The 141,447-nt window shown below is 42.4% G+C and overlaps 2 protein-coding genes, 1 long non-coding RNA gene and 1 pseudogene across 5 annotated transcripts in view; 3 read left to right on the top strand and 1 right to left on the bottom strand.

Annotated features, from left to right (window-relative positions):
- Positions 1 to 19,707, top strand: part of LOC117537060 (fibronectin type III domain-containing protein 4-like) — a 27,701-nt gene extending 7,994 nt beyond the window's left edge. The window contains exons 2-4 of the mRNA XM_034202238.1: positions 12,054 to 12,155; positions 18,564 to 18,666; positions 19,556 to 19,707. Coding sequence (XP_034058129.1) covers positions 12,054 to 12,155; positions 18,564 to 18,666; positions 19,556 to 19,707 — 357 coding nt within the window. The remainder of the gene's footprint in view (positions 1 to 12,053; positions 12,156 to 18,563; positions 18,667 to 19,555) is intronic.
- Positions 19,708 to 42,992: 23,285 nt separating this feature from the next.
- On the top strand, positions 42,993 to 57,941 carry LOC117537045. 3 transcript variants are annotated; one of them, XR_004567661.1, is made up of 7 exons: positions 42,993 to 43,058; positions 43,320 to 43,416; positions 54,417 to 54,497; positions 55,218 to 55,367; positions 56,240 to 56,389; positions 56,523 to 56,618; positions 56,911 to 57,941. It is a non-coding gene; the product is annotated as an uncharacterized LOC117537045 (long non-coding RNA). The 3 variants fall into 3 exon arrangements; XR_004567662.1 differs by lacking the exon at positions 56,240 to 56,389 and having other exon boundaries at positions 55,223 to 55,367; XR_004567660.1 differs by lacking the exon at positions 56,240 to 56,389.
- A 5,144-nt stretch (positions 57,942 to 63,085) lies between these two features.
- Positions 63,086 to 64,169, top strand: LOC117537043 (annotated as a pseudogene).
- A 10,962-nt stretch (positions 64,170 to 75,131) lies between these two features.
- Positions 75,132 to 140,787, bottom strand: heatr1 (HEAT repeat containing 1). Its single transcript, XM_034202176.1, is given in 46 exon segments — positions 75,132 to 75,305; positions 75,508 to 75,616; positions 77,834 to 77,992; positions 78,314 to 78,465; positions 79,060 to 79,222; positions 79,304 to 79,408; positions 83,813 to 83,947; positions 84,116 to 84,292; positions 91,572 to 91,722; positions 92,118 to 92,449; positions 92,623 to 92,763; positions 93,260 to 93,383; positions 93,483 to 93,535; positions 101,734 to 101,918; positions 102,186 to 102,315; positions 103,156 to 103,227; positions 103,229 to 103,378; positions 103,715 to 103,843; positions 104,342 to 104,463; positions 104,588 to 104,706; positions 104,832 to 104,984; positions 105,471 to 105,574; positions 105,698 to 105,826; positions 106,784 to 107,026; positions 113,188 to 113,316; positions 113,415 to 113,587; positions 115,185 to 115,377; positions 115,624 to 115,772; positions 116,365 to 116,497; positions 124,917 to 125,132; positions 125,857 to 125,978; positions 126,072 to 126,271; positions 126,548 to 126,636; positions 126,714 to 126,812; positions 127,259 to 127,363; positions 130,028 to 130,145; positions 133,024 to 133,125; positions 133,230 to 133,314; positions 136,017 to 136,150; positions 136,230 to 136,438; positions 136,711 to 136,851; positions 137,258 to 137,359; positions 137,602 to 137,740; positions 138,512 to 138,728; positions 139,364 to 139,494; positions 140,672 to 140,787. Coding segments are annotated over 45 exon segments (6,405 nt in total). The 5' UTR covers positions 139,488 to 139,494; positions 140,672 to 140,787; the 3' UTR covers positions 75,132 to 75,216.
- Positions 140,788 to 141,447: the final 660 nt, after the last annotated feature.

Below are 141,447 nucleotides of genomic sequence, written 5' to 3'. Positions count from 1 at the left end.
AGGGTTTTGGTCGGAAGTGTTAGCGGCGCGTTAAAAAAACCAGTTGAAACTGGTGAAAAGTGGAAAACAACTGTAGGGTTTTGGTCGGAAGTGTCCAGCGGAGAGCGTTTGAAAACCGGGTTGAAACTGGTGAAAAGTGGTAAAACTGTAGGGTTTTGGTCGGAAGTGTTAGTGGAGCGTTAAAAAAACAGTTGAAACTGGTGAAAGGTGGAAAAAAACTGTAGGGTTTTGGTCGGAAGTGTTAGTGGAGCGTTAAAAAACCAGTTGAAACTGGTGAAAAGTGGAAAAAAACTGTAGGGTTTTGGTCGGAAGGTTAGCGGAGCGTTAAAAGACCAGTTGAAACTGGTGGAAAAGTGGTATAACAAACTGTAGGGTTTTGGTCGGAAAGTGTTAGCGGAGTGTTAAAAAACCAGTTGAAACTGGTGAAAAGTGGTAAAAACTGTAGGGTTTTGGTCGGAAGTGTCAGCGGAGCGTTGAAAAACCAGTTGAAACTGGTGAAAAGTGGAAAAAACGTAGGGTTTTGGTCGGAAGTGTTAGCGGAGCGTTAAAAAACCAGTTGAAACTGGTGAAAAGTGGAAAAAAACTGTAGGGTTTTGGTCGGAAGTGTTAGGGGAGCGGTGAAAAGTGGAAAAAACTGTAGGGTTTTGGTCGGAAGTGTTAGTGGAGCGTTAAAAAACCAGTTGAAACTGGTGAAAAGTGGAAAAAAATGTAGGGTTTTGGTCGGAAGTGTTAGTGGAGCGTTAAAAAACCAGTTGAAACTGGTTAAAAGTGGTAAAAACTGTAGGGTTTTGGTCGGAAGTGTTAGCGGAGCGTTAAAAAAAACAGTTGAACTGGTGAAACATGGTAAAAACTGTAGGGTTTTGGTCGGAAGTGTTAGGGGAGCGTTAAAAAACCAGTTGAAACTGGTGAAAAGTGGTAAAAACTGTAGGGTTTTGGTCGGAGGTGTTAGGGGAGCGTTAAAAAACCAGTTGAAACTGGTGAAAAGTGGTAAAAACTGTAGGGTTTTGGTCGGGAAGTGTCAGCGGAGCGTTAAAAAACCAGTTGAAACTGGTGACACTGACAAAAGTGGTTAATAAAACTGTAGGGTTTTGGTCGGAAAGTGGTCAGCGGGAGCGTTTAAAAAACCAGTTGAAACTGGTGAAAAGTGGTAAAAACTGTAGGGTTTTGGTCGGAAGTGTCAGCGGAGCGTTAAAAAACCAGTTGAAACTGGTGAAAAGTGGAAAAAACTGTAGGGTTTTAGTCGGAAGTGTTAGGGGAGCGGTGAAAAGTGGAAAAAACGGTATGGTTTTGGTCGGAAGTGTTAGTGGAGCGTTAAAAAACCAGTTGAAACTGGTGAAAAGTGGTAAAAAACTGTAGGGTTTTGGTCGGAAGTGTTAGTGGAGCGTTAAAAAACCAAGTTCAAACTGTTGAAAAGTGGTAAAACTGTAGGGTTTTGGTCGGAAAGTGTTAGGGGAGCGTTGAAAAACCAGTTGAAACTGGTGAAAAGTGGAAAAAACTGTAGGGTTTTGGTCGGAAGTGTCAGCGGAGCGTTAAAAAACCGGTTGAAACTGGTGAAAAGTGGTCAAAACTGTAGGGTTTTGGTCGGAAGTGTTAGAGGAGCGTTAAAAAAACAGTTGAAACTGGTGAAAAGTGGAAAAAACTGTAGGGTTTTGGTCGGAAGTGTTAGCGGAGCGTTAAAAAAACCAGTTGAAACTGGTGAAAAGTGGAAAAAACTGTAGGGTTTTGGTCGGAAGTGTTAGCGGAGCGTTAAAAGACCAGTTGAAACTGGTGAAAGTGGTAAAAACTGTAGGGTTTTGGTCGGAAGTGTTAGCGGAGTGTTAAAAAACCAGTTGAAACTGGTGAAAAGTGGTAAAAACTGTAGGGTTTTGGTCGGAAGTGTCAGCGGAGCGTTGAAAAACCAGTTGAAACTGGTGAAAAGTGGAAAAAAACCGTAGGGTTTTGGTCGGAAGTGTTAGCGGAGCGTTAAAAAAACCAGTTGAAACTGGTTGAAAAGTGGAAAAAACTGTAGGGTTTGTCGGAAGTGTTAGGGAGCGGTGAAAAGTGGAAAAAACTGTAGGGTTTTGGTCGGAAGTGTTAGTGGAGCGTTAAAAAACCAGTTGAAACTGGTGAAAAGTGGAAAAAAATGTAGGGTTTTGGTCGGAAGTGTTAGTGGAGCGTTAAAAAACCAGTTGAAACTGGTGAAAAGTGGTAAAAACTGTAGGGTTTTGGTCGGAAGTGTTAGGGGAGCGTTGAAAAACCAGTTGAAACTGGTGAAAAGTGGAAAAAACTGTAGGGTTTTGGTCGGAAGTGTTAGCGGAGCGTTAAAGGTCTCCTATTGTGCAAAATGCACTTTTTATGTATTTTATATGTGTCCCCGGTGTGTAAGGAGACTCACAAAGTGTCAGAAAATACAACCCTCTCTCTTTTACCCCTTACCCACATCTCTAAAAACGGGGGTACAACGGAGCTGATCCAGATTTGCTGCGGTCATGACGGCATTATTAAAATGTGGGCTAGCAACGTTCCGCCCACGGCCCACGTCCCCAGAAACGTTGTTGTATCAGAAACAATGCGCAACGTATTTTAGAAGTAATATGGTCTGTGTTTACATTAGCAAGCATCGCTAACACTCAGAGCTAACGATCTACTCGAGAGAGTATGTGTAAAAAAGCCGGATATAAAAAAGTACTCACCTTTTGGTAAAACCGTGACAGAAAAAGCATTTGAGCCCCATACTGTTTCAGAAATAATCCTTGATGTGTTTTGGAACATAATACGGTGTTTAATCACAGCAGCTTTCAGCTGAGTTTCTACTTCTCTCTGCTGTAACCCTTCTCTTTGAAGCTCTGCTGCATGCACGCTCTAAAGGGGCGTGGCCACAGCAGCTCGGGTTACATTTGAAGCTACATACCCAGAATCAGCACTTTAGTAACAGGGCTGAAATAGTATGAGGCACACTACAATCTGTTTGGTATTTTGAGCAAAACACTTCAGAGACATGTTTTGTATAGATATCAGTGGCGTTTTCTCCCGGAGGCCAAGGGAAGCCAGGCTTCCCCTGTTTTTTGGATTGTAGTTATAATTTAAATAAATAAATAAAAACACTTTGTTTTGTTTCGATAATTCTCCTTTGCTGTGTGTTGCTGCCGGCCCGTCTCTCCCCCATTCTCATTGAGTATTTTACAAAGAGTGAAACAAACAGCGCCCCTCTAGATGTTATGGTGAAACAGTAGATTGCACTCACTGTTGCGAGAGGAGGCCAGCCGAATCTGGCTTCCCTTGGTGAAAAAAAATGGAGGGATTGACCAATCAGATGAGGTTCACGTGATGCCCCTGCCAACCTGTGATTGGTCAGGGCCATGCCAAGGGAAGCCAGAGGCGGCTGGCTTCCCTTGCCTCACAATCCAATCAAATCGCATCAACTTAGTGTTGCAGTGACGCATCCTAAAATCCGGAAGTAAGCTGCGCTCGGTTTCCCTCGACAAAAAAGCAATGGGATTTCTCCATGGGATTTAGGAAAATAGCTCGAAATAAGGTCAGTGGAAAACGAACCTGTTTGATAAATGCAAGTTTTGTTCAGTCGGATAATATCCACATGTCTACCCTACTTTTATAATTTTCTAATCATAAATCTAATCGATAGAAGATAGATAGCACCACTGCACCACTCTCACCGCTGTTAGAAAGTAGCAAGCAACGGAAGCAAGTGCAATTATGGAGGGTGGAGATTTGGAGTATTTCATCAAAAATAATTGTACTAAACTTCCGCTACGGCAGCAGCAACAACAAATACAATCTGATGACAGGCCAATGCCCAAACTGTGTACAGCGAGGAAAAAAGGAGCGAATCGGACGTAAAACGTTAAAGGTCTCCTGATTTAGTTTGTGAATGAATGCTTATTAGAGTTTGGGCTGGAGAGTGCGTGCGGACCTGTCGGTTAGATAACAGGCGTGTGTAAGTCCTGCATCTGTATTATTATCCAATCTTTATTCCAGACTCAAGGTCCATATCACACAAAAAGACAAAACACACATCAATAAATAAGATAAAAGCTAAACACAAAACAGATAAAAACATAAAATCAGTCCAATCACAGCGAGCCACACATGCTCACTGTCTGTATAGGCTATTGCGCCAATGTCTCCAAATCATGGAAGAGAACCGGGTAGAACTCTTCACAGGGTTAATTAAAATCGAAATAACATAATTGTCCGAGTCTACTAGGCGACACATGAATTTGTACATTAATTTTCTTAAAAGGGCTTGACAGGTAGGTACCCCCAAGTTAACAAACAGCTGGCTGGCACTGTGCCATCTTGGTACCCTCAGCAGCAACCGTAAAGCATCATTGTATGCAACTTTTAGTTTTTGCATGCTTCTAGCCTTGTAGTTACTCCACAGGTGAGCCGTGTACAATGGTGTACAGAAAGCATTAAAAAGTTATACCTTGACAACTACAGAGCACTTGTGAAATGTACGCATTAATATGTTTGCCTGGGCATACAGTTTGCAGCGTTGTCTATGGATGTCTTTGTCATCTGTGAGATCATCAGAAATATAATGACCAAGGTACTTGATCTCACTGCACACAAGAAGAATGTTGCTACTGAGAATAAAATGAGGAAATACAGCCTTTTTATCCTCTTTACTTCATACAATCATGATGTTACTCTTCTTGGCGTTATACTTAATATTAAAATCAATGCCATACTGGGAACAAGTCCTCAGAAGCTGTTGTAAGCCAGCACTGCACGGGGAAAAGATGATTAAATCATCTGCGTACATAAGGTGGTTGACAACAGTAGCACCGATGACACAGCCAGTTTTACACAAGTTCAGTTTCCTTGACAGATCATCCATGTACAGATTAAACAACAAAGGAGATAAAATCCCACCTTGCTTGACCCCATTACCAACATAAAAATGTTCAGACACAGTATTGCCCCACTTCACCTGCATAGTCTGATGTGCATACCAAAAGGCTAAGATCCTTATTATGTACTTGGGTACCCCTCTCTGGCACATTTTGTCAAATAATTTGTAATGATTCAGTCTATCAAATGCCTTGGAAGCATCAATAAAACACAGAAACATGGTGGAATTATGGCTTCTATATTGTGCTATAATGTCTTTTAAAGCAAAAATACACATATCTGTGCCGTGTTTTCTTTTAAAACCGAACTGGTTGTCAGCTAATATACCTTTCCAGCCTATCCAACAGACTTTTCTCCAACACTTTGGAGAGAATGCTAGCTAAAGCAATGGGTCTGTAATTATCAATGCCATTAATCTTCCCAGCTTTATCCTTGATGACTGGCACAAGTAGCACAGATAACATGGAATCTGGTAAGACACCATGATTAAGGAAACCAGTAAGACACAGAGCAAGAAGAGGAGCAAGCTTAAGACTGGCATGTTTTAAGTGTTCAGCTGAGATGAGATCCAGGCCACAAGCTTTGTTATTTTCTAGATTCATTATAGTGTTGTAGACTTCCTCTGATCTAACTAACATTTTCAGTGGAGTCAACCTTTTCAATCACAAATGCATCACTCTTAACACAGTTGAACAACTCATAATAGTGTTGTCGCCACAGTTCTGCGATGCTGCCTGACCCACACACTCCTTCAATGGAAGACGGTAAGGGAGTCTTACAGCTGTTTATGACTTTGACCTCTTTCCAGAAATCAGACCAACTATTGTTGCGCAGCTTTCTGGCAAGTGAGTCAGCCCTCATTGTGTCCTCTTTTTTTTTTATGAAGCGGACAGCATACTTATATTTGGCATTAGTGGACTGTTTATGTTCAAACAAAGACCCCTGTCTCGGCCTTCCTGATTCGGCCCAGAATTTAAAAGCATCTCTAGCAGCAGAGTGTAGCTCAGCCACATGTTCATTCCATCCAGGTTTTATACTATGCTCCTTTTTCTTACTGTTGTAAAAACCCTTACTTGAGGCATTTAACACATCAATAATAAGATCATATGTAGAACATAGATCACTACCATGCTGCGCATTTTTACAGTTGGTGTCACTGCACAGCATTGCTTCTCTAGGAATTACAACCAAGTCTAATGATTTGTCAGTGAGTGAGGTATAGTGATCAATATATGATATGTGATAGATATGGCCCTATAATATATTGTTCAAATATAGCATTATAGGTGAGCTTTAAGTAAAAAGTACCCATAACTACCAACTGTTTTATAGAGTAACTGACTTCACTTTATATTAATAGAACATTAAATATCTTCTATTTCAATTTGTAATAATGTCATAATGTGTGTGTATGTTTGTCTATTTGTGTCTGAGTGTGTCTGTTTGTGTGTGCAGAATGACAGCTAGTGATGGCATGATTGCCTTCGAAAACCCCACATTATAGCTGAAAACATCAGTGTAACAATAGTTTCCTGAACCACACATTAATAAGGAGGCTCTGTTTTTGATAACACTTTATATTTAAGACAGTTTGATTATTATTGATGATATAGATTATGGTCTTTTGGTGGTGAATTAGATTACATTTTTAGTTCAGAGTTGCTAACCAAAAGAATATATTTATATTAACTAACGTTCACTGATGCTTAAGTTAACAAATGCATGTGGTGCACTAACGTTAACATGCTAGAATAATTTGTAGTGCAAGGTGCACCCATGCTAACTTTACAAGCAAACAGGAAATATAGAATAAACTTGTGATTCCAAATATATGATAACAATAAAATGTGTGTGTGCCTTTTCCAAATCGTGGGCGAATTCTTGAAAGCCAACACTTTGTGAGTTTTGGGTCGACATAATTTGCAGCGCATTCGCCAGAAATCGTTTTTGATGGCGATAATTTCGAACATTTCCCTCATATGGCCATGGGTGAGGGAGATGAATATCTCCACTGCTCTCAGTATTGTCACTTACTTCCAGGGCTGCCCCTCCCTACACGTAGATCACGCAGACTGCGTGGGGCCTCATCTTGCGGACGGGGCCTCATCTTATGCGCAAGTGCGGCGCAATTCATCTAATGCGCAAATGTGACGCATTAGATGTTTGTTTGTTGCAACAACTAAATAATAATTACTGATCAGCTACTGTATATCTGTGTTTTATTTATTCCTCTCTGTTTCATTCGTTCCTGTTCTGTGAGTGCTGGATCGCCACAACAGGATGTTTCACTTCTATTGAGTCAATGTTCACTCTTTTCACCAGGCGCAGTTCTTCACATGCCTCGTTTCCTAATATGGGAATGGATGAGTGCCTGGAAACATAAAATGTCAGACTTGCCTGTGTTTTGGGAGTGGAGCATTTGAGTGTTACAACCCCTTCTGGCTTCAATCTCATCCCTCCATATGCCACCAGCACTGTCTTTATAGGCTGCAGTTTGAGGTGAGTTCTTCTTTCACATCTGGCTTTTCGGGTCATCGATGTGAATACTTTCAGTGGCAGGACGTTGTCCTCTGCTCCTGTGTCCAACTTAAACTTCACACACATGCAGTCAACATTTACATTAGAATGCCACGACTTGTCAATTTTAGACTTTAGCTGATCAATGTTCACTGTCCCAATCAGTGGTTGCGTTAGACTTTTTCGTTGTCCGTCATTTTGACGGACAGAATCGTAAAATTTCCGTCATAATCCATTACTACCCGTCATTTTATTTTTCATGTTTTAATGATGAGATGAGACATATTTAATATGTATGTTTGGGTACTGAGCAGCAAATGCTCATTCATTCTTTTTTTTTAATGATTCATACAGAATTTTTAAGGGCATGGAGAAAAAAAAAGATGAACAGAGACACCGACCGTGTGGTCATTTTTCATGTCAACACGAACATGAATGATTTATTTGTTCCTGCACTGACAGACAGCAGAGGGGGGCAGAGGCTGCTAAAAACACCGCGACCATTGTGCCTACACAGGCAAATATGAACAATGCCATCGTTTAAAATGAGACAATTACAATCAAAATTTGAACAAAACATTTACAAGAACAACTCAATTGATCTGCTGTAGCCTAGCCTGAACGCTGATTTCTGCATCGTCGTGCACCCTCGGACGAATCCGTTACTCATCTTAGCTTTTCTACAGATGTCGCAGAACATTTTGCCATCTTCCCTCCTCAGCCACTTAAACTCTTGCTCCCACTGAACCCGAACGCACTTATTGTAAGTCGCTTTGGATAAAAGCGTCAGCTAAATGCAATGTAATGTAATGTAACCCGGTACTCCCGCTTGAACTCCTTGCCACTTGCTTGCCCCTCTGCTGCTGGCTGAACGTTGTCAGTTTTAGTCTTACTGGCTCGTCCTTCATCCTCCACCGCATCAATCCCTCTTTTTTCACCTCGTTTATCCACACCATCACAATTACTGGGCTTATTAAAAAAGCTTCGGACGATCAGCTGCCGTGACATTTTGTGATTGCTAAAGCCGGTTAAAAAATGAGGTAATCAACGAGGTCAAAAACAAGACTAGACAATAGCTACTTACACACACTACACACACTCGCCACCAACTGGACAGGGGTGTGAATGACTAAATAATAGTTACAGACTACAGTAGAGTACAGTAGATCGCCCTCAGTCGACCTGGCCACTAAGGATGTGGGCCGCTGGTGGACATTTTGGCGCTGTTCCGAGTTGTGTTCTAATCTGTCAAAATGACGGACTGCTTTCAGATTTTTCCGTCATTGTTAGAAAAAATCTGTCATTGACGGAAAATATTCGGTTAACGCGACCTCTGGTCCCAATATATAGGGTGTCTATTTCCGGAGAAACATCATGTACTGTCTTGTGATGTTGGGCTTTAGCTGACCTACACATTTTTGCATAGTGATTCTGTTTTCCACAATTATGGCAGGATACTCCGTATGCTGGACACTGTCTTGGCTGGTGTGATTTACTACATTGTTTGCATGTTTCATGTCTTTGTCCCATGTCTTGTGTACGTTGTATAGGCGGTGTGCGTGTCTTTTGTCCTTGTTGACTATTCTTGTGCACTGCAAGTACAGACATCTCCTGGGCTGCTGCATTCATAGCTAGCATTTCAACTTTGGCCATCTCAGCAGCTCTGCAGGTCTATGGCCCTTTCTAATGTGAGATTAGGTTCTCTTAAAAGTCTCTCTTTCAGTCTCTGGTCATTCATACTAAACACAATCTGTCTCTGATCATTTTCTGTGGTATAAAATTCACAATCCTTGCTCTTTTGCTTGAGCTCCGTCACATATTTCTCAATCGTGGACATAGGACATAGGATGTGCCCAAAACTGATGTCTCTCAAACACTGTGTTCTTCTTAGGCAGACAATAGGCTCTGAATGCTGCTAGAATATCATTAACAGTCTGTTCATCTTATTCTTCACCTTCATCTTCACCGTGTGCGATGTCTAGCGTGTTGTAAACTTCAAGAGCCTCCTCTCCTAGTGCATTTAGCAGTATGGCCACTTTAATCTTCCTGTCCTTAACGTCTGCACCACTCGCGGTCATGTATATTTGGAAGCATTGTTCCCATTGTCGCCAGTTTTCAGAGTACCAGTGGGGATGTTAATTCGAATCGATCCATCTCTCTCTTTTTTCTTTCTTCCAAAAAATTGCACTCCCGCTCTCTGGGGACCGCACCTGTTAGCTAGGCTTTAGGCTAACAAAACTTTCATCTGTTTACCTCCGGCAAAATGACGAACTGGACCGACTTCTGACACCATGTAATAGTCCTTTATGCTATATAGTTCATAGTCATGGAGAGTAATAAGGTATCCGTAGACCTTTGTATGAGGCATCTTTATTTACTTAACAGATCTTCCGCCATGATACATACAGTGGGGCAAAAAAGTATTTAGTCAGCCACCAATTGTGCAAGTTCTCCCACTTAAAAAGATGAGAGAGGCCTGTAATTGTCATCCTAGGTATACCTTAACTATGAGAGACAAAATGAGGAAAAAAAATCCAGAAAATCACATTGTCTGATTTTTAAAGAAATTATTTGCTAATTATGGTGGAAAATAAGTATTTGATCTCAATACTTTGTTATATACCCTTTGTTGGCAATGACAGAGGTCAAACGTTTTCTGTAAGTCTTCACAAGGTTTTCACACACTGTTGCTGGTATTTTGGCCCATTCCTCCATGCAGATCTCCTCTAGACTCGCAGTGCTTCTCAAAGTGTGGTCCGCGGACCACTGGTGGTCCGTGAGCGCCCCCTAGTGGTCCGTGAGTATATTGGTAACATTTCACATTTGAAATAAATAAATACATTTGAGTTTTCCGCACTCTGCCGGGAATATCTCCACAATGGAGCGAGCTTAAGTTTCACTTTTGATTGCATGATATAGCCCCGCGCAACACCTTCATCACACATGTTGCCACTTGTTTGTACCATTTTCAGGAAATTTGTAATCGGTTCTAGAAAAACGATGTGATTTTGGATATTTGTGGAGTTAGGTGGTCCGCGAGTGTTTTTTTATTGGTTAAGTGGTCCTTGGTATGAAAAAGTTTGAGAAACACTGCTCTAGAGCAGTGATGTTTTGGGGCTGTCGCTGGGCAACACGGACTTTCAACTCCCTCCAAAGATTTTCTATGGGGTTGAGATCTGGAGACTGGCTAGGCCACTCCAGGACCTTGAAATTCTTCTTACGAAGCCACTCCTTCGTTGCCCGGACGGTGTGTTTGGGATCATTGTCATGCTGAAAGACCCAGCCACGTTTCATCTTCAATGCCCTTGCTGATGGAAGGAGGTTGTCACTCAAACTCTCACGATACATGGCCCCATTCATTCATTCCTTTACACGGATCAGTCGTCCTGGTCCCTTTGCAGAAAAACAGCCCCAAAGCATGATGTTTCCACCCCCATGTTTCACAGTAGGTATGGTGTTCTTTGGATGCAATTCAGCATTATTTCTCCTCCAAACACGTCTAGTTGAGTTTTTACCAAAAAAGTTCTATTTTGGTTTCATCTGACCATATGACATTCTCCCAATCCTCTTCTGGATCATCTAAATGCTCTCTAGCAAACTTCAGACGGGCCTGGACATGTACTGGCTTAAGCAGGGGGACACGTCTGGCACTGCAGGATTTGAGTCCCTGGCGGCGTAGTGTGTTACTGATGGTAGCCTTTGTTACTTTGGTCCCAGCTCTCTGCAGGTCATTGACTAGGTCCCCCCGTGTGGTTCTGGGATTTTTGCTCTCCGTTCTTGTGATCATTTTGACCCCACGGGGTGAGATCTTGCGTGGAGCCCCAGATCGAGGGAGATTATCAGTGGTCTTGTATGTCTTCCATTTTCTAATAATTGCTCCCACAGTTGATTTTTTCACACCAAGCTGCTTACCTATTGCAGATTCAGTCTTCCCAGCCTGGTGCAGGTCTACAATTTTGTTTCTGGTGTCCTTTGACAGCTCTTTGGTCTTGGCCATAGTGGAGTTTGGAGTGTGACTGTTTGAGGTTGTGGACAGGTGTCTTTTATACTGATAACGAGTTCAAACAGGTGCCATTAATACAGTTAACGAGTGGAAGACAGAGGAGGCTCTTAAAGAAGAAGTTACAGGTCTGTGGGAGCCAGAAATCTTGTTTGTTTGTAGGTGACCAAATACTTATTTTACCGAGGAATTTACCAATTAATTCATTAAAAATCCTACAATGTGATTTCCTGGATTCTTTCCCCCCATTCTGTCTCTCATAGCTGAAGTGTACCTAGGATGAAAATTACAGGCCTCTCATCTTTTTAAGTGGGAGAACTTGCACAATTGGTGGCTGACTAAATACTTTTTTGCCCCACTGTACATGCGTTCAAGATGCGGGCTTGCATACACACCGTATCACTCCGCAGCCTCACCACATCAGTAACGTCCTGATAGTATATGTGCGCGGCACTATATACTACAAGCAGAATATCTCTCTTTCTTCTGTTTCTACAAAAATGAATATTGCTGGTGTTACCTTGCCTGCAAACCTTATTTCCCACAGTGAGACATTAAGGGCTGAAGGGAAGTTACGGCAGAGGATTTTATTTGCATTTATAAAGCCTGTCATGTAATTGTGAAACAATAATGAAACAGTGGTGCAGTGGTTTTTTATTACCTGTCCTTGTGTTTGCACCAGAGGCAGGACGGCCTCATGCAGCGCTCCATCCGAGAGGTGAACACCTCCAGCCGCTGGTGTGTGCTATGGGACCTGGACGAGGACACACACTACAGCGTGCAAGTGAGGGGCACACACACACACACACTCTAATTAAATTCAAAGATGTTATTGTCATATGCACATACTGTAGCTACAGTGTAGAAATGGCAATGAAATTCTTGACCTGAGATGCTCCAACAATGCAACATGTATAATAAAATACAAAAATAAAAAATAGTCCAAAAAGTCTATATACATGTAAATAGAATATGATATGTACAAGAACAGAATATGAAATTAAATAATGTATATTAAGACAAAATTAAATATGGCATCACACACATGCCTGCAGTGCCTGTAGTTGTGATAGATTTGTTATTATTCTTTAAAAAGCAGATATTAGGTCAAATGAGCATAAATACCAGATTTGTTGTTAATAGTTCACCATATAGCAAGTCATAAATGCTAAATTCATGGTCAATAAATCATAAATATTGGCATTAATAAAGAAACATAGGCCTTTTAGTACTTCACTTTTATACTTATTAACTCCCTCTCGCTGTTTAATTAACATAACTCAAATCAAACTCTTTATACAGCTCAGAGATTCCTAAATTAAAGCCAGTGCAAACCGCAGCTCCTTTCTAATTGAGAAGTATCTACTGAGACTCCATTATCATGACTCTATTAAACTTTTTATAATCCATTAGAGCTTAATAGACTTACGCCGATTGTCCTTCAGCTGAAGACTCGGTTAAATGTGCTCGTCAGCATGCAGCCGTCCTGCAGAAGTGTCAATGAACAATCCCTGATGGCTCGCAAGCACCTATGATCTTCCCTCAGAGGACGGTAAAATGTTCCCAATGGAGTTTGGTGGAGCTTCATCATCAGTAGGGAATCAAAAGGACAGTTCAAACTTGCATTTCCTTCATTTTTTTGGATACTTAATCCGTATACAATTACTTATTTTGTGTTTTACTTCTGCTTTGAACCCCCATGTGCCTTGAAATGTTCCTCAAATGTCTTTCAACATAAAACGTGTTGTCTTTAACCTTTGGGTTTATTGTTTGAAAGGCACAGTAACACCCCTTTCTGTGTAAATTCTGTGTATTAATATTTAATACAATCAAACTCCACCGCAGTTGCCAGATACATCTTAATGTTCAAATTTGAATGAGACACACGCCAAAAACCTTGTTTATTCCTTGCTTCATCTTAGGATTCTCATTTAGCCTTATTTGTTGAAAATGAGTCCCCAAATGAGTGATTAGCTAACATCTATATTCACTCTTTTATCTTCTCTATATAGCCTCTACACTCACAGTGCTGCTAGTCCTCCAACAATCACTCAGGATCCCACCCACAAAAAAATCAAAGCACCATTTGCTGCTCGCAAAATATACCCTCACAAGCCAGTTTCTGCTCAGCGTTACTGTTAAGTCCGGGATGAGGAACAGCGACACACACCAGTTGGAATTGGTAATAATTATAAGGAGTTTATTAAAGGTCTCATGTCATGCTTTTCCGGTTATTACCTGTCCCCATGTAAATGTTCTGCAGAGTCACAAACCCTCAAAGTACACCCTGTTGCGAGTAAAACTCTAACACAGAAAATACCTGTCTATGCTGCACCAAAACGCCTCGTTGGACATTTCTCTTTTTCCATAGTTTTCTTCCTGGGTACAGTGACGTGCCAAATGGACCAATCCGTGGAGCCGTTACGTTAAGTAACTTCCTCACACCAGAGATGGAGTACTCGAGTGCCGATTTTCGGGACTCGTGACTCGACTCGCGCACTGATTGACGCGACTCGGACTTGGACTCGTGAATTCTCGCGCACGCTGACTTGGACTCGGACTCGTGAATTTTCCCCCCCACGATGACTCGGACTCGACTCAAGCAAGTTTTCTCTGGAGTCTGATGTCCTCTATCCTGGCGTGTGCACCTGCGAGGCGAGTTCACGTACTGGGACCCGCTATTCCAGTCTAGAGATGTCTAGAGACTGTTAGAAATTAAAATCAATGTTTGATAGCATAAAGTAGCTTAAACATACTGTCAGTTTAAAAGCTATTTTATTCTGGAAAAAAACAGAAGTTCTCAATTCCAAGCTTTTATTCTGAAAATCCTTCATCTCCGGTTAGCATTTAGCATGTGGCTAGTCTAATATATCATTTCCTATAGATGTGAATTTAGCAGCGAAATGACATGGAGTGATGCACACCGAAACCTACTGATTTAACACTACAACTATTGAACCAAGAGATTATTATTGCTGAATATTAAATGAAGGTACAGTTTATTTGAATACGTTATTGTTTGCGTGGGTAGCATGTGACAACATCCGGAACTACCGGAAACCCAAATGCTGTGAAGTATTTCCTGTATTTTTTAGAGTGTTGATTTCAGCGTTTGAAATGTATTTAGATGAAAAGTCATGAAAGAGATTAGGAGGAGAAGAGGCGTGTCTAGTTATACAATGAATGTCAATTGTCGAAATCCTCCGTTTAACGCAATATCGGACACAGAAGAACGAGGGGGAAGTCTCCTATGTCACCACAGCCCCGAGAGAGGAGGAGCAAACAGCCAGCAAGCAGGAAGGACGAATGCTTGTGAGCTCTCTTCTGCACGGCCACGACAGGGAGAGGAAGCTGCAGCCTTTCTCTCCTGACTGAACAATGTTTGTAACATTACCGCGCCATATTTTTTATTAAAGTAACCATTTGAACCTTCTAAGAGACTCCATTTAGTCTCCTTTTAAAGTTTCTCTCCTGGACGCGAGAATAACGAACACAGCATAACAAGACACACCCCGCATCGTGCTGTATGCTTTCACACATTCTGCTTCCACATTGGAAAAGAGCAGCGCAAAATGCTCGTTACGTGGAAAAAAGATTGAAGAGAAGTCTCCGTAACACATTACTCTAAGGATCGAGTTCAGACATATAGGCTGTCTTGAACACTATCATCAGAGTCGATCAATAAATAAAGAATGATGGTCAGACTCTCTAACTGATGGTATCTGTTTATTGCACACCCTTGCTTGTATACAATCATTACCAACATAAGAGCTTGTGCCGTTATCAGCCAGGTGCTAAAAACCGAATGCAACTATTTAGTATATGTTCATTTATTCGTCATCTATCCATCAGTATACATGTGTGTTTACACTGCTACGTTGTCCATTGACTTCCGGTAAAAGTTCCTTCAAAATAAGAGTCCCGATCTTATTACTATCAACACTAGGACACTCCTTGGGTGACTTGGACTCGACTACGACTCTCCCTAGGTGACTCGGACTTGGACTCGAATAGTGGTGACTCGAGAGTGACTTGAACTCGTGAATTGGTGACTTGACTACAACACTGCCTCACACACACTCAATCTTTCTCAGCTGCAGCTCCGCCGATTTCTCCTCCCTTAGACGGCAGGACGCGGCGAGGCTGTGAGTCGGTGTGTGAGCACACACACAAACTCCCAGCCAGGCTGCGGGTATGTGTGTGTTTGGGCTGGTTTTGCTGTGTCTCGCTGTCTCGCAGACGGCCACTGGGCTCATAGGGAGGGGGGGCAGGAGCTCCAACGAGCCGTTTAGGTCAGAGAGTGAATACACATACTATACAGAGATGCTGTATGAGAAACCAATGAGATTTTGGAAAATTGCACAATATAAATCTGTTTTAGTATACCTCAACAATGGAATTATGATCAGTAGAAATGGGACCTTTAAATAATGATGTAACAAAATGGAAGGCAAGCAGCCTGGAGCAAACAAAAAGGCCAAAAGGCGCAGGTTTAAATGAGCAACCAACAAAAGGAGGACTCTAATAAGGGAGCCTAATTAAATACAAAGAAATAGACACTAACAAACATAGCAACCCTCACTATCAAAGTGGTACAAACTAACAAAAGGAGGCTGTAAGAAAAACACAGCTATACTAAAAGGACAACAGTCAACTTAAAGGGGACCTATCATGCAAAATGCAATTTTGTACATCTTTTACATGAATATGTGTCCCCGGTGTGTCAGGGAACTCACCAAGTGTCAGAAAACACAACCCTCTCTCTTTTCCCTCATACCCAAATCTCTAAAAACGGGTCTGCAACGGATCTGATTATTATTTGAATTGTTATGACGTCAGAAAAGGGGTGCTCCGCCTATATGGGCAACTCTCCACCTATCAGGGGAATGAGAGACCGCTCGAAAGCGCTGGAGACGCTGTAGTACATATGCCAGGCCTGTAAGTGGCTCTGTAGTCTGCCACAAAAGCAGAATCAGCCCTTGCAAAAACAGGGCTGGAAAAGAGCAAATAGAGCGAAATGAGGCATGGCTAAAATGCATGATCTGTTAGGTATTTTGAAAAAAAAACTTCACAGACATGTTTTATATACACTGAACAAAAATATAAATGCAACACTTTTGTTTTTGCTCCCATTTTTCATGAGATGAACTCAAAGATTTGGCTCGACCAAAAATCGTTTATAAATGTGCTATATAAATAAAACTTGATTTGAAAGATCTAAAACATTTTCTATATACACAAAATAACCATTTCTCTCAAATATTGTTCACAAATCTGAAAAAATCTGTGATAGTGAGCACTTCTCCTTTGCCGAGATAATCCATCCCACCTCACAGGTGTGGCATATCAAGATGCTGATTAGACAGCATGATTATTGCACAGGTGTGCCTTAGGCTGCCCACAATAAAAGGCCACTCTGAAACGTGCAGTTTTGCTTTATTGGGGGGGGTCTGGGGGGGTCCGAAAACCAGTCAGTATCTGGTGTGACCACCATTTGCCTCACGCAGTGCAACACATCTCCTTTGGATAGAGTTGATCAGGTTGTTGATTGTGGCCTGTGGAATGTTGGTCCACTCCTCTTCAATGGCTGTGCGAAGTTGTTGGATATTGGCAGGAACTGGAACACGCTGTCGTATACGCCGATCCAGAGCATCCCAAACATGCTCAATGGGTGACATGTCCGGTGAGTATGCTGGCCATGCAAGAACTGGGATGTTTTCAGCCTCCAGGAATTGTGTACAGATCCTTGCAACATGGGGAAGTGCATTATCATGCTGCAACATGAGGTGATGGTCGTGGATGAATGGCACAACAATGGGCCTCAGGATCTCGTCACGGTATCTCTGTGCATTCACAATGGGGGGCGGTGGTGGCGAAGTCGATAGGGGCTTGGCTTGGCAACTGGAAGGTCACCAGTACAAGTCCCGGCAAGACCAAGTGCTACCGAGGTGTCCCTGAGCAAGGCACCGTTCCCCACACTGCTCCCCGGGCGCCGTTCAAAATGGCAGCACACTGCTCCTAACACAGGATGGGTCAAATGCAGAGAAACAATTTCCCCACGGGGGATTAATAAAAGTCCATCTCCATGCCATCAATAAAATGCACCTGTGTTCGTCGTCCATAACATACGCCTGCCCATAACCCCACCACCACCATGGGCCACTCGATTCACAACATTGACATCAGAAAACCGCTCACCCACACGACGCCATCTGCCCTGAACAGTGAAAACCGGGATTCATCCGTGAAGAGAAGACCTCTCCAACGTGCCAGACGCCATCGAATGTGAGCATTTGCCCACTCAAGTCGGTTACGACGACGAACCGGAGTCAGGTCGAGACCCCGATGAGGACGACGAGCATGCAGATGAGCTTCCCTGAGACGGTTTCTGACAGTTTGTGCAGAAATTCTTTGGTTATGCAAACCGATTGTTGCAGCAGCTGTCCGAGTGGCTGGTCTCAGACGATCTTGGAGGTGAACATGCTGGATGTGGAGGTCCTGGGCTGGTGTGGTTACATGTGGCCTTGTGAGGCCGGTTGGATGTACTGCCAAATTCTGTGAAACGCCTTTGGAGCCTTTTGAATTGAATTGAATGCGAATTGAATTGGAGACGGCTTATGGTAGAGAAATTAACATTCAATTCACGGGCAACAGCTCTGGTGGACATTCCTGCTGTCAGCATGCCAATTTCACGCTGCCTCAAAACTTGCGACATCTGTGGCATTGTGCTGTGTGATAAAACTGAACATTTTAGAGTGGCCTTTTATTGTGGCCAGCCTAAGGCACACCTGTGCAATAATCATGATGTCTAATCAGCATCTTGATATGCCACACCTGTGAGGTGGGATGGATTATCTCGGCAAAGGAGAAATGCTCACTATCACAGATTTTTGCAGATTTGTGAACAATATTTGAGAGAAATGGTTATTTTGTGTAGAAAGAAAATGTTTTAGATCTTTGAGTTCATCTCATGAAAAATGGGAGCAAAAACAAAAGTGTTGCATTTATATTTTTGTTCAGTGTAGGTATGGCCCTACAATATATGTTTCAACTATAGCATGATAGATCCACTTTAAATCTAAACTAATCTTGAAATATTGAAAATTATTGGAAATAACTGCACTTCTGTGAACAAATGAGGAGTACTGTAAAGATGCTTAAAAGAAACTCTATATTTTTTGGGGGTCTCTAGGTGCAGTCTGTTGGGCCGCATGCTGACAGCCAGCCCAGCCGAGCCGTCCACTTCAGGACTCTGGAGAGGAGCGACCACTATCCAGCCGGAGTCCTCGACCAGCGTAAATAAATAAACACACACACATATTGTTACAACCCGGCTCTTGGGCTGTAACAAAAAGTTGGGAGTCGAGACGAGAGGCATGGAAATATAACAGCTTTTATCCAAAGCGACTTACATACATTCGTACTGTGGACAACAGGAGCAATTTGAGGTGAAGTGTCTTGCCAAGGAACACAACGACATGCTGACTGCAGTGGGACGCGAACTTGCTATCCCCTGATTCAAAGTCCAGCACACTACCCATAGCACTGGAACCTGCAATCACAAGTAGAGCGAGCGCCAACGGAACGCCTAGTGGTGTGGAGGGGTCGTCACAATATGTAAATATGTAGAGAAACAAAAGCAAGCCGGTTTTGTCTTAGAAAAATAAAACCACCCAATTGTTCACTTTATATGTGTATTTATATGAAGAAATAGTGGCAAAAATAGATATAAAATAATCAACGGTTAAAGTTAAACATCCAAAAACAACACCTTCATCAATCAAATACTTCCCCTCTCTTAATTACACAAAAAATAATAATATGACAACAATCCCCTTGACCTGGACAAGAAATAACAAATTTTCACAGCAAAAGTTTGATGCTTTTTGAGGATCTTGCTGAGAATTGAATGAGAAGATTGATACCAGTAAATGCTTTACATTTAAAGATACCGTCAGTTGGCTTAGCTAAGATAAATATACAGACTGAAAACGGTTTTGTCTTGTAACTCTCACTTTTTAATTTTCCTTGTTTTATTTACATCAGCATAATTTCCTTCATATTAACTGCCATTTGTATTTATATTGTTTGTTTTTTAGCTGTTATAGTCCATCTCTGAAGCTCCCCTCCTCTTTTTGTCCTTGTTGATAAAGCATGTGAATGTGAACCTGTGTGTGTCCTCAGATGAACCTGCGATGGAGGGGCTGGGTATGACAACTCACCTTCAGACCGGAGAGCTGCTCATCGTCACCACTGTGCTGCTGCTGTGGGCAGGTCAGCTTTATCTCACTGTTTACCAGTGCTGGAGGAAGTACACATATCCTCTACTGCAGTAAAAGTATTTTCAACCTGTGAAAATACTCGTTGACAATTGAAACCTTGTAAGAATAATCAAGAACATTTTCTTACAGAATGGCCCCAAGGACTATTATATAATTTAAGGTAAGTATAATGAAGATACTTATTGCGCCCGGGTGAATATAGTAAAAAAAGAAGCTATATAAATCCAGGTGCCTATAGTGAACAATGCTATTTGTAACCAGGTAACTATAGAGTGGTGCAGGGATGACGTATTTACCTGGAAGTAAGCGGCGCATGGGTTCCTTAGACAAAAAAGCAATGGGATTTCTCCATAGGATTTTGGAAAATAGCTCGAAATAAGGTCCTTGGAAAACTAACCTGTTTGATAAATACAAGTTTTGTTCAGCCGGATAATATCTACATGTCTACCCTACTTTTATAATTTTCTAATCATAAAACTAATCGCCAACTTAAGATCGATATTCAAAAATACAGATTCAAAATGGTACAAGTTGAAGCGTTTGTTTGAACAGTTTGCAGGAGGCAGGTACTTGCTTTCAAGTAGAACAGGGCAAACAAGTGTGTATGTGTTCGGCATCACTGCTGATGTATTTAATGTCGTAGAACAAAACGTGATCCGTCTCTTAAATTTGTGTCAACCACAGACCTTATTTTGAGCTATTTTCCAAAATCCTATGGAGAAATCCCATTGACTCTGAGACGAGGGAACCAGTAGTGGTAAAATGCTAACTCACTTCCGGGTTTTAGGACTCGTCACTGCACCACTCTGGTGAACAATGCTATTTGTAACTGGGCAACTATAGTGAACAATGCTATTTGTAACCGGGTAACTATAGTGAACAATGCTATTTGTAACCGGGTAACTATAGTGAACAATGCTATTTGTAACCGGGTAACTATAGTGAACAATGCTATTTGTAACCGGGTAACTATAGTGAACAATGCTATTTGTAACCGGGTAACTATAGTGAACAATGCTATTTGTTTGTAACCAGGTAACTATAGTGAACAATGCTATTTGTAACCAGGTAACTATAGAGTGGTGCAGGGATGACGTATTTACCTGGAAGTAAGCTGCGCATGGGTTCCTTAGACAAAAAAGCAATGAGATTTCTCCATAGGATTTTGGAAAATAGCTCGAAATAAGGTCCTTGGAAAACTAACCTGTTTGATAAATACAAGTTTTGTTCAGCCGGATAATATCCACATGTCTACCCTACTTTTATAATTTTCTAATCATAAAACTAATCGCCAGCAGCTAAATGCTAACGTTATGCTATAAACGAACTACAGCAGGGTCGCACGACTTCAACGTAACGCCAAGTTAAGATCGATATTCAAAAATACAGATTCAAAATGGTACAAGTTGAAGCGTTTGTTTGAACAGTTTGCAGGAGGCAGGTACTTGCTTTCAAGTAGAACAGGGCAAACAAATTTAGCAGGAGTGTGTATGTGTTCGGCATCACTGCTGATGTATTTAATGTCGTAGAACAAAACGTGATCCGTCTCTTAAATTTGTGTCAACCACAGACCCTATTTTGAGCTATTTTCCAAAATCCTATGGAGAAATCCCATTGACTCTGAGACGAGGGAACCAGTAGTGGTAAAATGCTAACTCACTTCTGGGTTTTAGGACTCGTCACTGCACCACTCTGGTGAACAATGCTATTTGTAACTGGGCAACTATAGTGAACAATGCTATTTGTAACTGCACCACTCTGGTGAACAATGCTATTTGTAACTGGGCAACTATAGTGAACAATGCTATTTGTAACTGGATAACTATAGTGAACAATGCTATTTGTAACCGGGTAACTATAGTGAACAATGCTATTTGTAACCGGGTAACTATAGTGAACAATGCTATTTGTAACCAGGTAACTATAGTGAACAATGCTATTTGTAACCGCTGTGGAGCACCAAATTCCTGGGTGTGACCATCACAGATGACCTCACCTGACAACACCACCGCACTAGCAAAGAAGGCCCAGCAGCGCCTGTACTTCATCCGGAAGCTCAAGCGAGCCGGAGCACCACCCTCCATCATGCTGTCTTTCTACCGAGGCGCCGCTGAGAGCACCCTCAGCAGCTGCATCACGCTGTGGTTTGGAAGCTGCTCCCTCTCAAACCGCAAGAGCCTGCAGCGGATTGTGAACTCTGCCCAGAGGATCATCGATGCCTCACGATCACTACAGGACATTTATAACAACCGCCTCACCCGCAAAGCACTCAGCATTGTGGGCAGTGTTGGGCAAGTTACTTCCAAAATGTAATACATTACATATGACATATTTTTTAAGTAATAAGTTACATTACAATATTACTGTCTCTGAAATGTAATGAGTTACACTACTTTTATATTAATTTTGAGTTACTTTCACCAAAATAACCGCAAAATAATGACGAGGTATTTTAAATGCAAAAGTGTAGTTTAGGCCCTTAAGGCTACTAACGTTTATTACAAGGCTTAGTTGAATACTCGATTCTGATTGGTCAATTCCAGGATCAAGAAAAGAGAAAGTAAAAGAGGGTAAAAGACGGAGAGCTGGACGTCAGATAAATGAACAGAAGAAGACAGACAAGAAGTAAACACTAACAGGAACACAGTATGGGCTCTGCAGTGTTTAAGGACTTGTTAGTGGATCAGAAACTGTGAACAAAGTTGGACAGTGCTGCCGTAAAGTTGTTGTTGTCGCAGTTCCAGCCGTTGGTGCGCCGTGGAACGGAGTCGATTCCTTAGTTTGTTTAGTATCTGGCCATGTAATAAGCGGGATAATGTGCAGCGACTGATTACGTAAACACCAGGCTTACTAATCTACCGGCACAATTTTTCTCTGGTGTCGGAATGTCACGTGATGTTAGTGAATTCTTAAAAAACAAAACACCATTTCATTTCAAGTTAAAATTAGTTGTAACGGGTAGTATATTACCAAAATGTCATTAGTAATACGTTACATTACTTCGTTACAGCAAAAAGTAATACATTACTGTAACTACGTTACAACTACTTGCCATGAGGGCAAGATATGGATCACTGTGCAAGATATCCTCACTGCCCACTCCGCTTCTCCATTGCTCTGAGGGAAGTCGGGACTGGATGTCACATGACTGAAGTTCTAGTCCTGGGCAAACTTCCTGAACGGCTCGGATGCAAACTGTGGTCCATTGTCTGAGCGCACTATCTCTGGCACCCCATGTCGTGCAAAGTTAGACTTGAAGTGTGTGATAACTGCCTCTGATGTTGTGGAAGTTAATTTTGCCACTTCAAAAAATCTTGAAAAATAGTCAACAATGACCAAATAATGTTTGTTGTCTAATTGAAACAGATCTGCTCCCACTGTAGACCGGTGGGAACTCTGTAGGCAACAATGTCTCTCTGAGGTTTGTTCTCTCCCGGCTACATGTGTCACAGTTCTCTATCACTTTTGTTAACTCCTTGCTGAGTCCTGGCCACCACACAGACTGTTTGGCTCTTTCTCTGCATTTGGTTATGCCCATGTGACCTTCATGCAGCTTGGTGAGCATGTCAGCTCTGAGCGAGGGATCACTATCCTGCTACCATAAAGTAGGAGACCATTTTGAACTGTGAGCTCACCTGAGAGTGGCAGATAGGGTTGAAACACTCTCTCAATAGAAAACGTGTCATCCCTCTACACAGTACCTTTTTAACTGTTGGAGTATGGTGTCGTTGTCTTGGTGTGTCTGTATTTCCCTGAGTCTCTTTTCTGTAGCTGGCAGGCTTGATATGACTGAGTCCACGTACAGATTGATTTCATTTTCATGTAGCCCCTCATTGATGTTGCTGACAGGAGCCCTGGATAGTACATCTGCAGTTGCGATGTCTTTGCCTGCCACATGTGATATGGTGTAGGAGAATCACATCAGTCGCATGGGAGTTCATCCAAGCTCTTTGAGCCTAGCAGAGGAACCAAAGGCTTGTGATCAGTCTCAATGTGGAAACCTTTCCCGATGAGGAACTCTGCAAACCTCTCGCAGGCCCAAGTTGATGCCAGAGCCTCCTTTTCAATCTGGGCATATCTCTGTTCAGTGCTGCTGAGAGATCTTGAAGCATATGCTACAGGTCGCCATTCGATGCCTGTTTGTCGCTGCAGAAGCACGGCACCCATCCCCGTATGAAGATGAATCCGCAGAGACAAGAGTTTCAGCATTTGGGTCATACAGTGCTAGTCCCGGGGGTGTCGTCAGATCCTTTTGATGCTGTCAAAGGCCTGTTGCTGTTGTAGCCCCCAAGCCCACATGTTTGTTTTCTTTAACAAGTCTCTGAGAGGATGAGGTTTTTCAGCCAGGTGAGGTAGGAATTTCCCAATGTGATTTGTCATCCCCAGAAAGCATCTCACCTCACTGACATTACTGGGCTCTGTCATGGCTTTCACAGCGTTAATCTTGTCTGGGTCTGCGCTGACTCCAGATGCCTCTATAACTTGCCCCAGAAACTTTATTCTGCTTTTTGAGAACTCACACTTGTCGTTAAGTGTCACTCCTGCTTCCTGCCGTCGTGATAGCGTCCTCTTCAGCCTCTCATCGTGCTCTTTTTGTGTGGCTGAGATGAGCATGTCGTCCATCTGACACACAACACCTTCCAGGCCCTCCAGGATACGTGACATTCGTTTTTGGAAGTTATAAAAGTTGTTAGCAGAGATGATTCCTTGGACAGTGGAATCTGCCAAAATCCTGCATTTGCATCAAGCTTTGAAAACACTTCTGTCCTGTGCTCAACTGAGGGGAGGGGATGTTTCTCTCTCAACACTGATTTGTTCAGCTCAGTGAGGTCAGTGCATATTCTCACTCTGCCCGTGCACTTGGGCACCACGACCTGGTGGTACCCAAAGGTGGAGAAGCCCACAGAATGGTGTGCACCCATGTGCACACCATTCTGTGGGCTTCTCCACCTTTGAGACAACACCCTGCTGCTCCATGCAGTCTAACTCCTCTTTAACCTTAGGAAAGAGTGGGAGAGAAATGCGCCTAGGGGTTGCAAGGGAAAACGGCTGTGCCCCCGGCTCCAGAACAATGTTGTATTCTCCCTCCATTTTTCCTAAACCAGAGAAAAGCTTTGGGTACATTTGTTGTACTGTTTCCTTGGATTCTAGGGAGACATTATCTAGTCTAGCAACCAAGTGTAGTGCTGGAGCAGCCGACCCGCTTAACAGTGGCATGGCCAGCCCTTCAACCACATATACATCTTCATTTATGCTTTTATCATTTTTACTCAGTGGCTTCAAACTTTCCTTTTACCTTTAAAAGCTCCTTTCCTGGCCCCTTCAGAACCCTTGTTGGGCTCATCAGCCTGTTGAACTGGCTCTGAGTGTACAGTGTATGAGGAACTGCAGTGACATCTGCTCCAGTGTCGATTTTAAACACTGCATTGTAGCTGTCCACATTGATGTCTGCCATCCAAGGATTGCTCCTTATATCATCTGATATTGAGCCCAGGAATGCAACATCATCATCTGTTTCCCCAGTCACTGTTGCAACGTTACACTCTTGCCTTTTTTTTATTCCTGCACACACTCTGGCGTAATGGCCTTGTTTTCTGCAGAGGTTGCACATTGCATCCTTTGCTGGACACTGCTGCAAAAGGTGCCCTCTTGCATCTCCACATCTTCTGCATTGTGTTTGTTTATCCTGTGGTGCTCTTTTCTCTTTGTGTGTTTTAACCATGGATGTATAATAAGAACTGGATACAGCGTGGGAGGCGGGGCCTCATTCATTCCTATGAGAGTTGCTCATTGGCGCATGGATGACAAAATGGCCCAACTTTTGAGAGAGTGAAACGTCACAGATTACCCAGCATGCCTGAGAAGTACCCGTATGTGCACTCATAGAGCATGCGCAACTTTAACCACGCCCCCCAAAAGGCTCGTTCACATCAAGCACGTCAATTTGCGTACACGTAACAGCACCGCGCGTTCTGGATAGTTATGATGGATTTGATAATAACGAATAACGAGGCGGCCGCGGCAGCTAGCAGCTAGCGGCTAGCTAGTGTAATGTCTGAGCCATTAGTAATTATGCTAATGTACACATCAATTGTTATGTACTTTTATATTACGCTGATGTAACAGGATCTAGTGATGGTTTTGTTCAGTATTGCCAGCTTCACTGTTGAGCTTTATGTTGTGCCCAGCATTCTCCTGTGCTCTGAAATCAAAATGTGGATAAGCATAAAACAACACTAAAATAAACACTACAATACAACTTGTTATTTGACACACACAAAGTGGTTGATTTGTGTGTATAAATATACAACACAGCCTATATATATATATATACAGTGGGGCAAAAAAGTAGTTAGTCAGCCAACCCTAACCCTAGTCAGTGCAAGTTCTCCCACTTAAAAAGACGAGAGAGGCCTGTAATTTTCATCCTAGGTACACCTCAACTATGAGAGACAAAATGAGAAAAATAAAATCCAGAAAATCACCATGTATCTCACGATACATGGCCCCATTCATTCTTTCCTTTACCCAGTGCTTCTCAAAGTGTGGTCCGCGGACCACTGGTGGTCCGTGAGCGCCCCCTAGTGGTCCGTGAGTATATTGGTAAAATTTCACATTTGAAATTAATTAATTAATTAATTAAAGTTTTTCGCACTCTCGCGGTAATATCTCCGCAATGGAGCGAGCTTAAGTTTCACTTTTAATTGCATAATATAGCCCAGATAAACACCTTCATCACACATGTTGCCACTTGTTTGTACCATTTTCAGGCTATTTGTAAAAAACGATGTGTTTTTAGACATTTGTGGAGTTAGGTGGTCCGCGAGTGTTTTTTTATTGGTTAAGTGGTCCTTGGTATGAAAAAGTTTGAGAAACACTGCTTTACACGGATCAGTCGTCCTGGTCCCTTTGCAGAAAAACAGCCCCAAAGCATGATGTTTCCACCCCCATGTTTCACAGTAGGTATGGTGTTCTTTGGATGCAACTCAGCATTCTTTCTCCTCCAAACACGTCTAGTTGAGTTTTTACCAAAAAGTTCTATTTTGGTTTCATCTGACCATAGCCGCGGGAAGTAGGGGTGCTGCAGCACCCCCTGTTGGCGAGTGGTGTACATTTGAAAAACTGAGTGACCACCTAAATAAAAATGATTAAACTACATAAAATAGTTATGATTTTACTTAAAATCAAATTAGCTGTATACAGTAGCATATAATAGTCATAGTATATATTTGTATATATCAAGTGGCTTGAATTTATTTTCCAAATAAGTAAAATCCGAGTCATCTAGGTCGTAGGTCTTGGGAGAGTGACGTAATTGACGCGACACACACACTGCAGAGTGAAAACTTTCTAGAATGGCGCAAAAAAGGATTTTGGATTGTTTTCTCCAACAAACAACCCAATAAAAAGAGTGGACCACCAGCTACTCCTCAGCCCACCACCTCTACAACTAGAGTAATATGACACAGAAGAGACTGACACATCTGATTTTGATGCATGTCCATAGTAACATTTTGGACAATGTGGATGTATCTGCTCTAATGAGGGTCTTCATTAGTGCCACCCCAGGCTACATTTGGAGTTTTGTGAAGCCCCAACACAAGGTAAGACGATTTTTTTCCTTTAATGCTGCTGCCGCTGTGCAGTGTTTTGCCTTGTCAATCAGTTAAAATTGAATTCAGTTTTATTAATATTGTAAATAATATTTTCTGACTATTTGTAATGTTATGTAGGTTTGTAAGACCCATAGTTAGCATGTGGGCATGTGCAGCTGTTGCTAAGTGATGTAGGTCTAATGGTTTATTAAGCCTAGTTAAGGCAAGACACCCCAGGTGAATAGGGCAATTTCTCCAGTTAATTACCTACAATAAGGCAATTGTTTCTTATATTACAAGTTTTCTGAATATGCAAATTACCCATTATCTCATTACATTTGCGCATATTTTAACACTTTTCAGGAACCAAAATCTGAACTTTGGATAAAGCCAGGTTCAAAATTCTCGTTTCATTTTGTAGTCATATTAGCATCTAAGGCTTTCACAGAAGGGATTTTGGATATCTCTCTTTATCAGAAAATATTGTCAACAGCCTTAAAATATCAATTTTCGCCATGTTTCTAGGTATAAAATATGATATAATTCAGGCTATGAATGATATATGAACAAACCCTTCTGTAAAAGCCTTCATAATATTGATAGGAATATAACTGGAAGGTTTGGTGTATGTAAGTGCAACTGAAGTGGAAATTTCGGACTCAGAGTAGGAGAAAAAACTCATTTTGAGAAAACGAACTTTAAAGATTGCAGTGAGGCGCTAGCTAAACCCTCTGTTCTTTGGATGATAGCTTGCGCATCGACGTACTCCGTGAAGGTATTTCATGTTCGGGGTCATTTGTGTTTTGTATAACCTTGCTTCGTGCAAGTGACAATTGTTGTTGTCTTCTCTGTGAACGTTTTTTTCGCCGTTCTTTTGCCATTTTGAGATTTACATTTCTAGCGGAAAGCTAACCAGGAAGTGTTTTAGCACACCACGTGATGCATCTGAACGAATCACGTTGTCAGAAATTGACACCAGCCAATGAGATTTCGTTTCTTGGTTTAAGACCCTTTTGTGCTTTCACGATTGGTTGCTGATACAAAGGAAATGACCATATTTGGATCCGATGAGATCATTGTGCAGGAGAGACGGAGCTTTTCCAACGATGAAATTGTGCAAACAGCGATCGCGGTACTTTATGTTACGTTAGAAATGCTAACTTTTGGTGAATTTAGGAGAAATATACAGATGCAAATAGACAAACTATAGTAAAATGAACACTTAAATGTGTATTTTGTACGTTTTCCTTCCAAAAGCCTGAAAGAAAACATGTTATGGAATCAAAATAGCACAACATCTCAAAATGGACCAGTGCATGAAAAACGATGTTTTTGCCTGCCGTGTCTGGCCTTTAACAAACAATTTATGCGGCTCGTATCGCTGACAGCCGGGCCCGGCCCGGCACCGCCTTTTATTTATTTTTTTAAAGGGCTCCATCCCTACTTTTGGCAGCACCCCCTGAACAAAATGACTTCCCGCGGCTATGCTAACAGAGGCGGGGGTGTTTGTGAAAACAACGGGACAAAGCTGGGCTGCAGTCGAATAGTCCATTTAGCGTAGGAACCTTCCTAACGGAGTGAAATAACCAGGAAGTTCCTCAGTGGCAGCCATGATAAGTGCCGTTCGAATTCTCTAGAATGATAGGAAAGGAGGTTTCAAACTTCCTTTATAACCTCCTTTAGCTTAGGAACCACTGGACCTCCGTAACCGAAAGGAGAGGAGAAAATGCTGCCCCACAATGCCTTGCAGCCGCAGCATTTGCGTCACACAACAGTCGGCCGTTCACGGAAACAAACGATTATGACGGAGAAATTATATCATGAAAGTTACGGTGCTTATTAAGCATTTTAAAACGTATGTGGTAAGTTGCCAAAGTGATTTGTTTTGAACGTTCATCAGTATTATAATCAAAAAGAGAAATATAAACGTTAGTTTTTACTGAAATGATCAAATAAAGTCAACATTTCACAGTCTTTACTGAGCTGTGTGGAGTTTGTTCAACTTTTAAAAGATGTTTGAAGGGTGATATACACAGTGATAGATGTTAAGGACTAACGTTTATAATAAATACATTTGTATTGATTTTAGAATCTTTTCATAGTTCATACAATCATACGTATTGGGATCATTTGTATTAATGTGGACCGGAGGGAGAGGGTGACGAGCATGAGTTTCACTTTCCTTTTTTATTTCAATTCCAACTTTGGTCATGAAGAATATGTTTCTCTGTTGTCCACGTTCATAAAGCATAAAGCAACAGCATCAGAGCACGGTGCAGAGTCTCTAGATGAGTTTACAGTAGTCCCTCGTTCTTATTGAACATCCATGTTGTAGTCCGCTGTATAGAAAACTGTAGTTTCCATAGTTTCCCCACAGCAGCAGACGCACACAATGACGTCCGCTGGCGCATCATAAACACGTCGGATAGTGAAAGTGCAGTCGGATTCTCTAAAGTACCGCAGTCTCTTCTCCTAAATCCTTTTGAATTCTCCTATCCACTATCCCTTAACCCCGTGACGTTTCACTCAGAGGTCAAGGAATAGGAGCTTAGGAGCTGATTTTTAAACTATCGGACCGCAACCCTGCTGTCAGACATCAGCTGTGCGACGTCATCACAAACGGACGTCGCTTCACGTGACGATCCGGAGGAAAGGACGTCCCATTGCTCTTAAAACTCATTTCCCTGCTTCTCGTGGTTTCATTAGGCGCATTCACACCGCAGTACTTTTCCCACAAATGTTCATGAGAACTTAGTTCATGAGAACTCTTTAGTTCTCATGAACTAAGTACAGATCGTGTTCACACCGGAATAAGTCCCTGGGGGAGGATTAGGCCAATGAAGCCGCTGACGTCACTTCTTCTTCTTCTTCTGCTTTGGGTTTACTGGCAGGCTGCAAACCACTTCACGGCGTATACTGATACTGCCGCCCAAAGTCCCCGGCCGGAAGTCCCCGGAGTTGGGGACTAGCTTCAGTAGAAGCTGCTAGGACTCCCAGCAGCTTCTACTGAAGCCTTCCGAGTAAATCGCCAGAACGCCGACACCTCCTCATCTCCACCGCTCCCATGTTTTATTTTGTGTTGCCATAAGTTAGTCTCTCTGCGTTTCTGCGCTGGGCTAATGCTAATGCTAATAATGCTAATGCGAGGATAATAGAATGTCGGCTTCACAAAACATTTTGGGAGTTTTACGGGGCGTGGTTTGCAATCCGCCCAGCCAATCAGACATAGGAACCTTTTTCTCCCACGAAAGTCCCTGCTCTCTAGCAGGGACGGAAAAGGGGGTGAAAAGGTTCTCATGAACTAATTTTAGTTCCGGCTCTTTTTGGTGTGAACGCAACATTTCGGAACTATATCGGAACTAAAGTGGGAAAAGTACTGCGGTGTGAACGCGCCTCTTGCGTCTCTCCATGCTTCCCTGGTGGGAGGGAGTGTCGCAGGGAAACGACGCAAGTGAGGGACGCAAGGATTCCATTTAATCGACCTGAGATGCAGCCCATGTGTTTCCAGTTTGTTTCGATGTTGCAGTCTTGCCACAAGAGGGCAGTATTTGTCCATTTCCACCACAGGGCAATTTGCATTGAGTGCTTCTCACTTTCCCATACATTACAATAAATTAGACTCTCAGTCAGGTCTATAAATCCTTTGTCAGGATAATCCCATTGGAGTTCCTCATGTCACATGAACAGGAAGTCAGACTCTAATGATGCTGATGGAGGAGGAGGCTCTGTGGAGCTAAACAAAGAAGAAAGAGAAAGGTGAGGGAGAGGGACATAAACACATGATTCATAAGCAGAAAAGGGCCCATACATGATCATAAATCTGAGTGTGTGGGTCATTTTCACATGCAGCGCCACATGGCCTTCATGCACTTTGCTTGTTAAAGATTCATGAGCCAATTGATGACCATGACATTCACTTAAAGTTCTCCCTTAATTGCTTCAGGTTTAAGCAAAAATAAATAGTTGTTATTGTTGGGAGGATGATGAGGCCCTCCTTGTTATCGAGGCTGCCTGACATAACATGAATCATGTTTTATTTTTGTTTTTCACTTATCTCTAAGGCAACGAATGCCCAAACAGCAACCTTTTATTGGATTTGGCCTCTAAATCTAACATCTTTCTTAATTAACATGCGTCCTCACCACACAGTTCAAGCTGTATTCCCATTAGATTTAATTGATTATTAAATGAACCTTGATAGTCATTATAAACTCATTGTGAAGACACTTTATTTTTAATTGACGTAATTCAAATTTAAATTCGAGGATAAATGCCAAAGATACCAAATAAATCAGGCTGAATTTTGGAGAAATGAGGGATAAAACAGTTATAAATCCTCAGCACATGGAGTCACAGGTTTGAGGGTAATCACTTTGAACATAATGTACCTGCATTAAAGAGCTAGGACCAGCTGTAATAAATGCAAAGGTATGTAATGTAAAATGTAAGAAAATTAAGGGTTAATAGTTTTTATTTCTCAAATGCAGCTGAAGTGATTAGAGGAGTAATTTCATTTAGGAGCGAAAGAAAAGTAGGCAGCACTAATAGTTTGATTAAGTACTTTTTTAAACAAAATGTATGAGAAGTGTTTGGTTATTAAAGCAAACTTTGAATGAGTGGGATGTTTGACAAATCACACTAAAATAATGATCTATCTATCATCTCTTCTGAGCCTCTAGAAGTGTGTGTGTTTGTGTGTGTGTGTGTGTGTGTGTGTGTGTGTGTGTGTGTGTGTGTGTGTGTGTGTGTGTGTGTGTGTGTGTGTGTGTGTGTGTGTGTGTGTGTGTGTCTGTAGAGACCCCTGCAGCCCTCTTCTTTCCCTTTAGCTGTGTTGATACCTTTCTGGGAGTCCACCTCTATTAAAACATTATTCACTGGTTGGAAGTGTTGCATGTATTATAAAACAAACACCATTCATCCACTGCTTATTGATTTTTTTAAAAGGTCATCTTAAGAGAACTGAGTGGTTACTTTAACGGCATTATCTGACTTAACTCCAGTTTATCGTCTCTTATTTGCAGAGAAATCTACCTTCTCATACGGCTCATTTTTTACTGATTATACCAACAAAGTGGCGACACTTGTTGCTAGGAGATCTCTGATACAAAGACTCTTCAGGGGTAACTGAATAACCCCTGGCAGCCGGGAATCATCATCCATGATGCAGATATGTGAATTGAAAGAGAAGCAGATGACAAGATGAAGAAGTGAGTCACCCTGCTGCTGTGCACAGCTCCGTTGTGGTAGATCGGCGAGCTGCCGGCCGAGGGGTTGTAGTAGGGCGGGGGGGCTCGCACCAGCGGCCTTTTGGCTTTGTCTCTGCTGCTGCTGGAGTCGTTGTCTTTGATAATATCGTACTGTCTGCAGAAAAGGGCGATGACGGCTGGGGGGGAGGATAAAGAAGACACGGAGGAAAGAAGAAAGTATAAAAAACGTTAATCAAAACAAGATCTGTCAATAATATTTCAATAACATTCTGATCTACACCTTAGCAAACTGCTATTAGGGGCTAACTAACAAAATGTAAGGTCTAAGATAATGTATTTAATTCTCTTGCTTTGTCAGCATACAGTCCCAGCATTTGATGGACTACAAACAGCTTATGTTTATGTTTAGAGGAATTATTACTCTTTCTTTCCAAAATTAATCATTAGGTAATAGTTCAAAATGAGCCTCAAATCAACAACACTACAGAAGCAAAATTCTGCTATTAGATTAATCTTATGACATACCTATCGATTCAAAACATGATCAAATGTATGCCCGGGTGTGAATAGCACTGTCTACTATGGATACCTGGGTGCATGTGTCTCTGCCATGCTATAGGCCTATACAGCCTGGACAGTGCAAATAGCATTGTTCACTATAGTTACCCGTTTATAAATAGCATTGTTCACTATAGTTACCCGTTTATAAATAGCATTGTTCAATATAGTTACCTGGTTACAAATAGCATTGTTCACTATAGTTACCTGGTTACAAATAGCATTGTTCACTATAGTTCAAAGTCAAAGTCAACTTTATTGTCAAGAATTCCACATGTGTTATACATACAGAAAATTCGAAATACCGTTTCTCACAGTCCCACTGTGTGACATACATATAACAAGTTACAAAGAATGGCCTAGATAAAAGAGGTATAAAAACTAAGCAATAAGTAGTAATAAGTACGTATAAGTACAAGGTAATACATATATTTAAAACACACTCAACAGAAACATGAATGTGACATTAGTGCAAGTATTCCTTAGAGCAAAAATAAAAATGATGTTTGAAGTACAGTTGCAGTGCAGTAGTAGTCGATTTGGGGAGGTGGGAGGCAGGGTGGAGAGGTCAGTGGAGAGAAGGTGTAGTATCAGGCATAATAGGGTAGGAACCATAGACTGTATATATAAAGGTAGGAACCTTTATGATGTAACGCATCGGTGATTAATAAACGAGAGAAAGTCAACCTACACGTTGGTCCAATCCTTTCCTCTATATAAGTTATAGTGAACACTTATAACAATAGAACATGGTGTCAGAAGTGAAAACGAGACATTAACAAGTCAATGTTAGTGTCCAGCGGACCAAAAAGTACGTCAAGTTTAGTGCCGTCTATTATTATTTTTTCCATGGAACGCCGAGAAAGAGGCTAAAGCTAGCTAGCGCGCCGCGATGAACCAGTTTTAAGTCTCACCACCGGAAAAGTTCACTTTCAAGGCAGATGACTGGCCTAAGTGGATAAAACGCTTTGAAAGATTCCGCATTGCGTCTGGATTAGAGACACAACCGAACGAGAATCAAGTGAATGCCCTCATCTACACTATGGGAAAGCAGGCAGAGGACATACTGACTTCTCTGCACTTAAGCCCCGAGGAAGCGAGTGAGTACGTGACAGTTACTGGAAGACTGGATGGACACTTTTGGCGCGTTTCCACTGCAGGCCTCGCTCGGCCTCGCTCGGTTTGGTTAGGCCCGGCTCACTTTAATGCTGCGCTTCCATTACAGTTTAGGAACTGGGGTAGTATCTATAGTAACGCAGTGTAGGCGGAGCCGTGATGTCATCTTCAATGAGAGCCCCAGAAAAACAACACAGCCGTTAGCTCTTAGCACTCAGAGCTCACAGCTCTTCATATCTGTTCAGAAACTAGACAAAAGTTAAACAAGTACAAACCACAGACTGTCTGTGTCATGGCGAATATAGTCGCTGGTTTATTTATGTCTGTATAGGCCGTTGTTGTGAGTGTGGACGGTCGGAGCATATATAACGTTAGCTTAGCCAAGCTCCATTTAGAAAACACGCATTTTAAAAGGGTTTTTCGCCTGCCGTCTGTCTGCAGACTTGTCAAAGCATTAATTCATGGTTTTTACTATCCGGAATCAGTATGTTGTTACTTCGGCATCATTTTTAAACGTGTATTACAATTAAACCACTGTCAAATATGTTCATCTTGTTGTAGTTGTAGCCCCCTTGCCAGCGATTCTCTCTCTAGTTTAGCATACTCAACCCGACTCAGCCTGGTTGTTCCTGGCCCTAGAACCACGATTTTATGGGGTCAGAAAAACTGTGAATTAGGACCCGCTAGCCGGTACTAGGCCAAGTGGAAACGCAACCAAAAACGGGCCCCGCATGGCTCGGCACGCTTAAAGCGAGCTACCCGCTGCAGTGGAAACGCGCCATTTGTGGCCCGAAGAAACATAATTTTCGAGAGGGCAGCGTTTAATCAGAGACAGCAGGAGCTGGGCGAGTCGGATAACAGCTTCCATACAGCGCTGCATTGCCTGGCGGAGCACTGTGGATATGGCGCTCTTCATGATGAAATGGTGAGAGACAGAATTGTGGTCGGTTTGAAAGATAAAAGACTATCAGAACAATTACAAATGGATCCTGAACTGACGCTAGAGAGAGCAATAAATAAAGCTAGACAAAGTGAGCTGGTAAAGAGGCAACAAGAAATGCTCAAAGTTAATTTCAGGACAGACATCGCCAGCACACAGCTCGACAGTGTGCATGCGCAGCAACAGTTTGGCGCACGTCCGAAGCACGTTAAAACCAAGCCCCCAGGAAGTGCGCCGGACTCAGATGAAAATATTCGTGGTGGCCAAACGGCGGTACTACACTTCCGTTTGGTTGCCAGGCCCGGAAACACTTTTTCCCATTGACTTACATGGGGAAAGAGTGGTCAGTAAATCGTTGGATATTTTTTTTAAACTAAATCAACCACCCAGTATGAACACTTGTATAGCCCTTATTAAAAACATTTGTTCCTCAAGTTGTAAAAAAGTGCTAATAACGTTATTCTGAGAGTTATTTCCCTCTGCATTATGAACGCGCATCTAACCCACGTTCAAGTTACGCGTTCAGCACTACATGCGTTTATCTTTACCCATGGATGCACAATAAGAACGGACCCATATCGCCTTACTGCCATCCCACGGAGCTGTAATAATGGATATATTGCACATGTTTGCTGTAATTCATCACATTAAATAAAGTTAATATTACCGACGTAGATTAACGTCCCTGTAGCTTCTTATTGCACTTGCAATATACCATTAAAAGGAGTTGAACGTTGCTGTTTGCTATTACTATAATACCACACAGGGATAAGCCAGAGTTTACAACCTTTGCATGTGGGCACAACACGTTTTGACCCAGATTAATTAGCTATACCATATGATATCGCCCGAGGAAGTCATCATACTTATACATATATAAATAAAGATATATGTGTCAAAGCTCTAATCAAATTAACAGTTGTATTAATTATACTTGTGTATATATACAGTGGGCCAAAAAAGTATTTAGTCAGCCACCAATTGTGCAAGTTCTCCCACTTAAAAAGATGAGAGGCCTGTAATTTTCATCCTAGGTACACTTCAACTATGAGAGACAGAATGGGGGGAAAGAATCCAGGAAATCACATTGTAGGATTTTTAATGAATTAATTGGTAAATTCCTCGGTAAAATAAGTATTTGGTCACCTACAAACAAACAAGATTTCTGGCTCTCACAGACCTGTAACTTCTTCTTTAAGAGCCTCCTCTGTCCTCCACTCGTTAACTGTATTAATGGTACCTGTTTGAACTCGTTATCAGTATAAAAGACACCTGTCCACAACCTATGGCCAAGACCAAAGAGCTGTCAAAGGACAACAGAAACAAAATTGTAGACCTGCACCAGGCTGGGAAGACTGAATCTGCAATAGGTAAGCAGCTTGGTGTGAAGAAATCAACTGTGGGAGCAATTATTAGAAAATGGAAGACAAACAAGACCACTGATAATCTCCCTCGATCTGGGGCTCCACGCAAGATCTCACCCCGTGGGGTCAAAATGATCACAAGAACGGAGAGCAAAAATCCCAGAACCACACGGGGGGACCTAGTCAATGACCTGCAGAGAGCTGGGACCAAAGTAACAAAGGCTACCATCAGTAACGCACTACGCCGCCAGGGACTCAAATCCTGCAGTGCCAGACGTGTCCCCCTGCTTAAGCCAGTACATGTCCAGGCCCGTCTGAAGTTTGCTAGAGAGCATTTAGATGATCCAGAAGAGGATTGGGAGAATGTCATATGGTCAGATGTATAGCCGCGGGAAGTCATTTTGTTCAGGGGGTGCTGCCAAAAGTGGGGATGGAGCCGTTTAAACATTTTTTTTAAAGGCGGTGCCGGGCCGGGCCCGGCTGTCAGCGATACGAGCCGCATAAATTGTTTGTTAAAGGCGAGACACGGCAGGCAAAAACATCGTTTTTCATGCACTGGTCCATTTTGAGATGTTGTGCTATTTTGATTCCATAACATGTTTTCTTTCAGGCTTTTGGAAGGAAAACGTACAAAATACACATTTAAGTGTTCATTTTACTATAGTTTGTCTATTTGCATCTGTATATTTCTCCTAAATTCACCAAAAGTTAGCATTTCTAACGTAACATAAAGTACCGCGATCGCTGTTTGCACAATTTCATCGTTGGAAAAGCTCCGTCTCTCCTGCACAATGATCTCATCGGATCCAAATATGGTCATTTCCTTTGTATCAGCAACCAATCGTGAAAGCACAAAAGGGTCTTAAACCAAGAAACGAAATCTCATTGGCTGGTGTCAATTTCTGACAACGTGATTCGTTCAGATGCATCACGTGGTGTGCTAAAACACTTCCTGGTTAGCTTTCCGCTAGAAATGTAAATCTCAAAATGGCAAAAGAACGGCGAAAAAAACGTTCACAGAGAAGACAACAACAATTGTCACTTGCACGAAGCAAATACAAAACACAAATGACCCCGAACATGAAATACCTTCACGGAGTACGTCCATGCGCAAGCTATCATCCAAAGAACAGAGGGTTTAGCTAGCGCCTCACTGCAATCTTTAAAGTTCGTTTTCTCAAAATGAGTTTTTTCTCCTACTCTGAGTCCGAAATTTCCACTTCAGTTGCACTTACATACACCAAACCTTCCAGTTATATTCCTATCAATATTATGAAGGCTTTTACAGAAGGGGTTGTTCATATATCATTCATAGCCTGAATTATATAAGATTTTATACCTAGAAACATGGCGGAAATTGATATTTTAAGGCTGTTGACAATATTTTCTGATAAAGAGAGATATCCAAAATCCCTTCTGTGAAAGCCTTAGATGCTAATATGACTACAAAATGAAACGAGAATTTTGAACCTGGCTTTATCCAAAGTTCAGATTTTGGTTCCTGAAAAGTGTTAAAATATGCGCAAATGTAATGAGATAATGGGTAATTTGCATATTCAGAAAACTTGTAATATAAGAAACAATTGCCTTATTGTAGGTAATTAACTGGAGAAATTACCCTATTCACCTGGGGTGTCTTGCCTTAACTAGGCTTAATAAACCATTAGACCTACATCACTTAGCAACAGCTGCACATGCCCACATGCTAACTATGGGTCTTACAAACCTACATAACATTACAAATAGTCAGAAAATATTATTTACAATATTAATAAAACTATGAATTCAATTTTAACTGATTGACAAGGCCAAACACTGCACAGCGGCAGCAGCATTAAAGGAAAAAAATCGTCTTACCTTGTGTTGGGGCTTCACAAAACTCCAAATGTAGCCTGGGCTGGCACTAATGAAGACCCTCATTAGAGCAGATACATCCACATTGTCCAAAATGGACTATGGACATGCATCAAAGTCAGATGTGTCAGTCTCTTCTGTGTCATATTACTCTAGTTGTAGAGGTGGTGGGCTGAGGAGTAGCTGGTGGTCCACTCTTTTTATTGGGTTGTTTGTTGGAGAAAACAATCCAAAATCCTTTTTTGCGCCATTCTAGAAAGTTTTCACTCTGCAGTGTGTGTGTCGCGTCAATTACGTCACTCTCCCAAGACCTACGACCTAGATGACTCGGATTTTACTTATTTGGAAAATAAATTCAAGCCACCTGATATATACAAATATATACTATGACTATTATATGCTACTGTATACAGCTAATTTTATTTTAAGTAAAATCATAACTATTTTATGTAGTTTAATCATTTTTATTTAGGTGGTCACTCAGTTTTTCAAATGTACACCACTCGCCAACAGGGGGTGCTGCAGCGATCATGAAAATGTTTCCAATAAATGAATAAAATGATTTTTGACCACTTGGTTGTTCAGATATATCACATATTTGTAACTAAATGATACATGAATTGAAACAAAACATGGTATAAACTGAGGAGTGAGTCCCGTGAGTTTCATGTATTTTCTTCACTCCGCTGGGAAACTGCTCTCATGTCAAGAAGCATGAGATCAGTGCATGCACTGCATCGTCCAATCAGTGAGCGATACACAGTAAGGGGGCGGGGCGAGTATCTGAGGATTTCATCGGAGGATGGTCTGGTGGTTCCTCCATTATCGCTCCTCTATTATCGCTCCTCGGTCCTCCGGCAGAAATAAGAGCCATGGGATGTCACTGGGCCCTTCTCACTTCTCTTATTTTTCATTTCCTCGGTCTCGTTCTCACCGGAAGTCGATTTGTCTGCGCCATCTTGAGTAGCGTCCCAATGGCCTTATTTTTGCCGGAGGAGCGAGGAGCGAGGAGCGAGGAGCGAGGAGCGATAATGGAGGAGCGATAACCGAGGAACCATCAGACCATCCTCCGATGAAATCCTCAGACACTCGCCCAGCCCCTTACTGTGTATCGCTCACTGATTGGACGATGCAGCGCATGCACTGATCTGATGCTTCTTGACATGAGAGCAGAGTGAAGAAAATACATGAACCTCATGGGAGTCACTCCTCAGTTTATATCGTGTTTTGTTTCAATTCATGTATCATTTAGTTACAAATATGTGATATATCTGAACAACAAAGTGGTCAAAAATCATTTTATTCATTTTTTGGAAACATTTTCATGATCGCTTTTTTCGTTTTACATTTTCATTTATTGTCATTTCCATTCAATCAGTCATTAAGTGCTATTTAAAATGTGAATTTGCTACATATCCACACAAACAAACAAAGTGTGCAATCCAATGCATGTTAATCTAACTGGGTTTTGATAGATAACATATCTCTTTTTCTTCTCTCAATTATTTTATTTCTATTGTGCACTCTAATCAATATTAATCAAACTATTGTTCGTTTATACATTTTAAGAATGGCGTTTATCTTTTTTGAGAATTAGTTCTTATTTTATTTTTATTTATTTGGGTCTACAACAGATGATACAAATGTTTGTGTCAGTAAATGTGTACTAACAGAGGCGGGGGTGTTTGTGAAAATAACGGGAACAGAGCTGCTAGGCTTGTTTGAGACGCGTTGCGGCTCGCCTCGAAAGTAGACGAGAGTAGCCGATCGCAGCCGGGGGAGGTCTCAAAAAGCTCGCCTGAAGTCGGACAGCTACGAGTCGGCTTCTTCTTCTTAATCTTCTTCTTCGCCTTCTTCTTTTTCTTCTTCTCTCGGTTATTTGGCGGATTGCAAACAGCTTGAAGGTGCATACCGCCACCTCCGGAGTCGGCTTGACTCGGTTTGCATTTATAAAGAATGCACACATGTGTTTAATCGTTAATGTCAGATATGTACTAAGTAAATACATTTGTTCCTGCTCAAGATTAGATTCAACTTTATTGTTATTGCACATATTACAGGTACTGAGACAACGAAATGCAGTTTAGCTTCTAACCAGGAGTGCAACAAGCAGTAAAGTGAAAAGTAATGTACACAATAGACAGAATAAAATATAGAATGAATTGAATGATGAATAAACAGTGAGGGGTATGAATACACTAGATATCAGCCTGTGAGCAGTATGAACAGTGTGTATGAATATGCTAAGATATATAAAGTATGAAAACGGTAAGCAGTGCAAGTATAGTATAAAATATATGGATATTAATTTCATTATGATAAATATTGTGGAACAATGGTGAAAAATGGGAATGGATGTGGCGACGTAAAACTGACACAAAACAACAACAAACTTTTGCCGAGCCAATTGGAGAGTTTCATCAGCAGCCCGTGGAAAAAACATCCAATGAGCGCTCAGCTCGAGATACCAGCGAGTCGTTTCCCATCAAGCATTTCGCTTCCGCAGCCCGTGGAGAGGAACTGCGCCGCCTCGCCGCGCCTCGCTCTCAAGGCTGCGGGCGTCTTTGTCCCGCGAGATTTCAACGTCTCATGTAGGCGGGCCTCCAGAGCAAGTCGGACAAAATGACTAACCATCATGCAACGCACTAGCAAGACGTTGATCGCAACTGCGCAGGTCTCGCTTGTCTCAAACAAGCCTGCTGTCAGACGATCAGCTGTGCAGCGTCATCACAAACGGACGTCGCTTCACGTGACGCTCCGGAGGAAAGGACGTCCCATTGCTCTTAAAACTAATTTCCCTGCTTCTCGTGGTTTCCTTGCGTCCCTCCATGCTTCCCTGGTGGGAGGGACTAGACGCAGGGAAACGACGCAAGTGAGGGACGCAAGGAATCCATTTAACCGAAGTGAGAAGGACCCACTGTCACTACCCGATCCGTCAACCTGCCCGATCTGTACTGCGTATGTGCGAGATGGTCCGCCATATTGGACAACTCCGGACGGCAACCCAAGTAGGACACTTGACACAGTGGCTTTTGGCAAAGCTAAAAAATAAAACTCGAGAGAGATGAGTTATTATTACAACGTGACTTCACTATTATTTAACAACTCTTTTTATTGGTTTCTTTTATTTGGGGTGAAGTACTCTCAAAAAGAGAGAGAAGGATTTCAAGATGGCGCCTGTGTCGGCATGCAGCTCTCTGCCTTTAGCTATCCTGTTTTTGTTTTATGTTTGTCAGAATGTCCCTGCTCTGCTCGTCTATGATCGCCAAGCTCTCCTCCACCTAAGACCCTCACTGGAGTTTATACTGCTGCCCAAACCTATATGGCAACCATAAATCGACTCCCCCCCCCCCCTCTACTGTCAGATATTCCCACCTACCTGCGCAGGTTGCCCTGCATCCGGCCTCACCGAAAGCGCTTTAGGCGACGGGGAAAGCGTGGTGGCGTGCTTGTCCATCAAAAAGCACACCTGACGGCTTCTTCCGTGACTTATCCACGCATCAGATGTCCTGGCCCTCCCGCTGCACGCCATCCGAGGGTTCGGTGGATTCGCCCTGTCTTTCCGGAGCTGCGGCCTCTGCTGGGCCCGCTGGCAGCTCCTCCTGCCCGACTGACTGCTCCCGGTCCGCGCGGCGTTCAACACGCACATCTTCGTCAGCTGAGACGCACTACAGCTTCGGCCAGCCCGGAGAGAAAACTCTGCATGGTTTTGCTAAATTCTAGGTCAATAGCAAACAAGACGTTCCTGTTAAACGACTTCTTCACCTCTCATGATCTGGATTTAATGTTCCTGACGGAGACCTGGGTCCACACCGGCGAGTATGTACCGTTTTCTGAACTTCTTCCTACCGACTGTACTTTCTTCAGCTCCCCCCGTACCACCGGCCGTGGTGGGGGTATAGCTTCAGTGTTTAGAGCTAATCTCGTTTGCTTCACCCAGTAACTAGCTATGCTATCTTTGAGTTGCAGCTTTTTGAATTGAACCTAGCCTCGCCTATACTCTGCGCAGTCGTGTATCGTCCGCCAAAGTACAATAATGATTTTATAACTGACTTTTCTGACTTTCTGTCCGGGATCATGGTGAAATATGATCGTGTTTTGATCTGCGGAGACTTTAATGTCCATGTGTGCTGCGAGTCTAAACCTCTGGTTAGGGATTTTTTAAACCTCCTCGACTCTTTCGGTCTCATTCAGTCTGTGGCTGGCCCAACAGATAAAGGACACACCTTAGACTTAGTATTATCGTTTGGATTGTCTATCTCTGTGGATGAAATCTGTGCAGGAACGCGTATCTCAGACCATTTACCGGTTCTGTTTAAAACCTCGATCCCTTTTGTAGGAGTCGATTCACGTGCTCCTGCGCGTTGTCTGCGTTCAATAGACCTATCGCGAAACCACGCCCCAAATAGAATTTGTCCAATCATATCACAGCGAAAATCCCTCCTGACAGAAAACTCGGACATCACCAGAAAAGCCGTTTGTGGGGCGCATCAAACCAAAACCAGACGTCTGTGATCGAAACCACTGTGAAGAGTTCAGTTTCTATGTTTATTATCTAGCTAATATCTGATGGTGAAACGCTGTGCGTGGGGTACCTGTAATTTCGGACACCAGGTACCCTGAAAGACTGGATGGAGGAGTATATTTCGTACCTTTTCCGAAACCCAAAAGAAAACTCGACAAATGCAAGCGGTGGATTATGCTGTGTCGTCAACCACATACACAACTGAATGTGAAGACAATTATCAAGGACACTTATGTTTGCTCAAAGGTAAGGTCAATTCATAAAGACATCATATTTGACGGTATGTATTAGAAACGTAGACCAAACTATTAGTTTGCTAACGATTGACTTTGACTGCCAACTAGCTAGCGTATATCCAGCCCAGCTAGCTAACGTTAGCTGCCAACTTGTTAGCCAGCTAACTAGCTACAGTGTTATCAACATCAACGTTTGCTGTCTGACTTTTCGTCCTCGCTAGTTAGCTGGTGTTTTTAGCTAACTTTTGCTAACTGTCTTTTCACCTCAAAGCACTTCAGAGATGGGAAGCCAACTCTGGAATATCAGATCCCATCCGGGCTCTCGTGTGTGCTGCTCCGAAAAGACACAGACCCTCACCCAAGAGAAGGTAACGCTACAGTCAGCCAGGTGCATAACAGTGAAAATGATGACCAACAAGGACAGTTATAGTTATAGATTTAATGTAGTGACCACCACTGCTAACATTCAACATCATATTATCATTTCAATGGTTACACAACAGTCACCACTACACACGACAGGCAACAAGATTAGATATTTTATATAAAGAAATACATGGCTACCTTTTTACCTTTTTAACTGTTAACTTTCATCTGCTGTTGCTTTTATTAGCTCTTGCTTCTATTTTAATGTTATTTTAACTTGAACTCCCCCCGCGGCCATTGTCAAGAGTCATTCACGGTCGGCTTTGTTTGTCCGAGTTTTCAAAGGGGGCGTGGCTTAGCGATAGGTCTATTAACCCCTTGTCTGCCTCACAGTTTTCAGATGCTTTTAATACTTATCCGATTTGTAAATTAGAGGTGAACTGTGCTTTTAGTGCGGGTAAGCTTATCTCTTTGTTTGATTCGACATGCACACTAATAATGGATTCCGTTGCTCCTTTTACGCTTAGACGCAACAAAGTTCTCTCAGAGCCGTGGCTCAATGATTGTACTCGCTCTTTTAGACGTGCTTGTAGGCGTGCAGAGATAAAATGGAAAAAAGATAAACTTCATGTCTCCTTAGAAATTCTTTGTGCTTTGTTGGAGTTAGTGGTTTTAAAACCCACCTCGGCTCCGCGTGTTCGTTTTGTGAATGGGTCAGATTAACAGAGGAAGAATTCACAGCAACCATTGGTAAGGTTATAACAAATATGCTGATTTAATGGCCAAAGACACAATAACACTATTTCACGGAGTAATCCGGATTACCCCGGCCCTGGTTCCTCCCGCTGGGAAAGCTTACTTACTTCGTCTTGGCAGCAGGAGAAAAGAGACACCAGGACTCAACAGGAGATATTGTAAAAAAAACAAGGGAGGAGTCGGGTGAAATTCTCCTCCCACAGAGCCCATCCTGCAGCATTCCAGAAACTTCAGTTGTGTCAAAAGAATATTCCCTTGCTCACAAAGATAACACACAGATTTAATCTCTCATATCTCCAATTTCTGGTTACACAGACTCATGCCCGGCGCCGTGGGAGGGCCAGGGAGGGCCAGGCCCTCCCATTTGACATTCCTGCCCTCCCCCAATAAACACGTTTTTTATTATTTATAAAAATTAAAAAATATATATATTTTATTTTTTTAATTATAAATAAACTGTGAACTTTTATGCTACGATGTATGTGATGTCAGAACAAACAAAAAAAATCGCAGGCTACGTCAAATAAATGCATGTGTCTGTGATTTGTGATTCGTCCCCATTTAGACCAATCACAGCGTCACACTCTGCCGCCTATTCTGGATTTGTTTATTGTGCATTCTGTAGACTCCCATTTCTGTTTGAATTACAAAATGGACATAAAAAATTGGCTCAAAAGGTCTAAGGATTTATTAAAACGAAATAGCGATGAAAGAACTGCAGCCGATGGTGCTGCTGGCGACCCTGCACCTGCCGTTGCAGCAGCACGCCTTAATGTCACAAGCTTGACCTCGGCAAACCCCGGGACTGAGTTAGCGATGATCTTGGGGTTAATAAACTCAAGCAGGTGAAGCTGGATCGTTATCCAGGGAGATTGTTTTCAGGAAAGAAGCGCACTTTTGCCGCTGCATGGTACACAACAGACCGGCTTGAATATTCGTTAAAAGCAGACGCAGCCTTTTGTTTCCCCTGTAGACAGTTTAAAGTGAATACGTCTTCATCTGATGCGGCTTTTACTGTCAAAGGTTTTTACGACTGGAAACACGCATTACAGACTGATAAAGGACTGCTAAGGCATGCCGCATCAAAAGAACACATTTCATGTGAGAGTTTGTGGAGAGAGAGACAGATACGCGAGGAAACAAATAAGGAAATGAGTACTTTGGTGCAGATCAGCTGGCACGGAGCCGTTATTACGTGTCAGCTGTCGTTTATATTATAGCTTTTTTAGCTGTCAACCTTGCTCGTGATTTACCTGTGTTTGTGCTGCCACGCACACAATGTTTCAAAGTGGTTTCTATGTTGCCCTTTATTTGTGTATGTTTGCGATAAGTGTGCGTCTTTACGCAATGCTGTTGGCCTTGCTGTTTGATATATATTGTGCCGCAGGCCCGCAGCACGTGACGGTTTTGTGTGCCCTCCCATGAAAATCATAGGCCCTCCCTTTAGATTTGTTCTGGCGCCGGGTCTGCACAGACTGCTTATTATTAATACAAAGTAATTCAACACACACATCTACTATTCAAGATATGTAGACTTCTCTGACCTGCTGGAGATCCTAAGAAGAATATCCCCTTCCCCCCCCCCCTAGTCTCCTGTCCTGCCTAACTGCACCCCCTTTATGTTGTAGCAATTTTAGTCCTCACATTTATGAAAGAATAAAACAGAGAAATCAATATAAAACACAAGTACAGGTATCGTTTTGAGCAGTAATCCCATCTAGCTGCTGCTAGACACACTTCTTCCCCAAACATCTTTAATGCACACACATCTTTATCATTAACAGAAGTTGATTGTTCTTGTAGCCGAAAGGCTTCTGTGAACTTCCCTTCACCTCGGAGTCTGCTTTACTGGACTGAATACATTTATTGATAATTCAGAAGGACTATTGTCTCTCTTAACCATGTGACTCAATTCTCAAGGCTTTGTATGGGTCTGCCTGCCATGCATCATTAACTACAAGAATGTAACTGCATTAAATCTGAGGAAAATCCCCCCCTGGCTTCCCCTGTTACTTGCCCAGACTATTGATAATTAACAGAGAAACTCAAGGGGCCTCCTTCCATATCTGGAAATTGCAACAAGACTTTCTGCCATTCAAACGTAACACTTCTTATATATCAGGTGATAAAGTCTTCAATTCTCCACAGCTTGCCTTTCCGATTATCAGACTTAAAACTTAAACAAGGCATTTTGAAACATATCCCCTGTCATTCTTTTCTCAACTCAACATTGTATAAATCTATCAGAAACTGAGACCCAAAGTACTTGAAATCTTTGGGAACAGAACACCACTTTCCATGGCAGTGAAGGAACCATGAGAGGTGTAACCTGAGTGCTAGAAAGCAGTCTCCTTGTGGTGAATCATCAGCCCTCCCCCTCGGAGGAATAGCCAACAAGGACAGCTGATAGGGAGGGGGAGATGTGGCTTTCCCTTCACGGGTGGAACTGATCAGAGAGAAGTAGACTCCTCTGCTGCCTCGACAAGTCCCCCAGCCCGCTGACAGCCGCTTCCGAGTAGTCTGCTGTAGGGCTGTCCTCAGGATCCTGCTCCTCCAGTCCACTGATGGCTGCTTCCGAGTAGTCCTCCTCTGCGAGGGCCACGTCCGCCCTGATGTCGTCCCCTGGTCCTAGCAGGTGGTTTCCCCGCCGCACACTGGCTTCCGTGGTACGAGCTGTCCCCCTTTCCTCCTATTGCGGATGGCATGAGAGATCCGCTGGGTCACTCGGTCGGGGCCGGAGAGCCTGGGGTTGAGCCACTTTGTCCTGATGACCTTCAGCCAGACAAACTCCGCTGTGTCAGCCTCCTGCGTCCCCCTTTTGGCGCCAGCAACCTGTGTGGAGAAATCTGATACAAATCCCTCAAGCCTACGCTCAGGGCTCCTGGGCCCTCAGCTATTTGGCCCACCACTGCGTAGGCCGCTTGGAGCCTGTTGGTGGGGTGTCTTAAAACAACAGACGTCTGTGAACAGGTTTTCTAAATTAATTGTAGACCTCCTATCTGCCAGTGCAGCTTCAGAATCTTAATACTTGGACTGTGCTAACTAAATAAGAACCCCAACATCTTTAGGTAAACTAAATAACATATTTCAATAGCTCTGAATTTATGACAAGCATCTGTGTTTATTTTTAAATAAAATCCTTGAGATCCCATTTAAAATCTAAATATAATATGAACTGCTAATGTTTCTGTTAAAGAAACACACTAATGTTATAGATTCAAAAACAACCAAAATCATGATACTGACAAAGTGAATGATTTCCTGGTGATATTGCTTTTACCCTTAGATATTATCACGCTGAAAAAATGAATACAGAATTCCAACAAACTGTCATCAAATGTCTTTCTATTATGAATTTAGATGAAATGTATATCCCCATAATGACCTAAACAATAAAGTCTATGGCTTTTACTTCTTTACCAGGCTAGTTACATGATGTTGTCTAAATTAAATTCTGTCTCATTACATTACTATGTTTTAGCTTTAACTGTAATATGTTCTTTCTACATTTCAAACCTCAGTTACTTTAATACCTGTTGAAACATTACTCACAGGTCAACTTCTTCAGTATTCCATTCTGGAGTTACATCTCTCACATCTCCCTTGGCCACTGATTCTGCATCTGTGTTACCTGTTATAACTCAATCAATATTAGAAACATGTCAACATTCATCAAACAGTATCTTATCCCCAGATATGGAGCAGGTCAATTCTAAAACTGTCAATCAATAGTCAGATTGAACAATCGAGTTGGGGCAGCAGGTTCCTTTCAGTCCCTAAATGAAAAATGTACAGTGTGAAGTTTACACTCCCCCTTTTTACACATGAACTCATGTGTAACCAAAATCCTGTATGGGAAGAAAACCTTCAGGTAATAATGGATTATAAGAAAATACCAAACATTTTTCCCAAATGTACATCCATCATTTCCACAGTAAACACTTCAGTGAAATGAAGTGTTTCTCTCCATCATTCAGTCCTAAAAGAAACAGAATCTTCATGTTTTAGTTTGAGTTTCACATTCTGCAAACTCCTGTGGGAGTGCACAAGTGCGGTTTTCCAATTCTGTGGAATTGTGTTGAGCCCCAGAATAATGTGTTAGTCCAAAAGCATGCTTGATTAGTCATTGTTTTAAATCATGCAGTTGCACTGATCACATGCAGACATACACTCACATTCACACTCACACTGTCAGGTTGTAAAGTCAAGTTTGGTCAGGTACACCCCAGAGTCAGTCATTGACAGTGCCTTCTCAAGTTACACTGTCGGTCAGGGTCAAATGTCAGTTGGTCTCAGTCTTTGTGGCCATGTGTCGTGCTCTGCAGAGACTTTGATATTTCAGCATAGGCCAGTATCCTTTGTCTACAAAAATCTGTCATATATGGAGCGCCATCATTAATTAATTCACGATTACAACTATCATTTTCCAGATATCTCTAACTTTTCATCGGAACAGCTGTTTCCCACATTCCCTGAAAAGTGTTAGCCAAAAATCTATATTAAAATGTCTAATAGATCTATTTCAGAAACTTGTGCATATAATTATTATCTTGAGTCAAACCATTACTAGGACCTGTGTAGCTTTTCATAGGTCATTTATCATTTATCTTCAATTCTGGTCTACCTAAAAACAATGTTAAATTATTTAGCAGTGTGTGGAACCCCGGGTGTCCAAACATGCAACAATTACTCCCTACTTTATCCTATGGTAATAACTATGGCACAATGGTGAAATCAATACTTTATAGATTGGAATACTATATTTGGCTTGGCACCAGCTCTCCCTTTAGCCTTATCCATACAAATAAAGATTTGTCTTATAGAGTGGTTCCTAAAATTACCCTTTTAATGGTGATCAATATTGTAACAAATGAGATCAGTACTTTATTCACAGGTGAATAAAAATCTCTTGAAGAATGATTTGTTAACATGATGAAAAGATTGAAGCACACGGTTCTACTCTGTCATGTCTCCCCCTTTATCCCTCAGTGTGTTTTAGGATGATTCTCATTTTACTTTAATAGTTTCCTCTTTACTGCTATTGTTAATTTACTAATTGATTAATTCATGGTTAATACAACTTTTTCTTCACTTATTTATCAAGTCAATTCAAGTTCTTTAAATGTGCGCTTATAATAAGTGTGTTTATGTGTAAACTCACTCATTCCCGTTGATTCCCTTCCCCTCTCCTCTGGTTCATATCAAGCCGTGACCCCGGCCACCTCACCTTCTGCTCGACCAACTCCTCTGATTCTGACTCCTCCCCCTTTGTCCATCAGCTGTAACTCTTTGAGGCAGCCATCTGCCCAGCTACATCTGCAGCCCCCATCATGCCGCGGTTTTTGTACTGCTTTGCATTTTTTGTACTGCTTTGCGATTCTGCTCTCATGTCCCACACTTTGCTCTTGTGCCAAATCTCGTGGCTCAGCTTGGAACTTCATGCCCTGCCTGAGGGACTGATGAGAGTAGATATCTGCCTGTCAGCAAGCTGTTTGGTTCTGGATGCCACAGGTGGAGATAGTTCTGGATGCAGTTGTTGGTTCAGTTCTGGTTCTCTGTCTGGTCTATTGAGAAGGAGCAGTCTCCTGGTCGGGTTAGGCCTTTGTTTGCTCAGCGGATCGGGGTCTTAGCCGTCTGACGGGCAGAGAGAGAGAGAGTCCAGGTCTCGGGACGCATTACCTATAGAAATTCTAGCACACTGAGGTTAAATAAATCCAACCCTTTCCACTCTGTCTCTTTCTAATCATACTATTTGTCTTAGTAGTTAACTGCCATCTAAACAACACAATTAATGTCTACTAATGATATTACAAAAACTCCCTCTAATAATCGTTTCGTCCATTGTGACATATTTACCCAAACTAAGTTTTTCAACACCTACATGTTTCCAGCATCGCATATTTCACACACTATGAAATAACCTCCCTGTACTTAAAAATCCCACTGCTTGGTTAGAACAATAGTAAACCTGCAGAGCACACTAATCAGATCACAGTAATGTAATTTGACCCAAGTGTAGGCCTATGTCGTTCCTAAAAATGTTAGCAAACTCCAACTACAACATTTATAGACAAATTGATTTAGCAAAATGAAATCTTATGTAATTCAAAATGTGACAAAAGAACAATGATTTGTCTTACACAAGATTGTGGTCTAACAGAATGACTCTTGACCTCATGGGGTCAAATAACTTGGATGCTGATCATCCTGAACATGTGGCCTGAAGAACAAGAGGACCTCTTAATCATTAACACAATGGACTCTCAGAGATGAGATCTAGCCATGAGGTGGCTGACTTTAAAATGAACTGTGACAAATAAACCACATACGTGTGGGTACATTATATTTTACACAATATAACACAAAACAACACTCCATTAAAACAATAACCACTCAAATGAGCCTTGGTGAAAAGCATGAAAAACAAAACAACTTAATCTACTCTCATTGTTCGTGTACATCTTTACTCCAACTATTGATCATAGTTCCTTGTCTCTCTCTCTGTAGAGGTTTCTCAATACTCAAATTTCCCCTCCTCGACTCCCCTCCTCGGTTCCCCTCCTCGAGACTTAGACCCGCCCACAGGAGATGCGAGCGGAGGACCGAGGAGGGGAACCGAGGAGAGAGGAGGGGAAGCAGCAGACGTTTAAAGAAATGAGAACTCCTCTCCTCTGAGCGGTCATATTAAAGCGACGTCCGTTCAATATTACGTGGCAACAGCTGCATCAGCTGTCGAGTGTTTTGTCATAGCGCTGTATTTTATAATCTCTGTTAGATCAGCTGAACATTGTTCCCCCACATATTTACTTTGAATTAATTGAGAGTGCGGTATACCGTATAATGAGACAATAACAGGCACAGATGCGGGGACACACACACAAATATATTTATATAAATATATACAATTTAAAGTATGAGAGCTCAGCACTCTCATAATAACGTAACACAATCAGAGACTGGATATATCCCCCCCCTCTCTTTGGTTGCTGAAATGGGGAATTGAAATTACGGGCCAAAAGTTGTATTTACAAGTATTAACTTGTAATAATAATAAGCCACTTACAATTTTCCGTGAGATCAGGGAGCAGATATAAGATGGAAGTTTCCCTAACATACAAAGCCATGTTAGGGAAACTTCCATCTTATATCTGCTCCCTGATCTCACGGAAAATTGTAAGTGGCTACTGCCTGAGATCGAATGCATTTTATTAAATGTGCCAACTGCTAGGACTGTCTTAGGGAAGACAGCTTTTCGATGCGCAGCTCCTCTGTCTTGGAATAGTATGCAAATTAAATGGAAACTGAACAATCTGGTGCCACTAAATGTTTTTAAAGCTCGGTTGGATGCTACTCAATCGGAAGCTATTGGTACCTGTTTATGTGGATAATTATGTAAATGATGCTGTATGATGTCCTTTTGTTGTTCTATTTATGTTTTTATGTTTCATGTGGAACTACTTGAGCAGGTCTCCCTTGAAAAAGAGATCAATGATCTCAATGGGATTTATCTGTATAAATAAAGATTTGAAATTAAATTAAATTAAAAGTAAGCAGAGGACACCAAACCAACTGAGACCCGTCTGTCCGCCGCATCTACGCACTGTACAACACACACCTACATACTGTACCACACACACACACATACACACTGCCTACAACACACACTTACAGCTCCTAAAGCATAATCAGGCTACAGCCGTTGTGTATTTTATTATGTGACGCACTAAATGGTCTTAGAAAAATATCGACTCTTTGTACTACAGCAAATAAAGAGAGTAATGTAGGCCTGTTATACTGAGTGATATTGTACACTGCTCTGCTTTCTGCACGGAACGCGATGAAAGCAGTTTCTAAAATAATATCCAGAGGATGCATGCAGAGCTGTCATTGGCTGAGATAAGTCCGGCCGTGCGTCACGCCTCCACCGTTCCCGGAAATGCATCCGCGGAGGAGCCGTGGAGGAACTATCAGTGTATCCTCGGTTATAGCTCCTCCAGAGAGCCTCCTCGACGCTCGATGCTCGGTCCTCGGTGTGCATTTAGAGAAATGAGACGTCCTTCAAAATGGCGCGCTGAAATTCATTTCCGGGTCACTACCGGAGGACCGAGGACCGAGGAGTCGAGGAGGGGAAATTTGAGTATTGAGAAGCCTCTTCTGTCTCTCTCTCTCTCCCTGGGCCCTGCAGCTGTCCACAAGCTTCTCTCATCAATCACTTCCATGTGTTATCAAACCGTGTGAGATGGCTTTTAGCCTTGTGCAGCACCTCTGTAATGTTTAAACATTAACAGCTTCCCTCTGACTGACAAAGTTACACAACCTTAAAAACACAATTGTGGTGAATTGTTTGCGCTCTCAGTTTCCTATCTCACTGTTGTATGATCAATACCACTCCTAAATAACATTACAATATATATTTCCTACAGTGAGTTTGTTATCTAATGTTTAACAAATTCTCCTCTTTCTATGTCTAATCTAAGTGGAATAATCCACTATTATATTTAATGTGAATCGAACCTTAACCTCAATGTACTTAATATACTCAGTAAAACCTCTTTTTACTTTCCCTCAACGTTACTGTATGTAATTAAATTCCTCTGAAATATAATTAAGTACAATTCTCAGTTAATGACGAATACCACGAAATTCACAATGCAATGCAATAGTAACAATCAGTTCTCAAAACTTCTCATAAAAACCACAATGTGACATAACTGTATCCCACAAAAACTATGCTAAAAACAACAAATTATAGTTTCTTATTTATTTAAATATCTACCACCTCAAATCACACATTGATCTATTAATTTTCAATGTTATTCACTCCAACTTCAGATCACTCGTTGATCTTTCACTCCTTGTTTTAAATTCAACGCTCAGCAGCCATTTTTCAGGCATTAGAGAAGAGAGCAAGCAGTCTGGCTCCGGGCTGCTGCACAGCAATTAGAGCAATGTGGAGAAAGGGGGGCTTTTCTTTCTTTTTCTTTTTTTCTGGTATCCTTCCATTATGACTTCGCATTTCTTTATCTGACTAAGGCTATTCTATGTTCAATAATATATTGTATTTATTCATAAGCACATAAATATATCCTCCACGCTGTCTGTTCAGCTTTTAAGATGCGATATTTCTTTCAACAGAATGGGCGTTAAACCCAACAGAACAAGACAGTGAGAAATCCGTTAATTTCAATGGCTTTTGAAGTTCGCGTTTCTGCACTGTAAAAACGCAAACTTAAAATTGTTGGCCTGAAAATATTTAGTTTGTAAAGTGAACAAAAAATATTGAATTGAGTTGCTTACTACATTAAAGTAGTTCTCTCGACTATCTTTATTATGTTGCTTGTTTAAAGTGTGTGTCATTTAATAAATTCAGTTGGCAAAACTTAAAAATCCAAGGTTAGAGTTCAAACTAAGTTCTTTGTGTATGCTTCGAGCTATAGATGAGAGTAACACCTACGTCACTTCCGGGCAAAAATTACGGCCCCGCCCACTTTTTGGGGAAAACAACGCTGTCATTTGAATGGCGGTCAATACAAATTCTGAAGTTTTTGCCAATCCGATCAAATTTTTTGGAAAACCGTGGATTTTTGGATCTTCAAAGAGCTTGATTACGATGGCCAGTCAGGCAAACAATTACATTCGATCATTGGAAATCGACAATCCGTCTCGATATATGGTTAAATTAAAATCAGTAGGCGAGCCTGTAATTTCTCCAGCTGTTACTCTCATGAGCGAGGCGGAAAATAATAGTTTTAACATGCCAAAAAGCTGCTGTGTCGTTTATTGCACCTCAAACATAAAAAATAATCAAGAGTTCAGTGTTTCTGAACTTCCTCTAAGAACAAAGGACAGTAGCAGAAGAGCTCTGTGGCTTTAGGCTCGATCGCCATTCAAATGACAGCGTTGTTTCCACCAAAAGTGGGCGGGGCCGTAAAGTGACGTAGATGTTACTCTCATCTATGAACATCGATAGCCTATTGCTATATTTAACCATATATCGAGCCCGATCGTCGATTTCGAATGGCTTAATGCAATTGTTTGCCTGTCTGGCCATTGGAATCGGGCTCTTTGAAGATCCAAAAGTCTCCGGTTTTCTTACATTTCTGATCGGATTGGCAAAAACTTCAGAATTTGTATTGACCGCCGTTCAACTGACAGCGTTGGTTTCCCCCAAAAGTGGGCGGAGCCGTTATTTTTGCCCGGAAGTGACGCATTTGTTACTCTCATCTATGAACGGGGTCTCCAACAGAAATCTGCAGGGGGTTTTCTACAGTATTTCGCCTTCACATGTTCGGCAGTGCTGTTCTCAACGGGACTGATCATCCTCAAGGTGAGCACTTTGTTTGAATGTTGTATTGAAATTATGAATATAGAAAATGACTGATTTAAAGTGTAACATTAATTGATTGCGAATTATTTAGTTGATTGTTAGTGAATTATCAGTTACTGTGGCACTATATTTTAGTTTGTGGTACATTAGCCGAGTTTAACATTAGCTAGCTAACGCTTCTCTTCAACAGGAAAAATCTTTTAGAAACGTTTATGGCCCTAGACTTCTAAGGTATGCTACGATGGACAAGTGTAGCCAGAAACGTGGTCGGCTGTTAGCTTAGCACATACAAGTTGAATATCAGTGGCAGAAAAATATAACTATGAATGGGGGTTTTAGCAATATTCTGGCAACCCGTCTCTCGGCCAGCATTGAGGACATGCGGGTTCCTATTATACATCCATGCATGCGGGTCTGTCAGGTCGAGCCTGGCGTGAGAGGAAACAGAACGTTAAACTGTTTTATGGCCAGAATATATGGTAAAAGACGGACTGCATAATTAAGGGAGGATTACCGTGAGTTAACGATCAACTAGAATGTAATGTGTGTGAGGGAATCAACCGTTTAAGAGCACGATATCAGCAAACATGTTTTCACCGTAGCTCCAACGATATTATTTTAAATATGAAATGTTAAACAACATTTAAGGTTAAACGTTTTACAGCTTCATAGATCGACATGTCTGATAGGTGGTAACAGTCATTTCTCTGTCCCCGTCAGTGCAGCAGACCGACGGAGACGAGACGACGGAGTGTGTTGAAGCGGCCTATATGAACAACTACAATCCCCGGTTCAGGTGGCGACTGGCGCGCTAACGGAGCTCCAGGAGGGAAAACCTTTGCGACGCTGAGGTTCGGCTGATTTGCAAAGGTATGCTAACATGGATGTGTGTTGTCTGCCACATGGTCGGCTTTTAGCTTGAAAAATATACGATGGTGCATATTAGCGTTAGCATAGGACAGTAAGAAAGGTACTACTTATTACTGCAAGAGCAGCTAGTGGTAAGGACCTCGGACAACTTAAATTTAAAACATGCTATTGAGACATGTGCCGTCAGTTTGAGGCGTGATTGAAGGTCATTCCAAGACCAAGGACCACAATAAAAAAGAATCCTTTTCCCAGCCTCAGTCCGCACAGCAGGAACCTGGAACCTATCCAGGCACTGGATCTGAGGTTGTAAGAGTCACAAACTGGAGCAAATCTGGCAAGTTTAGTGTTTTATTCCGTTATAACAAAATAGCAATAAACAACGGTTCCCTTTTTAATGCCATTCTTAAATAAATGCAACAAGCTGTAGTTTTTGTAGACTGTAAATACACCAACTATATCTTTAGTTTATGATTTGTGTTATCAAATGTGTTCTGCGGCTACAGATATTTATTTTTTGTGGAAATGGGGCTGAAATGGGGCTCTTGTGATAGTAAAGGTTGCAGACCCACCATATATATCATTACATTACATGTCACTTGTTTAGACGCTTTTATCCAAAGCGACTTACATACTCAATACTGTGGGCAATCCCCACAGGAGCAATTTGGGGTGAAGTGTCCCAGGGACACAACGACATGCTGGCTGCAGTGGGGTTTGAACCTGTGACCCCCTGATCCCAACACCAAGGCTCTATCCACTGCACCACACGCCTCCCGTGTATATATCATACACAGTTTGTGTATATCTATGTATTGCAGCAAAAAACTGTGAAAGGTAAATTGACCATTTTGGCTTTTTAATTCTAATTACAGATATCATATGAAATGCAAATATTGTGATTTCGTCAGCTCAAGTCATGAGAGTGTACTGAGGCACCAACGACTTCGGCACGGAAGAGGAAATCACTGGCCCTGTGCCTACACCGACTGTGTCTGCACCTTCAGAACCTATGGGGCATTGAGGTCATACCTCACCAGAGAAAACTTGCCGTTTTAAATAAATCACAAATGGATCCTGACTTCTGAGATTCAGAAATGACCCTTTAATCACTCATTTTAACCATAAATCCTAATGCTCTGTTTTTCTGATTTACAGACATCTGACATTGCACAGCAACGAATGAGAATGTGTCTGGAAGGTCTGCCCTTATTTGTCTGTGACAGTGCAGAGAAGCTCTTCCTGAAATGCCTGGTGTGTACAGTATGGTTGTCCATTAATCATAAGTCTACATTTAATGTCATACAAGTGCAGTTATTAAGTTTTCCTATAATCATAGATAAATCTGTTTTGAAGATGAAGGCCGATTCTCAGGATAAATACTAGACCTGCTACATAACTACTAGTGAACTAGTTGTACAACAGAACAGTTAACATTTTCACAGTTATTGTGTCATTGCTGAGCAATCAAACCAGTGTTTTATTTGCAGTTATATAATATCCTTATTTGGTAAATAATAATTGCTTATCTGCTTTCTACATGCAGGACACTGATCCGGAAGAAAAGCAGACTGCTGGTGTCAAGATGGGAGTCCTCACTGTTCTCGTAGATGATGGTGGACCTACCCCGTCTCAAATGGTCAACAGTATTGCTGTTGTCTTGGAAGAGACAATTGTACTCTTGGATCTACCAGACATCCCAACTGCATTTGTCTACCTTTTTGGTCTACTCTATGCCCTGAACATTGAGTTTCCAAAAGAACACAAGTACACTTTTGAGACTGTTCAGCACATCTTCATGGGACTTTCCACCAGTTGCTCACAGCGGATCAGGAGTTTGAAAACAAAGCTCTTAATCTAAGTGAGCATTGGCAAATTCAAAAACGGATTCACAAGATGTCCCCATTTCATTTTCCTGCCTTCACCGCTGTTTGTGACTTGAACATTCAGTTCCCAAAACCAAACTAACCCAACTAACTAACTAAACCAACTAACTAACCCAAATAACCCAAGTTCTTTATCTTTACAGATAAAATGTTAACTAGTGACATGAACATCTAGCTACATTTTCAAAGACATGTTCTCACTCTTAAGGCACAAGCACCCTTTTTCTCTAACATTATTTCACATTTTTCTCAAGCTGGCTTGCATACTCGTTGTTGTAATATTGCAAGGACTAGTTAGTAGTTACTGCCACAATTGTTGTCTTGCAGCTGTTTTTTTTTTGTATAAAGAGCCATATGAGTAGTGGAAGAGTTGGAAATGGTGTGGTCCCTCAGAGTTGTGTTGGGAGAAATCACTGGCTGTTTACATGCCGTTTTACAGATTGTTCATTTTCGTTATTAAACACTAACTTTGGCATATAACTTTGCCATTTGTTATTCCATAGCTGCTATTGTTTTGACAGCAGGCTTATTCAAAGGGTGGTTTGCACATTTTTATGGAACCCTAGCCTTATGGAAGACTTTTAGTGATGGTGTATTTTCAATGTTGTTACACATATTCAGTATCATTGGAAATCTTTGTTTTTTACAGTATTTTTATAACAGAAGTTTGTAATAAAAAATCTGAATTTTGTATATGTTTGATACATTTTCTGAAACAAAAATATTAACTTTGCACAACTTTCACTTAATGGAATTGTTAGTATGTAGTACTCAAAATAAGAAGTTTCTATACATATGAAAGGTACATTTTCTAGACCAAAAATAATAACTTGGCACAACTTTCACTTAATGGAATTCTTTGTATGTGGAACTCAAAGTTAGAAGTTTTTAAACGTATGAAAGATACATTTTCCAAACCAAAGATAATAAGTTAGCACAACCTTTACTTATTTAAAATGTTAAGTATGCAGAACTCAAAACTTGAAGTTGTACAAAATTTGAATGAGTTGTCTCGACAAAATATAATTAGTTGACTCAATTGAAAAGAGAAACTTAGAAATGTTAGTTGGCCTCAAAACTTAAAAATCTTGTGCAGCCTGTTGCCTTGAAATTTTGAGTTGTCCTAACTTTTTTTTTTTTACAGTGTGCGCTTGGATCTTTACATATAATACAACTGCAGCGACCTATGACACTGGAAAGCATTATTCTGATTGGTCACGGATGGAGACTCGATACAACCATTTGACCCCCCCAGGATGTACAGCCTGTGAGAACGCAATATCTCGACTAAGCTAAAGACGTGATGCCCTTTCAGTCGCCAGAGACTCAACACCTGACGCTGAAAATACTTCGCTGCTTCACTTGTAGCGAACGAGTTTAGCCGTATGATTCTGAGAAATCTACGAAGCTTTTAACCGTTGCTTTATTTATTTATAACTTACCTACCTATGCTAAACTATGCATTGCATTCTTTACCGTAAATGACACTTGGAAAAATCTTTGACAACTCTAAAATTTAGCTTGAGCCAATTACAGACTTTCGATAGAAACAGGCGTCCGTTTTACCTTTCAGTTGTAGGATCCTTAGTTGTCAGAGATTATTCCAGGCATCTCCCTCCGTCCGCTGGCTGCTAGTGTTTTCCTCTAAACAACCCTTTTCACCCACGTCGGGGTCACTACTTTGTTGGAGTTAGTGGTTTTAAAACCCACCTCGGCTCCGCGTGTTCGTTTTGTGAATGGGTCAGATTAACAGAGGAAGAATTCACAGCAAACATTGGTAAGGTTATAACAAATATGCTGATTTAATGGCAAAAGACACAATAACACTATTTCACGGAGTAATCCGGATTACCCCGGCCCTGGTTCCTCCCGCTGGGAAAGCTTACTTACTTCGTCTTGGCAGCAGGAGAAAAGAGACCAGACACCAGGACTCAACAGGAGATATTGTAAAAAACAAGGGAGGAGTCGGGTGAAATTCTCCTCCCACAGAGCCCATCCTGCAGCATTCCAGAAACTTCAGTTGTGTCTAAAGAATATTCCCTTGCTCACAAAGATAACACAAAGATTTAATCTCTCATATCTCCAACTTCTGGTTACACAGACTGCTTATGTGCAACTCGATTTTGACAGGAAAGCAACTGGAGACTTCTAGAATTGTGTGAGTAACATTCTGTTTTTAGACTTCTCTGTTTCAGTGTGTGTACTCTGTATCAATGCTCTGTAGTTGATCTGACTGAAATTGTGATTTTAAATCTCAAAACCGCTACAGTATTAGTCAGGCAGAAACTTGGGACAAGTAATTTGACTGAAACCTTAAAACTGAACTAACTGACTGCTTGGATTAAGTTTGATTTAAACATTTGTGGAATACTAAGAGCTTTATTGAGTAGGTGTAACTGTATTAAGGGTTAAACTCATAACTTTATACCTTAGGGTTTAATGTAATTGTAAAACCATTGGGCCACTTAAAATACAATGACAAGTCAGGAGGGAGCCAGTCTAGATTTCCTTTTGAGGGCCACCAGCTGCAGAGAGTTAACTAATTAAAGGGACGTGGCCCCACAGCTGTGAGAACTCAGCAATCAGGTGTCCATTTTAGGTAGCACTTTCCTGGAGCGTCAGCTTCAGCGTCAGACAGGCTAAGACTGACAAAGACATTGGAGTCCTGCGGGAGTAAGACTGACAAAGACATTGGAGTCCTGCGGGAGTCACGAGGGAGGCAAAGAGGAGGCAAATCCTACTTTGATTGAGCTAAAGTATCGCTGGTGTTTTATTTTATTTGGTTGTTTAGCCCCTCATGCTATAATCATGTGTATTTTCTCCATTCCTGTTTATGTGTCTTCTCGCAATTATCACTGGCCCCGTGTATCTCGTAATCGATATAACCGGCCTGCTCTCGTCTATCCCACATGCTCCACTGAGATCCAACATCTAGTTTCAGGCGGCCTGTGGAACTGCCAGTCAGCTGTTCCTAAGGCTGACTTCATCTCTGGCTACGCTTCCCTGCAGTCTCTGGATTTCCTTGCTCTCACTGAGACGTGGATTACTCCATCCAACACATCCACCCCAGCAGCTCTCTCCACAGCATATTCCTTCTCCCATACACCCAGACCCACTGGCAGAGGAGGTGGCACTGGTCTCCTGCTCTCTCCCAAATGGAGCTTTTTCCTCTTCAAGCTACCTAACTTCACTCCTTCCACCTTTGAATTCCATGCCGTCACAGTAACCCATCCTATACAATTAACCATTGTTGTTCTCTACCGTCCACCAGGCGCCTTGGGGGACTTCTTGGAGGAATTAGATCATCTCCTCTCACACATCCCTGAAACTGGTCCTCCCGCTGTTTTTCTCGGAGACTTCAACCTCCAGACAGGGAAGATAGACGAACTAACATCTCTGTTAACCGCCTTTGCTTTCTCACTGTCTCCGTCCCCACCAACTCATAAAGCTGGCAATGTCCTTGATCTCATATTCTCAAGGAACTGTACTACTTCTAACCTCTCTGTAAACCTGCTCCACACATCCGATCACTTCTTCATTTCATTCTCTCTACCCCTTTCCAAACATAACAAACTAATCTCTTCTCATCCTGCACCTGTCCGCCGTAACCTTCGTTCCCTCTCCCCCTCTACCTTTGCCTCATTGCTGCTCTCAGCCCTCCCTTCCTCGGACTCGTTCCAACTACTACCTCCAAACTCTGCTGCAGAAACTCTCCTCTCTACTCTCTCATCCTCTCTGGACTCTCTCTGTCCTCTCACATCTCGGCAGGCTCGTCAGTCCCCTCCTGCTCCCTGGCTAAATGATGCACTGCGTGCTAATCAGTGGCGGCACTAGGGGGTGGCTACTTGGGCTCAAGCCCCGGATGTTTTCTGAAAAGCCCCGGATGTTTCACTTAAACATTTTTTTTATTTTTTTTTTTTGAAAACGTCTCGGGAGTAATGTGCAGTACCGGAGTCCACCAGAGAGGCAGCCACTGTGGGACATTAGCCTGTGTACTGCGTAGCCTGCCCTGAAGAAGAAGTGATCCTTCCTAGTGCCTGACGAGTTTTAAGCTAATAGCCTATACAGTTATGGATATTAGAAAGTTATTGTCATTGAAGCAGCCGGCGCCACAAGCTGCAGCAGCAGCAGTATCAGCAGCTGACAACAATGTCATCACCAGCAGTCAAGAAATGGATGATGTTTCAGGTTTGTTAATCTAATGGTGATATCTGCACTCTGGCTGACTGAGTAAGAAGTGAAAAAGAGTGATGTAATGTTAATGTTATAGCTAGTAAACATGGAGTAACCACACTAAGTATACCCTTATTTGTTAGTATGTATACAGAACATGACTAAAAATTATCCTAAGATGTAACGTTAACCCTTGATAACTCAGTCTACTTTTAAGACACTAAAATAACGTATTCCAATTTTTATTTTGTTTTCACGCGTGGAATTATACCGGCTCTCGTTTCAGTACACATAACAACAGAACTGACAGGCAACCCTCTGAATCAGACTCCGATTGGCTGTGACTGCATCCACTCAGTGTCCGATTCAGAAACGTGACTCTTACACTCTTTACGTCACAAACAAAGATGGTGGATGAGAATAGATCTATAAAACGATAAGCAATGCGCCAGAATCAAGGTGAGACTATCCGCATCGTTTAAAACTCTACGCACATTCGTTTCACCTTAATAAGTAAACGACTATTTGAGTGAGTTAAGGCATTAGTTTGCTTCATTAAAGGGTGTTAATGAGTGTTCTCCAGTGCCTTTTGTCCGCTTTAAGGTGTTATTAATGTAGGGTTAATGTTGCTCTCAAAGTGCACCAGATTGATGCTTTCAACTTCAATATTTAAAAAAAAATCTTCCCGGGGGAGCATGCCCCCGGACCCCCCGAGAGGAGGCGACGACCCCCCTAAAGGATGTTCGGTCCACCCCCCACTTATAAAAAAATAGCACTGTACCCCTGCACTCCCCCAACCCAACGACTACTGGGCTAAGCCCCGGATCTCCTACAATCCTAAATCCGCCTCTGGCGCTAATAGAACCGTCCTTCGGGCAGCAGAGCGGAAATAGTGGAAATCCAAACACCGTGACGACCTCCTAACCTATCAGGCTCTCCTCTTTCTCTGCTTCGATCTCTCAGGCAAAAAGCACTTTCTTTCAAGATAAGATCCAATCCTCCTATTCCAATCCCAAAAAACTATTTTCCATCTTCTCCTCCCTCCTGGACCCCCCCAAAGCCCCTTCCCCCTCCTCCCTTCTGTCAAGCAACTTTGTTAACCACTTTGAAAAAAAGGTTGATGATATTCACTCTTCTTTTTCTGACTCACCTCGACTCACCGCTGGGTCACCAGACCCTCCTTTCACCCACACACTGACCTCCTTTTCCCCTCTCTCTCCAAGTGAGGTTCTTACCCTCATTACCTCTGCCCGCCCTACCACCTGTCCTCTGGACCCTATCCCTTCAAACCTCCTTCAGACTATCGCTCCTGATATTCTACCGTTTCTCTCCCATTTCATCAACACTTCTCTAACTTCTGGTCACTTTCCAAACAGTCTCAAGGAGGCAAGAGTAAACCCTCTCCTAAAGAAACCCACTCTCAACCCATCTGATGTTATAAACTACAGGCCTGTCTCTCTACTCCCGTTCCTATCTAAAACACTTGAACGCGCTGTCTTTAAACAACTCTCCTGCTATCTCCATCAGAACAACCTTCTGGATCCGCACCAGTCTGGTTTCAAGGCAGGTCACTCCACAGAAACTGCCCTCCTTGCTGTCACTGAGGAACTGCACACTGCTAAAGCAGCCTCCCTCTCCTCTGGCATCATCCTTTTGGACCTGTCTGCTGCATTCGACACGGTGAATCATCAGATCCTCCTTCGCACTCTCCAAGAACTTGGAGTTTCAGGCTCTGCACTTTCTCACCTCATACCTCAAAGACCGCACCTACAGGGTTACTTGGAGAGGGTCCGAGTCCGACCCTTGTTAATTAACTACAGGGGTCCCTCAGGGCTCTGTTCTTGGTCCCCTCCTCTTCTCCTTGTACATAAACTCGCTCGGATCGGTCATTAGCCCGCATGGTTTTTCATACCACTGCAACACTGACGACACCCAATTAATTCTGTCCTTCCCCTGCTCAGAGACCCAGGTCGTCGCATGCATCTCAGCTTGTCTAGCTGACATCTCTCAGTGGATGTCTGATCATCACCTCAAGCTCAACCTTGACAAGACTGAACTGCTTTTCCTTCTGGGAAAAGATTGTCCCACTCTTGACCTAACAATCAACATTGGCATCTCTGTTGTTTCCCCGACTCAGACTGCAAGGAATCTGGGTGTGACCCTAGATAACAACCTCTCCTTCACTGCAAACATCGCTGCTACAACCCGCTGCTGCAGATACACGCTTTACAACATCAGGAGGATGCGTCCCCAGCTGACCCAGAAAGCGACACAGGTTCCGGTCCAGGCTCTCGTCATCTCACGCCTAGACTACTGCAACTCCCTTCTGGCTGGTCTACCTGCATGTGCCATCCGACCTCTGCAGATCATCCAGAATGCAGCTGCTCGCCTGGTCTTCAACCTTCCTAAATTCTCCCACACCACGCCGCTCCTCCGCTGCCTTCACTGGCTTCCGATAACTGCTAGAATCCACTTCAAGACAATGGTACTTGCGTACCATGCTGCGAATGGATCTGGCCCTTCCTACATCCAGGACATGGTTAAACCGTACACCCCAGCGCGTGCACTCCGCTCTGCATCAACCAAACGGCTCACTGCACCCTCGCTGCGAAGGGGACCCAAGTTCCCATCAGCAAAAACACGTGGGTTTGCTATCCTGGCTCCAAAATGGTGGAATGAGCTCCCCATTGACATCAGGACAGCAGATAGCTTACACACCTTCCGGCGCAGACTGAAAACTCATCTCTTTCGACTCCACTTCGAGCGATAGAACTATTAACAAAGCACTTATATTCTAATAAAGGGCTGGCTTATCTAAAGCCAGTTGAGTAGCACTTGAAATGTTTTTTCTCTATGAAGCCTGATGTACTTATATGATTCTGTTTTCTTCAAGTTTGTATTTTGTTGGTCGAACGCACTTATTGTAAGTCGCTTTGGATAAAAGCGTCAGCTAAATGCAATGTAATGTAATGTAATGTAATATTATTAATACAAAGTAATTAAACACACACATCTACTATTCAAGATATGTAGACTTCTCTGACCTGCTGGAGATCCTAAGAAGAATATCCCCTTCCCCCCCCCCCCTAGTCTCCTGTCCTGCCTAACTGCACCCCCTTTATGTTGTAGCAATTTTAGTCCTCACATTTATGAAAGAATAAAACAGAGAAATCACTATAAAACACAAGTACAGGTATCGTTTTGAGCAGTAATCCCATCTAGCTGCTGCTAGACACACTTCTTCCCCAAACATCTTTAACGCACACACATCTTTATCATTAACAGAAGTTGATTGTTCTTGTAGCCTGAAGGCTTCTGTGAACTTCCCTTCACCTCGGAGTCTGCTTTACTGGACTGAATACATGTATTGATAATTCAGATGGACTATTGTCTCTCTTAACTGTGTGACTCAATTCTCAAGGCTTTGTATGGGTCTGCCTGTCATGCATCATTAACTAGAAGAATGTAACTGCATTAAATCTGAGGAAAATCCCCCCCTGGCTTCCCCTGTTACTTGCCCAGACTATTGATAATTAACAGAGAAACTCAAGGGGCCTCCTTCCATATCTGGAAATTACAACAAGACTTTCTGCCATTCAAACGTAACACTTCTTATATATCAGGTGATAAAGTCTTCAATTCTCCACAGCTTGCCTTTCCGATTATCAGACGGCAGTCAAAGCAGCCAAAACAGAGTATATGTATCTGTTAATCTCCAAAAATAGCCATAAACCTCAAGTTCTTTTTAATGTCCTCAATTCGATCATTAATCCTTGTGATGTTTCTCCAATTGTGCCATCAACTACTCTCTGCGATACATTTCTTAAATGTTTTATCGAAAAAGTATCTGCTCTTCTTTGTCTATACTAGTGCTACCCCAGATCCTGCTCCCTTTCTGTGCCCTGCTGTCCTCGACCATTTTGAGCCTGTATCCCTCTCTTCTCTTTCGGAAGTAGTCAAGCACCTGCAGCCGATAAACTGGACCTTAAGGCCCTGACACACCAACCCGATTTTGGGAGTCAGAGGCCGTCAGAGGCTGTCGGGCATTCGCGGCGCCGTAGTCAGGTTGGTGTGTCCCGCACCGTCTGTCGTGACACGCCTTATTTGGACTGCCTGACCAAGCAATCACTCTGATTGGCTGTTCAGCTAGCGAATCAGAAGCGAAACGGAAGTGAGGGACGTAAACAAACGATTTAAGAAGTCACACACAGACCAGTGTTGCCAACTTGGCGACTTTGTCGTTAAATTCGGTGGCTTTCCAAACCCTCCGGCTACTTATTTTTGTCAAAAGCGACTAACAACTAATCTAACGACTTGTAATGGTGTTATTAGGGACTTTTCTGGTGTTTGGAGACTCACGTATTGTTCTGCAGTTAACGAGCTGCCGTGAGCCCCTCAGCCCTCCCATAGTACTGACAGGCGCGCAGACTCACAGTTGCCTCCCGCAGCAGCTCAGCTGCAGTCAGAGCAGAGAGGAGACAGCCACACTCTCCTGCGTCGAGACAGCTTCAGTCACTTAATCACCTTGTCCACTGTGTGTGTGCCTCTCTGTGACAAGCTAAACATCCACGTAGGTCATCATGTCACAGTCTAAACTGTATTCACAAAAGTACAGAAAGGAGTGGGAATCAAACCCCAGGCGAGGATTTCCGCGCACCCCCCAGGATTGCCAAAGCACCCCCAAGAAATATGGTTTTTTGTTTTTTTTCAAAAACTATTATTATTTTATTAAATTAAATTAGAAATATTATTGATTACATCAATGCATATGTGAAACAAACACATTTTTGACCAAAAACATAAAGCCAACACAGGTGATATGATTAGGCCAATGGCCAGCACCCATTCGATTTTTGACCTACGCATAGGCTAAATTACTTTGTGACACTTGACTGACTTCCTGTTAGCTATAGCGCCAAATGATTTGCTAACAAAGTGAAAAATTGATCGTTTTTTAGTCCTTAAACGTCCATGTGTGGACACTCAATCAAAATCACCTGAAAGCGAGAGGGATTCTGCACATAATAGGCCTCGTGAGTACAAGTAGCTTATTCTGGGTCTCTGTGTTTCATTCAAGCTCTGTGTGTGTGTGTGTGTGTGTGTGTGTGTGTGTGTGTGTGTGTGTGTGTGTGTGTGTGTGTGTGTGTGTGTGTGTGTGTGTGTGTGTGTGGTGTGTGTGTGTGTGTGTGTGTGTGTGTGTGTGTGTGTGTGTGTGTGTGTGTGTGTGTGTGTGTGTGTGTGTGTGTGTGTGTGTGTGTGTGTGTGTGTGTGTGTGTGTGTGTGTGTGTGTGTGTGTGTGTGTGTGTGTGTGTGTGTGTGTGTGTGTGTGTGGCCATTTTGTGTGCATGCGTGCGCGAGCGAGAGCGTGCATCAGTGGGTATCTACCGTAGATTGTTGTGGTTAGCATCTGGTGCTAGCTAGCCAAGCTAACGGATATAAGGAGCTTTTTCAACAACAAGGTGGAGGGAGAACTCTCTCCTGTCAGACTGAGAGTCTCAGATAACCTCAGCTCAGGTGAAGTAAAGGACTCTCTCAGTGTTTAGATAGTTAACTTTAGTCTAGTTATCTCAGTGGGTCTCAAACGGTTTGTTTTAAAAAGGGGAGTGATTTGTAAAATATCTATAAAGAAATAGAAAATCTGTTGACAGTTGTTTCATATGGGTGTTGAGAGATGTATCCATAGATCTCTTAATGTTGCTCTCAAAGTGCAGCAGATTGATGCTTTTAACTTCAATATTTAAAAATAAATCTTCCCGGGGGAGCATGCCCCCGGACCCTCCTAGAGGAGGTGAGGTCCGCTCCCCACTTGTAAAAATAGCACTTTACCCCTGCCTATATGCCGTGAGGTGATTATCGAGCCTTCATTGTTACAGTCGCGGGTGCACTGTGTGTGCGTGTGGGGAGTGTTGCAGTAGAAAATTCAACTGTAGCTCTGGTGCATTAATGAGAAACCCTAAATGTTTAAGCACCCTCTAAGCTACCCCACAGCACCCCCTAGAGAAAATCTCTGGCGCCGCCACTGCGGAGACGGCCAGAAAAGTGCTACTGGACGGCCACGCTCCAATCAGCCCGGACGGGCTGTTCGGACCCCAGTTCCACGCCATGGTGGAGTCCATGAAGACGGCCGCGGAACAGGCGGACGGCATTCGCCAGCATGTACAGCTGGCTCCAGCCTGCTAAGCGCCCACAGCGGCACCAATGCTCGCAGCAGCTGCGGCATCCACGCCGGCCACAGGAAGCCGTAAGCGGAGAGACGCCCACAGCAACCGCCTCGGCATCAGACTTGCCCTTTGGCGGCTGCAGGGGCTCCGTCCCACGTCTCCGCTCCCCCACCACCCCAGAGACAGGGTCTCCCGGCGGCGAGTCAAAGGGGAGTGAGGCTCCCCCGCTCCTGGTCTGCTCCGCGAGAGCCTCCGAGGAAGCAGAGCCGGTAATTAAATCAGCTGCCACTAATCTGTTGATTAAGTAGACAGCAGGGCTCCCTGCAGAAGCCTGCTGGTTTTAACCTATCGGTTAATAACCTGCAGAGCTCGCGGCATTCCTCTGTCCGAGATACGCCTCCTACACACGGTCATAATAACCCACGAGCACCGTTATAACGCCTCATGTGGACAGCACTGCACACACCACTACTCATCCCCTGGGCGTGTACACGCCTCATGATGAGAGCCAGATTGAAATGCAGCGTGTGGAGATTCCCTCGCAGCCCTTTTGCCTCAAGAAGCGCGAGCGGCGAGGGCGTGGCTCGTCACCATGATGACCATTACAGCATATCTCAGAGAAGCCTCTCCACCCGCAGTTCCATGGGATACAAGAAACACTCCTGTCATCCCAGGAACAGTGTCTTGCGCTCCATTCAGCGCTGCTGGAACTCCTGTTGAAAGAGGATATTTCCAGGGTTCCTCAAAGGGAGGAAAATCAGGGGTTTTCACTCCCGTTATTTTTCTAATCCCGAAAAAGACTGGGGCAATGAGACATCCTCGATCTGTCAGTATTCCACATGCTGACGATCAAACAGGTGCTGGAATGTGTTCACCAGGACGACTGGTTCACTTCCACCTGAAGGATGCATACTTCCACTACCCATCATCCCGAAACACAGGAAATTCCTGCGTTTTCTCATTTCAGGGAATATCAGACCAGACAATCGTCTGCCGTTCGGATATTTCCTGGCTCCTCCCATTTTTGTGTAGAGAAGGCTGGAGCCGCTACACAAAGGAGGTGGTTTTCTCTGGACGACCTGCTATTTGCTGGCTCGCTCCAGGGAGGAAGTCGCTTTACAGACGATACATCTCGTATCGCATCTGTCAAAGCCTGGGTTTCATAATGAATTGGAAGAAGAGCTGTCCTCTTCCCTCTCAGACAAACGTTTATCTGGGAGTGGAATTAAACTCAACCATGCAGAGCGCGGCTCTCGCGGCAGCGAGTGGAGGAACTGACAGCTCTCCTCCGGCATGTCACAATCCACACAGCCCTCTCCGTGACACAGCTGCTCAGCGTTGGCGTCAGCTGGTCGCGTGATGATCCCCTTGGGTCTCTTCCTTCGCTGCAGAAGCCTGCTGTTTTTAACCTATTGGTTTATAAACTGCAGAGCTCGCGGCATTCCTCTGTCCCAGATATGCCTCCCACACACGGTCATAATAAATCCACGAGCACCGTTATAACGCCTCATGCGGACAGCATACACACACCCCTCATCCTCTGGGCGTGGATGCGCCTCATGATGAGAGACGGAGTGAAATGCAGCGTGTGGAAACTCCCTCGCAGCCCTTTTGCCTCACGGGCAGCGGCGGCGATGGCGTGGCTCGTCACCATGATGACCATTACGGCACATCACAGAGAAGCCTCTCCCCCCAGCAGTTCCATGGGATACAAGAAACACTCCTGTCATCCCAGGAACAGTGTCTTGCGCGGTTTTTACTCTGCTATTTTTCTAAATCTAGGAAAAGAACGGGGGAGTCGCCCCGTTGCTGTACAATCAAACATGTGTTGATTTGCACAGACAACAGGCCACGGCTATGGAAGAAGCCTACCTCAATCGCCAGGGAGGAGTACAATCTGCGCAGCTTCTGAACGCAGCCAGGCGGCTGCTGTTCTGGGCGCGCACACACGTTGCTCTCCATCAGAGCAATGTATATTCCCGGCGAAATTAACAGAACTAGCAGAATTAGCAGAACGCAGCAGCCGTTGTATGCGAGGAGTATGGAGACTCAGACCTGTGTCACGCACGCTGGTGCCACAGTGGGATTTGGCTTTGGTGTTACGCGCTGTCACGGCTGCTGCTGCTGTCTGCTCATTAACCTGCCTGTGAGTGTTTTCAGCTGTGGGTGATTATGTAAATGAGCTGTGTGGTTGCCCCAACATCATTGGCTATCATCTCCTGGTCCACTTCCGAGGACACTGATTCGAGCACGCCGGGTCCGACGTTCTCCAATCCCTGTGCCAGCCCAGCGCACACCTGCGGGAGAGGACTACAAAGCCTGGGAACTATCACCACTCTGGAGGCTCTGCTGCGATCAGACGCCTCATACCTTTTTGCTCTTGTGTCATGGACATTACAGACCGTGCTTAGTGACGAGTGTCCATATATGTGTTCAGTGTCGTGTGACAACTTATGTGCTTAGTATTGAGTGTGGAGATATGTGTGTAGAAGTAGTGTGCTGTGTAGGATATTGTGAAACAGCTTAGACCCAGGTAACTAGCACCTGTTGATCAGCTACAGCTGTGCTTTCCTTTATTCAGTTGTACCACTGTTAAAGTGAGGTTTTGTTTCATTTTTGCTATTAGTATTTATTTATTCTGTATGCCAGTAGACTCCTTTTTAAGAGTCCTCCCTTTGTTTGGTCAATTGTCAACCGGTGCCCTTTTGGCCCTTTTGTTTGTTTCAGGCTGCCTGCCTGCCATTTTTGTTACACTTTGCATTATAATAAAGCCACTTATAATTAATACCAATACCACTCTGGTCGTGTCGCTTCCCTTTGGTTCCCCTAGCCCAATAGGGAACGTAACACGCGCACTAAGCAAAGCCCCATTTGAACCTGATCAGGTTCCCCTTAAACTGTTATCAGCCAAAGTAGTACTGCTTGTGGCTCTATCAGAGAAAAGGGTGAGTGATTTGTCTGCTCTCTCTGTGGCTCCGTCATGCCTCCGGATCCAAGGAGATGGCAGTTCAGCTGTTTTACGCCCTAACCCGGCTTCATGCCTAAGGTCATCACAACTCTTTTAGGTCAGGAGTGATCACCCTGGCTGGCTTATTCCCCCCTCCTTACAGGTCAGAGGAAGAAGCCACGTCTCATCTGTCCTGTGCGCGCGCTGTCTTGCTATGTGGCGCGCACGGCGGCTTGGCGCCTTTCTCAGCGCCTGTTTGTGCACTATAGAGAGCGCTCGATCGGGCAACCTCTGTCTGCACAACGGCTGTCACACTGGCTGTGTGAGGCTGTGTCACAGGCATATGTCTCCTCTGGGGTGGAGCCCCCGGAGAACATCAATGCGCACTCCACCAGAGGAATTTCCTTCTCCACGGCTTTGCACGGCCCCACCTAGTGTCAGCAGAAAGTATTACAAATAATGATTACAACAAAATGCAAAAAATAAATTAAAAAATATATAAATATCCATGTTTAATCATCTGATTCGTCTGTACATTGCTGTTTTAGTCTGTGTTCTTCTAATTAGTGTCTACAGTGTGTGCCTATTGAGCTGTTTAGAGCCATGTGGGACAAAACCCGATCCTGCCCCTCCCTCTCTCTGTCTAAGTGAACGGTGACTGTAAAAACTACACTGCGCATGCTCCGAATATTTTCCTATTTAATGTGTGTGGCAAAAAAATAATGACCATAGGGGCATAGTGCTGCCATCCCCACCATATGTCATCTCACATAATTCAGAGCTGATTGGCTGTAAGTACGTGTGCCGCGAAAAGTGTGGTGTGTGAAGAGGACACGAGAGAGCTGCAGTGAGGCGTCCTAAAACCCGGAAGTAAGTTGGGCATGGCTTCCCTCGACAAAAAAGCAATGAGATTTCTCCATAGGATTTTAGAAAATAGCTCCAAATAAGGTCTGTGGGAAACGTAGCTGTTAGATAAATGCACCTTTTGTTCAGCCGGATAATATCCACATGTCTACCCTACTTTTATAATTTTCGAATCATAAATCTATTGATTAGATTAGATTTATGATAGACTTTTGAAACTACAAGAACATAAGGAGGACTTTTACAAAAAAGTAATAGAGATTTTTGTCCAGAAGGATAGGCTAATGGACTTCATCTTCAAGTCAAGACCACCATTTTATTGAAAATGGGATCTTACTAAGAGAGAACAATTCAATATTTAAATGATAAAATTACATTTTTTGGGTATCCTTTTGTTGAACTGTCTGTTTAAAATTAATTGAAGCATCAGACTAAAGAGGCTTTTGATTTAGGTCAAAATATAATATTTGTAAACCTGAAGAGTCAGTGCCAGTGCCTCACCAGCCATGAACCTCACTGCAGAAGCTATAGACATCTAAGTTTTTTGTGCCCCACCACTTTTGTACATATAAAAACGCCACTGCTCCTGCCTCTCCTCTGACACACATTGTACGGAGTGCCTGGTCAGAGTGAGTGACGTCAGGGATCCAGCTGGGCGCTCTCCTACCTGTCTGACACGCAGAGAGCTGCTGTTCCCCCTTATGATCGCTGGGCAAGGTGGGACCTTCGTCTCTACTTTCTCACAGCGGCCGGTATGTATTTTTCCCAGCCTTCACCCCTTCGGGAAGATAGGCATGTTTTGCTATGTTCCAGGGATGGTGATGCGCCATTACGCATGGCACAACAGGCAGGGGGTGTTATTGAGCAGGTGTGTCTGTGCTTCTAGTGCCGGGCGGACCCAGTGGGGCGCAGACTACATCATGCTTCGCCCTTAACCCAATAGCGATAGCCTTAGAGGGCTGCGCCATATACGAAATGGAACTGAGATTACCTACTGTAACCCCAGTTTCTATGAGTAAATGGCGCAGCCCTCTAAGTGCTGGGCCCCACTGGCTCTACAAATAGCTGAAGAAAAGTTATTTTGTATGGGAGCAGATTGCCGGGCCTCCTTCCTATTTATACCGGAAGGAGACCCGAGGGTGGGGCCCACCTTGCGGGTGGGCGTGGACTACACATTTTCAGTGCTGCGCGGGGGGATTACCCAATAGCGATAGCCTTAGAGGGCTGCGCCATTTACTCATATAAACTGGGGTTACAGTAGGTAACCTCAGTTATATATGCTCCGACCGTCCACACTCACAACAACGGCCTATACAGACATAAATAAACCAGCGACTGTATTCGCCATGACACAGGCAGTCTGTGGTTTGTACTTGTTTAACTTTTGTCTAGTTTCTGAACAGATATGAAGAGCTGTGAGCTCTGAGTGCTAACGGCTGTGTTGTTTTTTGGGGCTCTCATTGAAGATGACGTCACGGCTCCGCCTACACTGCGTTACTACAGTAACTACCCCAGTTCCTAAACTAATGGAAGCGCAGCATTAAAGTGAGCCGGGCCTAATAAGGCCTAACCAAACCGAGCAAGGCCTGCAGTGGAAACGCGCCATAAGTGTGTGTCCCCGCATCTGTAGCCTGTTATTTCTCATTATACCGCACTGTGAATGAATCAAAGTAAATATATAAGTCGTTATGAACACATCTGTCCATCAGACTGCTGTGCCTCCTGACTGTCTTAATGGACGTCTCTTTAAAATGACCGCTCAGAGGAGAGGAGTTCTAATTTCTCTAACCGCCTGCTGCTTCCCCTCCTCTCTCCTCGGCTCCTCCACTCGCATCTCCTGTGGGCGGGACTAAGTCTCGAGGATAGGAGTCGAGGAGGGGAATTAGTGAAATGAGAACTGGCCACAGTAGAAACAAACACATACAAACACTAACAGGGGTTTCAGGGACGGGCAGTGACAGTCGGTCCGTTCCTCTATATATCTGTCGGTCTCAAATCTAAAGGGTGCAATAACGATTTGTATCCAATATGCATAAACAGTTTATACTGTAGTGAAATATTTGTATTTATTCATGTTAGCAAACTATGGATAAGCTTAAAAATGGGAATAATTTGGGTAAAACTGTGAGCTGGATTTGGGGCCTGTTGACATGTGTTTTTGAGGACAAAGGAAGATGGGGGAAGGTGAGAGCATGTCTTGATTTGCATTCAACTTAGATCTAGCTACAGTGGTTGGGGAAACCTAAGGTCGGAGGTGTTTGTGATATTTGGGGCTGCCAATCAAGGAAGTCCAAATGGGAGGATCTGATAACTCCTCCCATTGTCAAAGAGTATAAACACAGACACACACGCGGTGTTCAGTCTTTTTCCTCTGGCTGGCTCACGTGCAGGTAAATTCGGGATCCCAAAAATAAACTGTATTGAATTTGTACTGTATTGATTGTATTGCATTGTCATATTACCATTAAAGTAGATTATTGTTTAACGGTTACTTGGTAGCTCTGGATTCCTTCCTGTATTAACCAGCTTGATAGGGACGCGCGGAGATTTGAAAAGCGGATCAGTTATCCATTAAAATCTTTAACAATACGCAGCCCTCACAAACCACACACGGCCAGATAGCTTATCTAACAGTTAGAACCTACATACGAGACACAACCTTTATAGTCAGAAAAAAGATTATTAGAGATAAACAATTTTAGGCAAGAGCAGAAAAGCGTCTGTACTGAGTTAAGGTTAACCCTTGGTTTTTTAAACAAATGTTTTATATTTCATTTATTGAATCAGTACTTGTAAAAATATAACTGACGACTCCCACAAGAGAAATACATGTATATACTTTATTTTTTATGTATAAACCCTTAGCTTGTTTTTGCATAAATTCTGCCATGTTTAAAACCTTCTGCACATCAACACATGAATTACATCAAAAAACGATTTACTGTTAACTTAAAGGCCCCCTATTATACTGTTTTTCATCAATATATTATAGGTCTCAGATATATACAGAACATGTCTCTGAAGTGTTTGGCTCCAAACACCAAACAGATCATTGTTTCCAAAGTGCTGATTCTCTGTCTGTTACTTTAGATCAGTGTTTCTCAAACTTTTTCATACCAAGGACCACTTAACCAATAAAAAAACACTTGCGGACCACCTAACTCCACAAATATCAAAAACCACATCGTTTTTCTAGAACAGATTACAAATCGCCTGAAAATGGTACAAACAAGTGGCAACATGTGTGATGAAGGTGTTGCGCTGGGCTATATCTTGCAATCAAAAGTGAAACTTAACCTTGCTCCATTGCGGAGATATTCCCGCGAGAGTGCGGAAAACTTAAATTGATTAATTAATTTCAAATGTGAAATGTTACCAATATACTCACGGACCACTAGGGGGCGCTCACGGACCACCAGTGGTCCGCGGACCACACTTTGAGAAGCACTGCTTTAGATGAAAATAAGGAGCCCCTCTGAGAGATATTTGGTTAAAAAAAGAACACAAAGGTGCTCTCGGAGGAGATTCAGGTGATAAGGTGGGGGGGGGTTACCTTGGTTGGTTATTGGGTAATGGTTACACAAGCCATGTTTATGTATAAAAAGACATGAAAAAGTGGATTTTGCATAATAGGTGACCTTTAATCAATATAAATTAAGTGTGTAAGAGAATAAAACACTTCTAATATAATAATACTGGTTTTATATTTTTTATGAAACAATGAAGACATGAGAAATCAGACTGACAAAAAACGTTTTTATTTTTTGAACATTCGATTAAAAAGTACAAATGCCACACCTGATTGAGTGTGTGCGTGCATGTTAGAAGTAGCTGAGCATAGGTTCTCCCAGGATGTTCTCCATCTCCTGAATCACTTTCTGAACCTGCTGCTCCACCTCCTCACACTCATCTGAAACACACACAGCGATTATAATACACACGTCACTTTAATATAAGTATGAAATAGTACGCTATAATATAATTTTTATATAAAAATTGAATTAATAGTGAATATCTATGGACTAAAGCTGCCATATATATTTAAATACTGTGTGTGTGTGTGTGTGTGTGTGTGTGTGTGTGTGTGTGTGTGTGTGTGTGTGTGTGCTCACCCTCCATGAGTTCAGCCAGGAAGGGGATGGTTTCCGGCAGCAGCGAGACGTAGTTCTCCTTCAGCTTTGAGGCCAACTCCATCAGCACCAGCAGAGAGGAGAAACGCACCTGAAACAGGAAATAATGAAGTATTTATACACAATATCAGAGGAGAGAGTATTTATACACATTATCAAAGGAGGAGAGTATTTGGATCCTTTCCTGCAGTAAAAGTACTTAAAACACAGTGTAAAAATACTTCCCTTCAAATTAAGCTTTGAGAAATCAACAGATCAGATGTTCCACAGGGATCAACCTAAGGACCACTACTACGCCAATGTTTTATAAATTATATTAAATCTGCATTTAAAAACCTCAATAGTGACTTCAAACAAATTAAATGACATTTGGTGCATTGATAGTTAATATTACTAGCAAAAAAGGTTGTTTTTGTTTTATATGTATTACCCACAGTGGATTCCTGTTGTATTTACAAAACCTCGGAGTGTGTTTGTGTGTGATGATACCAACAAATGAATGGTGGTGAAGGGGGATCATTTAAAAAGATTTTTAAAAGATCCAAAGTCCTAAATTCATGAAGACAAAATCACAAAGAAATGTTTTGTATTTAATCCGATATTAAATCAATAAATTGAAAAAGACCGTAGGAAAAAAATCTCTCAAATATTCAGGAAAGAAAAAATGTATATATTCTTCAATATTCTCTCTAATAATGGGGTGGTATATTAACGAGAAAAAACGTGGATAATCTCAAAGATTAAAATGGTAACTGAATGAGAAAAAAACTTGTAAAATTGTAAATTGAATCTGAATCCTGAAGTCAAGTTTAATACCTTTTAAGACCCTTTCCATACATTTTAAGACCTCATCGCCACTTCGAGTTTTAACCGGTTACATTTATTATATACAGTATTGATTGTCCTTCCTCCTTATCTTCCAACCATTTGGACGCAAACTTGCATTTCCCAATAACGATGTTGTTTAACAACCGGCGTAAATGGACCTTCGCGCACTATCAAGTAGTGAGCGTGCGATGTCCTGTTCAGATAACGTCAAATCCAACGGGATGCCATAAATAAACTACACACCTACGCAATGATTACATTCAGGCAAACTTTAGAATACAACCTCTTTGTAATATTTATATACTTATTGAAAACAAGCTACAAAATGTAATACCTTGGAAAATGCAGTTTAATACTTTTTAATAGCCTGCTAAATTGATTTATCAACTTGTAATCCTTTTTTTCAGGTTTCAGGCTCGAAAATGACATTCCCAGAACAAATTACTATAACTTCACTTCTAAAAGGGGTAAATTAATAATCTTTTTTGTGAAAGTAATGATAAACCTGTGAGTTGGATGTAGAAAAGTCAGAATCAATATAGAATTTTTTTATTTTAAAGTAAATTCAGATTGAACATAGTAAAAAAAACATTACTTATAGTGAAAACCACCCTTGAATGATGGGATAGTAGACTAAAAGCTTTAGGAATCCAAACTATAACATATAATAAGTACCCTGTATCAAGAAGAGATTTAGAAGAAAAAAAAACACTTCTGGGGTCATTTGGGTGGATTTTCCAAATCTCTGGCCCCCGTCAGTCGATTTTGATGATTGACACCTCTTTTGAACCGTTAAGGCCCGGACACACCAAGCTGACACCAAATAACTGACACAGACGGACCCCCGACTGTTGTGTCGCCTTGCGTCTTGGCCATGTGTCGCACTGGAACACACCGCAAAGACTTCAGCCGACGGCCAAGTAGCACGTACGAACTACGCATGCGTGAGTGGCAATACCTTACCAGCAGGCGGCGGTAGTGTGTATTCGTCATTCAAAAGAAGCAACAACCGGAAGACAGACTGTGTGATAACCGAGAGAGGAAGAACAGACTGCACCTCATAAAATGTCAAGCATTTTCAAGGATTTCCAGCACCCGTACGAACCCTGGTAATAAGGGTATTTATACCAAGAGTTCTGTGCTAAGTGTGTTAGAATTTTTTTAGCTCAGGGATCATTTAGATGCTTCGTGTGAAAGCATAATGGTTCGTATCGTCAGTTAGCTGAGTCTCTTCCCGTTAAGTTGGTATGACACATTAATAGGTTTTTAAATGTTAAGAAGCCCTGAGACAGTTTCGTGAAAAACGGGGCCTCCGGGTTGAACAGGTTAAGACCCCGCGGACACCCTGATCTGGATATTAACAAGAGCAAACTGGGATAATCCTGAGTGTGTGTGTGTGTGTGTGTGTGTGTGTGTGTGTGTGTGTGTGTGTGTGTGTGTGTGTGTGTGTGTGTGTGTGTGTGTGTGTGTGTGTGTGTACCTCAGGCAGTGTGTGTCTGGTCTTCAGCAGGATCTGGTAGTTGAGAGTTTTCCACAGAGAGTCGTCAGCCAGAGCCACAGAGAACTGACCCAAACAGGGAACCAGGTTCTGGGTCAACCTGAGACGTGAGGCCTCCTGCCCCCCCACACTGTTCTCCATCTAAATACATAAAACACACAATACTTAATTATATAGAAATAGTTTAATAATTAAAATAAGAGTATGAAGAGCTGTCTTCAAAAATAAAAGTGTCCAAGAACTGACTTCATTATAAGAGTTTTCTCTAGCTGCACACACAATAAATACATCTATATTTATTATGAACATATAAATACTTGTAATAAAAAGGTAAGAGTTGGAAAAAACTGACTTCAAAAGAGTATAAAAAACTGATTTCAAAATAAAAGTATGAATAACTGACTTCAAAATAAGAGTGTGTACCTGGTCCAGCAGTGGGTGTGTGTGTGTGTGTTTGTGTACCTGGTCCAGCAGGGGCTGCAGCAGTGTGTCTGCTCTCTCTCTGCTCAGGAACCTCTGCGTGTCGTAGAGACAGATCTTATAGAGACAATCCAACAGGAAGTGAAGCAGGAGACACACCTTCTGACTGCTGAGGGACGCAAACAGCGGCTCACCTGAGAGAGTATAATTATTCAAAATAAGCAATTAAAGTACAATAAAATATAGCCAAATTATACGTTTAAAAAAGGCCACAAAAAACAAAGGGTTCAAATATTAAATTGATTGTAAAATAAAACAAAATAAATGGAAAAGATTCAAATTAAAAATACACTAAATATAAAACTAAATAAATATGTAACGAAAAACTTAAATAAGGGACAAACAAATAAAAGCAAATATAATAAAATAAATATATTTCAATGAAAAAAATTAATTAATAAAGTTAAAACAATATAAAAAAAATATATATATTTTTTTAAATGAAAACAAATAAATACAAATAAATATATTTTAAAATAAAGTGAATTAAGTTGAATTGTATATCCAAATATAACAAATGATATTGGATTAAATATATAGATAATGATCTCTCTTGTCTGAGAGCAGTTGGTTATAATAAAAAAAATAAAAAAAATGTACAAATACAATTAAATTAAAATCAAAATAGTAAACAAAAATAAATAAAATACAAATAAAGTAAATTAAAGAGTATACCCAAATCAAACAAATTATATTGTATTAAATCAATTAATAAATAAATATCTCACTTGTCTGGGAGCAGTTGGAGAGGGTCAGCAGGTCGGCGATGGGCTTCACCAGATTCCCAGCAAACAGAACGAACAGACTTTTGAGTTTCTCCGCCAGGACGTCGGACAGCCGGAAGAACGTTAGCAGACGCTCCTTACTTCCTGTCTTACTCCAGTCCAGCAGCTGCACAAACAACAACACAGGTCACATGATCAACAACAATAAGGTGTGAGTGACGACCTCTGCCCTCAGGTAGAGACTCACCTTGAAGAAGAGCGGTCTGAAGGTGACCTCCGACAGCTTCAGCACCATCGCCAGCAGACAGTCGATCACATGACCCTCGACCTCTGACGTCCTCTGGAGGTCGCCCTGAGGACAGGAAGTGGAAAATGATAAGTAAAAAAATGTGCTCTCCACACATCTTCATCATTATCCTCCTCACCATCCTCATCTCAGGAGTACAATAAAGCTTTATTTATAAGGCACTTTAAAACCTCCAGACCAAAGTACTGTTCAGTCAAATAAACAAACAAACATAACAAATAAAAAAATCACATAGCTCAGTTCACACACCATAAAACAAGTACAAGTAAAAACAATAGACAATTTAAAAGCAATAAGAAGCAACAATCTACAAGATGTCAAAATGCTAAGGAGAAGAGATGGGATTTCAGAAGCGATTTAAAAGCAGACAGTGTGGAGGCCAGTCTGATGTGCAGATAGTCACAGTGTGAGAGCCGCTACAGAGAAAGCACCCTCTGAGACCTGGTTCTGGGCACATTCAGGAGGATCAGCTGACCTGAGAGGGTGTAGCAGCTCAGAAAGGTAGGGTGGGGCCAGGCAATTGAGGGATTATAGTAAAAAAGAGAATTTAAAAAATGAATCCTAAAATGTATGGGCAGCCAATGGAGCGAAGCCAAAATGGCGGAAATGTGCTCGTATTTACGTGTGCCAATTAAAAGCCTTGCTGCTGCATTTTGCCCCAGTTGCAGACGAGCAAGGAAGGAGTTGCAGTAATCCAGCCAAGTAGGGACGAAGGCGTGGACTACCATCTCAAACTGCTGTCTGGGGAGAAAAGGTTTTATTTTAGCTAGCTATCTAGCTTGTTTTACCACAGCTTCGATCTGACTCAAGTCTTAGTTGAAGCTCCATTTTAATTTCAAGGTTCGTAAAAGTGGGCTTGGTGTAGAGAAGTGATGCCACCAAAAACCATAGTTACGGCTGTAACTACGGTTCTATGAGTCCCGGATGACCGCCAGAGGCGGTGCTTTAGCACTGGATATGTCCATCGCACGCATGCACAGTTCGTAGGGGTGTAACGGTGTACGTACCTGTACCGAAATTATTCGGTACGGGCCCTTTGGTGTACCGAAGTGTACCGAAACGTAAAAAATTGAGAACGTGAAAAAGTTTTTGGAAGTAATCTCAGGTGCTGCGTCGCAGCATTCAGAGTAATTTGCTCACATTGGGTTCATCGCGTCAGAGCGACCAAGTCATTTAATTGGACGAGAGGCATACTATGAGAGCTGGTCACAGGGATGCGTTCAAATTTAGTCAGTAATTTGAGGAACTGTACAAATACAGATTATTTCAGTTCATCGAAATGCTGCACCTTAAATGTTCATTTTATTATATTATGTATTTATTTGAGTGAATACATTATTCACAGTTTAATAATAATTTTAAAAAACCAAGAAATATTATATAATTTTTTCTGTTGTCCCGAAAACATACCGAACCGAACCGTGACCTAAAAACCGAGGTACGTACCGAACCGAAATATTTGTGAACCGTTACACCCCTAGCAGTTCGAGTACCTAATAACAACAAAGTCACCTGTGACCCACGTGACGACGGCTACATAGGCCGGCGTCATTAGCGGATTGGCTCCCAGAATCTTCTTGCGAGCACACAAGAATTGCTTTCACTTACTGTACGGCGGCTAAATCACTGGTATCTTTTTATTTATAAAGCAATGTTAGGGAAACTTCCGTCTTACATCTGTTCCCTGATCTCACAGCGTATTGTAAATGGCTACTGCCTGAGATCTAAAGCTGTGGTTGTATTACATTTGCCAACTGCTAGGACTGTATTAGGAAATACAGCTTTTAGATGCGCAGCGCCGCTAGCATGGAACAGTCTACAAAAGGAATGGAAGCTAAGCAGTTTGATTCCATTTCATGTTTTTAAAGCTAGGATAGACGCTATACAATCAGAAAATATTGGTGTCTGTAAATGCTACTAGTATACAAACTGTAGTATCATATAATGTCCTTTGTTTTCTGTCATGTTTGTATTAATGTTTGGAACTAATTGAAGCAGGTCACCATTGTAAAAGAGGTCTATGATCTCAATGGGTTTTATCTGTATAAATAAAGGTTTTGAATTGAATTGAATTGAATTGATTCTGAGTGACAGGAAACTCTGGCGGTCATCCGGGACTCATAGAACCGTAGTTAAAGCCGTAACTATTGTTATCGTGCTTTAGCGCTGGTTGACTTATACCAACCATGTCATGAAGAATCCAAGCCCTTGCTCACTACTGGAAGCAGCAGAGCACGGCAAAAGGACCACGCCCAAAGAATGGGGAGTGGTGACATTAACCCGATAACAACTGGAGAATGTGCTAGAAGATGCCCACAACGCCGCGGCGCAGATGGTCTACAGGGGCACCACTCTCAGGGCAGCCCAAGATGTTGAGATGCTCCTTGTAGAGTGGCATCTCAGCCCAGATGGCAGGGGGCAGCCACTGGCCCCGTAGGCATGTTAGATGGTATCGACAACCCAGTGGGGCAGCCACTGGTTAGAGGGCACAACCTCCTTTAGTGCCGCCATGGCAAAATCAAGAGTTGCTCCGACTGCCGTATACGGGCAGTAGCCTCGATATACGACCTTTGGGCACCCACAGGGCACAGCACCTTCGACGTGCCGTTCTCCTGAATGTCAAAGCGTGCCAGCTGGGCAGGCTGATTGAAGTGGGTTTGTGGAAGCACCCTGGGCAGGAATGCCACATTTGCCCAAAGGGCAAAACCTGAGAGACCCACCTCGGGCATGTATCGTTTATGGAGAGGACATGCAACTCCCCAACTCGCTTCCCTGAGGCTATGGCAAGCAGAAATGCTGCCTTTGTGGGCAGCCACCTAAGCCCCACCTGGGCCAGGGGCTCGAAGGGAGGAGATGATAGGGCATCCGGCAGCAGGGGCAGGTCCCAAGCCGGAGCCCTCGGGGTGCTAGGGGGACGCTGCCGTAAAGCCCCTCTTCAGGAAGAGGGACACCGACCTGTGGCACCCCGCCGTGGCGCCGTCGACCCGAACATGTTGGGCAGAAATAGCAGCCACATAAATTCAGAGTGGAGTGAGAACGTCCACTATCTAGAAGGGACTGCTGTCTGGGCAACAGTGTACATGCTGTCCCAAGGAACACGCACATTCTTGCCCTCCAGTTGGGGTAGAAAGTGCGTGAGTGCAAGCTGCACAGCCCGAAGCTCTAGCACGTTGACATGGCGTGCACCCTCCTAGGCAGACCACTGACCCTGAACGGTCCTGCCCTGCCACACTGCACCCCACCCTGAGAGACATGCACCTATGGTGACGGTCTCCTGGCGGGATGGGATGGCGCTCATGGGCACGCCCATCAGGAGATAGGCCCTGCCCCTCCAGCGTGACAGAGAGTGGAGGCAACGCTGCGACACCCTAACTTTCCTGTGCCACTTGGCATCCAAGTGAAGGCTGTTCAGCCACATCTGCATGGGGCGTAGACCAAGCGACCAAGTCAAAACACAAATGTTAAAACCAGATAATTAGCTTCTATGGAATAGAACAGCCCGCATAGAACCGTAGGCCATGGCCACAGTAGTAACTATGGCCAGTGCTTACCTTACTCTCTGCATCTAAACAAAAAACGGGCAAAATATGGCACCCTGGGCTTTCCATACTAAATTAAATGAGAGACGCAGCTAAAGCTGGGAACTGAAATGCTAATGATAGCTCGGGCACAACGCCACAAGCAGAACTTTCAAAAGAGCATAATAAGGGCAACTTTATGGGAGAGGAAGCGGGAACACTGTTGTCACCAGAAAGTCTAAGCCAAACAATAAACAAGACAGCAATCAGGAAAACTTAGCTGGGAGAGGGTGCGGGGACACAACCATCACCAGCAACAAGTTGACACAAACCTGTTCGTCGAGGCTCTGCACAGCGCACAGCCGGCCACAGCTCCTGGAGGACGTGTTAACAACCCGTAGCTCCGACTGTCAGTCGCGAAGCTGCACGCGGCCAGCTGCACGCAGAGAAATCCCTCAGATCAAACGTTCAAACCTGAACGCTGTAGGCTACAAGAATGTGGCCGCGGTACTCTCGCGAAGCGAGAAGATGAAAAGGAGCTATGTAGCCGTCGTCACGTGGGTCACAGGTGACTTTGTTGTTATTAGGTACTCAAACTGCGCAAATGCGCGCGATGGACATATCCAGTGCTAAAGCATCGCCTCTGGCGGTCAGTAGGGACGAAATAGAACCATTATTTCTGTTTGTCCTTCATTTAGTTTTACCTCTAGACAATGGGATAACATCTGGCTATCATCAGCATAGTAGTGGAATGCGATGCCGTGCTTTCTAAGTATGGACCCAAGAGGGAGCAAATAAAGGGAAAATAACAGGGGGCCCCAAGACTGAGCTATGTCGGACAGGATAACTCAAGAGTCACCAAGGCTGACACAGAAAGTTCTATCATTCAGATATGAACCATTCCAGGGCTTTGCCCTCAATGTGTTACTACCTGGCAGTGCTGCGCTCTGAAGTCGAGGGCGGACAGGAAGAAGGAGGTGAGCTCTGATTGGTGGTGGCTCAGATGCTCCCTCTCCATGTGACCAATGTGCTCCTGCAGGATGCTCAGCAGCGCCCCAAGCTGGCCCTGAAACACACAGCATCAAAACATAATTAATTAATAATAAACAATAATTCATCCTAATAATAATTAATAATTATTATTAACACAAATAAATAATACTACATAATAATTCATACTAATAAATACTAAAACATCATTAATAATATATATCTTTCCGTTATCAATATCTACCTGTCTGTCGAGAACCATGCTGCTGTAGCACTTGGTGAGGGTGGGCAGCAGGACTCGGGGGGGCAGTTTGGTGGCGAGGGTCGCCCGGAGGGAGGAGAGACGGGAGGAGAGCTGAGCGCCGGCCGAGGAAGACGAGGAGGAAGAGGAAGACTCCACCAGACGAGTCAGACTACACACCTGCAGGAAGAGGAAAATATACCTTTAGAAAACACAACAAAAAAACAAAAACAAAGTCTGCAGATGTGTGTTACCTGTGTGTGAGCAGCTGTGTGTAGCAGGGTTTACGTTAAGGCCCTGACACACCTACCCGATTTTGGGAGTCAGAGGCCGTCAGAGGCAATCGGGCACTCACGGCGCCCTACTCAGGTTGGTGTGTCCCGCACCGCCGTTGCTTTACGGCACATTTTCACACCTCCCGCGGCCGATTCAACATGTTGAATCGGCCAAAGAAAGTCGGCCAAAGAAATCACTCTGATTGGCTGTTGCCTCTTTTGAATGACGAATACACACTACCGCTGCCTGCTGGTAAGGACAGTTATTGCCACTCGTCGACTGAAGTCTTTGCGGTGTGTTCGTAGGCGAGCGGCGTAGGCGGGGGGCGTAGCAGACGTAAAAGTCGGGACGCCTGCGGTACGCGTTCTTTGGTCTCAGGTTGGTGTGTAGCTGCCTTTAGTCGGTAATTACCGGTTTTAAGCTGGTAAAATATATTAAAAACCGGTAAATTCAAAACCTGCCGGTCAAAATGTCTGGTAATATTTAGGGATGATCCGATCGATTGGCTGCCAATCATTATAGGCCGATATTCACTCTTAATAGTTTGATCGGTGCTCTCTATAAAGGCCGATCAGGAGAGCCGATCAGATGATTAAAAAATACATGAGACTTTTCTCTGTGTGCGTGGCAAAAGAAGCTCGTCAAAATGGCTTCCACGGTGTGGCAGTTTTTCAAGGTGTCCGAAAAAGACAATAAAATTGCTATATGCAACGTGTGTGAAGCAGAAAGAGAGAGATCAGGTTCAGCTGCTGCTGACGGAGAACACACAGCTCTGCAAGATCACCGGCAGCTCCGCCAGCTGTGAGCGGTGAGCGGATCAAAACACACACTTCAAGTTAGACCTAACACACTTAGCTATTTTATCTACCTCTGGAACAACCTAAACTAGTTATACATATGTTTATTCTTCACTGTCGGGCAGTATTGGGAAAGTTACTTTTAAAAAGTAACTAGTAATAGTTATAGCTCTAGTTACTTTATTAGTTACTAAATTATAAAAGTAACTTGCAGGGATGCAAACTCATCAGGTATGAAAAAGGTGACAAGGATCCGATCCCCCGACCTCACAGAATATCGGCTTTAAAATGAGGAATAACAGAGGATGTTAGCAGTCAGAACAACTAAAGCCCATTTCATCAACACTTCTTTAACTTCTGGTCACTTTCCAAACAGTCTCAAGGAGGCAAGAGTAAACCCTCTCCTAAAGAAACCCACTCTCAACCCGTCTGATGTTATAAACTACAGGCCTGTCTCTCTCCTCCCGTTCCTGTCTAAATCACTTGAACACGCTGTCTTTAAACAACTCTCCTGTTATCTCAATCAGAACAACCTTCTGGATCCGCACCAGTCTGGTTTCAAGGCAGGTCACTCCACAGAAACTGCTCTCATTGCTGTCACGGAGGAACTGCACACTGCCAAAACTGCATCCCTCTCCTCTGTCATCATCCTATTGGACCTGTCTGCTGCATTCGACACGGTGAATCATCAGATCCTCCTTCGCACTCTCCAAAAACTTGGAGTTTCAGGCTCTGCACTTTCCCTCCTCACCTCATACCTGAAAGACCGTACCTACAGGGTGACTTGGAGAGGGTCTGAGTCCGACCCTTGTCAATTAACTACGGGGGTCCCTCAGGGCTCTGTTCTTGGTCCCCTCCTCTCCTCCCTGTACACAAACTCGCTCGGATCAGTCATTAGCCCGCATGGTTTTTCTTACCACTGCTACGCTGATGACACCCAATTAATTCTGTCCTTTCCCCGCTCAGAGACCCAGGTCGTTGCACGCATCTCTGCTTGTCTAGCTGACATCTCTCAGTGGATGTCTGCTCACCACCTCAAGCTCAACCTTGACAAGACTGAGCTGCTCTTCCTCCCGGGAAAAGATTGTCCCACTCTTGACCTAACAATCAACATCGGCACCTCAGTTGTTTCCCCGACTCAGACTGCAAGGAATCTGGGTGTGACCCTAGATAACAACCTGTCCTTCACTGCAAACATCGCTGCTACAACCCGTTGCTGCAGATACACGCTTTACAACATCAGGAAGATACGTCCCCAGCTGACTCAGAAAGCGACTCAGGTTCTGGTCCAGGCTCTCGTCATCTCACGCCTAGACTACTGCAACTCCCTCCTGGCTGGTCTACCTGCATGTGCCATCCGACCTCTGCAGCTCATCCAGAATGCAGCGTCTCGTCTGGTCTTCAACCTTCCTAAATTCTCCCACACCACTCCGCTCCTCCGCTCCCTTCACTGGCTTCCGGTAACTGCTAGAATCCACTTCAAGACACTGGTACTTGCTTACCATGCTGCGAATGGATCTGGCCCTTCCTACATCCAGGACATGGTTAAACCGTACACCCCAGCGCGTGCACTACGCTCTGCATCAGCCAAACGACTCGTTGCGCCCTCGCTGCGAGGGGGACCCAAGTTCCCATCGGCGAAAACACGTGGGTTTGCTGTCCTGGCTCCAAGATGGTGGAATGAGCTCCCCATTGACATCAGGACGGCAGATAGCTTGCACATCTTCCGGCGCAAACTGAAAACTCATCTCTTTCGACTCCACTTCGAGCGTTAGAACTATTAACGAAGCACTTTTATACTAATAAAGGACTGGCTTACCTAAAGCCAGTTGAGTAGCACTTGAAATGTTTGGCTCTATGAAACCTGATGTACTTATATGATTCTGTTTTCTTCAAGGTTGTGTCTTCCTGGTCGAATGTACTTATTGTAAGTCGCTTTGGATAAAAGCGTCAGCTAAATGCAATGTAATGTAATGTAATGTAAAGCAGCAGTTAATAATGACAGAAACGTTAAAGAGTCACATCTAATAGAAATATATAAAAGCATTTATTTTAATTGTGGAGCAGTCAGTTTATCATTTTGGCAGCACTGTTGAGCATTTTGAAAATGTATTTTCATGCCTCTGTTCAAGGCTTAGTCTGGCTTATCTGTATAGCCAGTGGTGTAAAGTAACTAAATTCATCAACTCAACAAGTACTATACTTGGGTACAATTTTGAGATACTTCAATGTTTTGCTACTTTGTTCTTCTTCTCCTCTACAGTTCGGAGGTAGGCCTACGTGGTGTACTTTTCCCCTACAGTTCAGAGGTACATGGTGTACTTTTCCTCCACTACATGTATTTAATCCCTTTAGTTACTCTACAGATGTGGATGAATGATGTGAAATATAATCAAGTGTTAAATCAGACTTTAGTTCCACCTGGAGTAAATTCACAAGCTACCCTGCAGTATACAAAGTAATTCAAACTAGCTGCACCTTTACCAGCTTTGAGAACACTTTAATGATCAATCTTTATAAAACATTCTGAAATGGACCAATCTGCACAACGACTACTTTTACTTTTGCTACTTTCACTATATTTTGGTGATAATACTTTTCTACTTTTAATTGAGGAACATTTTGAATGCAGGACTTTTACTGTAACAGAGTATTCCTACACTCTGGTACTTCTACTTTTACTCAAGTACAAGATCGGAGTACTTCTACTTTTACTCAAGTACAAGATCTTAGTACTTCTACTTTTACTCTAGTACAAGATCTGAGTACTTCTACTTTTACTCTAGTACAAGATCTGAGTGCTTCTATTACTCAAGTACAATATCTATACGTATACCACCTCTGTTTATAGCCTATGAAAAAAACTATTAGAAAACGAAGGCTAAAGCTAACGTTAGCAGATAGTGACAATGTATGCTAGTTAGCTAGCTCAACGATTCATTAAATAATATTGCGACAGAAAAACTTCAACATCACGCTCCGACAGGGAGCTCTGCTCTGAACACCTGAACGGCCCGTTCTAACAGCTGTTCACCACTGTGTGGTCCAATCCGGACCACACAGTTAATATTAACGAACGCACCCGTAGGTAATGTAGCTGCTGAAGCTAGACCCTCATCGCGGAGCAGCAGAGCCTTATAATACATTCATGAGCAGAGCCGACGGGCAGGAAGACTCGAGCACACAGCTCGCACTTCATTATAATAAAAAAAGAACACCATGGGTGTATGATGGCACATAACAGCTCGCGGCCGAAGATTACTCCGGGTCCCAGACCCCCCCCATACCCCAAAAATATTTTTATTGCAGATCTACATGAATCACACAAACGACCTATTTTGGATTCAAAATGGCGAATTTCGCCGAAAGGCGACAAGTTTGCATCCCTGAACTTGTAACAAGTTACTTTACTTTAAAATTAATAACAATAAAATTGAAAATTAAATGCTTTCACTGGTATTTTGCTGACTAGTTCTCTGAAGGCAACAGACTCGACCGTTGCGATGGGCAGCATGTCCTCAACAACATACCCGGCAATCAATCTGTTTAGTTGACTCTGGGTGACATGTAGCGATTTAAAAAAATCGTTTTTTGGCTGTTTAGATGGTGTTGCTCCATCTGGGTCACTGCCAGTGGTTGAGACGGTGGGGTCTTTGGCGACTAGTTTTATAGCCCCATGTACATTACTTAGGTGCTTCAGGAGATTGGCATTGCTGTTTTTTGATGTGGACAATGCTATCTGTCCTGCACACAGTTTACATTTGACCATAATATTTTGTGCGTCCTTTATCCCCACAAATTGAAAATAGTGGTTATATTTCCAAGTTGCAAATGCGCTGCTGCTCTCGCTGATACTTGCATCTGCCATTGTGTGTGTGTGTGCTGGTGGTGAGCGTTGCCGTGTGTGTTAGCATTAGCAAGTGTTCGTGTGTGTGTATTTTCCCCATAAGGCAAGACCCGACCAACTCTGTGTCGGATTGTCTTACCCTGAAATGTTACCCCGCTTAACCAATCATCACTCCTCTCTGGTTACTTTCACTTTTCCATGGTGCTGTGAGAGGACATCGCTGTATTCGCCTGTAAGTTACATCCACAGGGAGATTCGGTTCAGTTCCATCACATAATGTAACGCAGTAACGCACCCATTTAAATCACAGTAACTATAATGGCGTTACTTAATGGGAATAGGTAACTAGTAGGGGTGTAACGGTACACGTACCCGTACCGAAATTATTCGGTACGGGCCCTTCGGTTCGGTACAGGTGTGTACCGAAGTGTACCGAACGAATATAACGTTAAACGTAAAAAATTGAGAACGTGAACAACTTTTTGGAAGTAATCTCAGGTGCTGCGTCGCAGCATTCAGAGTAATTTGGTCACATTGGGTTCAACGCGTCATAGAGCGAGCAAGTCATTTCATTGGATGAGAGGCATACTATGAGAGCTGGTCAGAGGGATGCGTTCAAATGTAGTCAGTAATTTGAGGAACTATCGAAAATTAATGGCGAACGCAGATAAAGTTGAGCTCGAAAATCCTCCAGCATCATTGAAGTCTCCGGTTTGGGAACATTTTGGTTTCGTAGTTACGTACAAGGATGAAGGACAAAGACAGGTGGACCGAACCAAAGCTGTTTGTCGGCATTGTTCAACTAAAATTAGTTACGCGGCTGGCAATACATCAAACTTGCACACTCTTGAAAAGGCATCACCCGAACGTGAATATCACCGGCGGTACCAAAAGAAAAAAGACTGAAGTGCAAACCCAACTCCCGCTAGCATGTAAGCCTCCACCACTCGCAAAAAGATCAGACCGAGCCAAAGCTATTACAAACGCCAAATATCCTTATGTTGCCATGTTAGCAAAGCGCTACCTGGCTGTATCTGCTACCTCTGTCCCTAGAGAGGGGGTGTTCTCCACAGCAGGAGACATTGTTAGTGCCAGCAGATCTGCCCTTTCAGCAAGCAATGTGGACAAGTTCATTTTTCTTTAAAAAAACATGAAAATACAATGACAAGCAAGTCATAATGTCAAACTGGCTGCTTAGGTGCTAGTACAGTACAGTTCAAATACAGATTATTTCAGTTCATCGAAAAGCTGCACCTTAATGTTTATTTTATTATATTTTGTATTTATTTGAGTGAATATTCACAGTTTAATAATAATTAAAAACCCAAAACTAATAGTTTATGTTTTGTGAGTATAGTAGCCTACAGTAAAGTTCAAATACAGATTATTTCAGTTCATCGAAATGCTGCACCTTAATGTTTATTTTATTATATTTTGTATTTATTTGAGTGAATACATTATTCACAGTTTAATAATAATTAAAAAAATATATATATATATGTTTTGTTCTGTGAAAAAAAATTCTGCTGTACCGAAAACGTACCGAACCGAACCGTGACCAAAAAACCGAGGTACGTACCGAACCGAAATGTTTGTGAACCGTTACACCCCTAGTAACTAGTAACGCTATTAGTTACCGCAAAAAGTAGTTGCGTTGTAACGCGTTAGTCACAACACTGCTGTCGGGTCACTCATCACTGGATCAGTGAGCTGCATGAGACGGACCGGCTGTCAGGAGAGGGAGAGGGGTTCCGTTTATTTCTCCCGTGTTATTATCCAAAGTTAATGTAAAAAAATCTACTATAACTAGTTTGTTTGAATGTAAAAATGTTGTTTTTTGTTTGTGGAAGCGCATCATTTATTGAAAAATGAATCTGAGCTTTTCGATCCGTTACGATTATAAACTGAATGAGCCAAATTAACTGAGTTTTAAACATCAGCATACATTACCGGTCATTACCAGCTAACGGAAACTCTGCTACACAATTATTATTATTATTATTGAAACATGACCGGTAAGTTTCGAATTTGTCCGGTAAAATAAATTATTTCCGGACACTTGACCAGCAAGAAGAAATCCTAGCGGAAACCCTGGTGTGTAGGTGTGTGTGTTACCTGTGTGTGAGCAGCTGTGTGTAGGTGTGTGTGTTACCTGTGTGTGAGCAGCTGTGTGTAGGTGTGTGTGTGTTACCTGTATGATGGTTTCCTGCAGATGTGTGTGTGTTACCAGTGTGGTGGTTTCCTGCAGGTGTGTGTTACCTGTGTGGTGGTTTCCTGCAGATGTGTGTGTGTGTTACCTTTGTGGTGGTTTCCTGCAGATGTGTGTGTGTTACCTTTGTGGTGGTTTCCTGCAGATGTGTGTGCGTGTTACCTTTGTGGTGGTTTCCTGCAGATGTGTGTGTTTGTTACCTTTGTGGTGGTTTCCTGCAGATGTGTGTGTGTTACCTTTGTGATGGTTTCCTGCAGGTGTGTGTGTGTGTGTGTGTTACCTGTGTGATGGTTTCCTGTGGGTGTGTGTGTGTATGTGTGCATGTGTTACCTGTGTGATGGTTTCCTGCAGGTAGGGGCTGAAGAAGTGTGGCAGCGTCTCTGTGATTCGCTGCAGGGCGGTGACCGCGCTCAGCAGGAGGATCTCATTGGTCAGCAGCTGCTTCCTGTCTGAGAGAACGAGCAGCACCGCCGGCATCAAGCTGCAACATCATTCACAATAATAAGATAAGTACTTTATTGATCCCAATTTCGGAAATGTTTGCGTTGCAGCAGCATAAAAAGACAAGGCATTGTATATTATAGAAATAAACAGACAAGAAACAAACAATCCAAAATGTACATCTCAAATAGAAATAAAATAGCATTAAAAAAAGTGTGGAAAATATACATGTGGAAATACAAATTTACAGTAACAAAATATAAAGCAGGATATTATATGTACATTAATTGTACAAGGAATGGAATATTAAATATTAGATTGAATATAAATGTAAAATGTACAGTGGGAGTTTAAGTCCAGTAATGATGTGGTGAGGGCCTTCATTAATAACAAAAATAATAATAATAACAATAATGGTAAATGTGTGCAGGTTACCGTGGCAGCTGAGGGATGGCGAGGGCCTTCAGCGTGCTGACGGCCTCGGCGATGAGCAGCATGGCGCTGCCTGTAACGTTCTTCTCCTCTGTTGGTTCCTCCACCAGATTCACCGCCCTCTGCAGAACTGGGGAGAACGCCCCCTGGTGGCCGGAGCCCAAATTGCGGCACAGCAGCTTCAGGCTGAACAGCGCCGTCTGCCGGTTGATGGCCGTCTCCTGCTCAGGCTGTTCCTGCTGCTGCTCAGGCTGTTCCTGCTCTTGCTCAGGCTGTTCCTGCTGCTTACCCACAATGCACAGCAGGTCGTCGATCAGCTGCAGCAGCACAGTGACCTGAGACACGGAGGAGAGACACTTTAATAACCAGAGAATAAATGAACGTGTCTTTTTTTATAAAATGTTTGGGTTGGTTTTAAAGCATTAACTTCAAAATCTGACATATCTTTTTTTTAACTTGGTTCCCAAAAAGTAATCTCATATCTGTGTCTGTAAATATGTATATGTACCTGCTGCTCGTCCCACTGCGTGCGGTGCTGCAGTTTGTTGTTCAGCAGCTCCATTGCCTTCCTCCTGACGGATGGCAGGCGATTACCCATCAGCCCCTTCATCACCGTGATGAACGTATCCGTGGGCAACAGGGAGTTCACCTGGGGACACACACAGCGTTAGCTCGGATGCTAACGGCCACTAGCATCAGGGGGGGAGAAGTACTGGAAGTACTACTTGAGTAAAAGTAGAAGTACTCAGATATTGTACTTGATTTATAGTAGAAGTACTCAGATTTTGTACTTGAGTTATAGTAGAAGTACTGAGATCTTGTACTTGAGTTATAGTAGAAGTACTGAGATCTTGTACTTGAGTTATAGTAGAAGTACTCGGATATTGTACTTGAGTTATAGTAGAAGTACTCAGATCTGGTTCTTGAGTAAGAGTAGAAGTACTCAGATCTGGTACTTGATTAAAAGTAGAAGAACTCAGGTCTTGTTCTTGAGGAAAAGTAGAAGTACTCCGATTGTGTACTTGAGTAAAAGTACTCAGATCTCTAATACGTACAGTACTTGAGTAAATGTACTTTGTTACTTTATAATAATAAGAATTATTATTGTTATTCCTTTATAATAATAAAGTATTATTGGTGTTTACCTTATCCAGCAGGTCGTAGGCCTTGTTCAGAAGAACCCTCCAGAACTTGCCAGTGGGTTTATCTGCGTTATTCTCCACACAGCGAGCGACGCTGTTGATGTAACGCAGGATCTCCTCCAGCAGCCTGAAGCGCACGCACACACACATCAACACATGCTCCCCCACTGCATCATGGGAAATAATGCCTCTTATTTAAGTATTATAATGAAAGGAAAACACGTACTTCTGCTGCAGCGGCTGCAGAGACGCGTCCTCCGCATCTCCTCCGTCTGCAACCTGAAACATGGCAGGAGAAAAAATATATACAGTGGGGCACAAAAGTATTTAGTCAGCCACCAATTGTGCAAGTTCTCCCACTTAAAAAGATGAGAGAGGCCTGTAATTTTCATCCTAGGTATACCTCAACTATGAGAGACAAAATTAGAAAAAACAATCCAGAAAATCACATTGTCTGATTTTTAAAGAATTTATTTGCAAATTATGGTGGAAAATAAGTATTTGGTCAATAACAAAAGTTCATCTCAATACTTTGTTATATACCCTTTGTTGGAAATGACAGAGGTCAAACGTTTTCTTTAAGTCTTCACAAGGTTTTCACACACTGTTGCTGGTATTTTGGCCCATTCCTCCATGCAGATCTCCTCTAGAGCAGTGATGTTTTGGGGCTGTCGCTGGGCAACACAGACTTTCAACTCCCTCCAAAGATTTTCTATGCGGTTGAGATCTGGAGACTGGCTAGGCCACTCCAGGACCTTGAAATTGTTCTAACGAAGCCACTCCTACGTTTCCCGGGCGGTGTGTTTGGGATCATTGTCATGCTGAAAGACCCAGCCACGTTTCATCTTCAATGCCCTTGCTGATGGAAGGAGGTTGTCACTCAAAATCTCACGATACATAGCCCCATTCATTCTTTCCTTTACACGGATCAGTCGTCCTGGTCCCTTTGCATAAAAACAGCCCCAAAGCATGATGTTTCCACCCCCATGTTTCACAGTAGGTATGGTGTTCTTTGGATGCAACTCAGCATTCTTTCTCCTCCAAACACGTCTAGTTGAGTTTTTACCAAAAAGTTCTATTTTGGTTTCATCTGACCATATGACATTCTCCCAATCCTCTTCTGGATCATCTAAATGCTCTCTAGCAAACTTCAGACGGGCCTGGACATGTACTGGCTTAAGCAGGGGGACACGTCTGGCACTGCAGGATTTGAGTCCCTGGCGGCGTAGTGTGTTACTGATGGTAGCCTTTGTTACTTTGGTCCCAGCTCTCTGCAGGTCATTGACTAGGTCCCCCCGTGTGGTTCTGGGATTTTTGCTCACCGTTCTTGTGATCATTTTTGACCCCACGGGGTGAGATCTTGCGTGGAGCCCCAGATCGAGGGAGATTATCAGTGGTCTTGTATGTCTTCCATTTTATAATAATTGCTCCCACAGTTAATTTCTTCACACCAAGCTGTTTACCTATTGCAGATTCGGTCTTCCCAGCCCGGTGCAGGTCTACAATTTTGTTTCTCGTGTCCTTTGACAGCTCTTTGGTCTTGGCCATAGTGGAGTTTGGAGTGTGATTGTTTGAGGTTGTGGACAGGTGTCTTTTATACTGACAACGAGTTCAAACAGGTGCCATTAATACAGTTAACAAGTGGAGGACAGAGGAGGCTCTTAAAGAAGAAGTTACAGGTCTGTGAGAGCCAGAAATCTTGTTTGTTTGTAGGTGACCAAATACTTATTTTACCGAGGAATTTACCAATTCTCTCCAAGTGAGGTTCTTACCCTCATTACGTCTGCCCGCCCTACCACCTGTCCTCTGGACCCTATCCCTTCAAACCTCCTTCAGACTATCGCTCCTGATATTCTACCGTTTCTCTCCCATTTCATCAACACTTCTCTAACTTCTGGTCACTTTCCAAACAGTCTCAAGGAGGCAAGAGTAAACCCTCTCCTAAAGAAACCCACTCTCAACCCGTCTGATGTTATAAACTACAGGCCTGTCTCTCTACTCCCGTTCCTGTCTAAAACACTTGAACGCGCTGTCTTTAAACAACTCTCCTGTTATCTCCATCAGAACAACCTTCTGGATCCGCACCAGTCTGGTTTCAAGGCAGGTCACTCCACAGAAACTGCTCTCATTGCTGTCACTGAGGAACTGCACACTGCCAAAGCAGCATCCCTCTCCTGTCATCATCCTGTTGGACCTGTCTGCTGCATTCGACACGGTGAACTAGGGCTGTGCGATTATGGCAAAAATCATAATCACGATTATTTGGGTCAATAATTGATATCACGATTATTTTGACGATTATTCATTGACCATTTATTGAACTTTAAAACAAATAATATTTGACCAATAAACAAGATCAACAAATATGTTGGAGCGCACTTCCAAAACCATACTAAACATATATTATTAATATGATAAATAAAAATAAATTAGACCAAAATAAATGAAATCAAACATGTTGCAGTGCACTGTCACAACCTACTGAAAACTCCTTAACATATAGCCAACATTTTGGTAAAACATATTCAACATATTCCACTCAGTTAAACGTTGAAGGCTGGCCAACCGTCATGGTCCAGAAGTAACAGGAAATAAATGTTGAACTACAATTTAAGACCAAATAAAAATGTTTAGGCCACCATGGCAAATGCTGGTAGGGCTGCTCATGTCATCTCTTAAAGATTGTTCGCAAGAAACACCAGCCCGTTTACATGGTCTGGTTTCAGAGATGAGCGCAGGCAGGTGACAATATTGCCACCTGTACTGAAGACCCTCAGCCACGCCCCGACACATGGGGTGACGCCGGCCAATCACAAAGCTTTGATGCGTTCAAGTGCATTATTCTGGCACAGGAAGATTATGTTACAGGACATTAACGATAAAACAGAATATTGTTGTTCTATTTTTAGACACATCTCGCGATCGACTGGTTGGGCACCCCTGGGCTAGACCATAGGTCTGTTGTGGTAGCAAAGTAGTCAGCTGAAGCCACATCTCTCTCAACTTCCCCACGGCATATAGCGCAGGCAGCGCAGACCTGCTGAAATAATACCGAGACGGCATCGCGTAACGCTTGTCCAACGTGTTGACAAGTTGCTTAAAGCCCTGGTTGCTAACAGTGCTAACTGGGCACATATCTTTAGCGATGTGAAATGTAATGGCACCTGTAATATCTCTTGTGTCTCTGCGAGCTCGTCGCGTAGGCCGTTGCTCTGTACAATGTGTCCAGAATCGATGCCTGTGATGATGTGGTGGATGAAATCGAGCGGGCATCTGCTTTTTGTTGTATTACTGCCCGGTCGTATTGCACTTTGTGGTTGTATTTCAGCTGATTAAAGAGATTGGTTGTGTTAGCGTGTGGTGCCAACACAACCTGGTAACAAATCCTGCACTATACTTTGTTTTGCTCCATGTCGGACTCCTGAAAGCCAAAGTACTTCCAAATAGTGGAAATAGTTGTACCCTTCTTTTTAACGAGTTGCTGCACTTGATCTGACATATTCGCTCGCGCTGAACACTCACAACACATGTCACTCCCACGTGGCCGAGTGGGCATTTAGGGAGGGGCGAAAGCGCACCCAGCAAAATAATCGTATTTTGTCAATTATGCTGTTTTCATAATCGTCGCAAACCATAATCGTAATCGCGATTAAAATACGATTAATTGCACAGCCCTACGGTGAACCATCAGATCCTCCTTCGCACTCTCCAAAAACTTGGAGTTTCAGGCTCTGCACTTTCCCTCCTCACCTCATACCTCAAAGACCGTACCTACAGGGTAACTTGGAGAGGGTCCGAGTCCGACCCTTGTCAATTAACTACAGGGGTCCCTCAGGGCTCTGTTCTTGGTCCCCTCCTCTTCTCCCTGTACACAAACTCGCTCGGATCAGTCATTAGCCCGCATGGTTTTTCATACCACTGCTACGCTGACGACACCCAATTAATTCTGTCCTTTCCCCGCTCAGAGACCCAGGTCGTCGCACGCATCTCTGCTTGTCTAGCTGACATCTCTCAGTGGATGTCTGCTCATCACCTCAAGCTCAACCTTGACAAGACTGAGCTGCTTTTCCTTCCGGGAAAAGATTGTCCCACTCTTGACCTGACTATCAACATCGGCACCTGTGTTGTTTCCCCGACTCAGACTGCAAGGAATCTGGGTGTGATCCTAGATAACAACCTGTCCTTCACTGAAAACATCGCTGCTACAACCCGTTGCTGCAGATACACGCTTTACAACATCAGGAAGATACGTCCCCAGCTGACACAGAAAGAAACGCAGCTTCTGGTCCAGGCTCTCGTCATCTCACGCCTAGACTACTGCAACAAACTGGTCTACCTGCATGTGCCATCCGACCTCTGCAGCTCACCCAGAATGCAGCGGCTCGTCTGGTCTTCAACCGTCCTACATTTTCCCACACCACTCCGCTCTTCCGCTCCCTTCACTGGCTTCCGGTAACTGCTAGAATCCACTTCAAGACACTGGTACTTGCTTACCATGCTGCGAATGGATCTGGCCCTTCGTACATCCAGGACATGGTTAAACTGTACACCCCAGCGCGTGCACTACGCTCTGCATCAGCCAAACGACTCGCTGCACCCTCGCTGCGAGGGGGACCCAAGTTCCCATCAGCAAAAACACGTGGGTTTGCTATCCTGGCTCCAAGATGGTGGAATGAGCTCCCCATTGACATCAGGAGAGCAGATAGCTTGCACATCTTCCGGCGCAGACTGAAAACTCATCTCTTTCGACTCCACTTCGAGCGATAGAATTATTAACAAAGCACTTATATACTAATAAAGGACTGGCTTATCTATAGCCAGTTGAGTAGCACTTGAAATGTTTGGCTCTATGAAACCTGATGTACTTATATGATTCTGTTTTCTTCAAGGTTGTGTCTTCCTGGTCGAATGTACTTATTGTAAGTCACTTTGGATAAAAGCGTCAGCTAAATGCAATGTAATGTAATTAATTCATTAAAAATCCTACAATATGATTTCCTGGATTCTTTCCCCCCATTCTGTCTCTCATAGTTGCTCTACAGAATTGAAATACTGTTTATGCACCACTGTATATGGAAATACACACATTTGTACCTATTTATTGCTGTATAACAGGGGTGTCCAACCTTTTTTGAACCGAGAGCTACTTTTAAAGTTGCCAGTCTGCCGAGATCTACCAGTCCAAATAGAGAGGCGTAGCCTACTACCAGGTAAATACACACTTCTACTTGTATAAAACGGACCTTTGTACAATTAATACTTCATAAAATACTGCAGATCCTTTATCTTAACTCTTTCTAATCTACACACATACAAGTATTTAACTGAAGCTACACAACAGTGTTGTTGATACAGAGTTGGAGTTTATTCACACGTCACATACTACAGTGGGTAATGTTTTCAAGAAACATTGAACAGTGCTGCCACATATGACACAGGAAAAAAAGAAAAGACTGTGAACCCTTTCTTTGCCATTATATAAAAATAGTGTTGCTACAAAAGTATAAATTAGGCTTACTAATAAGACAACTCGGATCTGAAGCTACACAGGAATCTGCTGCCAAAGTGCAATAAAAAAGACAAAATTAATAGAATCAAACCCTTTTTTTGTTGCATTTTAGTAGAGTATAAAAAGAAATGCCTTTAAAATAGGATGCAAGCAACACTAGCTTCTGGCTGAATTGATAATAGACTATAATCAATTTAAGTTTGCATTCTTATACCATTTTGTACAATAATTATAATGAATAAGTTCGAACAAACAAAAACTTACAGCTGATTAATAACGGTATCTAACTTGAGTTTTTATTATATCAAAAACCTGTTGAAATGCTACTGTTATTTTTACTGTCCCCCAAAAGCGCGTCGGCAGCCTCCAGGAATGCTTCTTTCACAACTTCGCCGTCTTTGAAAGACTTCATGTGTTTCGCAAGAACGTGACTGACACGATAAGATGCTATGGTAGCAGCCTTGCTCTTGTTGTTGGGCCTGGTGGAAATGTACTGCTGTGCATTTAGCTGTCCTTTCAGGTCCCTCCCCTTTTGGGAGCGTAGGGCAGAATTAGGAGGGAATTCCGTCTCGTAGCGTTTGTGCACGGTTTTGAAATGCCGCTCCTAAATTACTAGGGATGTAACGATATACCGAATATTGCGGTAAATAAACGTCCCAATACCGTCGTGAGACTGACAAAATCTACCGCGATTTTTTTTATTTTTTTTAAAACACTTTTTTTTGTTTTAAACCTTTATTTAACCAGGTGGTCCCATTGAGATCATCGATCTCTTTTTCAAGAGAGACCTATCCAACATGGCAGCAAGTAGGTTACAACATGAACATAAAACAACAGATAACACAAAAGGACATCGTATTTACAGGGCTACATTTACACACCTAGAGACATTGACAGTACCAACAGTATATTTATATCTCGCCCTGTCAATAAGCCTCACCTTCTTGGCAAAAACGGTATTGTTTTTGAAGTGGTGGAGAGACAATGCACAGTTTGACCCACTGCTGTCACCCATGGCCAAAGCATATCTCTCCGTCCCACTGAGGTGGCGTTAGACTTTTTCGCTGTCCGTCATTTTGACAGACAGGATCGTAAAATGTCCGTCATAATCCCTTATTACCCGTCGGGTCTGAACAGAGAGAGAGAGCACGCTCGTGAACTGTCAACGGGGGGCGGCGTTATGCCGTGTGTGCATGCACCTCGCGGGAGCGCACACAGCGTAAAGCAAAAAACTCCCAGACATGTATTGATCTGTACGGCAAAGTACGGTTTGGAAACTATATAATTTCCTTTTGGAGGGCATGCATAACACGGCATAACACCAGAGCCTCGTTGCGGGGAAACGTTGACTGCTTTCAGATTTTGCCATCATTGTTAAATAAAATATTCGGTTAACGCGACCACTGCTGTCCCAGCAACATCAGTACCAAGCGAGAGAGTTTTTTCCAGAGCAGGGGATATTGTAAATGCCCAAACATCCCAGCTTATAAATACCTGGAAATGTGGACATTCTCATATTCCTAAAAACCTGTCTGATGATGCTGAGTGAGTGACTAGTGAGTTTGAGTTGAGTTACTTGAAAAACTAAAGTGAAACTTGATTTATTTTATTGCAGGGTCTGATTATTAAATGTCCTTGTTTATTTGTGAGATGCAGTGGCACAAAGAAAATGCCTACTTTGTTTGGTAGTAGGCCTACTATAGGTAAAAAAACACTGGTTTTCTTGTTCCATTCTGTTACTGTCACTTTGTTTTTGACACTTTAAAATACTGCTATACTACTAAAATGCTGTACAAATCAGATTTATTATGTAATAAAGAAACATTTTCCAAGTAAAAAAAATTGTTATTGAAAAAAAAAAAAGAATAAAAATTTGTTTTCTCCTTTATTATTCAATATCGCGATAAATACCGTACCGTGGACTTGTTATCGCGATATTATCGTACCGTGAGTTTTTGGTATGGTTACATACCTATAAATTACCCTTCTTAGATAAAGCCACGCTCGCATTGCAGATGAGACAGATGGACTTTGAATTGGAATAGATACAAAAATAATCATCCTCCCACTCGGAGTGAAAATTATATATTTTGGGCTTTTTTACTTCTGCCATAATTACGGTCTTGTGTGTGTGCGGACTGTCACTCCTGTCGACACGGACAACGTCAGCAAAATAGTGCCCACTGCCCACCAGCCACGCCCCGACACATGGGATCACGCCGGCCAATCACAAAGCTTTGATGCGTTCAAGTGCATTATTCTAGCACAGGAAGATTATGTTATAGGACATTAACGATAAAACTGAATATTGTTGTTCTATTTTTAGACACATCTCGCGATCGACTGGGAATCTCCCCGCGATCGACTGGTTGGGCACCCCTGCTGTATACTATAGTAAAATGTGCAAATGTTTACTTAAACTTCTTTTGTTTGTATACATATTTTATTTATCAATTACATTTTTTTTGTGGTAATTGTTATTAATTTAAAATGGAGCAAATGTCACAATTACCAAGGGGAATATAAAAGCATTTGGAGTATTGTCTTGAATTTCTTTATTATGACTAATACACTTTATGTATATGTATTTTAAAATACACATATTTCTTGCTATAAAAATATATAATATATATACCTATATATTTTCGTACAATGAGCACCTTTAAATTGTCTATGTCTAATAAATATTTGTATTTGCACTTGTTTTAGTTTGGAATAAATTAAACAGGGTACAGATATGGATATGGGGATATGGGGATGATACATTGAAGTTAATCAAATGTGTATAAACAGTGGTATTTAAATACAAAAATAAAGTATTTAATTTAACTCAAAAAGGAAGTCATGAAACCCAATTTCCCAGAGGTATAAATAAATATATTATTTGGTCTTTGTTGATTTTTCCAATGGACGTAAAGATAACTTTAAAATTAAATAATTATATATTATTTAATATGAATTATCCTACCTTGGCGATGAAGGCGTTAGAGTTGAGCAGCTGAGCCATGAAGGAGACGCAGAGGAACTTGAAGTGTCTCAGCTCTTTGCTGCTGTGAGTCTCCAGGCTGAAGATCAGGTCCTGCACCTCCTCATCTTCATCCTTCCTCTTCATCATCGCTCCTCTCTGCCCTGCAGAGCTCTTCAATGCAGCAGCTGAGGAGGAAACATCAGGAGTCAAATATATATTTCTGTTTTTATTTACATTATTTCACTCTTTAATTATTATAATAAAAGTATTTTTAGACCTAGATCATTTTATTAGAAGCATATGACAACTTCATATGAGAGCTCTGTTGTGATTGGTCAACCTGCTTAGAGATGTCCCGCCCCTTAGCCTATCACTCACAATGTGTTGGAGCACAAGCCAATAGGAGCGCGAGTGTTACATAGTGATGTCACATCTTAGATTATTAGGTTTACCGTCGTCTTTGTCCTCAGGGAGCTGCAGCAGGAAGTTGAGGATGTTGATGAGCGAAGTCAGCTGATCACTGACATCAAACTGACAGCACAGAGAAATCCAGAACTCCACATCATTCTCCAGAGCGGCCTTCTACACACACGAAAATATATTTTACATTACATTACATTGCATTTAGCTGACGCTTTTATCCAAAGCGATTTACAATAAGTGCGTTCGACCAACAAAATACAACTTGAAGAAAACAGAATCATATAAGTACATCAGGCTTCATAGAGCAAAAACATTTCAAGTGCTACTCAACTGGCTTTAGATAAGCCAGTCCTTTATTAGTATAAAAGTGCTTCGTTAATAGTTCTATCGCTCGAAGTGGAGTCGAAAGAGATGAGTTTTCAGTTTGCGCCGGAAGATGTGCAAGCTATCTGCCGTCCTGATGTCAATGGGGAGCTCATTCCACCATCCTGGAGCCAGGACAGCAAACCCACGTGTTTTCGCTGATGGGAACTTGGGTCCCCCTCGCAGCGAGGGCGCAGCGAGTCGTTTGGCTGATGCAGAGCGTAGTGCACGCGCTGGGGTGTTCGGTTTAACCATGTCCTGGATGTACGAAGGGCCAGATCCATTCGCAGCATGGTAAGCAAGTACCAGTGTCTTGAAGTGATTAACATGTTCATTCAAATGCTCTACGTTTTACTGTGATATCTTGTTTCAATAGTTAATTTATCAATTTAAAAAACATTTTGTATTATTATTAACATTTTGTATTGTATTTATTTTTACCTTGTGTGTATCCTGTTTTTTTTTTTTTTTCAACTCTGTTGCTGCTAGAAACGCCTGAATTTCCCCACAGGGATAAATAAAGTTCCATCTTATCTTATAATACAAGAGAAAAAGTCATTGATTGAAATGTAAACATGGCTAAAAGGAATCATGTTATTGTAGAGGGATTACGTCTCCCAGAATGCGGTGCATTACCTTCCCGCTGGCTGCAGTTGAGGAAGAGGCGTGGAGCTTGAAGAGGAGCAGCATGAGGATCCAGAGGAAGGGGGGCGGGGCTTAGCGTCTGCACCAGCTGATGGAGGACGGGCAGCCTTCGATGCTCGGGGACGTGAGGGAGAGCGTCCACAAACACGTGCACTATCCTCGTCACCACGGCAACCAGGGAGGGGGAGGAGCCTCCCTCAGAGAGCTGGTGGGCCTGGAAGATATATAAATATATTTTAAAGAAAGAGACAAATTAATTATTTATATTTTTTAATAATCAAAACCACTTCTAAAAAAAATTATGAGAATATTTATTATCATTACAATTTTTATTTATAAGAATCATTTTTATAACCATAATAATACAAAAATAATCATATGAGGTCTTAATCTTATTTATCACACATTTTTCCCTACATGTACACCTTGGTGGGTATTTTTAAACATGATTTACTGTCACAAAACCTATTTTCTGACCTGTACGTGTATTATAAAGTACTGGTGTTATTAATTACTCATGATTTACTTTCATATTTGTAATATTCCCCACCTGTATGAGTGCAGGGATGACCAAGGTCAGCGTCTGCTCGATGACTCTGAAGCTGTAGGCGTCGTCCAGCCGCAGGATGTTAGCCCCCATGAAGGTGAAGATGGGCATGATGTTGTGCAGCACCTTCTCCTGCAGGGGAAATACACAATATCTTAGATTAATTCATTGTTTAGAGACACTACACATCATCACACATCATCATGATCCTGAAAAATACATCAAGTAAAACATATACAAAAATAAATGAAATTTTGAATGTTATTTTAAAGCCATTATTGTGTTGTTTCCATCGAGCTGCGAGGCTTTTATTTCGAAGAGTAAAACGAGTGTTGTGTTTAATGAGATTAAATAAAGGGTTTTTCAGAGTGTCTTAACTCAATTAGACCACGTTTTCCTTTGGTAAGATTAAATTATGCATCAACATTAGCCTCCTTTAGCTTAGCGGGGGTGACGTGAAGTCACGTGACCGTGATGTAGTTCCTTTATAGCCCAACATTAGCCAACTTTAGCTTAGCGGTGGTGACGGGAAGTCATGTGATAAAATCTACATGAAGTGTGCAGCCCTATAGAGGAAGGATGTAGAAACAGAGGAAGGAATCTCTCTCTCACACAAACACACACACTCACGGGGTAGATGGCGGCGACGGCTCCCAGCAGCTGCAGAGCATTGTGATGCGTTTGAGGAATGTCGGAGAATCGGATACACTGAACCACCAGTTCCACGCTGAACTTCTCCTCCTCCAGGTGCTCTGAGAAAAGGGCAGGGGGGGAGACGTTAGGGTTACTTCTGTGGTGGAGGACAGTTAGAGGTGTGTTTCTTCTCCTGTGGTGGAGGACAGTCAGTGTGTTTCTTCTTCTGTGATGCAGACCTACCTGTCCCCGCGGCACCTCCTTCAGGCTTCAGTTTTTGGACAATGTTGAGCAGACAGCTGAGCAGCAGCTGCTTGATGTACTCAATGTTGGTGTCATCAGAGGGAGAGGAATCCAGACTCCTGAGGACACACACACAGCAAAACATTAACACACCCACACCAAAACATTTACACTAACAAACACACACAGCAAAACATTAACACACCCACACCCCTCTCAACTATCGAGGGCAGTGATTGGTTACCTGTGCAGCAGAGAGAAGAGAACAGGTACAAGGCTCTGCGCTCTCTTTAGCTTCTTCTTGTTCTGCAGCAGCTCTAGGATCAGAGAGACTCTCCTCCAGCACACAGCGCCCTCCTCTGGAGACTCCGGACCCCCGGGGGCCTCCAGAGGAATTCTGAACAGGAGACACAGATATCAGCATGAGGCAAATTCAAACTGAAAACTCACTTGATTGATTTTTTCCCAATTAAATAAGAAAATCCAGTTAAAAAAGTGGGTTTAAAAAAGGGTAAAAACTGTATTAAAAGTAAAGATGTGTACAATACACAAAATGGTACTTAGTTAAATTAAGTTGGACTCAAATCTGAGTTTCAGGATGCTTTTAAACTTTAATCTATGTGTAAATAAGTTAATAATTAAATAGGTAGATAAACAGATAGATAATTAAATGAGGCAATTCATTAAAAGATAAATAAATAAATGGATTGAATAATACATAATAATAAAACACACAAAGAAATAAATGAACAAAAAAATAAACAAGTAAAAAATTAAATGCATGAATAAATTGAAAATAAAGGGAATACTTTTTTTAAATAAGCTTTAAAGATAACAAATAAATAGATCAATAAATAAAAAAAGCTGAATAAATAATCGTTACCTCTGGCTCATCCTGCTGCGGCGTGTCTGCTGCACCGTCACCTTCACTTTGGGTTTCTCATGTGGAGCGAGCTCATTGGCTAACAGCTGACCGTGCACCGCGATCTGACGCAGAAATAAACAACGTTAGAGGACGAAGAACACGAGTTAAAACAGAGCTATGAGACACAGAGCAGTGAGACAAAGAGCAGTGAGACACAGAAGTAATATCCAGTGTCTCTGTCTCACCCGTTTGAAGACGCTGCTGATGGTGTCTGCCACTAGGGGGCTGCGACTCTCCGTCAGAACATCGAACATCGCCGTCAGCAGGCGCTGCTGCACCGCCTCCCCGAGAGCGGAGAAGAAGGGCTTCGTCATCTGCAGGAGGAAGAGGAGATAAATATAAACCATCAGGAGGAGGAGAGAGACTGCCCACATTTGAAACAAGATTGAAATCTCTGTAAAAATTGGTTTTAAGGCTTTAACCCTGGTTTAACACTGAATTCTATCTGGTTTTACCAACGTTTTTTTAAACAGTGTTAAAAAAATAGTTTTATCCCTGATATAATTCTTAAATGTAACCGTCAGATTATCCCGGGTTTAACCATGAATCACCTAAAATGTAATCCCTGGTTCAAGCCTGATACAAACCATGTTTACGCTGGTTTAAACTTATTTTGTCCCTGATTTAACCCTGGTATAAACCCCCGATTAACCCTGTGTTCAGCCCTGATATATTACCCAATTTAACCCTGAAAATTCCAGTTTTTACCTGGTGTAACCGTGATATAATCCCTGATTTAACACTCACATTTTCCCATGTTGAACCCTGAATCAACCCTAATGTGATCACCTGTTTTCCCCTGATTTAACTCTTATGTTTAAGCCTGATATAAACCATGTTTAACCTGGTATAAACTTGTTTTATCACTGATTTAAGCCTGTGTTCAAACCTGATATATTATCCAATTCAACCCAGGAAGGAAATCCTGTTTCACCCGTTGTAAAACTAAGATATCTCTGTTCTTAATCATCTTTTTTTACCCCGTTTGTAACGCTGATTTAACCTTGGTTCAAACCTAACAACCTTGATATAATTCCAGTATTTATCCCAGTATTTAGCCAAGTATAAACCCAGTATTTAACCCAGTTTATACCCAGAGATATCCCACAATAAACCCAGTATTTAACCCTGATATATCCCAGTAAAAACCCAGTATTTATCCCAGTAGTAGTCCCAGTATAAACCCCGTTTTTAACCCTGATATATCCCAGTTTAAACCCAGCATTTATCCCAGTAGTAGTCCCAATATAAACCCAGTATTATCCCCTGACCTGCTCCAGGGCAGTGGTCTGGCAGCTTGGCAGGTCTGGGTGCAGCGGGTGTTGGGTCTTCAGGACCCTGATGAAAAGATCCAGGCAGTTCTGGTCCTGGTCCAGCAGGGGGGCCGCCTCCTGGCTGAACTTCCCCAGGATCAGGAGCACCAGCTGGGCCTCGTCTCTCAGCAGGGGGGGGACGTCCGGAGCACTCTGATCCAGGAGATTCTCCAGGACTGGGAGCAGGCCCGCCAGCACCGACTTGGGGGGGTAACAGGGATTATTACATTTTTAAAAGAGATTAAACTATATGTTTCTCGTGGCTCAGTCAGTAGGGGCTTGGACTGGGAGCCGTAGGGTCGCCGATTCAGACTTAAAGTATGCAGTGTGGACTGATACTAGGAGAGGTCTCAGTTCACCGCCTACCCTGCCGTGCTGCCCTTGAGCAAGGCACCGGACATCCCCCTTCCCCTCTCCGCCATTTGGTGTCACAACATTTTTTAGGGCACAAAGGCCACATGCCAGGGCATAAAGCCCATTGAGGGAAACATTAGGATTTGGAGCTTACAAATAAATAACTTAACTTTCTGATAAGAAAAACACACGAATGACATGGAAAACAGATCACTTTTTTAATATCAATAATGTCAAACATTATATCATCATAGGCCTATGCCTCCTTAGTATTACCATTAATAAAAATGTATGAAATTGGTATGTTTTCTATCTACAACTTCTCCCATTCAAAAAATCCACGCATTTTAAAAGGTTTTTCGCCTGCCGTCTTGTCTGCAGACTTGTCAAAGCATTAATTCATGGTTTTTACTAACCGTTATCAGTATGTTGTTACTTCGGCATCATTTTGAAACGTGTATTACAATTCAATCATCATATGTTCATTTTGTTGTAGTTGGTTTCTACCACAGTATTTACATGGATATAAGCCCCGCCCCCTGGCCAGCGCATCTTGTTTGAATTATGCAAGTAAACACAGCTGACAGCCGCGGTGAAACTAGAGCGATTGCATCGAGTCCGGTGTGAACGCAGAATAATGCAGTTCAGAGACCAGACCACTGCTCTAACGCTTTTAAAGCAACTTCGAGATTTTAACAGTATGAGGGGCACAAAGGCCAAGGTGGCCGTAGGACGTACAATTATTTTCGGGGCATCACGGCCAGACCGACGGGCAACGACGGCCATGGCCGTGGACAAATTCCTACCCTGGTTATAACTAAATTAAGCCCCGTTTTCCTTTGGCAAGATTCAATTATTATTTTATAACAGAGATTTAACCACATTTATTATTTTAACGAGATTAAACCAAATGTTTTTCTTTGGTTTTATATAGATTTAACCACGTGATTTCAGTGTTTTATAATAAGATTTAACCGTGTTTTAAGCTTGTTTTAGAAGATTTAACCATGTTAAGGCGCAGCTTTTTTTTTGTCATACCCACTTAACGGGAAGAAACTCAGCTAACTGACGATATGAACCATTTTTACCGAAACAAAACACAACTCTAACGCTGAGCGTCTGAATTAGCACTAAGCGAAAGAATGCTAACGGACTTAGCAAATAACTCACGGTAGAAATATTTTATACTTTATCAGATCTACACAAACAAGATATCATCTGAAAACTGAGATTCCACAGATTACAATGGTATAAATCTCATCACTGAGTAGGGTTGGGAACCGAAACTCGGTTCCAGATGAGAACCGATAAGAAAATGCCGGGTACCGGGTACCCATACAAAATACACAATTTCGGTTCTGCTTAACGGTTCCTAAACGCGGTAGACCCTGTATTCCAGCGGGTCCGTCTGCACCGCGGTGCTGCGGTGACCCGGTGGAATACAGGGCGGACCTGGAGAATCACAGAACGGCCGGTCGTCAGCGGGCCGTTGACGGCCGGCTCGGTACGCTGACGGCCGGCACCGCCCTTCATTTTTTTAAACGGCATCATATAAATTGCGCTGACAGGCGACAGAGGTCCACAGTTGCCCCGCAGCGATGCTCCCCCGCCCTCCCGTAGACATTTCACGAGCTCAGTCACTTCATAACACCAAAGATAGGTCGCGGTAAACACTCTGAAGTGAGGCTCCACTACACTAAAAAATAAAAATAAAAGGCAAAGTATAATGCCTGTTAATAGCTTGCCACAGGCATATTGTGCAATACATTTGTATTGCATGTATATTTTTTAGTAACAATTTCAGTTAAAGCTTTTAAGAATAAATATATTTTTGTTATCTAAACGTTTGACCTCTTTATTTTACAATTTTGGAATCGAAACGGGGAATCGATAAGAACCGGAATCGATAAGCAGAACCGGAATCGAAATCGATAAATTTCAAACGATACCCATCCCTATCACTGAGTGACCAAAACTCGCGGCAGCAAAGACAATACACAACTTCACTTTGCATAGCCAAAACGGCAAATACGTCTTACCTTTGCTGTTTTCTGATCAAACGTTGTGTTCAATGTAGGGCTGTCAAGTTAACGCGTTAATAACGCAAACAAAATGTAACGCCACTAATTATTTTAACACGATTAACAGATGAGCATTTTTTGTCCTCTGAGTTTAAAATACCATCTACAAGCTGATGCTGATAGCAACGCTCCTGCCGTCCGCTTGTGGCAGACCACACTTCCACGCTAACCGGCAAGCACCGACTGGCCATCGGGAGAGGACCGGGAGGGTGTGTGTATGTGTGGCGCGAGCGAGCGAGAGAGAGACCTTACGTGTATTGTTGTTGTTAGCATCTGGTGCTAGCTAGCTGCGCTAACGGATATAAGGAGCTGTTTAAATGAAAACAGGAGCGACATTTCGCCGACAACTGCGCCGAGCACTTGACTTTATGCAGGAAGCCAGACAGTGGGACATTGTACGAAAAGTCAGCACACTCAGCACAGGTAGTGCGCGCAACATGATCACAGCGTCCAGGCAGCTCCCGTTCGAGCATATACACACACACACTATTGTATTATTGTATGAGAGGTTGCAGGTTGAATTGAGGCGAATATTTGTAATGTTCAGAGGTTGTTGTTTTTAATATTCATGAGAATTTTGTCATTGTTCAAATGATAATAAACATTTGCATAAAGCATATTTGTCCACTCATATGTTGATAAGTGTTAAAAACTATCCCTTTAGGTGCATTTAGAACAGATACAAAATGTGTGATTAATCGCGATTAACTATGGACAATCATGCGATTAATCGCGATTAAATATTTTTAATCGACTGACAGCCCTAGTTCAATGGCATTAAAACGCATACAACCGTTGGTGAAGGTTAATCCAATGTCTCTGTGTCACTTTGAAATTATTACTGATAATCCATCATAACATTTATGTCTGAGTTTTCATATAGAGTGTATGAGAGCCACAACCCTCTTCCGGTTTTGGGCATGCTGGCTGCGCTGCACCAATGGTAATGTTTAGATGGATTTTAGGAACTTCCCCTCGATTCTATTGGCTCTAACGGTTCAAAAGTGGTGTCAATCACCAAAATCGACCGATGGGTTCCAGAGATCTGGCAAATCCACCCAAATGACCCCAGAAGTGTTTTTTTTTTCTCTAAAAAAGGTCAAATTTAACTTGTTATGCATCAATCTTGATACAGCAGTGTTTCCCCTGCGCCAATGGAGCCCCCGCGCCTCCCCTGAAATTTGAAGTGTTTTTTTTTTATATATAGCACCAAATTGCAACTGAAGTAATCTATTTACGGTCACTGTTCACATTGAACATGTGCTCTTTTATTAAATAAACTAAACGCTTTCATTTTAAGTTGTGAGTTTAGTGTTTTTGACCCTAAGAAACACTGATGCATTAATCAATAACAATAATCCACAGCTCCTCTCTCTGCTCCGGAGGATTAAAAAAATATATATAAACAGGGCTCGACATTAACGACTGCCCGATGGCCCGAAGCAATCTAGTATTTAGCTCGGGCAATGAAGCCTCACCTGCTGGTTGCCCGATAGGGCAATCTATTAACGTGTCAGTGCCTGACACAGGGTTCCCGCGGGGTCTTAAAAAGCCTTAAATTTGATAATCTGAATTTAAGGCCTTAAAAAGGTCTTAAATATGACCAAAAAAATAAGAAAGGTCTTAAATATGATTTAGAAGGTCTTAAAAATGATGGGATTTGAAAGGTACTTCTGTGTTGTGATCGCGTCTAAAATGTGTTTTGGGGAAAATGTCCGGGCTGCAAAGTAACCAGTACGGTAATAGCCTTGCAGTTCCCCCCAACAATTTGTATTGAAATAAATCAACATGGAATCAGTAATCACTAACTTTGTTTCCCCCGGCCCCTTATCGGAGAACACCCAGCTAGTAACTTAGCAACCAAGCTTCAGCTAGCGGCAGTCACAAACTCATGTCTCTTCGAATCTACTTACAAATAAATATGGGGAAGTGCAAGTTCAACCGTATTTGGTTGGAAAACATCGAATTTAGTGCTTGGTTGAAACCAGTGGAGGGAACGTGTTTGAAGCCCGCTGCACCTTTTGCAAAAATAAATTAGCGTTTGTTTTGCTAATGTAGCGTTAGCTAGTGCAGCAGCTCCCGCAACAACACCGGGGGACCTCCGGGCGAAGTTTGCGTCTACGTCAACCCTAAAAGCGGAGGTGCTGTAGACGCTAAATACCGTAGCTAAACACCAATCATACAACGATGAAAGATTGTAGCCAAGGCAGCAGAGCTCTGAATATAGCGACACACACACACACACACACACACACACACACACACACACGGCAAAAATCATAATCACGATTATTTTTGGTCAATAATTGATATCAAGATTATTAAATACGATTATTCATTGACTTTGAAAACATCCATTTATTGAACTTTAAAACAAACTAGAGAATGTGGGAATGCTTTATGCTGAAAAGCTGAAGCTAAACTGCTATGCTGAAATGAAATGTGTAAGAAGAAAGTGAAGAATTTAGATTGAAATGATACATGAACACTGGGGGCTTGAATGTGTGATGAGAGAAGAAAAGAAAGTAAAAAGGCTTGGAAAAGCAGCAGAATATTTTAACTGCAAACTTCTGAACTAACTTGATGGTGAATGATCTGTCGCCATGCCAACGGCATTTGATGACACCCCATAATACGCTTAGATGTGTTGATGGCCGCATCCTTAACAAACCTGTGAAGTTTTGGGGTGTTGAGTATTTTCACTGAAGTTATGAGAAAGCCGTGTTTCATGGAGAGCATTGTGTCAAACGTGAAGCATGTCAAGGAAGTTGAGTATCTGAAGTGTAATTTTTGTGTACTTTCGGGTTAATAATGTGGCCTTTTTGGCAGTTTAACTAAAGGTGTGCTGCTGCTGTGAGGAAATATCAGCCTGAAATTACAATGGGCTTTAATGGAGGCATGTTGAAAGTTGTTGTCACTTCATGCCCTCAAGAGGCATTTTGTTTAATTATTTTTGCTTAATTATTTGTCATTTTTCAAGCTACGAGATGTTTTCATACGTTTGTAATGAAGAATTATGTCTCAGCAATGTAGGGTTTGGAAATTATGGCAGTTTTAAAAAAAGATATGAAGGCAAATTTCAAGATGTTCTACCCTCTAGCTGTGACATCAGGCCTCAGGCTCAAACATGACATTCCCAGAACAAATGACTATTTCTTCAAAAAACCCACTTTGGGTACATTTTCCATATCTCTGGCCCCCCTTGGTCGATTTTGATGATTGACATCTCTTTTTAACCGTTAGAGCCAATAGAATCGAGGGGAAGTTCCTAAAAATCCATCTAAACATTACCCATTGGTGAATACCAGAAGCTGTCATACACTCTAGTAGCTATCATAGTAGCTATATATGAAAACTCCGTTATTGACATAAAAATTGAATGATGGATTATCAGTAATCATTTCAAAGGGACACAGAAACATTGGATTAACCTTCAGCAGCGTTTTTATCGTTTTAATGCCATTGAACACAACTTTTGATCAGAACAACGGCAAAGGTAAGAATGTCCCGTGTTTGTTCCGTAAAGCTACGTGGTGTGATGTCTGGGTTTGCTTCCCATGCCACAAGTTCTGATCGCTCAGTATATTTCTGGAATCTGTGGAATCTCAGCTTGCTAATCGATATCTTGTTTGTGCAGATCCGATAAGTAATAAGGGTATTTTACCTTGAGTTCTGTGCTAAGTGCGTTAGCATTTTTTCGCTCAGGGCTAATTCAGAGCCTTTGTTATTACCCTTGTGTTTTGTTTAGCTAAAAATTGTTAATATTGTCTGATAGCCGAGTTTCTTCCCGTTAAGTGGGTATGACACATTCATAGGTTTTTAAATGTTAAGAAGCCCTGAGACACAGTTTCGTGAGAAAAAAAAACAGCAGGCCTCTGGGTTTAACAGGTTAACGAAGTTGACTACAGGTGTGTGTTGGTCTCTCACCGATCCGTTGACGTGTCTCAGGTTTCTCAGCAGACAGGTGGCGCTGTAGGACGGACAGCAGGACATCTGCACGCTCTGCAGCAGAGGCTGAAGAGAAACCACACTCTGATCCTGGAGGACGCCCAGAGCCTGCAGGGAGCAACAGTCATACGATAATCATAAGTCATAAGATATACTGTTGAAATTGTATTATATTTATCTCACATTAAATAATGTTTCTTGCTCACCTGGCTCAGGTAAGCGGGGTCAGCGATGATCTCCTCTGAGGTCTTTAGGAGCTTCTCTGTGATTGGCTGGAAGGGAGAGGCGCTGGCTGCTGATAGGTTCTGCAGAGCGCTAAGCCCCGCCCTCCTCACCTCCCTCACCGGAGAGGAGAGACAGCAGAGCAGAGAGGGAACCACTGGGGGGAATATAGAGAAAATATGCTAATTTGAGGCCACATTGCTTTGCCATACTTTAACAAAGAATATAGATTAAAGGTTTAAATTAATCTCCAGACTCTCCTCTTTATTGGACTTAAAGGGTTTTTTGAAAGACTGACTGGTTTTCCTAAAATCCCAGTTTAAGTTTAGTGAAGATCGGTCCGGCCGATAGTCGAACCTCAGATTGATGAGAAACAATACGGATTCCGTCCTGGTCGTGGAACGACGGATCAGCTTTTTATTCTCGCAAGGACCCTGGAGGGGGCCTGGGAGTACGCTTATCCGGTCTACATGTGTTTTGTATGAGGCGTATGACCGGATTCCCAGGGAGATACTGTGGGAGGTGCTAGTATGGGGTGAGGGGGTCTCGACTCAGGGCCATCCAATCTATGTACTCCCAAAGCGAGAGCTGTGTCCGGGTCCTCTGCAGTATGTCGGACCCATTTCCGGTGAGGGTTGGCCTCCGCCAGGGCTGCGCTTTGTCACCAATCCTGTTTGTGATATTCATGGACAGGATTTCAAGCGGTTTGGATGAGGATCAGCACCTCCAAATCAGAGGCCATGATTCTCAGCAGGAAACCGATGGACTGTCCACTCCAAGTAGGGAATGAGTCCTTACCCCAAGTGAAGGAGTTAAAGTATCTCGTGGTCTTGTTCTCGATTGAGGGAACAATGGAGCGTGAGATGGGCCGGAGAATCGGAGCAGCAGGAGTGGTACTGCAGTTGCTTTACCGGACGGTTGTGGCGAAAAGAGAGCTGAGCCAGAAGGCAAAGCTCTCTGTCTACTGGGCCATTTTTGTTCCAACCCTCACCTATGGTCATGAAGGATGGGTCATGACCGAAAGAACGAGATCACGGATACAAGCGGCCAAAATGGGTTTTCTCCGCAGGGTGGCTGGCATCCCCCGTAGGGATAAGGTGAGAATTTCAGTCATCCGGGAGGGACTCTGAGTAGAACAGCTGCTCCTTCACGTTGAAAGGAGCCAGTTGAGGTGGTTCGGGCACCTTGTAAGGATGCCACCTGTGCCCCTCTCTAGGTGTTCCAGGCACGTCCAGCTGGAAGGAGACCGAGGGGCAGACCTAGGACCGCTGGCCTTGGAATCCCCCAGTCAGAGCTGGTTGATGTGGCTAGGGAAAGGGAAGTTTGGGGCTCTCTGCTGGAACTGCTACCACGGATAAGCAGGAGAAGACAGATGGATGGAATTAGTCAGCGTTGTCTCGGTGTCTTCATGATATGAAATGGATCTCGCCTAAAGGGGATCAGAGTGACAAAAACTCCAGCTGCCTCGCCCATAGACATGATACATCTTCTGCTGGTGGGAAAGCCGAACACTTTAGGAAAACTGCTGCCACAGACACATTATACCGACTAAATACACAATAATCTCACAAATGGTTCATAAGGGCGCTCAGATGCTCACGGCAAAAACATCGAATCCATACGGTTTTCAGAAAAACCGGCAAAGCTGATAATCATCATTACTTTGAGCGAGACTGCAGCCGGTCACCTTGTTGCTAGGCAGACTGTAGTTTTTATCAACATGCAGAGTATAAACAGATGTGATTGGTCCTCACCGGGGGACTGTGCGGAGCTGAGTTCCTGCAGCATGACGGTGCTCTGATTGGTCAGCAGCGCCGCCCCCATGTACAGCGCCCGGGTCTGCAGGACAGCGTCCACCTGTACGTCAAGCTGGTCTCCATGGTTACCGACGTAACCCCACATCATGCACAGGAAGCGGAAGAGCAGCGGGGGGGAGGGGAAGTGCACCTGGGGGGGGGCGTTAATGTTAGATGTGTTAGAACATCCTGATTAAATTAAATCAAAGGTAAGCACATTAAAATGTAATGTAAACATTTATGTACAGTACTTGTATCACCTCCTCACATACCTTAGTTGTGTTAGATAACAAAGGAGACTTTAGCCAATAAATCCTGATTAAATTAACATGTTTTGTGGGGTTTTTTTGGACAAAATTAAAACATGATTATTATTTTATTTAATGACCTCACATACCTGTATGAGCAGCTTCATCAGGTCCCTGCAGGCTGCGGCGTTCGGGCCCTCAGAGGCCCCTCTAATGAGGAGGCTGGAGATCTGCAGCATCAGGCTCAGGTAACCGCAGGTGTTGTTGTCCAGCTTCTCTGGGTTCCACCACACCCCCGCTGCAAGGTTAATAAAAAAAAAAAAATCACAAAAAAATACACCATTTATCACAGCCACAAACTGCAAAAATATAATATTTTGTCTGATTTTGACCTTTCCGACAGTCCTTGAATGCGTGTGTGACACGCTTCAATCAGGAACATTTTAAAATAAGCTTAGTTATATTTTTTATTAAAACGGCTTCATTCTATAAATACAAAATTGCCAAAAATAAAGTCAGTGCTCTGAGCAGATCCTGGAAAATACATGAACTATAACATAACAAAATTAATTAAAATCTGCAAAATCTGTATTTATAGCCCTTTTCAAACCTTGAACACATTACAATTAAAGTGTTATAATAGTTCCATAGCACCCTGAAATAACTTTATTTTAGAAAAATATTGAACATTTTCCTTGGATAAACATTTCTGCATAGATTAAATACATTTTATATAAATAAATCAATGAAATGCTTCTTGTTTCCATGAATTATGGATTTACACTGCACAAAAGACTACCCATTATTGTGCTGTTTCCATTGAAAAAGGAAAAAACGAGTCCACAGGGAGGAAAAAATCTATTATATATATTATTAACATGATTTTGTACCTTTGAAGGCGTTGTAGGGGCAGCGCAGGTTCGAGATAAAGTCTCTGAGCAGAGTGACAAGGACGCTGCTGAACGTCAGCTGATCAGCGCTGAGCAGGAAGTGAGAGAACACCATGGAGAAGGACGACACTTCCTGTTTATATACAGAGGAAAATAACAATATTATTATAATATCCATTTAAAGATCTTTAATCAATAACCTGCTTCCTAGTATTCTTAAATGATCATTTTATATTTAGGGGTACAACAACGAATCAATAAAAATCAATTGCCAAAACAGTTGGCAACGAATTCAGTTATCGATTAGTTGGGTATATATTGTTTCTGTTTGAGGAGCTGTCTACGTCACTTCGGGAAAAAAAAACATTTGAAAAATGGCGGAGAGAAGCACGGTCCGACTAAAATCTTAAACAGCGTGGGAGTACTTCACTTCAACCTGTTGAGCCCCAAGCCTGTTTTTCAGTTCTCAGGCTCGAAAATGACATTTCCAGAACAAATGACCATAACTACACTTCTAAAAGGGGGAAATTAATAATCTTTTTTCTCAAAGTAATGATAAACCTGGATGTCTGGATTGGAAAGATCTAAAATACACCGAACATTGACGCATTTTTTTGTCTTTTTGCATGTTAGAAACGAGTTGGCGACACTAAAACTGCGAGATAATGTTTGTGTAGCAATAATACATGACCTTTCTCTTTCTCAACTCGGAGGGAAGTCGCTGCCATATGCCTTGTGAACACTCCGATAATGCCTCTCTACGTTACCTTTCTTTGGCAGAGCGACACTTGCTTTACAAATAAGACAAATAACCTTTGAATGTGACATCACAAAAAAATATTCTTCCTCCCATTCTGGGTGGAAGTGGTATGTCTTTAGCTTTTTGCTCGGTCCCGCACTCATTTTGTTGTTTGTCTCTTTAACTTAATTTGAGTTTTCCCGGCACTTGACTGATTTTGTATCGCTTTGCATTCTGGGTTAACAGACTGGAAAGCGATAGGTCGCTTTTTCTGTCAATCAAGTAAACTCCTGAATTAAGTGGCAGGGAGGCCAAGGGAGGAGGGATCAAAACTTGTTTTGTCTATTTTAACGGAGCTGGATTTTTATTTATTTATGAATGACTCGCGATCTACCAGCATTGCCAGCATTGGTCGACCGGTCGACCAGGGTAGGATTTTCACCGGCGGCCATGATGGATATTCTCATCGCTCTAACCGCTGGAGTTTCACCGCGGCTATCAGCTGTTTACTCCTGTCACTCAAACAGGACGCGCTGGAGAGGGGGCGGGGCTTATATCCATGTAAATACTGTGGTGGAAACCAACTACGACTAAATTAACCATTAATTTTACCGTGATTTAATTGTAATACACGTTTTAAAATGATGCCCGAAGTAACTAAATACTGATAACGGTTAGTAAAAACCATGCTTTGACAAGTGTGCAGAGAAGACGGCAGGCGAAAAACTTTTAAAATGCGTGTTCTCTGAATGGAGCGATCTCCATTCGATCAGATCAGAAACTAACCTGTATCTGCTCCATCCAAACTCACAACAACGTCCTAAAGACATAATTAAAGCAGCGACTGTATTCGCCATGACACAGACGGTCTGTGGTTTGTACTCGTTTAACTTTTGTCTAGTTTTTGAACAGATATGAGGAGCTGTGAGGAGTTGATTCACTGTGCTGAATGATGTATGTGCAGAATTTGACCCTTGAAGGCTGTTTCTTCTGCTCTGAAATGGAATATATTTGTTACATATTAATAGGTCTAATATTAATACATAGACCTCTCTGAAGAACCAGCACCTTACCGTGGTAGAGAGGTTTGTGTGCCCTGATTAACCTGGGGGCTGTGTTGTCTAGAACCTTGTGTTCCTGGTAGGGTCTCCCATGGCAAATTGGTCTCAGGCAAGGGGCCAGACTAAGATTGGTTCAAAAGACCTCATGAAAGAAAAAACAAGAAGTGAATATACCCGGCCCGGAGGAAGCCCGGGGTCCCCTTCTGGAGCCAGGCCCAGAAGGAGGACTCGTCTGCGAGCGTCTGGTGGCCGGGCTTGCCACGGAGCCCGGCCGGGCCCAGCCCGAAAAGGCAACGTGGGCAACACCTCCGCTTCTCCGTCCCGCGGGAAACAGCGATGGGGTCGGGTGCGCTGCCAGAAGGGTGCCAGTGAAAGCAGAGGGTCTCGACGGACCAGACCCGGGCGACAGAAGCTGGCTTTGGGGACGTGGAACGTCACCTCTCTGGAGGGGAAGGAGCCGGAGCTTGTGCGGGAGGTGGAGCGTTACCAGTTGGATCTGGTTGGGCTCGCCCCTATGCACAGCGTCGGCTCTGGAACCTTACTTCTGGATAGGGGTTGGACTCTATTCTTCTCCGGAGTTGCTCAAGGTGTGAGGCGCCGGGCGGGTGTGGGGATACTCACAAGTCCCCGGTTGGGTGCTTCGTTGTTGGAGTTTACCCCAGTGGACGAGAGGGTCGCCTCCCTACGCCTGCGGGTTATGGGGGGGAAAACTCTGACTGTTGTTTGTGCTTATTCACCCAACAGCAGTTCAGAGTATACGGCCTTCTTGGAGACCCTGGAAAGAGTCCTGTATGGGGCTCCTGAAGGGGACTCTTTAATCTTGCTGGGAGACTTCAACGCACATGTGGGCAATGATGGAGACACTTGGAGGGGCGTGATTGGGAGGAACGGCCCCCCTGATCTGAACCGGAGTGGTGGTTTGTTACTGGACTTCTGTGCAAGTCATGGATTGGCCATAACAAACACCATGTTCGAACATAAGGATGCTCATAAGTGTACGTGGTACCAGAGCACCCTAGGCAGAAGGTCCATGATCGATTTCGTTATCGTATCATCGGACCTGAGGCCGTATGTTTTGGACACTCGGGTAAAGAGAGGGGCGGAGTTGTCAACTGATCACCATCTGGTGGTGAGTTGGGTCGAGTGGCGGGGGAAGCCTCTGGATAGACCTGGTAAGCCCAAACGTGTAGTTCGGGTGAACTGGGAACGTCTGGAGGAGGCCCAAGTTCAGGAGGCCTTCAACTCACACCTCCGGCGGAGCTTTTCGGGCATTCCTGTGGAGGTTGGGGACATTGAACCAGAGTGGTCGGGGTTCAAAGCCTCTATTGCCGAAGCCGCGGCGGGGAGCTGTGGTCTCAAGGTCCTAGGTGCCTCAAGGGGTGGTAACCCTCGAACCTCCTGGTGGACACCGGTGGTCAGGGAAGCCGTCCGACTGAAGGAGGCCTTCAGGGATTTGTTATCCCGGGGGACACCCGAGGAAGTTGCAAGGTACCGACAGGCCCGAAGGGCAGCAGCCTCATCCGTGGCCGAGCGAAAGCAAGTTTGGAGAAGACATGGAGAAGGACTTTCAGGCGGCACCAAAGTTGTTCTGGAAAACTGTCCGACACCTAAGGATGGGACGTTGTTGACCTCAACTGATGGAGTGTTAGGGCGTTGGAAGGAACACTTTGAGGAACTCCTGAACCCGACAACTCCGCCCTCTATGTTGCATCATATTGGATAGGGGCTGAACTTGTGCTGGATTGGAATTGTTCCGATCATTCCCCTAGGAGGAGTTCGAAAGAATGTGCTTAAAATGCATGAAAAACGCACATTTTTCAAAATGGCCGACTTCTTGGGGGGCGGGGCTAATGAAAGCCAATGACAAATATGTCCGCAATTGTAGGAGGAACGTATGTGCCAAAATTCGTGAAGTTCTGAGAAACTATATGTGACTACCACACAATAGGGGGCGCTAGTGAGCAGTTTTTTTTTTACATTCTCGAAAAGGTCGTGGGCTGTGACGTGTGTCCCAAATTTTACGTCTGAAGCTCATTTTATGCTATCGCAATTTTTAAAAAATGTATTAGCCACGCCCACATTCTGCATTTGTCGCGACACTTTCAATCTCAGTTCGTAGTCAACCCCAGAGTAGGTGTAAAAAAATAAATAATAATTCGTCCATCAGTTCTTGAGTTATAAATTGGTGGTCTTTTTGGCGCCCCCTATAGTCCAAAATGATGTTGGTGTGCCTATTCCCCAAGACAAACTGAACCTGTCCACCAAAATCTGTGATGTTTGGATACATTATTGATGAGTTATGAGCATTTCTTTCTAAGCCCCGCCTTTGTGCGAGTACGTTTTGGTTAATGGCGGCAATATTTATCGTTTGAACATAATCATTTTCTTTGGTAATGTGTCTGACCCTGCACCGATACGAAGTTTGGTGTTGAAAAACTGAAAATTGAAATTTAAGTGAATATTTAACTGTTTATGTAAATTATGCCAATTTAAAAAAAGCTTAGGGTTCCAAGAGGATTATTTGTAGAGTAGGTCCACCCGGATGTGTGCAAAATTTCCGGTCATTCGGAGTTACGGTGCGACTTTGTACATTTATTCCGAAATGGGATTTTGATAGGTGGCGCTAGTGAGCAGGTTGGAATATTTAATTTAAAGTGCCTGTGACATCATCCAAACCCATCAATTTGAGTAAATATTGTCCGCTTGAAAATCGTTACTGAACTGATTTTGGATATTTGTACTTTGATAACCATTAATCTGCCCTTCAATGTTGACCATTTTCTGGATCTTCTCTGGGATTCTTCAAATCCCGCCAAATTATGTGTGACGTCATTGCGGGCACAGCGCTCCAGCTGCACCGTTCAGGATCCCAGCATCTGCATGTAAACGCACGATGGTGCACACAGCAGCAAGCTCAGACAGGGATGACAGTTTAATTTTGAACGTGTCTGAGAGCTCATATGAGGCTGAAGGATTGGTTTATGTTGTATCTGTTAGAAGTTTAGAAATTAGGTGCGTCAATATGGGCGATCATACGGTCATGTAGCCAGTGGTGGACTGGGACTAAAAATCATCCCGGGACTCTCGACAGGCCCACTTCGGTACCAACGGGGGGGGGTGGGGGATGTGCTAGTGACTTATCCGACCGGCCCACTTCGGTACCAGCCCATCGGGATTAAGTCCTAGCTATATCGTCTGCAGTTCTAGGGTTAATATGAATCTAATATGATAGTCATCGGTCTAAATTCGATTTCAAATGATTAACTGTGTATGTAATGAAGATCATAGTGTGAATCAACTTTCCTAACCACTGTCTTTTAACTGATTTAAATGCGGAAACTGGGCTTATTCATCAGAATTTCGTATGACTTGACTTGCTTGACCTGAGCAATGACTTGACTTGCTTGACTCTCATCACAGTGACTTGGGACTTGCTTGATACTTGTAGGTCAAGACTTGAGACTTGCTCATGACTTGCACATGTAGGACTTACTCCCACCTCTGGTTATTTGTTAATGTAACCCAATTTGTGTTCTTTGAAATTGAAAAGGATATCGCATTGTGTTTGTTACTTTTGTTGCAGTTGTATACGTCTTAAGTGTAATTTGGCTTGACTTCCTATTTATGGACATGCTTTTATTTTGAAGGAGAGGTAGCTCTTTTGTTGACAGGAAGTTGTTGTTGCTTTGGAAACAACGTGACGGAGATTAACGGAGAAAACTAATATCTACATATAAAGACGGAGAAAGTAAACGATACCGTTTATGGTTAAGTGTTAGCACCCCCCGAAGAGGCACAAGCTCTTACGTTGATATTAGAGATTTCAATAAATTCAATTTTGAAAAGAAACGGGGGAAAAACGAATAACGAAATTGAAACCCGAATAGTACTCCAACGAACGAATATTCCAGTGACGTGCGGTGAGGTTCATGGCTGGTGAGGCACTGACTTTTTCAGAGTCAGATTTACAAATATTATATTCTGACCTTAATCGAAATATTCTGTTATTTTCAAAAGCTTTTTTGGTCTGATGTTTCGATTCATTTTAAACAGACCGTTCAACAAAAGGATACCCAAAATCTAAATATTGGATTGTTCTTTCTTAGTAAGATCCCATTTTCATTACCAATGTGGTCTTACCTTGACTTGAAGATGAAGTCCATGCTATCCTTCTGGACAACAATCTCTATTACTTTTTTGTAAAAGTCCTCCTTATCTTCCTCTCGTTTCAAAAGTCTAGTTTGTTGTTTGCATCTACGGTCTACCGTCTCTGCGTAGAATAACAGTAGCAACGAGGACCTGTGGGCTCACGTGCGCCCCCTTCAGTGCGGCAGAGGTTATGGCTGCCTCCCCTGGTGCTTTTTTCATTGCCGTTGTACGGCGAGCCTAAATATCATATATACGTGAAATAAGTTATTTAGAGACTATGGATGGCGAGGATAAATGTAATAAAGGGATCTACAAACATTACATTGGTGACATACAGTGAGATGGTGCAGGCATGCGCTTAGGGCCCGCTTTCCAGACAGTTTCTGTGAGGTGACTAGGGTTGGGAACCGAAACTCGGTTCCAGATGAGAACCGATAAGAAAATGCCGGGTACCGGGTACCCATACAAAATACACAATTTCGGTTCTGCTTAACGGTTCCTAAACGCGGTAGACCCTGTATTCCAGCGGGTCCGTCTGCACCGCGGTGCTGCGGTGACCCGGTGGAATACAGGGCGGACCTGGAGAATCACAGAACGGCCGGTCGTCAGCGGGCCGTTGACGGCCGGCTCGGTACGCTGACGGCCGGCACCGCCCTTCATATTTTTAAACGGCATCATATAAATTGCGCTGACAGGCGACAGAGGTCCACAGTTGCCCCGCAGCGATGCTCCCCCGCCCTCCCGTAGACATTTCACCAGCTCAGTCACTTCATAACACCAAAGATAGGTCGCGGTAAACACTCTGAAGTGAGGCTCCACTACACTAAAAAAGAAAAAGAAAAGGCAAAGTGTAATGCCTGTTAATAGCTTGCCACAGGCATAGCTCAGTTAAAATAAAGCACAGCTATTGTGCAATACATTTGTATTGCATGTATATTTTTGAGTAACAATTTCAGTTAAAGCTTTTAAGAATAAATATATTTTTGTTATCTAAACGTTTGACCTCTTTATTTTACAATTTTGGAATCGAAACGGGGAATCGATAAGAACCGGAATCGATAAGCAGAACCGGAATCGAAATCGATAAATTTCAAACGATACCCATCCCTAGAGGTGACGCATTTTCATTTTCTGTTTTCATTTCTCTGTTTACAGCTCCGTATATCCGTTAGCGCAGCTAGCTAGCACCAGATGCTAACAACAACAATGCACGTAAGGTCTCTCTCTCGCTCGCTCGGGCCACACATACACACACCCTCCCGGTCCTCCAGATGGCCAGTCGGTGCCTGCCGGTGAGCGTGGAAGTGTGGTCTGCCACAAGCAGGCGACAGGAGAGGGGCTGTCAGCATCAGCATCAGCTTGTAGATGGTATTTTAAACTCGATGCGCTCTGAAACTACGGGGCGGCCGAGGAAAAAAAATACACATGCGTTAATCGCATTAAAATAATTAGTGGCGTAAAGATTTTTTTATTATCGGTATCGGTCTTGAGAAGCAGGAAGTTATCGGTATCGGTTTCAAAAAACCAATATGCATCCCTAATAATTTGGGCTATAAAAAATGTGTGGCGCGAGCGAGAGAGAGAACGGGCACACCTTACGTGTATTGTTGTTGTTAGCATCTGGTGCTTGCTAGCTGCGCTAACGGATATAAGGTGCTGTTTCAATGAAAACAGAGGAGCAACATTTTGCCGACAACTGCGCCGAGCACTGGACTTTATGCAGGTAGCCAGACAGTGGGACATTGTACGAAAAGTCAGCACACTCAGCACGGTTAGTCCAGGCAGCTCCCGTTCGAGCATATGCCTCGAGTTGCACATAGCTCCAACAATCCATCACAGTGCACACACACGTTTTTTTTTTATCCGATTAACCTTAACTCAAGGCCCGACTTCATTTTATGTGAAAAAGAATAGAATATGTTTATTATACGATTACATGCAGCTTTACAGAAGCACATTGCCAATAAACAACATGTCCCACAATGCATCTCATTTTGTGACATGCACACTGAAGAGACTTGCAATTATTTGCCCTAGACTTCTGCATTCAGACGTAGTTAATTATGAAGTTATTACCCTATCCGATAATAATCCAATGCAGAGGCAATAATGTAATACATTATTTTATATATTTATATCGTCTTAAAGTTACAACCGGCCCTTTGAGTGCAACCATAATGCTAATGTGGCCCGCGATGAAATTGAGTTTGACACCCCTGCCTTAGACCCTATAGATATTCTTTATTAATTTAGCTGTTTTTTCTAGGTTTTTTTTATAACAATATATTGACAAAAACCTTTTTGGCCATTAAAAAAGAAAATTGCATAATGTTTTACTTATAAGAACCCTTTGTTAGAAAAATAAACTACTACTAAAAGTTTTAAATATATTAGGAAACTGTGTGAAAAGTGCTTTTTATTAAATACAAATTAAATAGTAGAAAGCAGTTCTAAAAATGATCAGAAATATATATGAAAATCATAAAAAATATATGTAAATGTTATACATGTTGACTCGTAATACTCTGTCAATAAAAGAGTATTTCCATACTTCATACAATCATTTGAATAATTATGGATAAAGTCAGTGTACAGACTCTGACCTGAGTCTCTGTGGAGGAGGGTGGGTTGTCACCCCTGCAGGCCTCCAGCAGGGGGCGCTCCAGCAGCTGGAAAACACTCTGGGCAGTGATGATGTGCTGCATCTCGCTCAGCTCCCCCAGGACCTGCAGCAGGACCCGGGTCAGAACCACGAATGAGGTCCGCACCCCGAGGGAGGGGCCCTTCTGCTGCTCCACCAGCGCAGACAGCTTCTCCAGCTGAAAGACAACATAAAGACATTTAAAATTTTAATAAACGCATTTACAGACTTTATTTTTCTGTATTAACCAATAACTTTTTGATATATTTTTTTTAATATCATAAAAGTGTTTTGGTTATTTTTCACATGATCTCAGTAATTTTTTCACATTGAATTTCCACATTTTTCTTCTTTTTCTATATTTAAAATGTTATGTTTCAAACATACTGAACAACATACATTTATCTTTTTAAATGCCTTTGTGATGTGCTGCAACCCATTTTCCCCTCGGGGACAAATAAACGCATACTACTACTACTGTAATTTTTCCATTTAGAAAATATTTAACCTAATTTTTGGATATTTTTCAGATTGTTCCGTTACAGTTTGAAAAAATGTTTGGGGATATTTCTTATCTATTTAAAAGGGTATTTTTCACTTATATATACATTTCAGATAATCTAAATAATTTTTCACTTTTATTTTCCGCCATCGACCTGTTTTTCACATATTTTAGAATAATGAACTAAAATATTTGAAATTGAAAAAGACAGTAAAAAGTAACATTACATTATTTAAAAAAAATAATATTATTAAAAATAATATTTGCTAAAAATGTCTGTAGAATAGTTGTAATACATATATTACAAATAATGAAAAATGTCTCAAAATGTGACATTTAAAGTTAAAACAGACGCTGAGACTTCGGGTTTATGCAGGTTTCTGCTAGGTTATGGACTCACAGCATCTCGTCTGCAGAACTTCTCCATGTCGGAGATGTTTTTGGTCATCGTGGAGACAAGGCGCTCATTAACAGTAACCAGGAAGTCTGGTTCAGATTTCGTCTTCATCAGCGCCTCCAGCTCTGACCGGAAACAAAAACAGATCTCTTATTGTTATATAATCCTGAAATGAGATAACTGAACAAATTAAATATATATAATGCCCTCAGCGTTACCTTGTTCCCAGGTGAGGGTGAGGGGATGAGTCCTGAGGAGGGGACACCGGATGAGGCAGGATAAGAGGGGAAGGTCATCAAGGGAGGAGAGCACGAGGAGGGGGAGGAGCCTCCAGGCCGCCCTCTGCAGCCGCTCAGCATCCCCATTTCCCAGCCGCGGGTCGGACAGCAAACGCAGCGCCTCCGTCAGCACCGGCAGCCTGCAGCAGAGAACACACCATTCATAGGACAGAGGGAAAATATTTATTCAACTCTTGTCTCCTAACTCGAACACTATTTTTTCTATGAGTTAAAGATACATTCTAAGAGAAAATTCAAAGTCTGAGAAAAAAGTCAATATACGAGAAAAAAGTCCAAAACCGGGAAAAAAGTCAAAATATGAGAACAAATTCAAAATATGAGAAAAAATAAAAAAATTGGAAAAACGTCAAATATTGATAAATATGTGTGTGTGTGTGTGTGTGTAGTTCACTGACCAGGCCTCAGCATGGGACAGTTGTCTTCTGAGCAGCAGGGACAGTAAATTGGTCACCACGTCCTCAGGGTCCAACACATCCAGCAGCACCTGGACAGAAAAAACGTCAGATCTCTGGCGCTATATATATTAAATCAATATATAAATGTATTATAAACCCCCCTCACCTCGAGGACTTTGACGGCGGCTGCGGCGACCGTCGGCTCGTCGTCATGCAGACTCTCTATCACAACGTCTCTGAGGAACGCTGCATTCAGATTCTGCTGCTAAACACAAACACATCGGGAGAGAAAGGGTTATTATTTTTAACAGAAAAAGCTAAATATCTGCAAAAAAAAAGTAAATATTACAAAAAAAGTATTACGAGAAAAAAGTTTAAATATATACACACATATTTATACCTTCAAAAAAAAGAAGTATTATAGACAGACAGACAGAAGATCTCAAAGACTTGCAATAGGTAAGATACAAATATTTTAAGGAAAACATGTCAGATTACTTTGAGATAGAATTAGAACATTTTGAATATATTTTGTCAGAATTATTAGGAGAAAAAATTAAAATAAGAATTTCACATTTAAATTGGGTCGATCTGAAGATGTGATATCTTCAATGAAACAGAGGTAAATATAGATCCAGAGACTGTGTTTTGTTGTCTGCAGTGATGCTAACTGTCTGAGCTGTGTGCTAACAGGAAGTGAAACATGGTTACCTGGTAGGTGATAGCGTCCTTAAGGTGAGTCAGAGCGGAGACTCGGACCACCGGCTGAGGGTGTTTGAGGCTGAGCAGCAGAGACGTGTCCGAGTCGCCCAAGATCTGCAGAAAGGAATCGGGTATTAGTTATTATTATTATAACGATAAATTCTCCTTGATTCTCATTGAGATCATCGAACTCTTTTTCAAGAGAGAGACCTATCCAACATGGCAGCAAGTAGGTTACAACATGAACATAAAACAACAGAACACAAAAGGACATCGTATTTACAGGGCTACATTTACACAAGTACCAACAGTATATTTATATCTCGCCCTGTCAATAAGCCTCACCTTCTTGGCAAAAATTGTATTGTTTTTTAAGTGGTGGAGAGACAATGCACAGTTTGACCCACTGCTGTCACCCATGGCAGCTTTTTCGCTGTCAGTCATTTTGACAGACAGGATCGTAAAATTTCGTCATAATCCCTTATTACCCGTCGGGTCTGAACAGTTCACAAGAGAGCACGCTCGTGAACTGTCAACGGGGGGGGCGGTGTTATGCCGTGTGTGTATGCACCTCGCGGGAGCACGCACAGCGTAAAGCAAAACCTCCCAGACATGTATTGATCTGTACGGCAAAGTACGGTTTGGAAACTATATCATTTCCTTTTGGAGGGCATGCATAACACGGCATAACACCAGAGCCTCGCTGCGGGGAAACGTTGGCGCTGTTCCGAGTTTGTTCTAATCTGTCAAAATGACAGACTGCTTTCAGATTTTTCCGTCATTGTTAAATAAAATATTCGGTTAACGCGACCACTGCTGTCCCAGTACCAAGCGAGAGTTTTTATTTTCCCTTTATTATTCAATATCGCGATAAATACCGTACCGTGGACTTGTTATCGCGATATTATCGTACCGTGAGTTTTTGGTATTGTTACATCCCTAATATATTGCGATATTGCAAATCACATGGGTCCTATCATGTCCCTCTTCCCTTCCTGGTTACAAAATTGATTTGCAACTTGAATAGTTTATGTAAATAACCCATTGTGTGTTCTTAGAACCTGAAAAGGAGATGGCATTGTTTTTGTTACTTTTATTGCAATTGTATACATGTCTTAACTAGGGATGGGAACGATTCATCGAATATTCGAAATGATTCAGGTATTCGAATATGAGTTATGAATATATTTTTTTGGAGGGGTGCCTAAGTTGATTACATATTATCAAATGGAATAATTCAATGTATATGACAGTGCCATAGCTAAATGTGTTAGGTCTAAAGTGTGTGTTTTGCTCCGCTCACCGGTCCCTCACAGCGGGCAGAGCTGCAGGTGCGGATCTCTCTCTCTCTCGCGTCCGGTTATACTTCACTCGCGTTTATGTCCAAATCCATCAGATCTAGCTAGCTCTAGCTAATGATATGGCTGCTGCCCCTCCCTACACGCAGATCACGCAGACTCAAACCTCATCTTATGCCCAAATTCCAGCTGTCTTCTCTACAGCTGGCCTGATTGTGAATAGCCTCCGCACCCGCCTCTCCCCTGAGCATGTAGACATGCTCTTATTCTTAAACAAGAATGAGTATTGAATAGCTGCATTCTGTGAATAGGGCCTGTTATAGGTTGTTGATCTCTGTTGTAATAGGGTTGCGTTACCCTAACCTGTTATGTTGTTCGTGTATGATCCCTCTTTAATTTAAAAAACAAGTTATGTTTTAAACATGAAAGCTGTAGGCCTATAGCTGTCAACTGTTCAAACTGTGATCACCAGTTCAATACATTTGACAAATTCGACTTGGTTTCTCTACGTATTTGAACATGTATTTATTTATTTTTCAAAATTAAAAAATGTTTCTTTATTTTTTGAAAAAGATGTTCCCTATTTTTTTTTTATAGGATATGGGCATTTCAGTTAACTGTTTTTTTGGGGGTCGAATATTCGAATATACATTTGCTTTCAAATTACCATCCCTAGTCTTAACGTAACTTCCTGTTTTATATAGACATGCTTTTATTTTGAAGGCGACTTTGCACTATTAGCAGGAAGTTACTGTTCCCAAAGCAAAAACTTGGAAGGAGAAAAAGAACAGAGATAAAGTACAGATATCAACGGAGATATCAACATTTAAATACAGCGATATCAAAAGATAAAGTTTACATTTAAGTGTTAGCACCCCCGAAGAGGCACAAGATTAGTGTCAACTGTAATATAAACATGTGGTTTTTGTCTTAATTCGTTTATATACTGTATTATAATTTTGCTAACTATTTGAAGTTCACTTGTTTAATCGTATTCTAAAGTAATGCTTATATGGATGTAGCTTAAATGTATTTGTTGTTTTGTCTCTTTGTGTAGCTCTTACTTTGTTTTTTTGAGTTTTCAATACATTTGAAATCATCAGTCAAGTGTACGACCATCTTTCGGAGGGATATGCTACAATTTATATAATAAAATATCGATACTTGGCATCCGTGTATCAATACAATATCGCCACTCAAAGTATCGCAATACTATGCTGTATCAATTATTTCCCCCACCCCTACTACACAGTGAGGAACGACTACTGTTGATTATACCTCTTTCAGCAGGACTACTTTAGATATTATTTATTATTATTATTATTATAAGAGAGGTGACATTAATAATTACTACACAGTGAGGAATGACGACTGTTCATTATCCCTCTTTCTGCAGGACTACTTTAGATATTATTTATTATTATATCTTAAGTGAAACTACTAAATAATACACAGTGAAGTATTAATACTTCAGGGTTACCTGGTACTTCCCGCCGCTCATGGACAGAGACAGGAAGCGGTGGAAGAGACGTTTCTGATCACTGCCGTCGACGCTGGTCACATGACCTGCCAGGATGCCGTCCAGAGCCACACAGAACCTGGGGGGGGGGGGGGGGGGGGGGGATATGGTGGGAGTTATAGACAAATATTTAGAGAAAATTACAAAATAAAGGCATGTTTTGAAATGAAAGTCTGAATATTTGACAGTGTAAACGGAGGAATATTTTGCAGAGTTTTAAATTATATATGTTAAAGGAATTGCTCCACTCATTAGATAATTAATCAAAACTTCAGTATTTAGTGAAACATTATGTTTAAACCATACCCTGAAGAAATCAGCGATATTCCCCGGTAAATAATGATTTTATAGCTCTTTTTTATCAAAACCTGTATATTCCGTCAGGACGCTGCCATTTTGGCCATTTTCAGTAGTCACGTGATGGTCGTGACGTCATCCATGCGTTCACTTTGTAAACACACGAAAACATGGCGGAGTATTTGAGTTCGGACTCGTCAGCCGAGGAAGAAATTTTGAGCAATATGAAGAGATTGGATGGGGGAATTCAGCCATACAGGTTCGAGCCAAGTAGTCAGAACCGTCAGGAATCCAGGGACAGTGACGATGAGGATGAACAGCACGGTGATCTTGCTGGAGACGATCCCTTTACTCGTGCAATTGATTTCGGGAGGCGAGTAGGAAGACCTGTACATGAATGGTGTACCTAGAACCACGATTTTATGGGGCCGGAAAAACTGGGGGAAAATACCCACTAGCCGGTACTACGCTATATGGAAAGGCCACCAAAAACTGGCCTGGCCTGGACGATAAAGGACGTTTAAACGGGGCTACCCGCTGCAATGGAAATGCGCTATAACATACCTTATTCTTACTACGAGCACTACTTCTGGTCCTCCGTCGCTTCACACTTGCAGAGGGCGATTTCTCAACTGGCCGAACTGGTGTCCTGGTCGGTGATGACACCAGAAAGACCGATGGTACTGCATCTCCATTAAGTAATGGTTGTTCAATAAATCCCATGTTATGTTTTATCATACTCTCAGAGTAGTCGTCCGGAAACTTGAAATGTTCGCTGCATACATGCGCCTGTGGATCTTTCGGTTCGGGCCGGCCACATTTCACTAGCCACTGCCTCCGAACGTACTTCCTACGCTTCCCTTTTGGCAACAGATGGAACCGAGCATTCCGTGGATTGTTCCTATCAGAATTGTGGCAATGTTTCGCGATACAATGAGGCATATTTGAAGAGAGTAACTACAGTAAATAACATGAACATCAACGTGTCCTCGAAACCAAACGCATGGTTTACGTCACGTCCGGTAAAATGGCGCCGCCCACAGTGTTGATGTTATTTCGGTAATTAATCAGTTTAAAATCACTGATAATGTCATCGGATTTAAAAAAAAAAAAAAAAAAAAAAGACTGGCAGAGACTGGTCTGTTTTATCGGATGATAATTATTTAAAAATGAGTGTCATGAGCATACCATTCCTTTAAAGGAAAACTATTGTGAATATGTTAGAAGAGTTGAAATATAACAAGATAAAAAGGATTTTTTTTTTTTTTTATATTTCACCATTCTGAACAATTAAGAAAAAAACTAGAAATATATTGAAGAAAAATAGCATTATTAAAGTTGGAATATTACAATAAAAAAGTGGAAATATTTTAAGGTTTAAAGGTCTGGTGCTACTCCCAACTAGAAAATAAATGTCCTGCTGAAAAGGCGTGTGAATGCTGTAAACTGCGCAAATTTGTTGCTGAAAATGTCAATTGCTGAATGGTGACTGTCGCTGCTTTTAGCTACAAAGCCTAGTAAGTATCTTGCTGAACTTAGTGGAAAGATGCAGAAAAGTGAAATTACTTGAATTAAAATTGTTGAAGCTCAAACGGCACTGTTGGAAATCTTGAAAGTGAATTGTAAAACTGCCAGAGTAGGAAAAATAGCGATGAAGCTTAATATTTAAAAGAAAAGTTTAAAAGGTATAAATAACTAAATGTTTAGCCTCAATGTCCTGAAATAGCTGAATTATTTAATGGTTTCATTTCATTTCAAACCTTTATTTAGACAGATACATTTTTATTTTCAAGGGAGACCTGCTCAAGTAGTTCCACATGAAACATAAAAACATAAATAGATGAATAGTTGAATGGTTTGTCTAGCTGAAAGTAGGCTGAAGGAGTTAGATATCAAATGTACGTAGTAGTTAACTGTAAGTACAAGTAGAAGTAGCAGTTGTAGTAGCTGTATGAGTAGTAGTGGTGTTAATAGTACTAGAAGTAGTACAAATCATTAAAAAAAATCGCACGTCCTGCGATGTGATTATCGTGCATGCGCATATCGCTGCCCCTGCTCTAAGTGATGACGTCAAGCACTCTAGTCCTGAAGAGTCCTTCCCATAGACAACCATTATAAAATCGAAAACGGCCTAAAAATGTACCAAAACTTAAACTGTGATAAATCAGAAACTGTAAAATATATCAAAAATCTGAATACAAGTTTAATAGCTGAACGTCTTGTGACCGTTTAAAAGTTGCAATGAAGTCTCTAGCTGAAAGTATGTTGAGTAGCATTTTAAACACGGTGAAGCTAAACGAGGATTTTAAGGTTCCTCCCATTGAGTTACATGTTAAAACAAATGGTTTAAAAAGTATACAAATCATTTCAAGTGTCCTATCATGTGCTGAAAAGGCTGAATATTTTGATATTTGAATGGTTTCTGTAGCTGAAAGTATGCGGAAGTTATTGGACGCCAAAAAAACGTACGTAAGAACTGAAGAATAAAGATTTGAAGAACAATAGTGAATGCTGTGGAACAGCATTCGCAGCATTCGCACTAATTAGGTAAATCCACAGCAGGACGACTTCTGTTTGTGCCTCCACTGATGAGGAAACACTGGACAAACCTTCTACCTGTTCAAAGCTCCACCAGTAAAATAATAAAGGTGCAGACTGACCGGGACTCTAACAGGCGGATCAGAGGCTGCAGCGTCAGGTCCATGGAGGACAGAGTCTCTGCAGAGACGTCTCTCTGACTCAGGTACTCTTCCAGCAGCAGCCTGCAGGAGACGGAAACACATCACTTGTGTTGGTACTGGTCTTACTGGGATGTGATGTGTGGTTTATCTCAGAGTTTATTCAGGTGGTTTTATATGGAGTTTACCGAGCCACGGTTTGGTCCAGGCCGTTGATCAGAGGGAGGTTCTGTAGAATATTCTCCAACACAGAGAGCTCTGCCTGAGACTCACCTGAGAGACACAGGTAAACACACATGTAAACACACAGAGAGACACAGGTCAACACAGGTAAATGCACTGAGAGACACACACAGATAAACGCACACAGATAAACACACCGAGAGACAGGGAGACAGAGAGACTCACCTGAGAGACAAACAAAAGACTGAACAAACAGACTGAACAAAAATATAAATGCAACACTTTTGTTTTTGCTCCCATTTTTCATGAGATGAACTCAAAGATCTAAAACATTTTCTATATACACAAAATAACCATTTCTCTCAAATATTGTTCACAAATCTGAAAAAATCTGTGATAGTGAGCACTTCTCCTTTGCCGAGATAATCCATCCCACCTCACAGGTGTGGCATATCAAGATGCTGATTAGACAGCATGATTATTGCACAGGTGTGCCTTAGGCTGGCCACAATAAAAGGCCACTCTGAAACGTGCAGTTTTGCTTTATTGGGGGGGTCTGGGGGGGGTCCGAAAACCAGTCAGTGTCTGGTGTGACCACCATTTGCCTCACGCAGTGCAACACATCTCCTTCGCATAGAGTTGATCAGGTTGTTGATTGTGGCCTGTGGAATGTTGGTCCACTCCTCTTCAATGGCTGTGCGAAGTTGCTGGATATTGGCAGGAACTGGAACACGCTGTCGTATACGCCGATCCAGAGCATCCCAAACATGCTCAATGGGTGACATGTCCGGTGAGTATGCTGGCCATGCAAGAACTGGGATGTTTTCAGCCTCCAGGAATTGTGTACAGATCCTTGCAACATGGGGCCGTGCATTATCATGCTGCAACATGAGGTGATGGTCGTGGATGAATGGCACAACAATGGGCCTCAGGATCTCGTCACGGTATCTCTGTGCATTCACAATGCCATCAATAAAATGCACCTGTGTTCGTCGTCCATAACATACGCCTGCCCATACCATAACCCCACCACCACCATGGGCCACTCGATTCACAACATTGACATCAGAAGACCGCTCACCCACACAACGCCACACACGCTGTCTGCCATCTGCCCTGAACAGTGAAAACCGGGATTCATCCGTGAAGAGAACACCTCTCCAACGTGCCAGACGCCATCGAATGTGAGCATTTGCCCACTCAAATCGGTTACGACGACAAACCGGAGTCAGGTCGAGACCCTGATGAGGACGACGAGCATGCAGATGAGCTTCCCTGAGACGGTTTCTGACAGTTTGTGCAGAAATTCTTTGGTTATGCAAACTGATTGTTGCAGCAGCTGTCCGAGTGGCTGGTCTCAGACGATCTTGGAGGTGAACATGCTGGATGTGGAGGTCCTGGGCTGTTGTGGTTACACGTGGTCTGCGTTTGTGAGGCCGGTTGGATGTACTGCCAAATTCTTTGGAGACGGCTTATGGTCGAGAAATGAACATTCAATTCAGGGGCAAAAGCTCTGGTGGACATTCCTGCTGTCAGCATGCCAATTGCACGCTCTCTCAAAACTTGCGACATCTGTGGCATTGTGCTGTGTGATAAAACTGAACATTTCAGAGTGGCCTTTTATTGTGGCCAGCCTAAGGCACACCTGTGCAATAATCATGCTGTCTAATCAGCATCTTGATATACCACACCTGTGAGGTGGGATGGATTATCTCGGCAAAGGAGAAGTGCTCACTATCACAGATTTTTTCAGATTTGTGAACAATATTTGAGAGAAATGGTTATTTTGTGTATATAGAAAATGTTTTAGATCTTTGAGTTCATCTCATGAAAAATGGGAGCAAAAACAAAAGTGTTGCATTTATATTTTTGTTCAGTGTAAAAACGCAGGTAAACAAACAGACACAAGTTAACACACTGAGACACACACACGGAAGGTTTCTCATTTCTCTAATTTCCCCTCCTCGACCCTCCGGTAGTGACCCGGAAATGGATTTCAGCGCGCCATGTTGAAGGTAGGACTGCACGATTTTGGGAAAGAATCTAATTACGATTTTTTTTTACAACGGCTGTGTCCTGATATATATTATATGCTTTAGGAGCTGTAGGCGCGTGTGTGGTAGGCTACAGTGTGTAGGTGCGTGTGGTACAGTGTGTGTGTGTGTGTGTGTGTGTAGATGCGGCAGACAGACGGGTCTCAGTTAGTTTGGTGTTATATGCTTACTTTTAATCAGTAGGTTTCCTGCTGCTACCTCAGTTAAAATAAAGCACAGCTATTGTGTAATACATTCATATTGCATGTATTTTTTTTATTTGTAAAAATGTCAGTTAAAGCTTAAAAGAATAAAGATATTGTTTTTATTTCAACATTTGACCTCTTTCTTTTACAATTTTGGAATCGAAACAGGGAATTGATAAAAAGAATCGATACATTTCAGACGATACCCATCCCTATACGTGTCTGATTCTGAAATATATATGTGTGTGTGTGTGTCCGCATCCTGTTATTGTCTCATTATACCGCACTGTCAATTAAGTAAAAATAACACACACACACACACACACACACACACACACACACACACACACACACACACACACACACACACACACACACACACACACACACACACACACACACACACACACACACACACACACACACACACACACACACACACACACACACACACACACACACACACACACACACACACACACACACACACACACACACACACACACACACACACACACACACACACACACACACACACACACACCTCTCTGACCTGGTTTACAGGTGAACAGCTGGTGCAGCAGGTGAGGCAGCAGGTGTTTCAGCAGGGGGCTGACGTCGTGAGAGACAGACATCTCCTGCAGAGAGGAGACCAGCAACGGCACCGAGACCAAGACTCTCAGCGCTCTGAACACAAACACACAACTGTAAGGACACACAAACACAGGGTACCTGAACAGGTGTCTCAGGGTATCTTAAGACCTACTTGTTGCCAGGGCCCTCCCCCTGGCTCTGCATCAGCACAGTGAGGCAGCCCAGACCCTCCTTCAGGAGCCGCTGATCCTGGATCAGAGACCTGCAGACGGACAAGGACAGAGCCTCGACCAGGCGCTGCTTCAGGACCTGCTTTACTGCCAGCTGACACACCAACATGTAGGAGGCCGCCGTGAAATCAGGGAGGGGAGAGGACAGACCCTGGGGATACAAATATAAAAAAAATAGTCAAATTCTGAGAGAGAAAAAATTATTGTGAGAAAAAATATCTAAATCTGAGAAAAAAATTCAAATCAGAAAAAAGTCAACATCTGAGAAAAGAATCAAATATTGAGAAAAGTTAAAATTATGAAAGAAATGTCAAATTCTCAGAAATATGAGAACAAAGTCAAACATTTTGAAAAAAAGTACAATTATGGGAAAAAAGTGAGTGTGTCCCCTGAAGACAGGTAGGCAACTCCTCCACCTCTCACCTGGTGGATAAAGGGCAGCAGCTTGGAGATGTTAGCGTCAGAGATCCTCTTTGCAGAATCTAGAGAGGAAACGATGACGGAGGCGTAGAACGTGAACACCACCCGGAGTTTGGAACTACTTTCTGTTGCACCGGAGTACGCCTGAGGAGAAAGAAGAGGAGAAGGAGGAGGAAGCGGAGGAAAAAGAAGAGGAAGAGGGGGAGGAAGAAGAAGTGGAGAATAAGATTTAGCATTCATAAAATATGTTTATTTATTTATTTATACCTGAGTATTCTTCAAGATTTAAGTGAGGATTTAAAGGTGTTACTGGTTAACTCTAAATGTTATTTTGAGAAATGAACGACTTTAAATCAGAGATTCCGAATATTTTCTCAAAATATCACCGACATCTCAATTATACAAACAAAAGTTCTTCACGGTATATAAAATCAAGTGACGAAGAGTCTTAAGTACTTCTACTTTGATACTGTATTATGTACTTTTACCCTGAAGCAGAGCGCCTGAAGCCTTCTACTTTATTGTTGTTGTTATTTATGGATTTGTTTACCTGTATGGATTTGGTGACGAGGCTGCAGATGAAGTCCATGAAGCTGAGGTCGGAGCAGCAGTGAGAAACCAGAGCTTCTCTGGAGAGAGGGACGCCGGCTTTCTGTCCACAACAAACAAATAAATATATAAAAATATAAAAATAAATAAATATATATATATATAAATAAATATATACACACATTAATATATATATGTACATATACACACACCACATCAGGGCTACTCCTTTGTTTACTTCCGCAACAGTGACATCATTATGTGTCCCCTCGGACCCCAAAACCCTGTCTTCAATACATCTTGACTCTTTGACTGCACCACGCTCTGGAGGTGGTGTGTGTTTACCTGCACGGGGTGCAGCCAGCTCCAGTTTGTTTTCTCCCGCAAGTGGAGCAGCTGCAGCACTCTGACGAACACCTTGGTGTTGTGATACGGCAGAGCACAGCCCAACAGACTGTCAGCGTTATAGCGCTGGATGTGGAACCTGGGGGAGGGGTAATTAACTGATATAAAACATCGTTAAATAATAATATTTAATAATTATCTTCATTTTTTAATAGAGCGCTTTACATTACATACATATTGGACATGTACCAGTGAATACTGTAGACCGATTGTTGGGAAAATACTGAATGTACTCTTCCAATATCAGAGTAGCACATGATAACAAAGCCAACTGTAGCTGAGTACATGACAGGATGTATGATTACCTGGAAGAGCGTCAGGACACACTGTTTGAGGCATATGATAGCTATGTGATTAACATGATGATTCAGCCTCTATGGAGATAGACATATGACAAGCATGCTCATTTCTGACGTGGAGCTAATCTGAAGTAAACATTGAATACTGCTTTCTATTCCTCCATCTTGTGACTGTTTAACTCCCTCTCTTGTATATCAGCATGTGAAGGACACTGTTCAGGAACTAGTTGTACCAAATGCTCTGTATGTGATAACTACTTCCAATCTTGCAAGGATAATAAATACATGTATATTGAAACTCAAGCCGGTGACAAATGATATTATTCTAACACTGATAAAGCAGTAAACATGTGTAAAATTGTGTTAAAAAGGTCGGAAAAAAACAAGTAAAGTCTTTATAATGTCAGGAAGAAGTAGACATATTTACAGGAAAAAGTGCTAATGCTAATAGGAGAAGACACAGTGAGACACAGCTAGTGAAATTCCTTACGTCTCCTTACTGTGGACGCTGATGTTATGGAAGATAAATATGAATAATAGTTTTTATCTACCGGTGGAGGAGCCACTCGATGCACTTGTGCGCCGGCTTCAGCAGGAAGTAGGGGCAGAGCCGGGCGAGGAACAGGGCGATGGTGGCGTCCAGCTTCTCGTTGACCTCTTTGCTCTGGACACTGCGCTCAAGCGTCAGCGAGGCACGGCTGAACAGACTGTTCTTGAACTCCTGGAAGGCCGGTTCGATTCCCAGCAGCACCTCCAGCCCCGTGCAGCCTGGGAACGATGGCGAACGGGGTTAATATTAGGGGTGGGGGAAATGAACTTTAAATGTACATTATTTAATTTCACATTCTGTTCTTGTACATATCATATTCCATTTACATGCATATAGACTTCTTGCACTTTTTATTTGTATTTTATTATTTTTATATATATACACACACACACACACACACAGTATGTTGTGTTGTTGGAGGAGCTCAGGTCAGAAGAATTTCATTGCCATTTCTACTCTGTAGCTTATATGCATATGACACCTTTTAATTGAATAATCGATACAGCATATTATCGCGATACTTGGCGTGGCGATATTGTTTTATTTTATTATATAAACTATTCATATTGCAAATCCAAATGAAAGTTTTTGGCAACAATTGCTTTTTCAATCCACTAGATCAGGGTTGGGCAAACTTTTCTTTTCTATAGCAAGAAATGTAATGTTTAACTATTAAATAATATAGAGCAATATATAGCTCCAACAGATATCAATCAATATATTGTATCGCAATACTTAGCATATCGTAGAATCGCAATTCTATTGTATCGTGGCTTAAGTATATCGTACCCCTAGTTAATATCCTGCAGGTGTCTGAGGGAAGGGGTTATTTTGTGCCGGTGTTGGGACTCACCCAGGGCGTAAAAGGTGCTGCGGTCCATGGAGGCGGCATATTTTGGGTCAAAAAGAAGCGAGACGACTTCCTTAGGCGTCTGAGTCACTGCCAGACGCTTCAGCTGCTGTGCCAACGACGTCATAGTTTATCTGCAGAGACATTGACACACTCATTGAGATTGAGTTTACATACATCTGCAATAAACCTGCAAAACACACACTTTCTTCTGCAACTGCATGGTGCAACTATCACTAACAACACCATACATGCTGTGAAACTGTAATAAAGGAATTCTGATTCAGCAATTAAACACTGTTTCAGAGCTGCAATGAAAATATGTCTATTTATTTTAATTATCCAAGTACTTTTTAATGTAAACATGTAAAAATAAAATGCATATTACAAAATACTGTATGTACTAATAGCAGCTTTATTGTGACTTTATTAAGCTATTATGTATTTTTGATATACTAAAATGTGTGTGAGCCTCGGTTATGACTTCAAAAATGTGTCTAAAACCCTACTAAATTAATGTTTTTATAATGGGTTAATATTAAAGTCATTTTAATGCAAAGTGCTGTTTCCAGACTCTCAAAACTGGACCTGTTATGGTTTTATTTTAAAGTATAAATAAATAGTTAGTTAAATAAGTTATTTTGATTGTAATGAGGTTAGGTTTAAATCAGGGTTATTGTCAGGTTTACACACACAAGGAATCAGCTGTGGTGTGTAGTGGTGCAGACATGAACAACATAAGAAAATAAGTTGTAATAGACAATCAAAGATGATAACAAGTATTTTTAAGAAACTATTTAGCATTAAAAAGATTTAAATATACAACAGAAGCTAACACTAAACCATTAGGACAGTGAATTTTGAACAATATATTGTAAACTACAGTGATTATATTTCAAATGTAAAACTACGGTGTTGACATTAACACATGTGTTAAAGTGCAGAAAGTTGAGCATTATATGGATTTCATATCCAGCAATGATCCCTTTAACTGGTATTTCAGACAGTAATCCAGTGTGAGGACTGCAGACAGACCCTTCTCTACAGGCACACCTACTTTATTTTATATTCAGGCTATTATAAAACTCATTATCTCTTATGTTTCGATTAAACACATGTTAGCATGTTGAGCTAACTTGCTAATTTCTCACTTCTGAAAAAAGCAGCGTTCCAAACATACAGACACCAGCAGTGTGTCGATATTAAGAAGCAATAGTTAGCTTCTTAATATAGACCGACTGTGCTGGTGTTATAAAAGTAAATATATGGATGTATACATCCATATATTTACTTCTAATTAAACACTCTTACCTGTTATCTGTAAATCCCAAAGACACGTGGAATACTACATCCGGTTTACGGGAAGTGGGGAGTGCCAGCACAGCACAGTGGGCGGCGCTTATTCTTCTTCTCCAGACTTCACGGTGTAGCGGCCTCCAGCGGTACTGTGTGGTACAGTTGTTTATTAATGACGTTTTTATGTACACAAAACTGTCTTCATTAGGGGTATATATACAAAGTAAAATAAAATAAGAAAACATGAATATTACCAACATCATAAACATATGGATTACGTTCAGAAAAATGTATCATTGTTCCATATAATGATGGACTTAGGTTATTCTTTCTGATGACCCCGATAATATAAGTTTTACATCTTGATAACTGTTGAATACCAAACCAAACAGTGAGAAAAAGACTTTAAGAGGTCGAGACCAAGTCAAGAGCAAGACTTAAAGGTCTCCTATCATGCAAAATGCACTTTTCAATGTTTTTTACACATAAATATGTGTCCCCCACGTGCACAGACATTTGGAGGGGCTTTTGCTCTAAACTGGAAAAAGGGCCTCCCCCCCCGAAAAAAATACCTTTTGAAAATTCTAACTTGTTTTTAATGTAAAAGGTTCATAAAATAAAAACACAACACTGTGACACTCAGTTGACTTTTATGTCCAACTGCTAAATTCGTTATTCAGGCACATTTTTTGTTTTGCGGTCCATATCATTAAAATATCTAATGTTAGTAACTATTAAAGAAAAAATGGGGACAATCCTGTTTGGTAACACTTTATTTTGATAGTCCATAG

This window comes from Gymnodraco acuticeps, unplaced genomic scaffold (genome assembly GCF_902827175.1).
Source record: "Gymnodraco acuticeps unplaced genomic scaffold, fGymAcu1.1, whole genome shotgun sequence".
Classification (NCBI taxonomy): domain Eukaryota; kingdom Metazoa; phylum Chordata; class Actinopteri; order Perciformes; family Bathydraconidae; genus Gymnodraco; species Gymnodraco acuticeps.
The sequence above is the reverse complement of the archived record's forward strand: the minus strand, read 5'-3'. Positions and strand labels throughout refer to the sequence as shown.